This window comes from Bos taurus, chromosome 3, assembly GCF_002263795.3.
Source record: "Bos taurus isolate L1 Dominette 01449 registration number 42190680 breed Hereford chromosome 3, ARS-UCD2.0, whole genome shotgun sequence".
Taxonomy (NCBI): domain Eukaryota; kingdom Metazoa; phylum Chordata; class Mammalia; order Artiodactyla; family Bovidae; genus Bos; species Bos taurus.
In genome coordinates, this window is record NC_037330.1 from 48,976,158 (window position 1) to 49,081,485 (window position 105,328).

Genomic DNA, 105,328 nt, shown 5'->3' on the forward strand with positions numbered 1-105,328 from the left:
TCACGTCCATCGAGTCAGTGATGCCATCCAGCCATCTCATCCTCTGTCGTCCCCTTCTCCTCCTGCCCCCAATCCCTCCCAGCATCAGGGTCTTTTCCAATGAGTCAACTCTTAGCATGAGGTGGCCAAAGTATTGGAGTTTCAGCTTTAGCATCAGTCTTTCCAATGAACACTGAGGGCTGATCTCCTTTAGAATGGACTGGTTAGATCTTCTTGCAGTCCAAGGGACTCTCAAGAGTCTTCTCCAACACCACAGTTCAAAAGCATCAATTCTTCGGCACTGTGAGGAGAGTACAAATGCAGGATACTGGAAATGCCTTTGAAATTAAGACACTAGCAACTTAAAACAATCATAAACCTAAGCACCTATGGTCAATTAATCTAAAACAAAGGAGGCAGGAATGTACAGTGGAGAAAAGGTATTCTCTTCAATAAGTGGTACTGGAAAAACTGGACAACTATATGTAAAAGAATGAAATCAGAACATTCTCTAAAACCATATACAAAAATAAACTCAGAATGGATTAAAGACCAAAATGTAAGACTGGATACTATAAAATACTTAGAGGAAACATAGGCAGGACACTCTGACATAAAGTGCAGAAATATCTTTTTGGATCCACTTCTAAGAGTAAAGAAAATAAAAACAAACATAAACAAATGGGTCCTAATTCAACTTAAAAGTTTTTACAAAGCAAAGGAAACCACACACAAAATGAAAAGATAAACTATAGAATGGGAGAAAATATGTGCAAGCCATGTGACCAAAAAGGGATTAATCTCCAAAATATACAAACAGTTCATGCAGCTCAGTATTAAAACAAACAATCCAAAAAATGGGCAGAAGATCCAAACAGACTTTTTTCCAAAGAATATATACCATAATTTGAAAATATACATGCACCTCAATGTTCACTGCAGCATTATTTACAATAGCCAAGACAGGGAAGCAACCTAAATGCCCATGGACAGATGAAAGGATAAATAAAATGTGGTACATCTATACCACGGAATATTACTCAGACATAAAGAATTGAAATAACACTATTTGTTACAACACAGAGATTATCAAACTAAGTGAAGTAAGTCAGAGAAAGACAAATATATATCATTAATATGTGAAATCTAAAAAAATGATACAAATGAAATTATTTACAAAACCTAGACAGACTCACAGACATAGAAAACAAACTTATGGTTACCCAAAAGGGCAGGTTGGGGGGAGAAGAATAAATCAGGAATTTGGGATTAACATATACACACTACTATATGTAAAATAGATAATTAAGAAGGACCAGCTGGTCTAGGTTTTGTAATCAGACAATTTAGAACTCAAATTGTTGGTCTACCATTTATTTTTTCTATAAGCCCAATAATTTACTTTGTGCTATGAGTCTTAACTTACCTTTCTGGGGATCATTTTAACCATCTTATAGTATACTTGTCAAATAAACAATAAACATGAGAATCTGGCAAGTTTTAAGAGTCTACTTTGATATTTAAACATTCATCTAACAAAGGACTCATATTCAGAATATATATAAATCTCTAACATCAATAGGACAATTCATAAAAGGAGGCCCAAAGATTTAAATGGCCCCTTCAAAAAGGAGGCTATCCAAATGGAAACATGAAATGAGCTCAGTTGTTACTGGTCAGGGAAATGCAAAATGAAACCACGATGATTTACTGTTGATGGCTAAAAATACATAAATAAAAGAGAAAAAACATTCATAATACCAAGGACTGGGAAAACAGATTCTCATACACTTACAGTGGGAGTGTCAAAATGGCACTTCAGTGAACAGTCTGGTGGCGGTGTACGTATCAAAGTTGAATACATTACATTCCAAAAATGAACACGTATGTGCACCAAAAGACATGCATAAGGTTTATAGGAACTATTTGTAATAGCGCCAAAGAGAAAGCACAATGCCCATTGACGGTAAGATTAATGAAGTGTCATCTATTCATATAATTAAATATTATACAGCAAATAAAAGTGAAGGCACTTTTGCCACATCTAAAATGTATCAGTCATTTTCATAAGGTTGACGGAAAGCAAACACACACAAAGGGTATTTAATTACATATGAAGCTCGAAAACAGGTAACCAAATTTCTAAGTCTAAATAAAATGGTTTTTACAGTCATGATTGAACGAAGACATGAAGGTGGCCTTGAAGTGGGACAATGTCCTATTTCTTGATCTGGGCGGGGATGGTAATGAGCATGAACACTTTCTAAAGATTCAATGAGCCTAAGATTTATGGGCTTTTCTGTTTACATATTATATTGCAATAAAGTGTTTACAAATTTTTAAAAATGATTTAACTATATGCGGTGGGTGTGACAGGAATACAGGCAGTAGGGAATGCCTAAAACTGATAAATTAAGAAACAGTTATGTAACCCACTATCTAAAAAATAAAAACCACCACAAAACAATTAGAAGTTAAAAATGGTTGCCCTCAGGGCATGGGGAGGGGCTGTTATTCATTAATTTCTGGTACTAGAATTTATTAAGTGACATGCTTGTTTACAGGTTAGAGCATTTCAATTCTTCACAAAGGAAAAATAACTGACGTAGGGAAAAATGTAAACCATTTCCTACAGTTAACAATGCTGAAGTCCATCTACTAGAAGAAAATTCATTCTGCTTTTAGGCAAATTATGGTTTTAAACATCAAATTTAAAAGTTAAAAAATTATATAAGGAAATGACAGATGTTATAACATCACCACAGTTTTAAGTCAAATGCTAATCATTAAGTAGGGTGGAGGTGAAGGGTGGCAGGATTTGTCATGCCAAAATACCCACTTTGCAATAAGGACTAGTTTGAGTTAAAGGCACTTAAAACAGCAGGTGCAGGAAGATCACTCTGACTCTACCCCCTTTCTTCCTAAAAACAGGAAGTAAAACCTCCGTAGACAAGATGTCCTTCCTACACCAGAAGGAAAATAACACTCTTACCAAGGACAGGATGTTGAGGCTGACAGAATTCTATACAAACCTTATTAAATAATGCTTACCTTCCCCTAGGCTCTCCACAGTTACTTTTCCACAGTCACCTCTCTTTGCAGCATCATCGGCTTTAGTTTTGCCACTTCTTTGGGGCTTCCCTTCCTTATAAGGGCTCCTGTAAAACTTAAATAAATGTGTCTGTTTTTCATCTGTTAATCTGTTTTATGCCAACTTAATTCTTAGGCTGGGCCTAAGAGGGTAGAGATAAAATTTTACCTCCCCTATAGAGGCAAACCCCAGGTACCTGCTATTCTGTTAGTGCACAGCATACAATGCTAGTTGTTTACATCCCTATTTTCTCATATAAAAGTAGAAGCTCGCTACGAGAACCAAGTGATAAACTTGATATGCAGTGTTGCTCACGGATGAAAGCCCTTATCCTTAGCTTCAGTTAGTTCAGTTCAGTCGCTCAGTTATGTCCAACTCCTTGCAACCCCATGGACTTCAGCACGCCAGGCCTCCCTGTCCATCACCAACTCCCGGAGTTTACCAAACTCATGTCCATTGAGTTGGTGATGCTATCCATCCTGCCTTCAATCTTTCCCAGCATCAAGGTCTTTTCAAATGAGTCAGCTCTTTGCATCAGGTGGCCAAAGTATTGGAGTTTCAGCTTCGGCATCAGTCCTTCCAATGAATATTCAGGACTGATTTCCTTTAGGATGGACTGGATGGATCTCCTTGCAGTCCAAGGGACTCTCAAGAGTCTTCTCCAACACCACAGTTCAAAAGCATCAATTCTTTGGCATTCAGCTTTCTTTATAGTCCCAATATGACTACTGGAAAAACCACAGCTTTGACTAGACGGACCTTTGTTGGCAAAGTAATGGCTCTGCTTTTTAATATGCTATCTAGGTTGGTTGTAACTTTTCTTCCAGGGAGTAAGTGTCTTTTAATTTCATGGCTGCAGTCACCATCTGCAGTGATTTTGGAGCCTCAAAAAATAAAGTCTTTCACTGTTTTCCCATCTATTTGCAGATTAAACAGCCATTTATTTCCCACTGCAGTCTATGGATGATGCTAACAGGAATTATGTGGAAAAGGATGTCCCATGGTCAATCACATCTTGGAAACACTGGATTCCTTTATTGTAAGCCTTCCTAGAACTATCAAGTTAATGTACACGGTGATTCTCCAGGGAAGGGATCTTCTTTCACACCTCAAATGGTGAGGCAATTTTTAATTTACAGGGAAGAAAAAATCAAGGAGAAACATTTTTTTTTTGATCACAAGAGGCATAACGGGGCAGTTAGGAAAATACTTCTATTAGTAGGCTTAGGGTATCTTAGCAATCTGATAATTTGAAACTTCCCCCATGTCATAAAATCTTCCCTAGGACTGATACGATCTTTCAAGGTCCCCTGACTATTTGGTAGCATTTGTGAAGTACACCTAAGGTTTTTTCATGATTTTTCTAAAAAAGAAATTTATTTCAATAAAACCACATTTGACAAAACTTTTTAAAACTGAGACACTGGGTGCCAAAAAGGCCTTCTGAATTTTTATTTTTGTATTTTTCAAGTCAAGACTGTATGAACTCTGTATGAACTATCTAGGATTTATATACCAGAATAAAAAGAACGAGCAAAGATTGTATAGGATATCTGATTCTTTTTTAATCTGAACAGAAAATAAGTAAGTATACAAGTTTGCTAAACAGAAGTTGTAAAAACTGAATGTTATGTATTATGGAATCAGTACAAGTTTTACTTCGGTAGTTGGTGATTCTTAGAGTTAATTTTGCAAAAAAAACAAAACCAGTTATGCAAAAACAAGAATATAAAAAGCCCCTTTCTGAATCCCAGTTTGATAAAACTGATTTCATATCTAGCTTATTGATAATACTCAATTGCAGTTTTCCCTGTGCAAATAATACACATAGTCATTAATGGTGGTTTGGTGAGATAAAATTGATTTCTCTTCGGATATAGTTCAATATAATAACCCAAATATAAAAAAGTTATTCAAGATTCACAGAGATAAACCAGTGCCTCAGGAAACATAATTCACCCACGTGCATAATTTTATAACACACTTCTTAAACATACAATCACGGTCAAAGACAGTGATAACATTGCATACTCAGTGCTTCACATGATGTAGTGCACTCTTAAGGCTCATCTGGAGTTTAACACCGTGTAACCACCATGCATTTAATGAATGGGCTTCTAACATACACAAATCCACTCAATTCATTAGAAATTCTAAAAATCTTAGAAGACTTTGAGCTTGACATGTAAGGACTTTGTGTTCTAATATCCCAATCACTGAGAAGACTAGGTGGAAACACAGTAACCCTCCCCTGTAAGCAAGACTGCACATGTACTTTCGTTGCATCATCACAAAGAACCCCAAAACAACTCAATACTGAAGACTGTGAGGGGCATATTTATTACTTAGGCAAAGAAAATTCAAATGGCTTTCTTGGAGTCCAGTGTGCCCCAAGACATATGCAAGGAATGAGGATAACTGTGACAGCCCAAGAACTCTGCCACGGTGTCATAAATGCCATTATGCCAAGATACACATTTTGATAAAACACTGTGATTTGTTTCCCGCTATCATGGGACACAAGAAAATGAAACTCAAGACTCTTGTTAGAACAGGACAAGTGATGACCCCAGTTTTAAATAGGGTTCTTCATTGAAGGAAAAGATAGAGCCATAAAAGTCAAAGTAGCTGACTTCAAATGGTTTACATCCCAGGATGAATCAGGTTACACTGATTTAAGCCCAATTTAATTTAGGCAGGTTTTTAACCACAAGAATAAGGACATTCTTAGTACATATTAATAATTAAACCAACATATACACAATTAGCAATATCCTATATAATATTAAATGTTTCAATAACTTGTTCTCGATTATTTGGTACCTAATTTGTTGCTTTGTTTTAAAAAACAAGCTCAACTTTATTTTACAATGTACTTTGTATTTCTAATTGTATTGTGTAATTATTTCATTGAAGCTGGTACAATACAGTTCTCCGGATTCTAGGAGCCAAATTCAACTGTATCTTCTGTTATCTGTTTGAATTCATAATTGCCTCTGCCATCCATATGCAGGTAGTACTATGGGAAAGAAGGGAGAAAGAAATCAATAACTGAGAATCTTCTTTCAGTCAGGAATTTATGTAGAGGTCATCATACAAGAAAATGACTGGAAACAATCATTGTAAGCCACTAAAATTTTCAAAAGTTTATACTCAGAAATGCATACCATTTTCCAAGGAAAGACTAAATGACGAAGTTTGCTCTTTTTAAAAATAGTCACAAAATACCTCTGCTTGTAGCGGATATAGCACTTTCCATTATGAGAACTAAAACACCAGACCTCCTCATTCATTTTAAAGGAACCAAATCTGTAAGCATCCCACAGAGTAGAATGCTTCTGTCACTCCACAACTGATCTGGTCAGCAGAGGTGCAGCTGTACTGTGTGCAAGCCTATCAGGCAGGACAGCCTCTGAAACATTCACTTTAGCTGGTTTCCCAGATTGGTTCCGAACCTCTAACTTAAGGCTTTTTGTTCAATTGTTGACTTGGCAAAGGCGGAAAAGAGCCCATATAATTCCATCCTACAAAGATGCTTAGGATAGCAGCTACAAAGCCTTCTGTTTTATTTAGTGGTTTTTGTTTACTGAAAAGATCTTCTTTTTTCCAGTTTTCTATATTGTTATTTTAAGCTATTTTGGACTCAACACTGCAGTTCTTTGTGTCTCCCCCTCCATCACATGGTCACTGATCCGATGGTTACTTTGCTACTTGTCTACACCTCCAGGAGAAGAGGAAAGGGGAAAGCCAAGTCCTTGCACTGTCCTATGGTTGTAATGTTTATGAACTTCTGTGAAAACACAAAGGCTTGGGTATATTTTAAACTGCCTTGATATCCAGTTAGTCTTCCATTCAATTAACAAAAGTGGGAAAATCATAATGTGCCATTATAAAACTATCTTTAAAAGTCAACAGCTATACACAATTTCATTAAAGTTTATTAAGAGCTTTCATACAGACTACATCTGATCCTCATGGTAACCTAGGAGACAGCTGGGCAAGATCAGTAACTCTATTATACAAAGGAAACAATGTCAGAAACAGTGTTGCCTAAACCCAGGTATTCTGACTTCAAATTCCATGATCTTCATTTAACCATCTGTACACTACCATTTGGACCATAATATTCCTGAGAGCAAAGACAGTACTCTGTATCCCGCATAACACTTAACCCAGTATTTGGCTTTTTTTTAAAAAAGGAGCTCAATCAGGTGTATTTTATGGGACAAGATAGCCTTACCATATTGCAATTTTTCTCAAACCCTTTCTTTCACCTGAAATTTCTGTATCATTTAGGAAGGAAAGGAGGAAGGAAAGAAAGAGAGAAAAAAAGAGAGGGAGGTAGGAAGAAAGAAAAAGAGAGCAAGAGAAAGCAAGCAGGGAGAAAGAAAGAAAAAAGAAAGGAAAGAAGGAAGAAATGAACTAAGCTGGGTTTATTCTTCGGGGTTGATCATTTTACACTAGGAGAGGAAAAGAACTGCTATGGTGAGAAGGGCTCTGTGATATTGCCGGAGAACCTGAACTGCTGCAAAGCTCACTGTAGTATCTTTGTAAATTAGAGGGACCACTTAATGAATTCTATTTTATTATAGTGTGTGATGATAAACAGCTTACATTATAGTTTCCTCCTTGTAGTCCTGATTTCTACTAAAGCTGTCCCTAAACTTTTTGCCATCTGATCCTTCTTAAGACTCTCTTTCCTTTTGGTCAGTAGAGAATGGTTAGAAAAGGCTGTGATCAGATTATGTACATTTTAGTCAGTTCATTATGTAATAGTGATTTATAAAACTGGAGAATCATTAACTGGTTCTCTAATACCTTTCCTATACAACTAGAGACTATCCATATTAATATATATTATATAGCCCTCAAAATTGACAACTACAATAATATTTATAAAAATGCTATTTTATAACAATGAATTAGAATCACCTTTTCCCCTTAAATTATATATCTATGATGGAACACACACCAAGAAATCTAAAGTCATAATCACCTAAATTCATATTATGAAAATAAAACAAACTTTCACTATACCATTCAATATAAGAAATACAAACCTCATGGTGTTTCCAAAGAGACTTTCTATGTGACACAGTGAAGAGGGTAATGCCAACCTAATACAAGGAAAACGATTTAGGTTTACATTAATAACACAGTTACAAAGTAAATTAGTTTATATAATTTAAGCTGTTAAGATGACTGGCTTCAGTAGCTATAGTTAAAAATCAACTGATACCAAATGTTTAAAGTAACAGAAAGTATAGGCCATCAACTACATAATAAAAACTAACAAGTATCAATAGAGTCTAAGAAAGAAAAAAAACTAAACTAACAGTTACTAGCTTAATTAAGTGTATTGTTTTGTTTTGGGCACAAAATATATATCCTAGCATATTTTCTATTTTATTGTGAAAAATATATGAAAAGAGCCTAAGGATGGTAAAAATAGCAAAAGGTCAAAATCAGGAAAATTAAATCAATATAGTATTGCCTACAATAAATCTGTTTTTCAAATACAGTACAATCTTTACTAGAACCCCTTAATTTGGAACATGTCTTAGAATTCAGATTTTGGAAAAGCAGCATTTACCACTCCCAGAGGGTTCTGAGGTAGAATTCTGAAATTAACACATCAATGTTTCTGCAGCAACACATATGGACATGGACATTCAGGAAGATAAATATCAATAAAAGGGCTTAAAAATCTATTAGTTCAGGCCAGCTCTGGCTACCCAGTAAACTTGCCACAAAACAATGAAAAATCTTTTTCAGTTTTAAAAGCTCACTGGATTTTAGACTGTGAATTAGGGTTTATGGACCATTCTTCAGATTTTCAAAACAACATCAAGAGATGTAGCTAGCTGCTCTGGATCAGTGATTCTCAACCGGGAAGAAGAGGCAGGACATTTTGCCCCGTAGGGGACACATTTCAAGGTCTTCTGATTGTCAAAACTAACAGTGCTAGAGACATCTAATGAGTTGAGATCAAAAATGTTCCAAACATCCCACAAAGCAGAGGACAGCCTCCCACAACTAAGAATAATCCACCCAAAACGTCAACAGTGCTGAGCCTGAGCAACCCTGCTCTAGGATCACGGTTTCTCAACATGGGTCTCTCGAGGCTGAGAAACAGGCTAGGGTAACCAGGAAAAAATCTCCACCATGAGTTCCAAATCTTACTTTCATTTTGAGAATTAAAAAGAATTTGGGTAAGTATATTCTTCTTATCACTTCTATCATGAGATTTAAGTGCCTAGGTTCGTGCATACACTTCTGCTGGTACCATGTGATGACTTAAGCTGGTATTGTTTAAAATTTTTAATGTGTAATAAGTTCAGGTGCCAAAGGAAAGGTTATCAGACAGGTCAGAAACTGCATGACAAATATACTATCAGTTATTAATAAAATATATATTTCAATGGTGCAACACATGTGATTTTTGAAAGCTTACTTCAGATATTATTTCTCTTATAATTCTAAAATAATTAGATCAGATCTCAACTGAATGAAGGCATTCTTTATTACAGAATTATTTAAGTCAAAATACATAGGCAAAATTCAAAACATAAGATCTGGACTTCATATTATATTTGGACCTCACATTTCAAACTAGTAGTTTAGTTTCACCAAAACAGTATCAAATGTCTTTCTAATGCTGCAATTTTGAAACTGTGTTTTAAAATTTATTCTGTACTTAATTTGTAAGTTTATACCGGTTTTGTAGCTGTAAAGGAGTTTCAAGTTTAAGTTCATACCTCATATCATGTTTATCCATTTTTAAGTGCCATTAAAGTAATACAATTTATCAACCGGGGGCCTCACAGGAATTTTTTTCTTTTAAATGGAATCTATACACAGGAGAATTGCATATTTTATGCGGACTTGCAGCCTACAGCTAGATATAAGAGGAAATTGCATGGAGCGTCTAAGTCACTAATCAAATACAGACTACATTGTTTTATGTATAAGAGAATTCCACAAATACCTCTTAATACCTTCAAATCTGAAAATCTATATAGATAAATGGATTTAAAAAAAAAAAAAAAAGGCTACTATACTAAAAGAAGCCTTGGTAAAATATTGACCAGGCCAGACAAAAAAAACAGATATATTAAAAGTTGCCAAATAATTAGCCAATTTTTTTAATTAAAAAATTTTTAAAATTTTCTTTATAAAAAAACAAATGATATTTAGGTAAAGCTAATGGAACAAATTAAGAAAATATCAGTTTATTAACAATGAGGATAGGGAATGAGATAAAAGGGGAAATTTTTAAATATTTATTTTATATCTAACACATGGCTAGAACGAATTATACACAGAACTCACTGACAATTTTCTCTTTTAGTCGTATCCATTTTATCAGTTTAAAATCTTTATTAAAGCAAGATACCTTCCTTTGATAGTAATTTTGTCACTTCAAAACTTGGAATCTTCTCTTGGATAGATATTTGGTTGGACACAGTAAAGTGGGAGCAGGGACAGAATATCACACTTACCTCTCGACAATGACTGTAAATGTAGTCTTCCACATCCACACTAACTGCACTTGTACATTCATCCAAAATAGCAAACTGGGGCTTGTGATAAAATAGTCTTGCCATCTGAAGCACGAAAGGAAATACTCTGTATAATCATATGTCACACTACTGAATAACATTAGTAAGCTAAAACAGATTTACTTTCAATTAAATATATATTTATATTCTTGTAAACAAAGAAGGAAATGTATTCTAACTCAAAAAATTTACTTCTCAGAAACAAAAACAACATAAAGAAACTTGATTGCTTTCATTGCCTTCCCAAGCAAAGAGAAAAATGTAACACATGAGAAACACTGTTATGAGTAAAGCAAAAGCTCTTGACTGATAGGAGATGAAGTTGAGCTTTAAATTAATATTAAAAAATTCTCTAAACAAGATTAGAGGATACACATTTTCATGAAATCTTAGAATTCAGACTATAGATAACTCAATGCAAAAACTATTTTTAAACAGTCTGTTGCTTAAGTAATGCCAACTAATATTAAGTTGCGAATTTATATTCCTACCAATAATGTCTGAGTGCACATGTTGTATATATCACTGTGGTCAATATTGGGCATGCTCATTTTTAAAAGTCTATGTGAATTTCGTAAGTGAAAATTAACATCAAGACTGTTATAGCTTAACATTTCTTTGATTAGCAGGAATGCTGAACATGTTGCTATTTATTTTCCATATGTATTTTATTTTCCAGGAATTATTTATCCTGACCCTTTGTCTAACAGATATTCCAAATGTCATCTGCCTCCTAACACCAATCTCGATGATATAAAGTGGGCACTTTCTATCCTTGCCCAATTTATCTTCTCTGCAACACTGAACTCAGGTGACCATTCCCTTCTTGAGAAAGTGAGAGTGAGACCATGGGGTTTCAAGTACCTTAAGCTGTTTTCTCAAGTTTCTTTTCCAGCATTTTCTCTTTTGCTGGACCATTAAATGTTGGGGTCCCTGAGGGTTAATTTCTAGGCCCTCTTCTGTTTTTCCTATTTTGTTTCTCTGAGTGATCTTTTCAAGTCTCATGATTTCAAATATTATTTACATTTACTCCCCCAAATCTCTCTCCCACCCATACTTCTGTTCTAATTTCCAGGCTGATACATAAAAATTCCTATTTAATCTTTCTATTTGGATATCTTACAGGACTCACAGACTTTAAACATAAATCCATTCATCCATTTCCTCCACCCCATATTGAACACTTCAAAGCAGCTGCTCAAGCTAGAAAGCTGTCAGTCCTCCCTGGTCTTCTCTTCCTCCCCTACCCCCATCTTTAGTCCAAGTCAGCCCTGTGACGTCTACTCACTTTCCCCCAGCTTCCAATCATGCCCTCAGCCCAGAGCACAACCTTCTCCTGCCTGGATAACCACAAACAGCCTCCTGCTTCCTCCTCTGTGCCTCTTTAATTCTCCATGTAATCAGAGAGGATCTTCCAGAAATGTGAGAATTTCATTCTTCTACTTAAAACCCTTCAATGACTTCCCATTTCACTCAGAATAAAATCCAAACTCCTTACCATGACCTACAAGACACTGCACAACCTTATTCCTACTCACTCTCTAACCTCAACATTCCACGCCATCACCTCCTCTCAACGATCAGGAGACAAGGTGTCATAGGCCTTAGAGGCTTAGTACATGTCACGTTCCTCACGTCTCAAACGCCTCACTCTGCTCCTTGCATCATTCAAATTTCTGCTTAACGTCACCTTCTCAGACAAACCTACCCGATCCCTCCCAACCCAAGCGGGTCCCTTTTGTAACATCTCTGTAGCTCTTCACACAGCATAAACTACGTTGTCTGTTTCTTTGTCTATCCCTTGGCTGTAATACTCACAAAAGCCAAGACACCATTTTAATCACTACTGCGTACCTAACGCCTGTATAGAATAGCAGACATTCAAATATTTGATCAGTGGATAACCAAATCAGCTTTCTTGGAGTTTACACTTTATTTATAAAGGGTGAGGAAGGGGAAACAGCAGGGACAGACTATCGAGAAGTTCAGCTGTGCAGAGAATGGAAGGCGTGGACAACCTGGGACCTTCGGTTATGGGAGTTTGGTCTTTAGATCACAGCGACCTGAAAATATCTTTCTGAAAGAGGGCTGCTGCTGCTGCTGCTAAGTCACTTCAGTCGTGTCCGACTCTGTGCGACCCCACAGACGGCAGCCCACCAGGCTCCCCCGTCCCTGGGATTCTCCAGGCAAGAACACTGGAGTGGGGTGCCATTTCCTTCTCCAATGATGGAAGTGAAAAGTGAAAGTGAAGCCTCAGTCATGTCTGACTCGCAGCGACCCCAGGAACCACACCCTTCCAGGCTCCGACGTCCATGGGATTTTCCAGGAAAGAGTACTGGAGTGGGGTGCCACTGCCTTCTCTGGAAAGTGGACTATAAGAAATTAAATATAGGTGTGTGTGTGTCAGGGTGGTGCAGAACTGAAGGAAAGGGATGTGATACAGTTGGAGGAGGGAGGGTCCAAAAACACAGATGGAAACAGTTAGCCTAATTAGGCTTTCTCAAGAGGAAGGATGATATATCGTCCACAAACAGAGGAAACAGGAGTTCAGGACAGCCCAGTGCAAGGTTATTAAGAGGGGTGGTTATTTGAAAGCATTCAAATGCCCGTCCTCTGCGTTCCCAGGGAATGCTTTGCATTCCTTGTCTCCACACTTACCACACTGTAAGGAAGTTTTCTCATCACATGTCTTTCTCTCTCCTACTATGTGGTTAGCCACTTGGTATTGCAATACAAGGAGATTTTGAAGAATATGAACACTGCAGTCATACTGCTGCCTGAGCTTGACAAGCCACCCACAGCCTTCTACCAGCTTTAACATTTACTAGATATCTTCGCCTGGCAAGCCACTTAACTGTTCTACAGTTCTATTCCCTCTGCGGAATGGGATTCTCGTAGCTCTCATCTCACAGGACTGCTGAGAGAATGAAATGAGATAACCTGTGTAAAGTGCTTGGCATATTGCCTATCACCTATTAAGCACTCAATAAAAATTAGCTGTCATTTAACTGAAATAACAGCTTCTCTTTTTTCTTTAAGGGATAGGAGGTGAGTTATTCTGCTGAGAGTGGTGGAGTAATAATGGGGTAGAAGGCCTGAAACTGGTAGTTTTCATATGATTATCATGAAAAATGAGACAGAGGGACAAAAATCAGTAAAATGACTGCCAAGACATGCTGTGAGGGCCTGAAAGACTGGAAACCATGGAAGTGTGGTGGCAGCAATCCATCTCTTTCTCTGACTTTTTTCCAGCGGTGCTCAGAAGCCCATGTACAGAAATGCTAAGGCAAACAAATGCTCTTGGGTCGGTATTTAAATAATATGAGAAAACAAAAAGTGAAAAAGGAAGTTAAGGGGAAGAGATCATTTGTTCATGAAAGAAATACCTCCTCTGTACCTCCTATGTGCCAGGGCCCAGATTAGTAAGTCTGTGCTGGATAGGAAAGAAGGCAGAGTCAAAAGGGAACTGATCAGCTGTAGAAAAGGAAAGGGTCAATATTAGAGAGATCTCAGTGACTTTGAGGAACGGGAACAACTGCCAATAAGGTAAAAGAAATAATTACAAAACGGACTTAAAAAACACTAAAAATCTTATGACACTGGAATCTCTGGTAAGAGGCTTTGTGCCTTTCTTCATACTTTTCTAAGTATTTCAACTTTTCCATCATATATATTTTTTCATTAAAAAAAAAAAAATCACTAAAGACGAATAGGAAGGAATAGTGGAGCAGAGGCACTTCCCTGGTGTTCAGTGGCTAAGACTTCACGTTCCCAAATGCAGGGGGCTCGAGTTCTATCCCTGAGCAGGGAACTAGACCCCAGACACCACAACCAAGAGTTGGCATGCTGCAACTTAAAAAAAAGATCCTTCATGCTGTGACTAAAGATTCTGTTTGCTGCAACTCAGACCTCATGTAGCCAAATAAATATTAAAGAAAGAACAGTGGAGCAGAAAAGATGACTATGAGTCAAAGAAATAAAGCAGACCAATCTATAATATTATCTGGAGCAACCCTGGCTGATGGTGCTGGACCCAAATGAGTGTAACGAAGGAAAGAGACATGTCACCCAATCACTCAATGCCCAATCACTTCAAATTCTCACTCCTCCAGCCCAATATCCACTTTGAGAATGGCTGATCTCTCTCTTCTGTTTATGATGTATTCATCAGTCTAGATTAATTTCACCTTATAGCACTAGCCAAATGAATCACAATATTAGGTTGATATTAAGTTCATAAAGAATGGGTATGAACTGGGGGAAAACAACAGGCAAAACATGTTCCTCACAGAGTGGGAGGCAACCATGAGGCTGGATACAACCTGAAGACACAGAGTGAGCAGTTCAGGATACGTCAACTCGTGCTATGCTTCCTTGGCTACGTTTTCTCTCATTTACACAAAGTTTACACTCCCTCCCTCCAAAATCCTCTGGATCTGCTCAAATGATGGTACTAGTTAGAAAATGACTCTTTAAAAAGTTATCCCTTTTTACAGAGTACTCCATGAATCACTCTTAATATGCTGTGTTTTATAGCCATGTTGGATTGGGATAAGTTTAGCCAATTATAGAAACATTAAAACAATTCCTTTCAAATGTTTCTTTATATTATGAAATTTTGAAATTCTAACTTTAAGTAGTAAATATTGAGCTCTGAAACAAGAATACATATAATGATAGAGGGAAAGGGCAAGAACAGAACAAAGAATAAAAATAAAATAAAATTAACATCTCTAACACCTTCAGCTACTTTAGAGAGAATAGCCTGAGTAAGACAGAGAGATGTTTACAGGGAAAAAAGTACTAAAAGGGATCTCAAACCCAATCAGGACCAATGTGCTACAAAGTTCCCCTAACTTTTAGAAAAACAGATTAATGGTATATAATTGGATCTGCATCTTTTCCTTTCAAGGGAATATTTATGAATTTTTCAGAATTCTAAATTTACATGCAAATTATTCTTTTATTATCATATAAACAACTATACTATAATCATTGATAAATAAAAAGATTAATAAAACTGTATGCCTTGATTATCAAAATGCTGGAGTCTAAGAGTGGACTTCATGCAACCAGCTGCATTGCTGTGCAGTGTCTTCAGAGCACACTTACCGCCATTCTTTGCTTCTCTCCACCACTTAGCACATCCATCCAGTCCTGAACACTGTCCCAGCCACCTTCACGTTCAAGGATATGACTCAACTGGACATTATCTAAGTACTCCTTCAGCACCTTTCAGCAAAATGATTAAAGATGAAATCGTGTTTAACATAAACCAACATTATCTGTCTTGCTTTATTTTTGAAACTAGAATTGCTATAATTCTATTGCCAATATCACTAAAAAAAGCTACATTCACCAAAGAATGTGAAAGGTAAACCAAAAACTCTTTTACTTCCTATTTATAGTAATTTTGACAAAATAAATCTAGCAGCTTAAAAAGAATAACATTATTCTGCACAATTAAGGGATGAGGACAATGAGGAAACAAATAATAGTGTAAAGATGACACTAAACATTCAACAGTCATATTTAAGCAAAATGGTTAACATCTTACCACAGCCTGAAAAGTTATAATTAATGATAAGGTTTTAGAATTCTTTACAAAAGGTTAGGATTAACCACTTGGCATCTAAAATACTTAATTGATTAAGATACAGACTCTGAAATGGAGTGTTTTCAGTAAGGCTAGTATATAAACATTTCCTTACGAGGTCAGAAATCCCCTTCTTTTTCTGATCTTCCTTTCCATCTGGATATATCACTTGGTCTCGAAGTGTTCCAAGGGTCATATAAGGTCTCTGATAGTAAAAGGGAAAAAAGCATTAGAAGTAAATTTATTAAAAACAAAAGATCTTTAAACCAAAGATTATAAAATAGCTCAAGCAAGGCCTTACCTGCGGAACATAAAATAACTTTCCTCGCTCAGGTTTAGTTAGACGTCCTCCAAAAAGAGGCCATAACTATAAAAGCAAAGGAGGAAGGGGAACAGTTGTAAATTTCATAGTGTGGTATAGATGACAGGCCAAAGTAGGACTGCAACATCCTAAGGCCAGTCTTTACTTACTTCACCAAGAACACGGAAAAGTGAACTCTTTCCACAGCCGTTTGGACCACAGATTAGAACATTGGCCCCAGATCGAACCTGAAAAGAAATCAGTCTATGAATTAATTAAATAGAACATACACACAATCAACATTTCCTTGGAGTCAAATAAGCTAATGATAAGCTTTCCATTTTGTCTACAGATGTGACATTAGATAGAGGCAGCGGACGGTATAATGAAGAGGCCTTTTATTTTTGTTTACTTTCCATTTTTACTCAGTCACTTTTTTTCTTACTTAAAAACCACTATTGATATCAACTTAAATCTCCATCATAATACAAAGAGCTAAAGCTTGAATTCTTGAAAAACAGCAATTATGTATATATACAATCTTTTTTTTTTTTTAATGCAGTTGTTCTATATATACTACTCTGTAACTTGTTATTATTTAACAATATATCACAGATGTTCTTTTACGTCAGTATATTCAGATTCTCCCCATTCTTTTCTTAATGCCTGTACTGTATTCCATAGTAAGGATGTATCAAAATTTATCTAAATACTCTCCTTTTGTTAAGTATTTAGGTCATCTGTATTTTGTTTGCTTTTTAATAATACTGCAATGAAACTCCAAGTCAGCAAGCAAATTGATACATGAGTGAGAAATATTTCTATAGATCAGATTCTTAGAAATTATAAGTTGCATTGAAGTATATGTATATTATAAATATTTATAAGTTCATCAAATTGTTCTGCAAGAATATAAGGATGGAAGTTAAATGCAAAAATGTCAAAAGGGATTGAGTTCTAAGTTTATATAATGTGAGTTAATCAAACCTGTGATGAATCAAAAACCCTGGGTCATAATTCTAGCCTTCCCAGCAATGCAGCACAGCAGGAAACACATCAGAGAGAGATGAGTTACCCTAGCTGCGGAACCTGCCTTTTTAAAAACTGTCGAGTCTTAGGTTCCTGTTACTTAACTCAATGAATATGTATTGAATACTAAGTGTCAGGCTCTGTTCTAAGGCAATACAGATAAATTAGTGAGTAAAAGAGACCAAAAAACCCCCCAAACAACAACAACACACCAAAATCCTAACCCTTACCAGTATACATTCTAGTGGGAGACACATACAACGAGGAACATGCATAATAAATAAGTAAATTAAACAGTACGTTAGAAAATAAGTACAATGGGGAAAAAAATCAGAGATCAGATCAGATTAGTCGCTCAGTCGTGTCCGACTCTTTGCGACCCCATGAATCGCAGCACGCCAGGCCTTCCTGTCCATCACCAACTCCCGGAGTTCACTCAGACTCACGTCCATCGAGTCAGTGATGCCATCCAGCCATCTCATCCTCTGTCGTCCCCTTCTCCTCTTGCCCCCAATCCCTCCCAGCATCAGACTCTTTTCCAATGAGTCAACTCTTCGCATGAGGTGGCCAAAGTACTGGAGTTTCAGCTTTAGCATCATTCCTTCCAAAGAAATCTCAGGGCTGATCTCCTTCAGAATGGACTGCTTGGATCTCCTGGCAGTCCAAGGGACTCTCAAGAGTCTTCTCCAACACCACAGTTCAAAAGCATCAATTCTTCGGCGCTCACCCTTCTTCACAGTCCAACTCTCACATCCATACATGACCACAGGAAAAACCACAGCCTTGACTAGACGAACCTTTGTTGGCAAAGTAATGTCTCTGCTTTTGAATATGCTATCTAGATTGGTCATAACTTTCCTTCCAAGGAGTAAGCGTCTTTTAATTTCATGGCTGCAGTCACCATCTGCAGTGATTTTGGAGCCCAGAAAAATAAAGTCTGACACTGTTTCCACTGTTTCCCCATCTATTTCCCATGAAGTGGTGGGACCGGATGCCATGATCTTCGTTTTCTGAATGTTGAGCTTTAAGCCAACTTTTTCACTCTCCACTTTCACTTTCATCAAGAGGATTTTTAGTTCCTCTTCACTTTCTGCCGTAAGGGTGGTATCATCTGCATATCTGAGGTTATTGATATTTCTCCTGGCAATCTTGATTCCAGTTTGTGTTTCTTCCAGTCCAGCGTTTCTCATGATGTACTCTGCATAGAAGTTAAATAAACAGGATGACAATATACAGCCTTGACGAACTCCTTTTCCTATTTGGAACCAGTCTGTTGTTCCATGTCCAGTTCTAACTGTTGCTTCCTGACCTGCATACAAATTTATCAAGAGGCAGATCAGGTGGTCTGGTATTCCCATCTCTTTCAGAATTTTCCACAGCTGATTGTGATCCACACAGTCAAAGGCTTTGGCATAGTCAATAAAGCAGAAATAGATGTTTTTCTGGAACTCTCTTGCTTTTTCCATGATCCAGCGGATGTTGGCAATTTGATCTCTGGTTCCTCTGCCTTTTCTAAAACCAGCTTGAACATCTGGAAGTTCACGGTTCACATATTGCTGAAGCCTGGTTTGGAGAATTTTGAGCATTACTTTACTAGCGTGTGAGATGAGTGCAATTGTGGGGTAGTTTGAGCATTCTTTGGCATTGCCTTTCTTTTGGATTGGAATGAAAACTCACCTTTTCCAGTCCTGTGGCCACTGCTGAGTTTTCCAAATTTGCTGGCATACTGAGTGCAGAACTTTCACAGCATCATCTTTCAGGATTTGGAATAGCTCAACTGGAATTCCATCACCTCCACTAGCTTTGTTCATAGTGATGCTTTCTAAGGCCCACTTGACTTCACATTCCAGGATGTCTGGCTCTAGGTCAGTGATCACACCATCGTGATTATCTGGGTCGTGAAGATCTTTTTTGTACGGTTCTTCTGTGTATTCTTGCCATCTCTTCTTAATATCTTCTGCTTCTGTTAGGTCCATACCATTTCTGTCCTTTATCGAGCCCATCTTTGCATGAAATGTTCCTTTGGTATCTCTGATTTTCTTGAAGAGATCTCTAGTTTTTCCCATTCTGTTGTTTTCCTCTATTTCTTTGCATTGATCGCTGAAGAAGGCTTTCTTATCTCTTCTTGCTATTCTTTGGAACTCTGAATTCAGATGCTTCTGTCTTTCCTTTTCTCCTTTGCTTTTCGCTTCTCTTCTTTTCACAGCTATTTGTAAGGCCTCCCCAGACAGCCATTTTATAGATCAAGGTAAAAAAAAAAAAAAAAAAAAACTAGGGGTAAGGGGGTGGGTGCTGCATTTTTAAGCTGGTCAGGCCAGGCCTCACTGAAAATGACAACTGGGCAAAACTTTTGAAAGAAGTAAACTAGTTTACCTGGAGGAAGATCATTATAGTTTCCACCCACAAAGAGGAGCTACAAAAGCTGAGCAGGAATGCACCTGTCCTGTTCAAAAATCAGAGAGGATTCTACTAGAGAAGTAAGAGCAGGAGACAAGAATGGGAGAACTGAGCTCAGAGGAGTAGACGGGGTGGCAGGCAGTAGCGGGCAAATGCTACAGGGCACTGTAAGCCACTGAAAGCGCTTCTCCTGATGTAACACACCCAGCCACTTGCATTATTCACACCAGTCAAAAGGTGGAAGCAACAAAATGTGGCATATACATACAATGGAATATTACCATTTGGCCTTAAAAGGAATGAGATTCTGTGTGTGCCACAACATGAATGAACCTGAAGACATGTTATGCAAAAAATGCAAGACACAAAAGGACAAACATGATGACTCCACTCACGAGGTCCTCAAAATAGGCAAATTCATTGAGACGCAAAGTAGAACAGAGGTTACACGGGACTGAGGGTGGGGAGAAAAAGGAGCTACTGTGTAACGGGTGGTTTGTTTGCTGCGAAGACAGTGGTGACGGCTGGACCATACACTACATGTATTTAATGTCACTAAACTGTACACTTAAAAATAGTTAAAATGGTAAATTTTATGTTGTGTGCATTTTACCACAGTTGTTCTCTAACAAAATGCCACAACTTATGCATGTCAATATTAGAGAAGGAGCTATTGTGAATGAGTTTTCCAAATGATGAGTGGTCTCTTTTTCCAAGAAATTAGAGAGTCATTTTGATGGACTTCTAAATACATACTTCTTGCTTCTATATAATTGAAAATAGTGACTATTCCTAAGAATACATTATATATAATAACTGTACTCTATTATAATAGTGATGCCTTGAGAAGTGCCTGAAGTTCAGAGAACTATTAATTAAATGGATCCCTATCACCCTGATTTATCTAGATAATGTTAGCCATAAGTATTTTTTTCCTGCACCTAACTACTTATTGTGGTTTTCACTGCCATCCTATAGCTCTCCACATTATTTGGTGCAACATGCCAGGAAACCTAGAAACCAAGTTTGTAATGACGTGTATAAATAATAACTAGAGTTACTGAAATCCTTAGATACTCTTATGCACAAATGTCTTGAGACTCAGCATTAACTTTTCTTTACTCCACGGTAATAATAATGTTGGACAAAACTTCCAATTATGCCATCAGCCATGGTAAGCCAGTGATAATTTTTCCAAATTAAAGAGTTATAGGACCGTATTTCCCCGCCCCCACCCCGGAATGAATTACGACTAAAAGCCAAGGATAACTTTCACTGAAAACCAAGTTCTTAAGAACACTCTATTACTGAGGATCCTGGATTGCTTTACTAGGGCAACAAATGCTTTGAACCACATTATGTTTCTTTATTTTCAAGCAAGCCAGATGGGGAGAAAACAATCAGATGCTTAAAAAAAAAAAAAGGATGTTTGAATTAAAAAAAAAAAATTACGTTAAACAAATGTTGGAAAAGACAAAATAAATGAGAAAAAGGCAAATCTAACTTAAAATATCTTAAGTCAGAAACAGACAGAAGAAAAGCTTTTAACAGTGGACCAAAAGGACAGATGTCAAAGAAAGGTCTCAGTGGAGAAGAACGCAATACAAGAATCATAGAACAGGTCAGAGTGGTATAGAATATGATCACAGAGTTAAAAAACTTAAACAAGCAGGATTGTAAAATAAGACTTTCCAAAGTGAAACCAAAATAAAAGCAAAAAAGTAAGGGCCTCTCTCAGGCTAAAAAAGTGAAGTTACTATGGGAAAAAAAAAAAAAGCAAGCACATTCCTGGGAAGTTCTCCAGCCTGTTTTTCTGCTGTATCTTTGCACTTACAGTCTTCTCTGCCTGAGTTGCCCCCTCACCCTCTCTATGGGCAAACTACCACTTATCCTTCACCAGGAATCATTATCTTCTTTTTTTCCCCACTGCTGGTTTTTTTAATTGAGGTATAGTTGATGTATAATATTATGTAAGTTACAAGTGTACTAATATAGTGTTTCACAATTTTTAAAGGTTATACAAAAAAAAAAAAAAAGTGAAGTTACCAGGACTGGCCAGAAGTATACTAAAATTCAAATATAAAGGTTTTAAAGGGAAGGGCTTTGGACTAGAATGAAAAGGACAGCAGTAGTGTGGTCGCCTTATGACAAAGTGAGCAGACCAAATTCATGATCTACTTTCTCCTTGTATCTGTTCACACAGATGGCAAATCTCTGCCCACTAGGCACAAGACACGTGTGCATCTGTGCTGCCGGTGTATTCTCTGCTGCATAAAGACAGAAGTAAGGGAACCAGGAGAAAGGGCCCAGAGGATTCTTCAATGGAGAAAATCTCATGGCTCTTTCTATGCTTGGGTGATAACAATAAAGGGGCTACTGGAAATCTATCAAAGATGGGGTTTTGAGCTCTGTTTATTCCTGATACCAAGCCCTGTAGGTGGCCACATACTCTGCCAACGGAGCCTATTTGACTACAGCACCCAGGGCTAAATGAAAAACACACTTCTGTAATACTTGCGCCATTAAACATTTATCAACCATATTCACATTTTCGGTACTTCCCTTTGTGTTTCCTGGCTTTAAAACAAACATGACAGTATATAATATTCAATACTGAGTAAGTCCCAATACTTTACAAAACTAACACTTTACAGTTTTACAGTTTTTTTAAAAAAAAGTGGAGATGTACGTAATAAATATACATGCTAAAAGTAGAAAAACTGAAGACTTACCTAATAACACTTTGAAAACAAATCTAATAACTCTACTTCTATTTTATAAACTATCAGACAACATTCTTCAACGCAAGCAGTTGGAAATAATCTCCATATACAACACAAATTACAGAGGGCCATGAACATAGAGCATGTGGAGAATTCTGGAGTTGTGCTTTCCAATACAATAGCCACTAGTCACATGTGGCTATTTAAGGGCAAATTTATTAAGTAAAATTTAAAATTCAGTTCCTCAACTGTACTAACCACATTTCAAAAGTGCAATAGCCACATGTGGCTACAATACTGGACAATGCAGATACAGACCATTTCCATATCACAGAAAGTTCTATTGGATAGTGTTATTCTAGAGTAATGGTATCTGGAACTAGAGAGACAGCACATGTAATAGACATTGATTACTATCTTCAAGATTTTCAGATGTGAACTAGTTATAAAGTCACAATAGATACAAACAAAATAATAACCCCTAGGTCTGTGAGAATCGTATACAATCATACAATAATTCTCATGTTTTGCTTTGCTTTTTAATTTGGCCTGCTCTTTTGGTTAACAGACTCTTCTGCATCAGCATCACAGTCCACCTGGCTCGAGCTGTCTCGTGTCTTGGGTGAGGGGCAATCTGCAGTGGTATTGCGCTGGTCTCGTATGGTTTTCATCAGTAATATAAAAAACTGTATTTTGTTTTTATAGGTACAGATCTTCCTGTACCATCAAAACAATACCAACTCATAAATTATTTTAATTTAAAGAGACTAATGTTATATATGCAAGTTTAAATATTCATCTTACAGTGAAGATTCCAATTATCTATATCTTCTATGGCTTTCTTGAAAGGGACTTTATTTGCAAAAAGGTTTTTTGATAGCAGTATTTGAAACTTTAAAGTTCTGTCAAATAAAAATAGATTTCTGTTTCAAAGACTTATTTTTTACTTTTTATTCCAATTATACTGAGATCTCACTGACATGCAGTACAGTTTAAGGTATACAGCACAGTGATTTGACTCCCATTCACCATGAAATGATTATCATAGTAAGTTCAGTGAACATCTCATACGGATGTCAGATTAAAGAAACAGAAAAAAAAAGTGTGTGTGTGATGAGAACTCTTAGGGTTTCCGCTCTTAACAACTTTCACATATAACATCCAGTATTATTTTTATATTTATCATGTTGTATATTACATCCCTAGTACTGATTTATTCTGTAACTGGAGATTTACAATACCTTACTCCAAGGCAGTCCTCCTTTACAAAGGCTTACTTTTTAAAGCAATTTTGTGGATTCAGAGACTAAGTGAAGCCTTAAAATTCTTTTAAACATTCAGACGACAGTTTCTCAGTTCACGTTTTGAAGATGATTTAAGCTTTTATATAACCGTGTAAAAACTTACTTCAAAATTAAGGTCTCGAATCAAGATATCTCCATTTGGCGTTGCTAAAGGAACATGATCAAATCTATAGAGGAAATTAATAAAAAGAGAATAGTTTGACGTTAAACACTAAGTAGATGTAGCTGAAAGAGAAAGGCTACTGTGTAGTTTAACAAATGTTTATGGAGCTAAAGAACCCTTTTCTGTACATACTTTATAATGTTATCTGTATTGATGATTTCTCCAATTCCAGGTATCAAGGGAATGTCTTGTGCTCCTTCAACACATTAAATGGAAAACTAAGTATTAAAGCATCAAGCCATGTCAGCAAAAACTTATATGACTGAGTGCATTCATATTTACCCTTTTCCTGTTGTGAGACCATAGTGCGTTCATATTTGCCCTGATTTAAATCCTTTAGTACTTGCATTAATTCTGTAATCCGAGCAGTAAAGCTGGAATTAAAAAAAGAAAAAGAAACAAAGAAAGCCATAAGCAAAACTCCAAAGGCTATCGTATCTTTTATTTTTATTAATTTGAATATAATTGACATGTAACATCAAGTTCTTTTCTTTTATTTTATACAAACCTGACTTAAGTTTCTAAACTTATTATGTAGTTTCAATGAAATCACGTAAAAGAATTCTCACCAACATTAGTGACATTATACAAGTATTAGTGATACTATACACATTTTACTATTATGGTTTAGTGGGAGAGCAGGAAGATGGGGCTAAGAAAAGAGGTCTCATAGGATCCCACCTCAATAGATACTGACTTTATTAATAGGCAAGTCAAGAAGGTTGTCTGCCACTAGGACTTTAAGGAATTTTCCAGTAAATACTAAAAAAGGACACATGCTAGTGGCATTTCAGGGTTCGTGAAGCACGAACCCTGAGTTCCTGCTGGGGTGAGCTACGCAGCCTTGGATAAAGCTGGCCTTTCTCTCTGAGGACATCATTTATTTTAAGTATGCCACATGCACACTACTTTCCTGCAAACAGGGAAGAACTGGAGAGATCCTTCTCCTTCTTCCTCTGAAGCGGGGAAAAGATGAAGTGTTCTTAACATTAGAGAGAAATCACTGTGGTGATAAGAGAGAAAGCACAACTACTGACAACAAGTTGAAAAGTATGAATGGCATGACGGCCAAGGAGAAAGCATTCTAACCAGAGAAGCAAACAGAGTTGTCCTGTGAATAACAAGCAGAAACCTCCTAAAGGAATGGAAGCATCCTCTACGCCAGGAAATGTAAAGGCATGAGGAAGTTATTAACAAGTTGGAAGAAATTCAGCATTCTCAAGAACGATTCCGCACAATAGTCACAGCTTCTTCTATCCTGTCATGAAGACCTTAACTGCTAAAGGAGTAGAGAAGAAGGAATAGAGGAAATAACGCAAATTAATCACAGGCCTGGAAAAGATCCAAAGTCATTCAACTTCTTCAGATAACCTGAAACTTAAGGCTTTTTTACATTATGTGCTGTCTTAAATATCATACCAAGCCCTTTATACTAAACTTTGAAATTCTGAAATATTTAATTCCATTTGATGGTCTAAGAATAATTTTACCAGACACCTTGACCGGTTTACAACTGGACTTAGAGCTACCACAAGGTAACTTTTCTTTTTTTTTTCCATTAAAATAAATTTCATCCTTGCTTATGCATTACCAGTACCAAAGACCTAAGGGGAAGAAATCTCTGGTAGGGGACAAAAAAGTCCAAATGAAAAAATTTTATTCACTAACTTAATTTTCTGTAAACTAAGGAAAGACTGCCGTGATTCAACATTTCCCATCTTACTGAATACCAGTATTCACAGAGCAGACAGCTTGAGAACAACTAACCTAGTTTAAGGCTCAAAACAGCTATCTTAAGGAAACATGAAAAGCACACTATCAGAAAAAAATCTTCCTAATTTTCTATCAAAACCAGCTTCCAAGAGTAGGAAATATGGGGATTCAGGTGCTCCTTATCTCAACCTCAACTGGTCACAATCATTAAGGATAACATCTTAAAAAAAAAAAAAAAAAGATTCTCTGAGTTGCTCAGTATTACAAATCTTAACTCACCCAGCCAATCGAGTCATTTCACGGCCAGCCAAAACTATTCGACCCAGAGCCTGAGACATTCGCAAAAGCATTCTTCCACTTTGGTAGTAATCCTGAAATAGAAAGAAATATTAGTTTTCACTTGTATTTCGAAGATTACAACTAGCTGTTTAAAATTTTTGTTTTTAAGATTTCAGTTGAGTCTGACTACCATTACCACTTTACCTCCAGAAGCTCCGAGTGTGAGCTCTTAAGGTGTCGAGGGTGAGCCAAGTCTAAGAAAGGACGACTGACCACTAGGTACCCGACTACAGTGGCGAGGTCTGAAACCAAACAGTTAAGACTGAAAAACATCAACACCACCTCACTTGCCCCACAAATTCCATTCTACTATCTCTTTTAAAGCATACTTACATTTGGCAATTATGCTGTCAATGAAGCCCATAGAAAACCGAAACAAAATGAAATTATGTAGGTGCTCCACCTGACAGAAAGCAAAAACAAAATATATATATATACTTCCAATGTATTAGGAAAAATTAATCCACCATGAGGACACAAGAAACTGTATAATTTATGCATTCAACAAATATTTACTGAGTACCTATAATTTCTGATTACATTATACATCACATTTCATTGAGCACAATGCTGATCACAGAACAGGTGCCAAACAAAGCCTTCATGAATCCATTTTTATGCAAACAGAGTGGAAAACATAAAGAATATGTGTGTGGCGTCCCTTGCATGAACTAGTACAATGATACTGTATTCATAATACTGTCGGATACATATAGGCAAAAATTGATAATCAAGACAAACAAAAAACAGAAACAGATAATTTAGGTGAAACCAGCTGTCTGGAAATAGCATTCAATGCTTTACTTTAGTTGGAAACACCTGGTCTTTCGCTAAGACTTGTACTACATTCAATTTGAGCCAAGTGCTAATGTAACACCTCATAACTTGAGTCTGTAGTTTTAATCTCAGCATGCATTACCCCAAAATTGCAAATCTAAAAATGTATTTTATTCTGCATTTTTAATGTTCTTGACTTTTTCATCTATCAGATTACTCAGGCCCTGCATGATCTGCCACTGGGCTCTATCTTCAACCTTATCTGCTTCTACTTTGCTCTTTCTCACTGAGCTCCAGAAATAACTGGTTCCTCAAACATGCTTCTGCCTCAGGCCTTTGCTCGCCTTGTTTCCTCTGTCAGGATTACTGATTTCCAGATATAAATGCCACCTTCAAGAGAGACTTTCTTGTCATCCTAAATTGCTTGGCAACAGCCCCCATCACACTCTACCACTTTATCCCATTTTATTTCTGGTCACAGAATTCACTATGACCTGAAAGCATATAAAATATGTTTACTTGTTTATATCCCCCCCACTAAAATGTGGGTTTCCTGAGTACAAGGTAGCTTGCTCTTAATATCTTCTGCAAAAGAGCAATGGCTGGAACATTTATTCAGTGAATGCCAGATGTTATATATTGAGCTCAGCGATGAAGACGCAACAGTGACTAAAAAGACAAGGTTCCTGAGCTCATGGAATTTACATTCTAATGAAGAAGACAACCAGTAAAAAAACAAGATAATTAGAAATTGTAATGAATGCTTTTAAGAAAAACAGATCATTAAAATGGGAAGTAACTGGTGAAGGTCACTTTAGATGGATTAATCAAAGAAGACATGGCCTCAAAAGGTGTTAACTTCGGGGCTGAACTCTAATGCAAAAGCATGGGCAAGCCACGTGAAGAGTGAACTAGTTAACAGCAGTCCCTTAGACAATTACCGTAAATGCATTTTATCAGTGAATGCTATCAAATTTCAGTCATGTTAAACATAAAACAGACAAAAACTCAATTTCTTTAACCTTAATTTAAATAATTTAAAATAACAACTTCTTTAACCTTTAAAAATCACCTCAAATATGTATTTGATTTCAAAACTTTCCACTAAAATGTAAGCTCCTTAAAGGCAGGATTTGGTCCATTACACACCACTGTCACCTGGACACGCAAGACCCCTTTAGATGGTGCTCCGTATCTTCTGAATGAATAATCAACAAAATTAACTAAATTCAAATCTTCCCCGTGGCAAGTAGATAAAAACCGAAGCATAGTTTGCATACTGTTTACATAAGAAACAATGTTTATATTCTAAGTAAAAGGCCAGCAAACTATGATCCACAGTTCATATCCAGCCTGCCACTTACTTCAGTAAATAAGTTTTATTAGAACATACCACATCCATTCATTTACATATGGCTACTTTGAAGGAGAGAGTTGAATAGTTGCGAGAGACCATAGGGCCTGAAAAGCCTAAACCATACATGGTACTTATCGTGCCCACTACAGAAAATGTTTGCTGAACTGTGCTCACAGTATTCCCAGAAATACTACAGAACAAATCCTTTCTGTAATTATCACTAAGTTTATCATTAAATAAGACTCCTAAGTAACCACTTCAAAAATACATGATAATTATTTTAATAAATCTACCCATTTTTATAACTGGGCAACTTAACGTATTGGTTTGATAGTTTTTAGGAAAACACAGCATAAAAATTCTTTATAGCTATTTAAAAATAAATCTTTTAAAGATTAAAGGTATATATGTATCCTGGCACAGGTCAAGATTTTTTTTTTCCATACATACATGAGCCTCCAACATGTTTATCTTACCAGTTTTTGGAAGACTGAGTGGATTGTCTGCTTTTCTCTTTTATTTCCATTGTAAAAGGCAACTTCTTCACTATTAAGGAAAATAATTTAGCAATTAGTTTTAATGCTACTTAAGCCTAGAAAATAACTTAAAATACCATATTTATTGACTAAGTATTTGTATATAAATGAACACTCTGTGACTAACAGTTTATTGGGTACTTCTCAAGCCATGATCTATACATAGCTCAACTGATCAGAGCACAGTTACACCTGTACTGATACACCTGACTGCATCACAGGCTGCACTTTGGACACGAGTTGCACATCCCACATGTAGCCTGGCTGGAAAAGATGTGCTGAGCTAGTTCTCAGAAAAGTGAATAAAGAAACAAGAAGGAAGATACCATGACATATAGGAAGGCAGGACTGGGACAGCCATCTCAGATTACAAACTGAGCCAGAAGTTAAAGGAGACAACAAGAGTTAGGGAAAAAACAGGTAGTGATGCATGACATATAGCCTTTAAAGGACAGAAAAACAAATTAATTCCTCCCCGCCTGACAGTTGCCAGCTCCCAGGAGGCCTAGCTGCACAGTTGTCCTTATTCTTGGAACCCCACCATATCCTCACAACAATTCCTCTTTCCCTGAGCTGATCTGAACGGGTACACAGGGGCCACAACAATCTTAACTAGGAAAAAAAGGGCATTTTATGAGTGAAGAAAGGTTTAGTGTAGTTAATGTGCAGAAGTCATGCAGCTGACAAGTTAAACAGCTGAGATTATAACTTGTATCTGACCCTAACATCTAGTTTTCTACTCTACCCAGATTGATGCAAACTGTCTCAGCAAAGTATCTCTTACAGCAGAGGAAAGGAAAGATTTACATGCGAGTCTAGAAGGCAAAGTTAAAACACAATATTTCTTAAAAGTCTCTTCCCCCGCCTCAAAAATTTATGTGAACATTATATTCTAGTCTAAAATGTACCTGTATTTTTTTTGCATCATAAAAACAAGGTAGCCCTTACCTCAATACCTTTAAGTAAATTAACTTTCCATATAGTTGCATCATGTTTGACTAGCCTTTCCCAGTTTCCTTTACACAATAATAGCCCCAAGGAGAAGGCAATGGCATCCCACTGCAGTTCTCTTGCCTGGAAAATCCCATGGATGGAGGAGCCTGGGTAGGCTGCAGTCCATGGGGTCGCTAAGAGTCAGACATGACTGAGCGACTTCACTTTCACTTTTCACTTTCATGCATTGGAGAAGGAAATGGCAACCCACTCCAGTGTTCTTGCCTTCAGAATCCCAGGGACGGGGAAGCCTGGTGGGCTGCCGTCTATGGGGTTGCACAGAGTCGGACACGACTGACACGACTTAGCAGCAGCAGCAGAGAGCCCCAGGGTATCAGAATCCTAGTTTAACACAATTCTGTACCTAAAATTTCTTAATTCCTTCTACCTCCTCCACACATTTAAGTCCATTGAGAAAGACAAGGTGAGAACCCTACTTCTCCTGAACATTTTATCCTAAACTTAAAACCTGAAAGCTCAGAACTTCCACAATACTAACAACTGCCTATTCAGCATCTTTTCTCTTCCATATCCTTCCTCCTAAGAGAACCCCAATTTTCTTAAAGTTTTGTATCCTTTTCTAGGCACCCAAGTGGTTGAGGAACAGCCTCAAGCCCCAATCCAAAGGGGAAAGAGTTCCAACTGATCTAAGCCAGTGACTTCGCTGTAACTGCTTTAGTGATAATTCTGGCCAATGAGATGTGAAAAGAAAGTTGTTGTGGGGGCTTCCCACTCTCTTAAAGAGACAGCAAAAGTGGCTGCTTTTGTTTCTGGACTTTTTGCAGGAGACGAGGGCTGGTGGATCTAGATCTAGAACTGCTTTTGCCATCCTATGATCAGAAAAATAATTAGCCAGAGGAAAAGGGGAACATATAGAGGAGAACAGAGTCAGGAGAAGAGTCAGACACCCTGAGCATGCTGTGCCTGGAGCTGGTCCATCTTAAGAGTTTTTACGTGAAGTAGTAAATGTCCTTATTGTTGGAGCCACCCGAGTCAGGGTTTTCCGTTTCTTGCATTGGAAAACATCCTAGCTAATAGCTCTTTCATTCACTTGGCAAATCACCTCTGTACAAAACCTTTTATTCTTCTGCCTCCCTACAACACAAAAAGCCTATTTAAAACCAGTAAGTACTGTTTTATCAATCCAAGGAAATAAAGGAAGAAGGAACTTTTAAAAGACCATTTCCTAAATAATTCTGTAATGCCAACAGGGTAGTAAATAAATATGACTCAAAATGACTTAAGGTTGACAGATCATCAATACATGAGAAAATTTATTGAGTACCTGCTACACATTAAAAACAGTGCTGGAAGTTTTATATATATCATATTAGTCCTCATGACAACCCTGAATTAGCTACCTAGTATAAATAAGAAAAATGAAACTATAAATAACTTTCCAAAAGTCATATATTATATAATTGATAGGTGGAGAAGGTAGATTTGGAAACTAGGCAGGCTGGCTCTAAAGCCCAATACTTCTCCCTACTTTGGATTTTTAAACTATCTGGAAAATAGACAGAGACACATGCAAGGAGACTGCATTAACTTTGAGTGCTCCAAATATAGACTCAAACAAAAAATACTTGTGGATAAACTGAGATAAAATTTTCTCTGAAGAAGTAAGTAAATTTGAATTAAAATTTCTGACTTTGCTTTATGTGAAATTAACAGAAAATTAGCCAACAGAAGACACGAAGAGGTCAATCAGGGATACTAAATAGTTAATAAGAAAAAGGGTTAGAAATGTAGTTATTAAGATTACTTAATAAAACCAATATCCTTCATAATGTATATTTTCAAAAAAAGTAAATACACAGAGACATAATTTCAGTAACAGCGTTACTAGATTTTTTGGAGTTGGCTTATATGACTTCAATATCCACACAAAGGAATTTTTAGTACAGTTAAATACATTTAATACATTTGTCCTTACCTGTTTGTGATGAGCCGAGAATTAACGTATCTATACTCTCCTTCAAGTTTTTGCTCAGTTATTGTCATCTTACCAATGGGTCGTCTAATTCGAGTTAGGAATAGCCCAGAAACAAGCAAGTAGGCCATCATGCTTGCTGGGCCCTGATATTATTAGGAGAGAAAGATATACAAAGATCAAGGATATCATAAATTCACTGAATGCAACATGCACAATTTATAATTAACTCCAGTTACCTTGAAAGAAATCACTCTTTTGACTTTTTCCCTTGTTTCTTTTCTAAGAAGATACCCACTGGGCCTCTTTGTTTTCACTACTCATTTACTTCTCCTCCCACCATACATCTCTCCCCCAGCTCTCCCAAATTTGCTCACTTAAAAACTCCTAATTGCAGTCCTCACTCTTTCTACAGCATCTAAAAACTCTTCTGACGGAGCTCTTCTTGATATTCTTGATTCCACAATAATGTGCAGAACTCTCTTTCACCTTCTCACTAGTTAGTATTGCCTGAGGTTTCCTTTTCTTGCTCCCTTTGCCTCCCAAATTTATATCTCTAATCCCATCAGTCCTAGATACTGTTTCCAAATATTTACTGTACATCTTTTGTTTACTTCTCTGTAACCTCAAGCTCAGTTCCTGCAAATGAGCTCAATTTGCCTTTCCCTTCTCCGGCATCTTGCTTCTAGCTGCCATAATGTGGTAAAGTATCTCCATATGCATTGACCCTTCCAAGAGAGAAGCTTCAAGCTTGCCTTTTCAAACTCTTCATTCCCATATATATCCTTATGTTCTGCCATACTGAAATAATTGTTTCCTGAACATGCTACTCAGTGAAGTTGTTCTTCTGTCTAGCAAGCCTGACATATCTAAAAAAGTCTGACTTATCCTCAAAGCAGCTCCAGTATCACCTCCAATTCTTCTGGACACTAAAGACATTATTCACTTCCACTACTGGGCTTATCACTCTCCATTACAACTGTTTGACTATCTATTCTTTCACCAGATCATAACTCCTCTTCAGTAGGAACTGTGTCTTACTCATCTTTTTATTCAGACAGTGTATATGGAATATAGCATATATTAAATTGGAATATGGTGTGTATTATTTTTAAATTCAATGTGACTGATTCAATGCTTTTCAATAATTACTAGAGGTACGGATAAAAGAGATAACTAAAGCATAGTCTCTACCTCTAAGAAATACAAAATCAGAAAATAAGAATATATGGAGACATTTTTAAATATAAATATAATACTTAAGTGTTATAAACATGTAATAAGTACCATAAAAAGTTATACCAATAAGAGGCATTAAGACTATTTACTTATTTATAGTAAAAACAAGTTATAAAAATGATTTAACCCAACTTATGAGGTATCAAAAGGTTAGGAAGACAGACAAGAACATTAAAATAAAAAACTATTTTCCCCAATGTTTTGAAATGGAACAAAAGTCACTATATAAATTATTTATTAATAACCACAAAAATATATACATAAATATGTATATATATATACATAAAACAACCAAATTATTATATGATTGTGTTATAAATATATAACAATAATCTTACATATTAAATGACTAAAGTTAGACTTCAATAAGAATACTCAGAACATTTAAAGATCTTATCAACACAAATGTCAAAGAGACCTAATAAGATGACCTCATGGGACAGTCAACAATTTATATTATTATAAAATACTATTAAAACTGTTATAGTCATTCTAAATGTAATTAAACATTCATATTTCATATTAAAATAGCTGTCTCCAAATCTCTTTTTAGGCACTGAAATAAAAAAGAAAGTGAAAGTCGCTCAGTCGTGTCTGACTCTTTGCGACCCCATTGACTATACATACAGTCCATGCAATTCTTCAGGCCAGAATACTGGAGAGGGTAGCCTTTCCCTTCTCCAGGGGAGCTTCCCAACCCAGCAGTCGAACCCAGGTCTCCCACATTGCAGGCGGATTCTTTATCAGCTGAGCCACCAGGTAAGCCCAGGAATACTGGAGTGGGTAGCCTATCCTTTCTCCAGGGGATCTTCCCAACCCAGGAATCAAACCGGGGTCTACTGCATTACAGATGGATTCTTTACCAGCTGAGCTACCAGTGAAGCCCCTTTTAGGCATTACCTTGCAACAATAAATACAGGTGTGTTCAATGTTTAAGCATTTCTGGTTATTAAAACCACAAAAATTTTCCAAGTGTCTGGCTTAAGAAAAACTGAAAAGCTGAATCAGAAAACTTTAAAAATCTCTAGTAGAGTATTATTTTATAACCAGACTTTATTAGCTACACTTGTAAAATCACACTCTTTGAGATACATAAAAATTCCAACAAACCATCCAGCTATTCACAGCACAGTATTAAAGCAATTTAAAAGACAGAAAAAGTAAACTCACCTGAGCTCCTATTGCACTGGTTAACCTGAAGATATACAAAACTATGTCTAAAAATGGCTGTAAAATAAACATCAGAAGGCACAGAATTAAAAAGAACAAAACTGCCTACACTGATAGCTAATAAGCATGTTAAATACACAATGCTAGTCAACATTTAACACATAATTGTCAACACATAGAGTTCTCACTATGTACAAGGTACTGTACAGTACGTAGCTCGATGAATACATAAAAGACACAATTCTTATTCTCAAGAAGCTCAAAATGGAGACAGCCTGACCAATGTCTACTGACCATCAATTAGGGAAAATATTTACCACTTTCCATCAACTAAGATAGCTCTACTGTGACAACTAACCATTACTTACTTAGCAATTTCTTAATGTACTATAAAGATGCAAGAAAATGATCTGAGTTATAACCCCAAATCTACTACCTGTTTTTCTGGTTTCTATATATCTTCATCTGAAAAATGAGAGACTCTTTCTGCTCTTGATGTTAGACTTTACCACAACATCTATATGTTGAAATACGTTGAGTAAGTTTATAAATCTTAATTTTATGATCTAAAACTCAAGCTCCTAAAACTAAAATAACATTAATTTACTGCTCTTCACATAGAGACAATTTAATTGACATACCAAAAGTTGTACATGTTTTGAAGTGTTTTTCAAGAAACCCAAATCGTGTTCATTTAAGTCCATAGCCACCTTTTCTAATATCTATATCATTACTAGGATAGGTGGGTTGGCTCATAATTGGCTTGTACTAAGATGAACCTTTTCTTTCCTGTCTTATGAACTATCAAGAAGTTAGGCATACTTACCTATACATATAAAGTTCAAGTGCACTTAAATTACTGACAAAAATAATGATTCAGTTTAAGTCAGAGTTCAAACAATTACATATTTTATAAAGTAAATATACTATAGTATATAGCACCACTACAATTAGTTAATATGCTAACATTTTTCTTTATTGCAGATGTGATAAGTCCTGAGCTATGGACTAACTCAAGTGCCAAGATGTAATAAAGAATACACAACAAGGTCTACAAAATTACCAGAATAATATATACAGCATCTCTCCTTCCCGACCCCAACCACCACACACACATGGAGAACAAACTTTAAAATGTGGTAAAAGGCAGAGGAAAAAGGCAGCTGGATTACCGAGCAATTTGTTGCTACCTCAGTTTCTAGAGTTTGGATCAGTAAAGACTTAAAGAAAGAGCTAAATAAAGGACAAAGTTTGGCATGAAGTGAAAAAGGCATCTTAGTAGTAGGCCTATCAAGAGGGGTAAAGTTCTTGTGAATACACATTACTTTTCTAATACCTGCCTGTACTTCTTCGTCCACAAGGCTGAAGAGGAAGTATTCCTAGTCTTCCATTGTGACCCAGCGCCTTGTATACAGTTTTCTGTCTCAAGACTGGATACGTGGATTAACTGTGGCCCAAGGCAAGATACTATAAGTGGTCCTCTTTGAGACAAGTTCCGACCACAGATCAAGAGCAGTCATGTGGATCAGATGGGAAATGGGGCATCTGAGAGGAAGAGGGGGAGGCGGTAATGCTAAGCAGAAATCTTCAAGATGACCACTGCATTTCCCAGCTAATGCAGGAAGTAAAGGCAAAGAAAATGGCTTCACGAGAAAATCACAGCAAAAACTGTAAGGATGGTGAGATAAGAAGAATAAGTAAGAGCTGATATAACCATCATGAAGAACACTGGTTAAGGTCAGAGTCAAAAGCTCTGGCAATATTCTGGAAAGGGGGAAAAACAGTAATTAGAAAAATTGAAATATACTAATATCTTGTGAAAATTTTTTGACTATTAATTAAATGAGCTATTAGAATTAGAAATACTGAAGTGGAGAAATGGGTAGGAAGACATCCACTGTGTATATGTACCACTGCTTTCTTATCCATTCATCTGCTGATGGGCATCTAGGTTGCTTCCATGTCCTGGCTATTATAAACAGTGCTGCGATGAACACTGGGGTACACGTGTCTCTTTCCCTTCTGGTTTCCTCAGTGTGTATGCCCAGCAGTGGGATTGCTGGATCATAAGGCAGTTCTATTTCCAGTTTTTTAAGGAATCTCCACACTGTTCTCCATAGTGGCTGTACTAGTTTGCATTCCCACCAACAGTGCAAGAGAGTTCCCTTCTCTCCACACCCTCTCCAGCATTTATTGCTTGTAGACATGGATTGCAGCCATTCTGACTGGCGTGAAATGGTACCTCATAGTGGTTTTGATTTGCATTTCTCTGATAATGAGTGATGTTGAGCATCTTTTCATGTGTTTGTTAGCCCTCTGTATGTCTTCTTTGGAGAAATGTCTATTTAGTTCTTTGGCCCATTTTTTGATTGGGTCATTTATTTTTCTGGAGTTGAGCTGTAGGAGTTGCTTGTATATTTTTGAGATTAGTTGTTTGTCAGTTGCTTCATTTGCTATTATTTTCTCCCATTCTGAAGGCTGCCTTTTCACCTTGCTAATAGTTTCCTTTGTTGTGCAGAAGCTTTTAAGTTTAATTTTTTTAATAAAAGCATTAAATACTTATAGGCTGCTGTCATGTTCATCATATACATTTGCTTAGATTCAAAATTTAGCAAATTAACAACAAAAACAGACACACTTACCTTACTAAGATTTGAATACAGATCAACTACACTGTTACAAAACTTTTCCACATCTTGTGTAAGTAGCTGGTCTGGATTAGCTATTCTGTTGTCCAGATTTCCCATTTTATAATATGTGAAAGCTCTAAAATAACAAGAAGATGATTTTAAAACAAATGATTCTAAAAAACAACAACAAAAAAATCATGTTATACTATGTAGTACAAATTTGTAGAAACAGAAAACTTTGGAGCTAGAAGAGGACCTAAAGATTGCCCTAATTTATTTTAGAGATGAAGATCCCAGTCTAGAGAAGGATGATTTGCCAGTTAATGGAAGAGTCAGGATTAGATTCCAAATAGTTGAGATCTTTCCATATATGCTTCTGGTTCAAGAGCAATTCACTTGAAAAACATATCTCATAAAAGAGAAAGACTTCTATATCTCATTATCATAAGTATTATTTTTATTTTTAATATAAAATTAGGTTATCACTTACTGGAGATATTCCTCATAGAGGTACTTGGTTAATCTTACTCGGAAGCACAGTTTGAGCTCATTTAACCCAAACTTCAAGAAGTTATTAACCAGAGAAATCTAAAACAAACAAACACACATTATTAGTTTTGCTTCATTTCTGCTTACGAAATCATAATTTATTTTCCTATCATTGGCTTTGTCCCCAAATCCTATAATTTTTTAATAACTGATAGTTTGAATTGATATAATTCAGTTTTTACTTAACAGTCCCAAACACACAAAGAGAATATGCTACATCAAATGCAATTAGCTATTACCCTTTACTTGAAAATTGATTTTAAAATATATTAGTATTAATTATGAAAAGAATCTTGCAACTATTTGCGGTGGGGAAGGTGTGTATAAACAAACAAAAGGCCAAATTTGTCACCTGTTTATTCAATGTAAAGAACTTGCTTCAGGAGTACTGACATTTATGCTTAGTATATCTTTTCTTTGCTACTACCAGCACTACAATCCTAGCTAATGGGATTCTATACACACCACATTTGCGTCTGTTAAAAAAAATACCACAAGTTTTACACGAATTAACGCCATTTTCTAGATTATTTCTGGAGTCACCTTTACTCTTTTCCACCACTATATTAAAATTAATTTTTCCATAGTTCTAAAGTCACATTTACATAAAAATTTTGTCAAGAAAACACTGGTCTGCTGAATCTTAATCTTTGATTGACACCAATGCTGCTTAATTTTCTCTTTTAGAAGGATTTCCATGTGTGACTATCCTCAAGCTTTATTAAATCTGACATATTTTCTAATAATTAGATTTTACAATCAAGTAAATTTTACAATCAAGTTCCTCCCTATTACTCTCACACAAAAAATACTAAAATTCTTATTGTGCCAATAAAATACTCAAGCTAAGAAAATTACTTATGATTTGGACCACTTATCTTTATTTTTAGTAAATCCACGCAATAAATTCCAATTTAACTTAAATCACGTTAGTGGTTCAAGTAACAGTGTATAGCCCACATCAATGACTCTCAACCAGGATTTCTGCCCTCAGCTCACTGCCTCCACAACCTCACCTTAGCCCTCACAGGACATCTGGCAATGTTTGGAGACACTGAAGACATTTTTTGTTGTCACAGCTTGGGGAGGGATACTATTTCCATCCTGTTTACTATGTTACTATGAGAAACTCTGGCCTAACGGTCAGAAAACATCATCTCCAGTTGTACATACCCACATATGATGCAAAGAAATTGATCCAAGCATAATTCCTTTAAGTTTTTCCATCTAGTATAAAGGTTTGCATTGATACATTTCCTATAAGTTACAAAACTAAACTTGAAAAAATTTAGCATATAAATCTTTAAAGAACTTAATAAGTAAAAATCCTTAAAAGATTTTAGTAAGATGCAATTTTTTTCTATGTAAAAATTTTTAAAGAAATAACACTTACGAGAGGCATAGCAGCGATGAAGTTGAATAAGTATTTCTTGAAATCTTTTCTGCTACGACCAATGATACCACTGCAAACCACCACATGCAATGCATTAGTTGCAAAAGAAGCAATATTTGTCACACACAAAAAAACTCTGTAAATCTCTAAAATTATTTTTGGAAAAGTTTATTGAATCAAATGAATCAATAAAAAAAAAAGATGCTAAAATCATTTTCTAACAAAAGCTTGAACTTTTGAAATTTTACCATTTTAAACAGCTTGCCTGGAAATCACTCTATAAATGGCAAAATTAAATAAGAATGACAGCTAGTTCTTTCCCTCATAAAAATGATAATTAAACAGCAGGCTTAATTAAGCAGTCACAAAAGGGGTTTTATATGGTGAAACAATTAACTTTACAGACCCAGGAGTGGATTACTGTGGATAAAACAAACTAGTATTTGTTTGTTTTAAATATTTTAACATACTGATTGTCATTTGTATGAACTAATGGCAGAGAGACAGACGAATGAGAGATCAGTAAACCCTTCTTAGCTTTGCAGGCCGTAAGGTCTCTGCTGCAACTACTCAATTCTGCTATTGGAGAGCAAAAACAACTAAGAAAGCAATAGTTGTAAGAAAATTTTATCAAAACAGATGATAGTGGGATTTCAATGAAACAAGATCTTCTATCTATTTTTAATTTATTTAAAATATTTACTGTTTTTAAAATATCCACTAAGAATTTATTTAAAGGATTCTGCTACTTTTAACCTAGAAAGCCATGATGTCATTGTAAGTAAAGGATCTTTGACTACCAAATGTGCTAGTGCAAAAACAGAATTTGATCATGTACTCTTTCTCCAAATAATACTAATATTCCCCAAAGCAAATTAAATATATTTTTAAAAACAATTGTGCTAAATGATTCAAACCTAGCTCCACACACACACACACACACACACAAATGACTGGGATACACACTGACAGAGAAATAATTTGTTTTTTATGAGGGAGTAGGTGAATAATGCCAAGTAACATCAACTGATCTTTTAGGGCAAAAGAAGTCCACGGTCAAAGAAATTTGGGAAAACCTGAGTTAAAGCTAACAAATTTCTTTACCAAAGAGCCTCTCAAAGCTCTCAAGTATATTATACATTGTAAAACTCTCTGAGATAGTTTTGTAGCACTGTAGCATTTCCTTCGCCATAGCTAAGATTCCCAAGAACATATTTTGGGAAATGTTACTCTAGACCAATAGAAAAATTAATGATCCAATCTTGACATAGCTGCTAAAAATTTAAAAAGAAAAAAAATTTAAGCTGAACTAGAAAGAAGTTACAATAGAACCACACAAAAATGTTGTCTACAGCAGTAAGAATATTAGAGATGAGAAGCAATTGAGACAGTACAAAAGTTTAGAGGTTTAAATTAAAACTGAACCAAATTTCACATAAAATCAAAGTGCTTTAGTGCTGCCCAAGCTGTGAAACACACAAGATTATCAAACACTGGTAAAGCACATGCCATCATTCAGCAATGGTTTACCATTGGAGTAGCAGCTATAAATTTAAAAAATGGTTTCTTGAATAAAGCTTTATTTCTGCTTATTATTCCGCTGCAAAAGAAAAATAATCATCAATAAAGAGTAATTTTACAGTAGTCCCAATCATAACTACTTCTAAAACATATAGGAATTAAGATAGTTTGGTAATTTTAAAATGTTACTTACAGCCAAGTGGGTGTAAATAAAATTTACATTTATGATTGCATATGGCAGTATAGAGGAACACAATTTGCCAAAATGCACCTCTTTGGCCTCAGGCTAGTTTTAGGCTGATTATTTTTAAGAAACAGAAGTGTCAGGAAGCCTTTCTTGTTTGCCTTCCCCTTAGCTACCTAAAGAATTTACAAAAAAGGGCCTGCTCCCAGGACAGAGCTCTGACCACATTTATCTGCAAAGCACATGGGCCAAATGTGCTGAGCGAATCAGATATCAGAGTCCACTCTGAGTCCACTCTAAGTCTGGGCCACAAGGCCCAACAAACATTTGTTTACCAAACATTTACTTTTCCGTCTTCATGTAAATTGCTTGTCTCCCCTGTAAAGCCCCAAACCACTACCCCTAACACCCTCTTCTGTTTTTAGCTGAAGATGGTCTTTAAGATGAGGGCTTTGGCCATTTTGGAGAGTTACTAAGTTCTCCAGGGTCTCTCCCATGTATATATGTTATTAAAATTTTGTTTCATTTTCTCCTGTTAATCTGTCTCATGTCAATTTAATTCTTAGATCAGCCAGAAAAACCCAGGAGAGTACAGGAAAATTTCTTCCTCTCTAGCAACAGCAACAAGATATGAAGGACTACCTTCCATATCATAGAACTGTCAACCTCTACCTATGCTATTAAAATTTGCCCCGTTCCAAAGACATCAGTTATAAAGGACACTAAAATTAAGCACATCAAGGATCATAACAAGTCTCTTCGAGACTCTATTTTAGCAGAAGTGTATATGAATCTAAACACACTTTGGCAGAGTCAAAATGGAAAAGACAAACTTACAATGTAGCTTAAGTAGCAGGTTAAAGAAACGTGTTACTTTTTCAAATCAAATTGTTTTATATTACGAATTCACAGTATCTTAGAACTTTAAGTTTGACCAAATATCAAATATCTCATGCACAGCAGAAGCTCAAAAACATTCAGGAGAAAGTTAACAATTAACTTTTTTTAATTTTTAGAGCAGAGAAAGGTTTATTGCAAGGTCAAGCAAGGAGAATGGGTGGCTCTTGCTCAAAACCCCTGACCTCAACAATTAACTTTAAAACAACTGCTTTAGAACCCATGAGTGTTATGTTAAGAATATAACGAGAAATGGAATATTTCCTGTCATATCAGTAAACAAAGGATGTCACAGTCATCAGCAACTGAAGCCACCACAGATGGTTAAGCTGCTGAGCCCTGAGGGTACTCAGGAAGGAAAGAATACCTGCCATCTAGCAGCCATCAGACTGCAGCTGCTCCCTCAATGAGCTCTGAGGAAAGGAGGCTCAGGATGTGAAAGCAGAACACTGGCCCCAGATAGATGAGGTGCATGTTAAAGGAATGATGAATTTCTGTGAGCCCAGACTCTTGCATTTTCCCATACATAGAAAAGAGCTAAATTCCTTAACTTGGGATATTTGGTTTTCTTTAAGTAACAATAACCTCTTGATGTTCAGACTACCTGCCCTTTGCTGCAAAACTTCTATAGAACCTGGCTCCTCCCCTCGCCTCCTTGGAGCAGTTCTCTCTGGGCCACTGGAGATGCTGTCTCCCAGGTTTGAAGTCCTAAAAATTCCCACTGAATAAAACATAACTCTCAGCTTTTAGGTTAGGAGTAATTTTTTAAGTCCACAATAAGGAGATCCTTGTACTATTCTTGCAACACCTCTGCAAGTTTAAATTACAGGAAAATAATATGCTTCTTAAAACTCTTAAAATTTTTTGTTCTCTTACTTTTTCTACATCTCGTAACTAAATTTTAAAACTGAATACCTAACAAGTTGATTACTCTGGCAGAATTATAAGCTGGCTCATGCTACACAATAATTTCCTCTTATCTATCATCACCAATTAATGCACCACCTACTCTTAGTCTAGTCAAGGCTATGATTTTTCCAGTAGTCATGTATGGATGTCAGAGTTGGACTATAAAGAAAGTTGAGTGCTGAAGAATTGATGCTTCTGAACTGTGGTGTTGGAGAAGACTCTTCAGAGTCCCTTGGACTGCAAGGAGATCCAACCAGTCCATCCTAAAGGAGATCAGTCCTGGTGTTCATTGGAAGGACTGATGTTAAGGCTGAAACTCCAATACTTTGCCCACCTGATGCGAAGAGCTGACTCATTGGAAAAGACCCTGATGCTGGGAAAGATTGAGGGCAGGAGGAGAAGGGGATGACAGAGGATGAGATGGTTGGATGGCATCACCGATTCAATGGACATGAGTTTGAGTAAACTCTGGGAGTTGGTGATGGACAGGGAGGTCTGGTGTGTTGCAGTTCATGGAGTCGCAAAGAGTCGGACACGACTGAGTGACTGAACTGAACTACTCTTAGTAATGCATTTTCTCTAGAGCATTCAGTCTTTGAGAAAATTAAAATAAGCATCTATTTAATTAAAGTTGGAAATCCCTAGTTTAGAAAATTAAAAATTATTCTTTTAGGTTACAAAAACATGAAATCACAAAATCTGAATAAAAGGGAAAAACCTTTTAAAAATAATCTTCTATACTATACCATGATTGTGCAGGGTTCTTTATATGTATCATGTGACATATTCTACATACATATCTAATATAATGTTCACAGTGGATGTAACCTGTTATTTTTGCCACAGGTAATTAATAACACTATAGTTAGGAAGCCTATTTTTATTAATAGATATGGCAGTTAAATAATAAGTAAAGCCAAAGGAAAAATATATAAAATTCTATAGTTTGTAAAAGGACATATAAGTCTTCTCTATATTAATTATACAAAGGACTCAAATTACTTGTGCACAAAGCTCACAGAAAGAGAAATTAGCAATGAAACTGATCTAGCTAAAGTTGATGTGCTAGCAGCAATAAACAAATACTTCAATTATATTAATGCTTTACTTCTCAGGATTCTTTAGATTTCTTAGGATTCTTTAGAAGATTTCTCACTGGGACACACACACACAAACTGGCCAGACTCTCCCTACAAATCCCCTTCAGGGACACCAGACAATCAACAATCCCACAACTTGGCTTCTGACAAGTTAAATATGAATACATAGCCAAGAGTGACTGCTTGAGGAAAGCTCTAACATGAATGACAAAGATCAGAATAACAAAGGACAGTGAAAGTCAAAGACTTGAAAGAATGACTACCACCAAAAATGAACATTCATACAAAAAGACAATACTTGGAAATAAAACAAAAATTCACTGGATGATAAAAGAAATCTCCTAGAATATACAATAAAATGTCAGAGATGTATATAGAAGAGAAATTACAGTCAGATGATCAGTCCAGGAAGTCCAACACTCAACTAGTAAGAATTCCAGAAAAAGTAAAGAAAAAAAAATGGAGAGGAAGAACTTTTTTAAAAACATAAGAAATTACTTTGGAATGAAGAATGAGACTGAAAGGGTCACAAAGACAAGGAATGCAAAAAAAAATTCACACTAACATTCAGTGAAATGCCTAAACCCTAGCAATACAGAATCAATAATAAAGAAATAATAAAGCTTCCAAAGGGGGTAAAAGCAGATCTGCTACTAAGGGTGGGCAACCAGCATAGGAATGGGCCTAACATCCAATGTGGAAACTGGATCAGTAGTTTCTAACCTTGGCTACACAGTAGGATCACCTGGGATGCTTCAAAAAAGGAATAACTAATTGAATCAGAATCCCGAGGGGTAGGCCCAGGCATTAGTAGTTCTCAAAATTCCCCAGATGAGTCTAATTATTCTGCAGCCAGGGTTGAGAACCACAGAGCCCTATAGAAGACAATAGGGTGATGCTTTCCACATTCTGACAAAAAGTGATTTCTAATTTAGAATGCATAAATAAAGCTAAATTACCAATCAAGTGTGAGAACAGAAGACTTTATCAGACCTACAAGGTCCCAAAATTTTACTTCCCTTGTAACCTATTCTCAGAAGAAGACTGCATCTGCCAAAAAGACAAAGTAAACTGAGGAAGAGGAAAACCAAAGATCCAGAAGACACGAGTTATTCAATGCAGGAGAGGAAGATGAATAAAATTCCTAAGATCATGATAAAAGTAAATTCAAACATGACTGCTATTTAGTGGAGCTAAAGCACAATCAATCCTGATGAGAGCAGGAAGACAGAAAACTAACAAGAGGTATGGGGAGGGATGGTAATAGAAATAAAAATCAGTAAGTTATCTGATGTGTTTGGCATATTACAAAATTGAGATTTTAAAGTGTTGACAATAAGCTTGAGCTGAATTAGTAAGTAGGCAAAAAATTAATGTACACAAAAACCTGCAGTTTATAAATGGCAGGAAAAACAAAACGTTGTATGTAAAAGAAACTACCAAAGAAGAGCATGTGGCTCAGCTGTAAATAATAATCAAAATTATGTAAACAATAAATTTTGATTGAACAAAAAACTGTGGTACAACATTGAGAGAATGAGCATCGACACACGTAGGACTGTAAGAGAGCTAACTCTCCTCTTCTAAGAGATAAAGAAATACACACATAGTGTCTAAAACTGAAAATCTAGAGACAGCAACGTAAGTATGTTACAAAGAAATGCAGACAAAGTAAGAGATGAAACAGTAAAAACAGAGGGCAGGCGGCTCCAGGAATCACAGAGGATCGATGGCTTTGTGATTAAGTTCTGTAAGGTTATTTGATATTAAACTATATTCACGTTTTACTTTTTAAGCTATCCATATATTATCTTGATTAAAATAAAAAGCCATGGGGCTAACCAAAGGATTCAGGGAATCCTGAATTGAATACTGGCATCTATACCCCATTGACTACCCTGCCAGGCTCCTCTGTTCACGGAATTCTCGAGGCAAAAATACTGGAATAGGTAGCCCATTCCCTTTTCCAGGAGATCTTCGCAACCCAGGGATTGAACCCAAGTCTCCTTCACTGCAGGTGGATTCTTTACCATCTGAGCCACTAGGAAAGCCCCGGGACACCCATACACGTATTCTAAGGCATGTGGAATTTACACATTCAGAGATCTGTGGTTGGGGCCTTACTCCCATGCAGACAACCTTCTTAGTTTTCCTAGAGACAGGAGTCAGAAAATATCTGCATAAAACATTCTTCCTCTCCTACAAATCCTCTTAAGTCAGGAATCAAGGATGTCAAAGAAAAAAAAAACCTTCAAAATTTGGGAGCATTTAAAAATTTTAAGTACTGTCATTTAAAAAGTTATCTTAAATGTTTTAAGAAATTTTCTGATAAAATACTACATGCCAAGAAACAAAATTTCAAGAAAAAATTTTTTACTGACATTCAAATTGGTATTATCACAAGGAATAAACCCTTCATTTACAGATAAAAGTTAATATCACAACTGTTATTTTTGTTTTTAAATTCAAAGTCATCTATTACAGCAATTAATAATATAATATGTACAAAGACTATAAAAAATATACACAAAGCACTAACTTCAGAAACTGAAGGAAATGCCTTATAATTTTTGTTTAATAAACATTCACAACATTATTCCCTGAAATGCTTTGATATTTTCCTCACATTATCTCATTAATATCAGACATCCAATTTGGTGACTTAAGTTTCCATTACAGAATTTAATATACAGCACATCTCCCTTTTTTTTTTTTTTCTTTTTGGCCATGTCACACAGCACGTAGGATCTTAGTTCCCAACCAGGAACCAGATCACTGGCCCTGCAGTGGAATCACAGAGTCTTAACCACTGGACCACCAGGGTGTCCCATAATTTTCCATTTACTTGTCTCTGACATTCTATAAGCTGCCAGCTCTGCTAGGGTCTCTCCTGTTCACTAATAGGTACATCCTTATCTCTGCCTATGGCACAAGGGAGACAATCAATCAATATCTACTAAATAAATGAACAAAGACATAATCTGACTTACGTTATTTATACCTAATTAGAATCTATTTCTTGCTTAAGATAATGCTTAAATATGACACAAGTTAGTATTTCATACAAAAAAGGAGGAAGATGAAAAGTACCTTTCAATGAGCGTCCCATTTTGAATCATCCAAACGTCACAGAATGTTCGAGACACCAGCATAACAGCAATAAGTATCAAGTAACCTGTCTAAAATAAACCAGGTAGAGTAAATTAATTAAGTGCATTTTAGAAAGTTAAAAGAAACATTACTTTGATAAAGATTTTTGGTTTCTAAATTCAAAGCTTTACTTTACCTTTACTGTAGTTGGCTGACATTTTACTGATAGGTAATTTTTTTTAATATAAATTTATTTAATTGGAGGTTAATTACAGTATTGTATTGGTTCTGCCATACATCAATATAATTTTGAAAGAAGTTTAAATATATATTACAAATGGAAAAGGCCTTGTAGATCAGTTAATCTTTTTCATCCAGAATTAAAAAGTGCTTCCAGCTCAAGATGGTGGAGTAGAAGGATGTGCCCTCATCTCCTCCTGCGAGAACACCAAAATCACAAGTAGCTGTTGAACAACCATCGGCAGGAGGATGATAGAACCTACCAAAAAAAGACACCCCACGTCCAAAGACAAAGGAGAAACTGTAGCAAGATGGTAGGAGGGGCACCACAATCGTGATAAAATCAAAGCCCATACCCGCCAAGTGGGTGATCCATAAACTGGAGAAAAATACCAAAAGAAGTTCTCCCACTGTTGTGAAGGTTTTGAACCCCACGTCAGGCTTCCCAGCCTGGGGATCTAACAAAGGGATTAGGAATCCCCAGGGTATCTGACCTTGATGGCCAGTGGTATTTGATCACAAGACTTCCACAGGACTGCGGGAAACAGAGATTCCAGTCTTGGGAACGTGAACGTGAAGTCGCTCAGTCGTGTCCGACTCTCTGCGACCACATGGACTGTAGCCTACCCAGCTCCTCTGTCCATGGGATTTTCCAGGCAATAGTACTGGAGTGGATTGCCATTTCCTTCTCCAAGGGATCTTCCCAACCCAGGGATCGAACCCGGGTCTCCCGCATCGTAGACAGGCGCTTTACCGTCTGAGCCACCAGGGAAGTCTAGGGAGGGCACAAACAAAACTTTGCACACACCAAGACTTATATGCAGAGTACATCATGAGAAACGCTGGACTGGATGCAGCACAAGCTGGAACCAAGATTGCCAGGAGAAATATCAATAACCTCAGATATGCAGATGACACCACCCTTATGGCAGAAAGCGAAGAACTAAAGAGCCTTTTGATGAAAGTGAAGGGGGAGAGTGAAAAAGTTGGCTTAAAGTTCCAAATTCGGAAAACAAAGATCATGGTATCCGGTCCCATCACTTCATGGGAAATACATGGGGAAACAGTGTAAATAGTGGCAGACTTTATTTTCTTGGGCTCCAAAATCACTGCAGATGGTGACTGCAGCCATGAAATTAAAAGACGCTTACTCCTTGGAAGGAAAGTTATGACCAACCTAGACAGCATATTAAAAAGCAGAGACATTACTTTGCCAGCAAAGGTCCGTCTAGTCAAGGCTGTGGTTTTTCCTGTGGTCATGTATGGATGTGAGAGTTGGACTATAAAGAAAGCTGAGCACTGAAGAATTGATGCTTTTGAACTGTGGTGTTGGAGAAGACTCTCGAGAGTTCCTTGGACAGCAAGGAGATCAAATCAGTCCATCCTAAAGGAAAATCAGTCCTGAATGTTCATTGGAAGGACTGATGCTGAAGCTGAAACTCCAGTACTTTGGACACCTGATGCGAAGAGCTGGCTCATTTGAAAAGACCCTGATGCTGGGAAAGACTGAAGGCGAGAGGAGAAGGGGACAAGAGGATGAGATGGCTGGATGGCATCACCAACTCAATGGACAGGACTTTGAGTAAATTCCGGGAGTTGGTGATGGACAGGGAGGCCTGGTGTGCTGCAGTCCATGGGGTCGCAAAGAGTCAGACGCAACTGAACTGAATTGAACTGAAGACTCAGAGGAAAGGAGTAGCGATCCCACAGGAGACTGAAACACAAGTCCCTGCTAGTGTTGGGAGGGCTTCCTGCAGAGGCATGGGTCCGAGGGGTCCCTACAGGGATGGGGGCACTAGGAGGGGACGGTCCCTTTGGTGTAAACCCTCTTGAAGGTCACCGTTAACCAGAATTACATTAAAAAGTGAATCCTAGGCAGGTCAATGATTTGCCTTCACATAATCAATGACAGAAACCAGCAGTATAACCTAGACTACCTAGATTACATTGTACTGTGATTGTCCTATGTTTTGAATATGCGACTCTAATAAAGAAAAATGACAACTACCAACATACAGTTATCAACAAATACTGAAGACTAAAATTTTGCTTAAGTAGAATAAATTTGGTTCAATTTGTTAGGAAAACCTTTAATAGGCAGTGCCCCTGCCCCAGCAGGGCTTTCAATTTAGTTATTAAGGCAAGATTTACACACAACAAGAAAACAGACCAATGTAAGTAAGTATATTTGCATCGCTTCTTGCAGTAAATGGCAAATTGGAAGGTGTGAAGTAACAAAAGAGGGTTATGACATTAGAAATACATCAAATAAACCAAGTAAACCAAAAAGAGAATGAGGATTATGAGTTAAAAAAAAAAGATTTAATGGAGAATAAAAAATAGATTAAAACCACATGAATTATCATATCCAGCAGAGCTTAAAAAACTACTGCAAGCTTTCGGCTTGAACAAAATATTAAAAACTGTTGTTTAAAGAACATTACTTAAGCAATGCTGGAAGAGATAGATTACTGAGGAGAGATGAGAGACTGAGGTGCTGGTGAGGAGTAACTGTCTTGTGTGCGGGGCAAGAATCTACACTCCAGTCTCTAATTCCCACACACACCCACTCAAAGCCGACCTTAATCTTTCTAAATTGGAAGAATATATACAGCAACACAGATGCTAACGTCAGAGAGGAGGGGTATGGCAGGGGAAATGCTTGCTGGATAAAGTGTTTGATTTTGAATTTACAAATTGAGGGGCAAATGCATCTACGACTTCTGCAATTTTTGCAAACAAATCTTGTTTTCAAAAAAGGTGAAGGTACTAAAAATGTCAAAGACAAGGCAGGGAGTCAAAACCACAGAAGTAACAAATGAATCCATAAGAAAGAAAACAACGTCAAAAAAGAGTCTATGGGACTGAGTTGTGACAGCTGCTCCCCCAACGTTTCCCAGAGTTGGCTGGCAGGAAGGGTACCATCTTCCTACCTGGTCCCACCACCTCAAAGTTAGGTATTAAACTGACAACAGAAGAACCCATTGATTTTTAATAAATGCTCTCGGTAGATGACACTCTAACTATAATGCTAACTTTTAGTTCAGACCTTAAATACAGTCTCACTCCTAAATTAATCATTTGAGGAATAAAGGTAACATTAGACAAAGACAGTTTATATTTTCCTTTATTTTATGTACTTTTGCTTAATTTATTCTCAAAATAACTACCAAGTTTATTTGGCTCACTTTAGCAAAATCTAGTAAACTTTTGACTACTGACCATCCAGAAATGTATTTTTGTGCAAAAGATGTCCTTAGAATCACCATAATTCCATTCCTGGGTTTGTAGAATATGTCAGAAACTAAAGATCAACCTGATCTAGGCAGTCCCTCACCTCATGATATAGATGAACTTCCATATATTCATATGCAGTATTTTTATCTATTCCATAATCTCGATCTCTACGTCTAATTATCTGTGATTTCTACTGGAGTTTACTTCACTTTCTTGAACTGGGGTTAAGCTTGGATTTTTCTGTCTCTCAAAGATGATTCATAAAATGGCTCTGTGGCATGGATACACCTTGACAGAACTGGAAGGTTGGCCAAGTTAGGCTGATCTATCCAGAGTCTCACATTCATTTTATATTCAGCAAACCCCTGCTAAAAGGTTAAATGAACGTTAAGCTATAAAGTGATGGAGGGGGAGGGGGACATGTAACACAAATCCTTCCAGTGAAGCTTATATTTTAAATAAAGATTCGTCAAAGTCAGGTAGGTTGTGGAATGAGGAAACAATTAACTATCCCTGAAGACACATGGGGCGCCTTCACAAAGAAGATAGTGAGCATTAAGCTATTTTCAAAACATATTTTTTGTTGTGGGTGTTGTCATAAACATGGTGTCATTAAAAACTGAGAACACAGGGCCTGGCTATAAAACAGCGAAGAATCTTATAAGTAGATAATATTGAAAAGCAAAGCAAAGTCAGGTGGTGATTTACAAGATAAAAGAACCCAAATGTCCTTGTAAGTGTTTCAGAAAGAAAGACTAGTTAGAAAAGAAGACCGATTAAGAGATTACAATAATCTAAGTAATGGAGAACAGTATAAAAGGAAAGTAAGGGACTAATCAAAGAGAAACTCAAGGATACTTGGGGAAAAAAAAACATTTAAAATATAAGGGATGAAGCAGATTTAAAAAGTGCATATCCAACTTTCCTCCACAAAACACATACTGTCGTTCAGTCACTAAGGCGTGTCTATCTCTTTGTGATCCCTGGACTGCAGCACACCAACTTCCCTGCCCTTCACCATCTTCTGGAATTTGCTCAAATGCATGTCTGCTGAGTTGGTGATACTATCTAAACACACATTATCTCTATCTAATCAGGAAAAAAACAAATGTTATTACATTACTTTTTAGAGTTTCTTATGGGTAGAGTCAACAAGACACGATGCTAAGTGAGGGGAAGGAGAGCAAGCCCAGTGTACGGAGGAATGTGTCTTTTCTCTGAGAATTACAGTGCTTTAATGTCTTACCCCTTTCTTGATGTCACTAGATTATAAGGCTAATGATTTTTAAAATGTGAAGAGTAGGAAACAATTATGTTTGAAGAAGACAAATTTGGCAGAAAAGATTTTAAAAGGAGAGATTCTTTGAAATGAGGCTAATTTAAAAATACTGTAGTATCTAGGTAAGAATATTCAGAAAGAAAAATTAGCAGACACCAGTGACTAAAAGGATGACAGGTATGTATGGAGAGGAGAAAGAGTTAAAGGTGATAATATTTCCAGTTGTACAAAAGGAGAATAGTAAGGTAATTAAAGATGGAGAACACAGTATTATTTTATTTTTTAATCATTAAGAATAATAAATAGTGACAAAGATAATCTTGATAGAAGGGCAAAGGAAAGAATAATAAAACTTTATTCTGACAACCAGTTCACTTCCTAAAAATAAGGAATTCAGGTATCTTAAAAACATTAAATCAAATATGAAAAAGCAACCTTCAAACATATTTCGTATCAATGTTACTTGTTAACATCTTAATGTAATAAAAAGATCTTTCTAAATTTAATCTTGTCTTCAATATAATAAAGCAACACCATTTAGGATAGCTGTACTGAAGTACTCCAGTATTTCACATAAAATATAATAAAATAATATTTCACAAGCAATAGAAAATCATTTAAAAACTGGCACTGAACAACAGTGATATTTGACCTGTAGCAGAACAAAGGCTTTATAATTCTGTTGTTCTGACCTCATGTAACCATTAAAGGTGAACAGTGAACAGTTTCATAAAGCAATAATTTCATAAGACTTACCTCTTTACAAAATGTTTTAGGTACCATGATTTTCAGAATTCGCATGAGCCTTGAAAAAAACACCCTGTCCACCACAGCTCGCTCTTTTTTCCCCTCTTTCTACGTTAAAAAAGAAAGAAAGAAAGAAAGAAAGCTTTTTAAATAGCTATAACAAATAAGATTTTAAAACCATGTTTCATCTAAGTCAATATAAACAACTATCAAAATGGATACAGTATTTGAAGAATATAATATAGTCCTATACTGTTCTTCATATTCAAACATGCTTTCAAGAAAATAAGATATTACCAAAAACTGAAAAAGGAGGTGATAAGTTCTGAAACTTCAGAAAATATATGGAAAAAGAACACTGCAAACAGAAGAAACAGTACGGGCCATATACCAAGGTGAAAGCCCATTTAACAACAAAATGGCCAATCTGGCTGGACCTGTGAGCAAGAGACAGCAGTAGAAGATGAGGTCAGAGGACAACTAAGAAATGGTCAGGTACTTACTGTTTGTTCATTATCCACTTCCTGATTAACAACAGAATTTTTAAAAAATCTTGAGCAGGAATTTTCCTTCTATCAAGTACAGGAAACGTTTAGATTCCTAGATTTATCATTTAGCATTTCTAATGTGCACTCTCTTCCTTAAGAATTCACAGACAGACAAGGTTCCCTTACTCATTCAGTTCACATTCTAGCAGGGGAAACACAGATAAAAATAAACCAATAACCAAGTTATTACAGATAGTCCAGGCAGGGTCAAGACAAAAAGAATGACTTCAGAAAAGTATGAGAAGAAAGATCCCTTTGGGTGAGGGCAGTAAAGCACGGGCAACACCAGGCACAAAACCCAGTTCAGGAATAAAGCTGGTGTGCACGCTGAAGCACGAGATGACAGAGCAGAGGAAACAAGGGGAGAGAAGAAGGGGTGGGCAGGGCCCCAAAGAACAGAGCTCTGAAGCCACAGGCAGGATTCAGAGTTCACTGTCAGTGCGGAGGGGAACCACTGAAGACAGTTAAGAGCAGTAAGCCATGCTACTAGTAGTGTTAGTCACGCGGTCGTGTCCAACTCTCTGCGACTCCACGGACTGTAGTCTGCCAGGCTCCTCTCTCCATGGGATTCTCCAGGCAATACTGGAGTGGATTGCCATTCCCTTCTCCAGAGGATCCTCCCAAACTAGGGACTGAACCCAGGTCTCCTGCATTGCAAGTAGATTCTTAACCATCTGAGCTACAGAGACTACTCTCAGACATTTCTTCATTGCCACTGGTCCATGAAAACCTAGATACAAACCACTTGCAAGGATAAGAAAAAAGTGATGTGCACTGGGTATAGTGGACATTATTTACCTTATTAGTTTTGGGCTGTCTGGAAGAACGGGCAGAAGAAACTTATCAGAACTGGCAAGACTCTCCAGAAGGACCTCATCCTCAATTTAGCTCTTTTCCCCAACTCCCATAATCTCTGCTCACTTATTTACTAACTACTATGCTCTTGATACTATGCCCATGATAAACAAATAGCCATGGTATAGTAAATTCTATTAAACAAACTTTGTTGTAAATGTGCTTTAATTAAATTAATCTTATTAAACCTTGTGAGTAGTCTGTAAACTGAATTAAAATAATAAGCTACCATCCACATGTTAGACACTGTACTAAGTGCTTTATATATATAATCCTAATAAATAGTCACTGCATAGCTTACAGAACTGTAGACTAAAACATGAAGGCACTGAATGTGCGGAGTTAGGTCAGAAAGACTAAGACAGAAATAACTGGATAAGAATCAACTTATCATGTACCTTTGATTCCTGCTGGAACAAAGTTCAGGTCTTTCCAAACTTCTAACGGTTATAAACCTCATCCTACTGAGTCACAGGCCAAAGTATACTCCATTCACATGTATATGCATTCATTCATTCAATATTTACCTGGTCCCAGGCATTGTTCTAAATCATAGGGATACACTCGTGAGCAAAACTTAAAATGCCCTATTCACAGTCGATTCACTCTAGCTAGTCTATTCTCCTCAAGCCAAACTTTACAACTTCAACCTAAATCTCTCCTTTCACACCCCCCTCACAAACTAAGTATAGGAAGAATAAAGAGAAAGCAATATAACATCAACTGCCTTAAAAAGAAAAAGTTAAACTGCCTCCCAACCTCACTTCATCCCACCTGTAGTCAATACCTTCTCCATTTCTAGCTTGAGCCTTAGAATAATTTCAAGATAAAATGACCACCTCTGATTTAAACAAAGGACTACTATTTCTAGCTGCTCTAAAGAAAGGATCTAGGGCAAACCATGAGGAAGGTTTAAAAAAAAAAAGTTATAAGAAAGTAACAGTGAAGCACCTGGTATGTAATTAGCACTTTACCTGGTGTATAACTTCCCCTCCTCTTTTTCTCCTGTTCCTATTGTCACTGCTCCTATTTCTTATGCTGTCTGAAAGCTGACTTTATTATTTTTGTTAAATTTGAATCCATGAAGGCAACTATATACTCCCAAAAATGAGGAAACACCAGACACCTGGACTGGAGGGCTGACTCAGAAAGGCTGAAGAAATATCAAGGTGCTCTACCATTCCTGACACATAATAAAATTCATACCTGAAACCCATCTAAATACAAATAACTACAGAGACAGTACAGCTCATAAACACTACAAGTCTCTTCTAAGAATTCATTTTAAATTCACAATTGACTTCCCCCACCTATAAACTTCCCAGTAATTTTTTAATCTGACATGCAAATCATAGGGGGAAAAAAACATTAAAGACCATTTAAGAAGCTAAAGTAATAAGGCATTCAGAAAAAAAAAAAAAATATATATATATATATATATATGTCCCTGACATTCAGGAGGCAACAATGCCAAAGGGCAATGAGATTCTATTGATGTGTCAACCAACTTAGAAAGGTGACATGAACTAGAGTTGACAAAAAAGACACATGCTTGAAATAGCAAATAAAAGGTCATAGGGTACTGACAAAGTATAAGCACCTCTGTATATTGTTAGAGAAACTGTAAATCAACTATTATGTTGTATCCATCAAAATGTACAATGTATACTCACTGTCATAGGTAAAACAATCCAGCAAATTTACTTTCAGAAACATATCCTAGAGGTATTCCTGCACATGTGCTTAAATACATAAAAAATGAAAAAACTCATATACTGTTTTATAATACTATAAAATTAAAAACCTAAATGTGCATCAATTATGAGATACTATATAAATCATGGCAAATTTATGCAGTGAAGATTCTATACAATTGCAGAAAAGGAAGCAGCTCATATTTATACAAGACAATACTACAGAGTGGTTAAATTAACTAGGTCTATATGGATCTTAAAAAAACAATATGCTGAAAAAAAGTAGAACAATAAATACAATGATTTGATTTATAAAAGTTTCCAATAAGCAAAATAATTCTACCCATAGTGTTTATGGAGCTAAACACATACCTCAAAAGGATAAAAATATGCATGGGAATGCTAAATGCCAAACCCAGCACAGAGTTACCTTTACATATTTTGAATTTTATATCTTGTGTATTACATCAAAATTAAAAGAATTAATATTTTAAAGTCAACACTCTTTTTATACTCTTCTCTAAAATTTTTTCTCCTTAAATCTCATGTCTTATGAAAATTATCTCATCTCAACCCATCCTACCAAAGACTAAAAATTTCAATGAAAAAAATTCTAATTGCTTCCCCTCATAAGAGACACATTCACTGTAGAAAAACTAGAAAATTCTGACATGCAAAAACAGAGCCTATACCTACCATTTAGAGAAGTCAACTATTAACATTTGGCACGTATCTTACCAATATGTCCGTGTGTGCACTTCTTATAAATTTTACAAATGTGGTACCAATATGTACACTGTCTTAAACCTTTTTTTGCCAACCATTTGTTCTAAAACTAAATTTATCTTGCTTATACTATACAAGTAGCAAACAAGTAGATGTTTTTTAGAATATACAAAAAATAGGAAGAATTTTAAAATGTGTGAACAAATACTGATGTACTGAATAGTTTCAGTCATGTCCTAAAACTTGCAGATATGGTGGTATACAGAGAGTGATATAACTAAGATAACTAAGCTTTGAAGACTCAGGTATAACTTACATATGAGAGACTATGAAGATGGAAATAACAAGATAAGCATAAAATGTCCCATTTTTTAGACTATGGAAACTAAAGAGCAGCAATTTGATATCAATATCCAGGATATGCAGAGAACAGATATTAATATGAGGGCTCAGGAAGACCCAAGAGACTCTAATCACAAGAAGCCAGCAGAAGTTTACTAGGAATGAGTCACATCAAACCCTTCTAATTTTGTTGTTTGACAAGAATATCGTACTAGTATATTAGCTGACATAAGCTCCATGATGGTAGGAACTTTTCTAACTGCTATACACACAAAACCAGACCAATGCCAGGCATACATGAGGTGCTCAATCAATACATGGTGACAGAATGACTCAATAAAAGGAATTTGATATTTCTTATAAAACTATCATGGCCTTAATGGAGAAATACAGACCAGATTTTGTGACAGTTGGATATAGTCACAGCTAAATAAACTGTAACCAAAAAAACAAAAGATTAAGAGATGCCACAGAGGAATTTTCTTGTCCTAACCTAGAGAATACTATCAGCAATTGTGAGAAAGAGAAGACAAATTAAATTTGTACATAATACCTTCCACCTAACACATTAGGTGTTAGAATTATATTCAAAATCACACTAGGAGTTCCCTGGTGGCCTCGTGGTTAGGATTCCGGGCTTTCATTGCCATGGCCCTGGTTTATATCCTGATCAGGCAACTGAGATCCTGAAGGCCGTGTAGTGTGGCCAAAAAGAAAAAAAAATTACAGCAACAGAATACATATATTATAGAATAGACTAGTAGTATAGACCCTACCCACTCCAGTACTCTCTTGCCTGGAAAATCCCATGGACAGAGGAGCCTGGTAGGCTGCAGTCCATGGGGTCGCTAAGAGTCAGGCACAACTGAGTGACTTCACTTTCACTTTTCACTTTCATGCATTGGAGAAGGAAATGGCAACCCGCTCCAGTGTTCTTGCCTGGAGAATCCCAGGGATGGGGGAGCCTGGTGGGCTGCCGTCTATGAGTTCACACAGAGTCAGACACGACTGAAGCGACTTAGCAGCAGCAGCAGCATAGACCCTGCAGGTTGACTTAATGTTTATCTAAAAGCAACAACCTGAGTTCCCACATGACCTAGAAATTTTACTCCTAGGTATACACCCAAGAGAAATGAAAACATATGTCCACATGTCCATATGAAAACCTGTACATGAATGCATGAAAGTTCATAGCAGCATAATTCATAATGATCAAAAAGGAGGAAACCACTTAAATTTCCCACAACTAATGGTTAAACAAATGCGGTATATCTAAACAATGAAATGAAGTGAAGTAAAGTGAAGTCGTTCAGTTGTATCCAACTCTTTATGACCCCATGGACTATAGCCTGCCATGCTCCTCCGTCCACGGGATTTTCCAGGCAAGAATACTGGAATGGGTTGCCATTTCCTTCACCAGGGGATTACAATTCAGCAATTAAAAAAAAAAAATGAAGTACTGATGCATTCAACAACATATATAAACCCTAAAAACATCATGTTAAATAAAAGAAGCCAGTCACAAAATGCCAAATATTACCACATGATTCTATTTATATGAAATGTCCAAAATAGGGAAATCAACAGAGACCAGTGGCTCAGTGGTTACCAAGGGACAGGAGGAGAGGGTAATGAGGAATGATTACTAATGGGTGTGGAATTTCTTCATAAGGAATTGAAATTTTTTTAAAATTAGATAGTGGTGATGGCTGTATACCTCTGTAAACATATTAAAACCACTAAATTGTACACTTAAATGGATGGATTTTATGGTATATGAATTACATCTCAATAAAACTGTTACCCAAAAAAAGAAATAACTGATGAATACAGGTGTCTGTTAAAAGAGCTGTTCATCAGAAAGATACCTCAAGCTTACAATTTACCATAAACTCCACTTAATGTAAACAGAAGTAATGGCTAAAAAAGTAAAAGCAACTTTAGGCTGAATTTTAGCAATATGGTATTCATATCAAGAGATGTAATAGTGCAGATGCATTCCATGCTAGTCAGACCATTTCTGGACAACGACATTTTATCCTAAACATAGTGTCTGGAGGAAGTAACTAGTACAGATCCAGAGGAATGTATACATAATTAAGAACAATCAGAAACCATGTTACCTGAGAAACACTTGAAAGAATGAGAACTGCTTAGCATGGGGGGAAAAAAAAGATTCAGAAAATACAACTATCTTCACACAACATCAGAGTCTGTTAGAGAAAGCAGAGTAAACTTGTTCTATGTCTCTACAGAAGACAAAATAGAATCTTAGAGAAAGAAGATTACTTGCACCTTGGATTTGAACTAACAAAGTTACAGCTGTCTCCTAGGTAGTACTTTCCACCAAATGAACAGATTCAAGTAAATACTGGAAGTTACCTATCAAGGCTTTCTATCTTAGGATATGTAGTGGGTTTGGGATGATACTTAAGTTCCCTTCTAATCCTAAAATTCCATGACTTTATCCTAGTTCAAAAATATATAATGAAACAAATGAAGTAAATGCATGAAATCCCAAAGAGTAAATGATATAAATTTTACCTCATTGTTCTGTAATGGTGGTTTTCCATTTTTCTTACTGCAGAGAAAAAGAAAAAAGAGCAAGAGAGCTTTATTTGCAAATTGTTTCCATCATAAAAAAATTATTTTAAGAAATAAAAAGAATATACCAAATTCTCCAAATGAGTCTCTTCTTTTACATGTCATACTGAGACAGAATATATTAAATACAATAGTCCAACTGCCTCTTACTAACTATAATTCACAGAAAATGCTCAATAAATGTTAACTACCACTATCATGTGTCAGGCATTACATTGTAATTTTTTCATACACACACAAATATGATTTCTATGAATTCTATGATTTCTCCCATGAAGATATGGAATCTATCTTTCCATCCTTGAATCAAGGCTTGGCCATGACATTAGCAAACTGATACAAACAAGGGCCTGAAAACATTTGGGTACTAGGCTCACTCTCTTGCTGCTGGGAATCCTTTCCCAGCCCTGTGAGCGATCCCAGTTAGTAGCCTAAAGGCTGGGAGACTATGTGTACGAATGAAAAAACCGGCTTAGAAGAGTCAGTAGCACCACCAAGGTTCATGCAACTCAAAGTAGTTAATCTACCACTTGTACCCAGATCTGACTGCTAACCCAGGCTTCCTCCCCTAAACAATCAAATAACCAAACTTGGCTTCTGTTTATATACACTACCACCTCACCCTATGCTTCTATATAATATTGATCACAGTTAAAATCTCTTGTTTAATGTACGTTTCCTCCCAGTAAATTAGTTCCATGAAATCAGGAGCTACTGCAGGTTGGTCTCTCCAAAGTAGAGTACAAAAGGTCTATTAGAGATCAGCATCTGTGAAAGAAAGGCAAAGAAGGAAGCTAGGCAGAACTCAAAACTGAGATACACACCAACAAAATTTCAGCCAACCAGGTGGGAAGCCCTGAAGCAAGAAATGTTCATCCTAGTGCTCTGAGCCGGGATGAAATGGTAGGGTTTTTTAAACCTCTTCCTAACTCAATAAGCAAATCTACCCCGCTCCAGCAAGACCATGACCTTGGAGAAGGTAGCTCTGCAGCTGAGGCAGACCCTAAGATGTGTGCAGAAGGGGTTACCTGGTGATTCGCACTGCTCATAGCTGGACAATAAGCCCTTCTTTGAAGGGGAATCTGGATAGCACATCTCCTTTTCTACTACAAGGGTCATATATTACCCAATCCTCTATGTTCAATACCTAGTTGAGCCCCAGCGTTTTGCAGATTGAACATTTTCATTACAGGACACCATGTCACTGAGTAAGGCAAGAAGACACACAACTACAACGCAGTAAATGCTATCATTTTTAAAGTGCTTAGGCATATTATTACTGTTTCTAATTTCAACTATACTGCAGGATTGCTCATTTGTTTTTAAATTTTCATGAGACTACAAAACCATTTCAGAAGATGCCTTTTATATATATATATATACACACACACACACACACACATGTTCAAGCATGCACAGTTAATTATAAGCCCCTTTTATAAAGCTTTCTAAATTCCTATTTTTAAAGAATTTTTTAAAGTTTCCTCAGTTTTGAAGATACCAGCTATATGTGATTTAGTCACTAAGTCATCTCCAACTCTTGCAACCCCATGGACTATAGCCTGCCAGGCTCCTCTGTCCATGGGATTCTCCAGGCAAGAATACTAGAGTGGGTTGCCATTTCCTTCTCCAGAGGATCTTCCTGACGCAGGAATCGAACCTGGGTCTCCTACATTGCAGGCAGATTCTTTAGACTGAGCTACCAGGGAAGCCCTTACCAGCTATTTATACACATAAAAATTGCTTAGGATATATGAGAGCAGTATATTAGAATCCTGTTTAATAGATTACATTTTTTTTTTTACTTCATATGTCATAAAGATTATTTTTCTTTTTTTACTTCATATGTCTAAAGTGTAGAGAGAAGTTAATGTACTTACAAAAACAAGATCTACTAGTAGGCAGATTCAAGTCTAACAAAAATTCAGTATTTTCCTTTTATTTTTATCCTATGAAACTAGAAAGGCTCTACAACAGACATGTCTTCTACTCGTCTATGTTTCTTTTGACTACCAAAAAAAATCAACTTAGCAGCTAAATTAAATTCATTAAATAAAAGCATTCAACGTGTTCAAAATATATTACCAGTATGAACACAAATGGTGAAAGTGAAAGTCACTCAGTCATGTCCGACTCTTTGCGACCCCATGGATAATACAGTCCACGGAATTCTCCAGGGCAGAATACTGGAGTGGGCAGCCATTCCCTTCTTCAGGGGATCTTCCAAGCCCAGGGATCAAACTCAGGTCTCCTGCATTGCGGCTGAATTCTTTACCAGCTGAGCCACCAGGTGAGGTATCTATAATCTGATTTGGAGCAGTCACTAAACATCAGCTGTTTTGTTACATCTCAGGGTATAACCGAATTAAATTATTTTTAATCTAATTTTGTGACTATGTGAATGATGACCTTAAACCAGTCTATTATATCAAAATCGATGTTATGTTCAGACAGGAGCTGCTCATCTATTTTCTTCTTGCTCAATAAATCAGCACACTGGATGGCAGTCCTACATCAATTCTTTTCATTGCCTTCCCAATAGCTCAGCCTGGGCAGAGGGAAGGAAAAGAGAATCAAAGTACCAGGATAAGATGTATAAAAACAGTTTGGTTGCTAGAGTAAGAAACAGAGGCGCACAGAATAGATACATTATCAAATGCACGTGTTACTGAAAAGACAGGTAAATTATAAAGTAATGAGAGGGTAACAGGCAGGAAGGCCAGGGGTCTCTAAATGGAGGAAATAGCCTGCAAGTGTCAGACATTTTTATCTCTCTTAATCAGCAGGAGGAAACAAACTAGCAATATTTTTTTCCTTCTCTATACAAATTTAAAGGGAGGTTTCTCTTAAAATACTGTGTTGCCATAATGACACCTGGTTTCGGCTGAAGTTAGCTATTCTCGAGCCTAGAGATAATCAATGCCTTTTTCTTATGGAAATGTTCATCTTAAGCTATGCTAATGTACTATGCCTTTACCCCAAACTCTGTCTCCAAGTTGGTTCCCCTCTTGGCCCAGAACCTACTTGACAAACCAGTATGGATATTGTTCCCCTAATCTATGTAAATGAAACTATTTGTATGGTGATCTGCCCTTCTTCAAGATTCAAGTTAATCATTTTATGGCCCAGGATAAACCATTTGGCACCAAGACTATCCCAAAATGCATCTTATGGGTGAGGGGCCTAGTGCCATTCTGAATTTTAAGACATTCCTTTCTTTCATTAACAGACTGCTAGTGACTATATAACACCCAGCTGAAGACTAGCAGGCGGATACTCTTTCTACCCCCCTTCTGATGCCTATGTCAGAAGCTTTCTCTATCTCCTTTATACTTTAATAAAACTTTATTACACAAAAGCTCTGAGCGATCAAGCCTCGTCTCTGGCCCCGGACTGAATTCTTCTCCTCCGGGGGCCAAGAATCCTGGTGTATTCGCGTGATTCAACAACAACCTTTCATCTTGGGGGCTCGTCCGGGATCCTTCAGGACAAGGTAAGGATGCTTGGAGCTTTAGTTCTTTGTTCTCTTAGCGAACATGTTTTCTGCTGTGCTTTACTAACTCTACGGTGCGCTTGTGTAAATGAATGGCATGCCCTGCGTAAAACAAGTAAGGGGCCCTGCTCTGCGGTTCCACGGTGATCTCATACGGCTTATGGCAAAAACCTGTCAGGGCGTTATACTGACCTGCCAATGCCAAGAGGCACCCAATGTCTCCTTCAGGAACCGACCAGAAATGGGCAAAGCGTGCGGACTGAACTCTCCTTTCTCGGTCAAACTTTTCGGTCTCTTTGACCATTTCATAACTCCTTGGGAATTAGAAGTACTAACCTAATCTATCAGATCACAGACTTTCAAGGGACTTGTGATCTATACTGTTATTGTGTACTGTGGCTTAGGTCCCAAACTTGAATTGGTAGTCAAGAAAGCGCCTACCCTCACTAGGAATTGAAAGTTCGGAAGCTAGATGGAGCTCTAGCTCCCAGAACATCTCTGAGGTTAAAGGTTACTCAGATTGGGACTGCAATGGGTTTTTTTATTTCTTTGGTAACGCTGGCTCTTAGTGGATCAGAGGAGGCTATTATACTGGTGTGGTGATGCTTGGAAAGAACATCTCAGTTTTGTGTTCGTGTCGGTCTTATTGTCGTCAGGAAATACTCAGGGTCGTGCACAGGCACTCAGGTGACAAATGTTTCCCCCGGTAGTCTTAGCTTGGGAGGCATTCCGGAAGGTTACTCTGATTCACCCCGGGTGACATCAGAGGCAAGCAAGGTTAAGGGTGAAGAGCTGGACGTCAAGTAGGGATGCTATCAAGTCTACCCCTGGTACATCCCCACCCCATCTCGGTGGTAGAACCGGGAGGGACGAGTACGGCGCCTGCGTTGGTAAGGGACAGACTAAGTCCAACCAGGAAGGAAAAGCTTTTGGTGTAACGTCTGTCTACACCCCCATCTAGAGCAGGGAGGGACGCCTCCGGTAGAAAAATGGCACTGGTCGCTTTTTTTCTCTCTTACAGATGGGAGCTAACAATTCCAGCCTCACTCCTTTGAACTGTGTCCTGAAAAACTGGGATAGATTTGATCCCCAGGGCTTAAAGAAGACACTCCTGGTCTTCCTATGTGATACCGCATGGCCACGGTATCCATTGGAGGATGGCGAACAGTGGCCAGTTGGAGGGTCTCTTAAGTATAATACTGTTCTACAATTAGACCGGTTCTGTAAGGAACAAGGAAAATGGGTAGAAGTAGCATATGTGTCGCCCTTTTTCTCTCTGCGAAATATGCCAGACTTATGTCCTAAGGGTATAGATTTGGGCGTGGAATCTTCAGCTCCCTCCTGTCCTCTTACTTTGCCGCCGTACCCGGGACTCCAAACTGGGATTCAAACTGCCCACATGGAGGTCCAAACAACTCCTGTCTCAGTACGACCTCAGACTACTCTGGTTTCAGTAGATACTCAGACCATCGAAATAAGAGATGAGATGGAGGACAGGAGACAAAGAGAAGAGGAAAAACAGGTTTCTCCAATCTAACCCTGGGATCATATGCGCAGAGCAGCCAGAGAGACTGAGGAACACCCACACAAGCTGTTGCCTCTTTATGAAACACCCACCGGGAGAAACAATCAGTCTGTGAGAGTTAATAAGCCTTTTTCTTATCAAGAAATACAAAGAATCAAGGAGGATCTGGGAGACTATTTAGAGGACCCAGAAAAATATATTAGAGCTTTTAAAGGTGTTACTCTGCTTTATGACCTCACTTGGAAGGATGTGATGTATATCTTGGGACAAACGCTGACTCCTGAGTCAAAGACTCGAGTTTTGGGAAAAGCGGTTGCTTATGGAGATGAGTGGCTTGGTAATGAATCAGTAGGGAAGAGGGAGAATGAGATAGCGGCCCTCCCCACTGGGAATCAGGCGGTCCCAACTATAGAACCAGACTGGGACTACAACACAGCTAAAGGAAGATGGGATCAGAGTCATTTTGTTAGATGTCATTTTGTTAGATCCTTGAAGGACTTAGGCTGGCGCGTTCTAAGCCTTTAAACTATGGCAAATTGGCAGATATAGAACAGGAGGAAAAAGAAGCTCCTGGTAAATTCCTAGATAGACTGAGAGAAGGCCTTCGCAGATTCACTGAGATTGATCCCAAAAGTGAAGAGGGAAAAGTGATCTTAAAGGATAGATTTCTCACTCAGTCGGCTCCAGATATCCGCCGTAAGCTACTAAAACAGGCGTATGGACCAAATCAGTCTTTAGATACTCTGTTACAACTGGCTCAGACAGTCTATTATGGTAGGGAATATGAGGAAAAGAAAGGCAAAAAAAGACAAAGGAAAAGGCGGAAGCCTTCGCCATGGCTATGAAAAACATTCTTAAACAGCCTGAGAAAAATGCCCAGAGGGTCCCAGGTGAAAAGTGATGGGCTTGCTATTACTGTGGAAAGGAGGGGCACCTCAAGCGTGATTGCCCTCAGGCATCTAAGCCGCCCCCGGCTCCATGTCCGGTCTGCAAAGGACCACACTGGAAGAGAGACTGCCCCCAGAGGCGTAGGTCTCCCGGGTCGGACTCTCAAGACAATCAGGACTGAAGGTGCCCGGGGGTCCCCACACAAGCTCCCGTCCTAATTACACCTGAGGAACCCCGGGTATTAATAGTTGTGGGGGGCCAATCCGTCGATTTCCTTTTAGATACTGGGGCAACTTATTCTGTGCTTACTGAAGCCCCTGGCCCACTTTCTTCCCGATCTGCTTCCATAATGGGCCTGTCTGGACGAGCCAAAAGGTATTATTTCAGTTATTCTTTATCTTGCAACTGGGATTCTGTGCTGTTTTCACACGAGTGTCTGACCGTGCCAGAATCTCCCTCACCCCTTTTGGGAAGGGATATACTGAGCAAGGTCCATGCCTCTGTTTTCATGAATATGGAGCCCTTCCTTTCTCTCCCTTTAGTTGAACAAAATGTAAATCCTAGAGTATGGGCTGATGGAAAATCTGTGGGTCGAGCACAAAATGCTATTCCTGTAGTTGTTAAGCTCAGAGACCCACACGTATTTCCACATAAGAAGCAGTATCCACTGAAACCTGAAGTTAAGGAAGGGTTAAAACCCATCATCGAAAATTTAAAGGAGCAGGGACTATTAATTCCCTGTAACAGTCCTTGCAACACTCCTATTTTGGGTATAAAGAAATCGAATGGTAAATGGAGACTAGTTCAAGATTTACGAATAATAAATGAGGCCGCGGTTCCTTTACACCCCGTGGTGCCTAATCCTTATACTCTTATTGTCTGAAATTCCTGAACGGGCCAAATATTTCTCAGTAATTGATTCAAAGGATGCCTTCTATTCAGTGCCTTTGGCGCAAGAAAGTCAATTCCTATTTGTCTTTGAAGACCCTACGCAGCCAGCTTCTCAGTTAACCTGGACAGTTTTGCCCCAGGGATTTCATGACAGTCCTCACTTATTCGGACAAAGTTTGTCACGGGATCTACAAAACTTTAATAGCTCTGAAGCAGTGGTGTTACAATATGTAGATGATATTTTGCTCTGTGCTGAGACAGAGGAAGCTTGTTCGTGAGCCTCAGAAGATTTCTTAAACTTTCTGGCAGACTGTGGTTACAAGGCATCAAGAGAGAAGGCTCAGCTTTGTCAAAAATCGGTTAGATATCTGGGCCTAATCATATCAGAAGGGACTAGGGCCATAGGCCCTGAGAGAATTAAACCTATACTAAATCACCCCCTACCTATGACTTTAAGACAATTGAGAGGATTTTTGGGAATCACAGGTTACTGTCACATTTGGATTCCGGGTTACGGGGAACTTGCCCGGCCTTTATATAAACTTATAGCTGAAACTCAGCAGGCCCAAACCGACAAACTGGTTTGGTCTCCAGAAACTCAAAAGGCTTTTAAGGTTCTTCAGACTGCTCTCCTGCAAGCTCCAGCTCTAAGCTTGCCCACAGGGTCAGAATTTAATTTGTTTGTCACTGAAAGAAAATGTGTGGCATTGGGAGTTTTGACACAACCCCGAGGGCCTCACCAGCAACCTATTGCTTATCTAAGCAGAGAATCAGATGTAGTTTCACGTGGGTGGCCCCACTGCCTAAGAGTAATTGGGGCAGCAGCTTTATTAGCACCTGAAGCTTTAAAAATAATTAATGGATGAAACCTTACTGTACTGACTTCTCATGATGTGAGTGAAATCTTAAATTCTAAGGTTAATATTTGGATGACAGACAGTAGGCTTCTTAAGTATCAGTCATTGTTGTTAGAAAGACCAGTAACTAAGCTTAAAGTTTGTGGAAATTTAAATCCTGCCACTTTTCCTTCCTGAAAAGGAAAATCAAAGACCTGATCACGATTGTTCTCAATTCCTAACTCTGAACTATGCAGCTCGGGAGGATCTAAAGGATACCCCATTAGACAATCCTGACATGGAAATATTTACAGATGGCAGTTCTTTTGTTCAGGATGGAAAGCGTAAAGCAGGTTACGCTATGGTGACTGCTGAACAGGTTTTGGAAGCAAAATCTCTCCCCCAGGGAACCAGTGCTCAGTTAGCGGAGCTTGTGGCTCTGCCCTGAGCTCTAGAATTAAGCAAAGGGCAGCGGATGGGCCTGATAATCTATGTGAGTCTACTTCTGCTGACTCCAAAAATCCTGAGTCTGCTGTTTGAGCCTCAAGACAATGCCTTCCTGTCCTGGGCTCACTCCTATGCTGCATTCCACAATCGGACTAACTGCTGTGTCTGTGGAGCACTCCCCTCTTCATCAGTGGAAGGCTTCCAGAGGTAGACATCTCCACTTCAAGAAAAAGACTTTCTCCAAGTCTGTGAATACCTTCGACAACAATCACATGCGATGCCTCTTCTTCATCTGATGACATCTAGCAACCCTAAAATGGACTGGTGCAACTTTGTACTCTAACTATGGACATAATGTGACTTTTAATTTTGATTCCTCAATTGCCTCACTTTGGGAGACATTAACTAGTTCCCCATGGTGGACAACTATCTTAATTACAATAATTCTGGTTGTTTTGTTCTTGCTGTCTGCTCCCTGCATCTGTAATTGTATAACTGGATTTGTTTCTAGCCACATGAAAGCTTTTAAGTTACAAATGGTTGCTCAAACTCCTGCTACTGCTGTAGCTTCCTCCAGCTACTATTTGGGGCCCCTGGATCAGATATCCTCAATATGAGGATTAGGAGAATATGTTGCCTCACCAATTTAGGGACAACGCCCCTTGTCAGCTCAGAAGTAGTTATGGAATGAGGACGCCCCTTTTTCCTAGGCAACATAATTCTCCTAAAAGAAAAGGGGGGAATGAGAGGGTAACAGGCAGGAAGGCCAGGGGTCTCCAAATGGAGGAAATAGCCTGTAAGTGTCAGACATTTTTATCTCTCTCAAGCGGCAGGAGGAAACAAACTAGCAATATTTTTTTCCTTCTCTATACAAATTTAAAGGGAGGTTTCTCTTAAAATACTGTGTTGCCATAATGACACCTGGTTTCGGCTGAAGTTAGCTATTCTCGAGCCTAGAGATAATCAATGCCTTTTTCTTATGGAAATGTTCATCTTAAGCTATGCTGATGTACTATGCCTTTACCCCAAACTCTGTCTCCAAGTTGGTTCCCCTCTTGGCCCAGAACCTACTTGACAAACCAGTATGGATATTGTTCCCCTAATCTATGTAAATGAAACTATTTGTATGGTGATCTGCCCTTCTTCAAGATTCAAGTTAATCATTTTATGGCCCAGGATAAACCATTTGGCACCAAGACTATCCCAAAATGCATCTTATGGGTGAGGGGCCTAGTGCCATTCTGAATTTTAAGACATTCCTTTCTTTCATTAACAGACTGCTAGTGACTATATAACACCCAGCTGAAGACTAGCAGGCAGGTACTCTTTCTACCCCCTTCTGATGCCTATGTCAGAAGCTTTCTCTATCTCCTTTTATTATTTAATAAAACTTTATTACACAAAAGCTCTGAGCGATCAAGCCTCGTCTCTGGCCCCGGATTGAATTCTCCTCTGGGGGCCAAGAATCCCGGTGTATTCGCGTGATTCAACAACAACCTTTCAGTAACATGGTCAAGAATCATTCAGACATCTACTAATTGCTTACTGCATGCTAAGGACTGTTCTAGATCAGCACTTCTCGAACCTTCTGGTCTCAGGATTCTCAAGAACTTTTATTTATTTGTGTTACATGAATACTTATCACACAGAATTTCAATCTCAGAAATTTTTAAAAAATACTTATTTACTCATTTAAAGATAATAAACACATTACACATTAAATAAAATTTTATTTTAAAAAAGCTGTATTTTCCTAGAAAAAACAATTTAGTAAGAAAAGTGGCATTGTTTCATATTTTGACAAATCTCCTTAACGACTGGCTTAACAGAGAACAAGTGGATTCTCATATCTGAGTCTGTATTTATTCTATCTACGGCAATACAGATCTGTTGCTGTTTAGTCGATAAAGTCGCGTCTACTCCTTGCGACTCCATGGACTGTAGCCCACCAGGTTCCTCTGTCCATGGGATTTCCCAGGCACGAATACTAGGTAGCTGTAAAACAGGAGTATTCTAGTAAGTGTGGATATTCTTCTGTGATACTATAATGTGGCGATGCAGTCTGAAAATTGTATCAATAAACTTATACTCTGATATAATAAAATTCACTAATCTACATTATATTCCACTTTCAATGGCTCTGTTTACCCATTCTAGATTTTTTAAGATCATGTATTAGTCATTTGGACAACAATGCTTCACTGAGTTCAACTGCAGGCCTTCCAATTGCAACACATGATACAATATTTTTCAAAATTACACTTGTTAATATTGCCACCCATCTTACCAGAAAGGCCTTAAGCACTGGGAAGCTAGCAAGCTCAGGGTAGCAAACAACTTTTTAAAATTCCGATTTTTCACTTGAAAGCCTAAATTATAACATTAGCAACAAATACTGCCAGTTGTTTTTCCTTGAAGGCAATACAAGAAAACATCTGCAATATTCAAGGCTGAATAAACACAGTTATTCAGTCTTTCTTCCAAGTAAAAATGATGTCACACACAAAGTAGCTAGTTCAGTTCACAACTCAAATAATTGAACAGTGCTTTCTCTGAAGACAACCTCTATACTTAGTACACTGCATGAAGCACTTTTGCAGATTTCTCATTTTTCTCTGCCAAAAACATTACAAAAAAGAAAGACAATAGTAACTAACTATTTATAAAAACGTTTATGAGGGTTTTATCCAAGAAATGCAAGATCGGGTTCAGTTCAGTTGCTCAGTCATGTCCGTCTCTTTGTGACCCCATCAACAGCAGCACGCCAGGCCTCCCTGTCCATCACCAACTCCCGGAGTTCCCCCAAACCCATGTCCATCGAGTCACTGATGCCATCCAACCATCTCATCCTCTGTCATCCCCTTCTCCTCCTGCCCTTCAATCTTTCCCAGCATCAGGGTCTTTTCAAAAGAGTCAGCTCTTCACTTCAAGTGGCCAAAGTATTGGAGTTTCAGCCTCAACATCAGTCCTTCCAATGAATATTCAGAACTGATTTCCTTTAGGATGGACTGGTTGGATCTCCTTGCTGTCTAAGGGACTCTCAAGAGTCTTCTCCAACACCACAGTTCAAAAGCATCAATTCTTCGGCGCTCACCTTTCTTCACAGTCCAACTCTCACATCCATACATGACCACTGGAAAAACCATAGCCTTGACTAGACGGACCTTTGTTGACAAAGTAATGTCTCTGCTTTTCAATATGCTGTCTAGGTTGGTCATAACTTTCCAAGATCATGTTAACATTTGAAATATCAATGCAATTCATCCTATTAACAGTTTTTAAAGAATAAACATATGATCATATCAATAGATATAGAAAGACCTTATGACAAAACCCAACACCTGCTCATCCTAAAAAACTCTCAGACTATAAATAAAAGAAACTTCCTCAATATAAAAAAGGATATCAAGACATCAACAAACACCTACAACTATCACCGTACCAAAAAACAAAAGACTTAATCTCTCTGTAAGATCTGGAACGTGCCAAAGATGCCAACTCTCAGCACTTTTATTCAATATCATTACTGAAGTACACACTACAATAAGGCAAGGAGAAGAAACAAAAGGCACATAGAATGAAAATGGATAAGTATAACTACCTTTATCACATACTCTATTAATATCTATATAGAAAACCCTAAAGAATCTACAAAAAAGCTAAGGGAGTTCAACTAGTTTCTAGGATATAACATCTATACACAAACATCAACTGCATTTTAAATATGAGTGTAGAACAACTGGAAATTGAAATTTTAAACATACCATTTTCAAAAGCATCAAAATATTAAATATTTAGTATTAAAATGAAAACAAAAGATGCACAAGACTTGCGTGCTGAAAAATACAACACCCTGCAAAGAAATGTTCAAAGAAGACTAGAGAGATCTATCATGCTCAAGGATAAGAAGAGTCAATATTATTAAAATGTCAATTCTTCCCTAATTGATTTAGAAATTCAATGAAATCCCAATCAAAATCCTACCAGACTTTTCTGTAAAGATAACAAATTGAATCTAAACTCCATTTGGAAACGTGGAGGACTTAGAATAACCAATAAATTCTGACAAAGAACAAAGTTAGAGGAACTGCACCTGACGTCAAGGCTTATCATAAAGCTATGCTAATTAAGAGAGTTTGATATTGGAGTATAAATAGAAGTCAAGAAATAAAAAAGTCCAAAGTAGACCTATACATATGTGGTGCAAAGGCAACTCATTAAGGAAAGGATAATCTTTTAACCAATGGTCTTGGATCAACTATTCCAAATCCTGAAAGATGATGCTGTGAAAGTGCGGCACTCAATATGCCAGCAAGTTTGGAAAACTCAGCAGTGACCACAAGACTGGAAAAGGTCAGTTTTCATTCCAATCCCAAAGAAAGGCAATGCCAAAGAATGCTCAAACTACCACATAATTGCACTCATCTCACACGCTAGTAAAGTAATGCTTAAAATGCTCCAAGCCAGGCTTCAGCAATATGTGAACCGTGAACTTCCTGATGTTCAAGCTGGTTTTAGAAAAGGCAGAGGAACCAGAGATCAAATTGCCAACATCCGCTGGATCATGGAAAAAGCAAGAGAGTTCCAGAAAAACATCTATTTCTGCTTTATTGACTATGCCAAAGCCTTTGACTGTGTGGATCACAATAAACTGTGGAAAATTCTGAAAGAGATGGGAATACCAGACCGCCTGATCTGCCTCTTGAGAAATCTGTATGCAGTTCAGGAAGCAACACTTAGAACTGGACATGGAACAACAGACTGGTTCCAAATAGGAAAAGGAGTATGTCAAGGCTGTATATTGTCACCCTGTTTATTTAACTTCCATGCAGAGTACATCATGAGAAACGCTGGACTGGAAAAAACACAAGCTGGAATCAAGATTGCCGGGAGAAATATCAATAACCTCAGATGTGCAGATGACACCACCCTTATGGCAGAAAGTGAAGAGGAACTCAAAAGCCTCTTGATGAAGGTGAAAGTGGAGAGTGAAAAAGTTGGCTTAAAGCTCAACATTCAGAAAACGAAGATCATGGCATCTGGTCCCATCACTTCATGGGAAATAGATGGGGCAACAGTGGAAACAGTGTCAGACTTTATTTTTTGGGGCTCCAAAATCACTGCAGATGGTGACTGCAGCCATGAAATTAAAAGACGCTTACTCCTTGGAAGGAAAGTTATGACAAACCTAGATAGCATATTCAAAAGCAGAGACATTACTTTGCCAACAAAGGTTCATCTAGTCAAGGCTATGGTTTTTCCTGTGGTCATGTATGGATGTGAGAGTTGGACTGTGAAGAAGGCTGAGTGCCAAAGAATTGATGCTTTTGAACTGTGGTGTTGGAGAAGACTCTTGAGAGTCCCTTGGACTGCGAGGAGATCCAAGCAGTCTGTTCTAAAGGAGATCAGCCCTGGGATTTCTTTGGAAGGAATGATGCTAAAGCTGAAACCCCAGTACTTTGGCCACCTCATGCGAAGAGTTGACTCATTGGAAAAGAGTCTGATGCTGGGAGGGATTGGGGGCAAGAGGAGAAGGGGACAACAGAGGATGAGATGGCTGGATGGCATCACCGACTCGATGGACATGAGTCTGAGTGAACTCTGGGAGTTGGTGATAGACAGGGAGGCCTGGCGTGCTGCGATTCATGGGGTCGCAAAGAGTCGGACACGACTGAGCGACTGATCTGATCTGATTGGATCAACTGGGCTTCACAGGTGGCCCTAGTGGTAAAGAACCTTACTGCCAATGCAGGAGACATAAGAGACTCAGGTTTGATCCCTGGGTTGGGAAGATGCCCTGGAAAAGAGAATGGCAACCCAATCTAGCATTCTTGCCTAAAGGATCCCATGGACAGAGGAGCCTGGCGAGCTACAGTTCATGGGGTTGCAAAGAGTCAGACACGACTTAAGTGACTTAGCACGCATGCATGCACTAGATCAACTGGACAGACATATGCGAGGGAAAAAAAAGGAATCTCAAACATTATTGCATACCATATACAAAAATTAACCTGAAGTGAAACAGAGACCTAAATGTAAGAGCTAAAACTACAAAATTTCTAGAAGAGAACAGAAGATCTCAGTAATCTTGAGCTAAATAAGTAAAGTGAAGTGAAGTCGCTCAGTCGTGTCCAACTCTTCGCGACCCTATGGACTGTAGCCTGCCAGGCTCCTCCAACCATGGGATTTTCCAGACAAGAGTACTGGATGGGGTTGCCATTTCCTTCTCCAAAGAGTTAAATAAAGATTCATTAAATAGGATAAACTGCACAGTAAAAAAAAAATCAATAAATTAGAATTCATCAAAATCCTAAATGTTTGTTTCTCAAAAGATACTGCTAAGAAAAGTAAAAGACAAGCCACCAAGTGGGAGAAAACATATGTAAAATACACACCCAAGAAAAAAACTGTATTCAGAATAAATGACAGACTCTCAGAATCAAGTAAGAAGCAATTCATTTAAAGATTTAAACAGATATATTGCCACATAAAATGTACGGATGAAAAATAAACAGGAAACATGCCCCATATCATTGGTTCTAAGGGAAATTCAAATTAAAACCACAGTGAGAAACCACTACATACATCCACTAGAATGGCTAAGATTAAAAAGACCGATCCTAGCAAGTGTTATCAATATGTGGAGCAACTGGAATTTTTTTATACTTCTGATGGGAGTATGACATGGAACACTCACTTTGGAAAAGTTTCTTAAAAAGTTAAACATAACACCTACCATATAACCCAGCCATTCCACTACTAAGCATTTGCTCAAGGAAAATAAAAGTGTGTTTCCAGACATAGACCTTACACAAATGTTCACAGTAGCTTTATTTTTAATAGCCAAAACCTTGCAACATCCAAATGTTCAACAAGCAAGTGGATTTTAAAAATCAAAGTATTTCCATAAAATGTATTCAACAATTTAAAAAAATGATGAATGCAATATGAATATATCTCGAAATCATGATGCTGACTGAAAGTAGCTAGACAAAAAATGTGCATAGTTAGATTCCACTTATATGAAATTCCAGAGCAGCCAAATATCATCTACAGTTTTATGCAGTAGGTCAGTAGTGCCTTTAGGCTGGTGGAGGGGAGAAGACTGACCACAGAGGGGCAAGGGGGACCTTTGGAGTGATGGAGATGTTTGTTATCTTAATTGGAGTGATGGTTTCACTGATGCTTACATGTGAAAACTTACTAAGTTGTGTTTTAAATATAAGCAGTTCATTATGCATCAATAAAGCTTTAATAAAACTCTAAAAGAAAAGATGACCCACTCCAGTACTCTTGCCTGGAAAATCCCATGGACGGAGGAGCCTGGTGGGCTGCAGTCCATGGGGCCGCTAAGAGTCGGACACGACTGAGCGACTTCACTTTCACTTTTCACTTTCATCATTGGAGAAGGAAATGGCAACCTACTCCAGTGTTCTTGCCTGGAGAATCCCAGGGACAGGGGAGCCTGGTGGGCTGCCACCTATGGGTTCATGAAGAGTCGGACACGACTGAAGCGATTCAGCAGCAGCAGCAGCAGCAGCAAAGGAAGATGACCAAAATTTAGGAGAGACATTTTCCTAAGAATACAATATAAAAGTAAATTTTGTTTGTTCTTTATTGGAAAGGCAAGGGAGAAGGAGTTAACTGTTCTTTAATAAAGTCAACAAAATATGTAAAATTAATAAGCAGAAACTTCCCCCAACAAACTATGAGACTACGAAAAAGAAACTGACAAAAACTGAAGAGAAGCTTTCAGACAATTTCTAGACTAAGCAAAAAAAGAACACAATTCAGAAAACTTTAATCAGAGTTTAGTTATCCAGAACAATAATTCTGATCCTAGAATTTCTCACTTAGTTCATTTTCCTAGACCAGTGTTTTCTAGACTTGGGGTAATGGATTAACCTCTCCTGAAGGAAAAAAAATTCTTACAGACTCCAGCATTGCCTTAAATTGGTTCTTTCTTAAATATGTATAAGAATACAGTTAAGTACAACTGACCCTTGACATGAGGTTTAGGGGCACTGATCCTCCACGAAGCTGAAAATTCACTTATAACTCTACAGCAGGCCCTCCATATCTGAGGTTCCAGATCCTTGGATTCAACCAAGGATTGTGTAGTACTGAAGTGAGTATTTAGTGAAAAAAAATCCACACGTATGCACACTCTCACAGTTCAAAGCCATGCTGTTCAAGAGTCAGCTGAATATATTCTTTTCCTTTACAGCTCCTCTACATTCACAAAATACAGTGTATCACTTAAAAACAAGCAAAAACGTTAAAGCCAATAAAAATGGAATCAATGTTCATTTAAAGTGATAGGTGAAACAGCACTGCTACAACTAATCACCAGTGCCAGGGTAAAAAAGTAGAAGCAACTATTTATGTGTTACATATGCCAGTTAATAGCTGAGAGTTTTTAATAATACTATTTTTCCTTTGTAAACAATGAACTGGTTTTAAATCACTGCTTTATTAATGCTGATGATAATGAATTTATTACTATATCCCCAAAGAAAATTCTAAAAAATCAAAATACTCAGAGAAAATATCATAAGCCTTATTGCAAATAAATATTACAAATTGGTATTTATAGAGATAAACAGGGATTCATGTAATATAACTGCTCACAAAAAGAGAACTCTGCATAAATAAAACATACATACACACATATATACACACATATATCCACCCACACAAGCATATACATACACACACCCACAACAGGCCACACGATCAGTCAACTCTGCCATCACTTTCTCCCTCCAAGCTTTCATAAAATATCTTATTCAGTGTGTACCATGACATTTATGAAGCCTTCACTTGCCCTCAACACATCATCCACATGAAAGCCCTACGTTCTTTTATCAGTTTGTGACAATTACAGTAATACACTGCTCAGTTGCTCTATGTCTTTTTCATTATTTAAATCCAAAGCTTCGTTATAATAAGAGTTCAGTTACTTAGAAATTCTATGAAGACAAGTTTCACCTGTAATTATCACTACAAAAGAAACTTTTAACAGCAAAAAAATTCAGTACAAATATAAAGACTTGATGGTTTCGAAATGTGGTGCTAGAGAGGATTTGTGAGTCCCTTGGACTGCAAGGAGATCAAACCAGTCAATCCTAAAGGAAATCAACCCTGAATAGTCAATGGAAGGGCTGACACTGAAGTTCCAACACTTGGGACACCTGATGCAAAGAGCCAACTCATTGGAAAAACCCTGATGCTGAGAAAGATTGAGGGCAGGAGGAGGAGGAGGCAACAGAGGATGAGATGGTTAGATAGCATCACTGACTCAATGGACATGAATTTGAGCAAAGTCCAGGCGAGAGTGGAGGACAAGGGAGTCTAATGTGCTACAGGCCATGGGTTGGCAAAGTCGGACACAACTTAGCAACTGAACAACATGAATGTAAAAGCTTAAAATGATTTTCTTAGTTTTACATTACTACATGTCAACCTAATACAGGTTCTAATGCAGCAGGTCTGTTTACTGTTTACATGTAGTCTCTTTGGAGACAATTAAACAACCATTCAAACACAAACAGAAACACAAATCTGCAATAGTCATTCAGATGACCCAGAGGTGCATATATTCTTTTATTTATAACATCACTAAGATGAAAAATTTAACAAAGTTAAAAAATTATCAGAATCATTAGATCCATTAGAGTCTAGAGATACCGCTCTAGAACACCTCAGTCAAAACCATGATAACAGCTATCACCTGTACTCAAAAGACTCCCCAAACCTCTAGTACCCTCATCTGTCCTGAACTCCTGACTTGAATATCCATTTTTTAAAATAAGATATTTGTACTTGTATCTACTGAAACTACTTTAAACTTTCCATGTACTTTTATGTCTGAACTTACTGTTCCACCCCAAACCTACTCTTCCATTTTCTCATACTGAAATGGATCCTCACTCAGTGAATGTACCTTTTTCTACCCAACCCCAGCCACAAACTTGAATAATCTCCCTTTCGCATACTCTTTTTATCCAATCTCTCTCCATGCTCTCCTCTTCCTCTACTGCCCCGATTTCAATTCAGGCTCTCAAAATTTCTCATGTACTAACGATTTTCCCACCTACTTTCTAAGAAGGATTTTCCTGTCATTTCTATTCTCTCCCACTTCACTTCCATAGCCACATCAAACAGTGAGTGTATTTAAGGCAGGGGAAGGGGGGTGGGGGGTGGGGGTGGGGGAAGCACACAGGCACACACACGGCCAAGGTCAATCAGGGACCAGAAATAATGAAGAGCTGAGCAAAGGTGGTAGCTAAGAAAATGGAAAGAAAGATGCAAAAAAATATTTGCTAGAAGTAACAGGATGACGGAATAGATAAGAGCTACTGCTGCTAAGTCGCTTCAGTCGTGTCCGACTCTGTGCAACCCCATAGATGGCAGCCCACCAGGCTCCGCCATCCCTGGGATTCTCCAGGCAAGAGTACTGGAGTGGGGTGCCATAAAGGCCTAACTAAATATGGAAATGAAAGAAGAACAAAGATTTAAAGAACCACGTAAAGAGACTGGAAGTATTAGCTCCAAATTTATGCCCTGAAAGGTAAAGATCATTTTAACTCTTGCCTCACAAATAGTTTACACCTTGAGTGACCTGAGGACAGTGATTCTATTTACCATAATAACCACAGAAGCATTCAGGGAAATAATAATGTGAATGTGCTAATTTTCAGGTTCCAATAAGATAACTATATGGGATTGTCCAGAATATAATTTTTTTTAAGCTGAGATTTGAAGTTCAAAAGTAGAGATGTTAATTTCAAAGGAATTAACCTGACAATGGACTCGACTTAGCCACTAAACAACAACATGACAATAATGTGAATATATAATGATATAACTCCTTTGGGAAACAAAACTACGAAACCTGAAATGTGAGTCTTGCGTCTGCTTATTAAGATACTGTATTAAAAATTTTAGTATGTTCTCTTAAGAAATTTGGTTTAAGTTGTTCCCTAACTAACACTGCTCCTAGGCATTTTAAGAAGTAAATGTTCCTCTTAAAATGAAAGTATTGTTTACTATAAACCTCAAAATTATTCCTACAAATGATTTTAAATAACATGTCCAGATCATAATCAAAAATAACCAAGCACATGGGAAACTAAACTCCATAAGCAAGAACTAGCAGAAATCAGAGAAAACAGAAGCAGACCTAAAAAGATTTCAGATACTTGAATTTCCAAACATATCCTATAAGACAACACAGACTGTACTTAAGGAAATAAAATAAAATAAAGATATCTACCAAGACAAGGAAATAATAAAAAGCTACAGAGACTTAAAACCAAATGGAATTCAAAAATAAAAATAAAAAATACAACAATTAAAATTAAATATCTAATCAATTGGTTCAACAGATCTCAGATAAAGGCTGAGAATATTCCAAAATGGAAGAAAGACATCAATCCATAAAAGTTAAAAGGCCTGTGAATCCTAAGCAAGATAAAAAATAAATCCACACTTAACCAAATTATAGTGAGCTTCAGAAAACCAAAGACAAATATAAATTCTTAAAAACTGCTACGGGAGAAAAAAAGAATAATTACCTTCAAAGGAGCAACAGTTACAAACTGACAGGTGACTTCTCAACATTAATAAAGGAAACCAGAAGATAATGGAATCAAATCTTCAATGTACAAAAAGAAAATTACTGCCAATCTACACTTAAACATTTATGGAAAAAAGACACTTACACGAATGAAGGCAAATAAAGAAATTACCTGACAACATGGAGAGGGTTCATCAGGAGCAGACTTGTACTAAAGAAATTTCTAAAGGACATATTATGGGGAAGAGGAGGGTTGATTCCAGCTGGAAGGCACAGGTTGCAAGATGGAATGGAAAGCAAATATGGCAAATATATAATTACCTCTAAATGAATATTATATAAAACAACAACATAATGACTTACAGTACTAAAAAAAACAACAACAGCAACAAATGGCATCTAAATCAGGGGTAAAGTTAATGGGGTCACTGCTCTGAAGTCCTTTTACTGCCTGGGAGGATGATGAAGCATTTCTTATTGATTAATGGTTTAGACTTGAAAAGGCAAGCAGATGTCAAAATTTCTAGGGTAATCAGTAAAAAAAATTTTTTTAATTTAAATAGAGAATAACTTCCAAACAACTAAAACAGGTTAAAAACAAAATGATGAAAAAACAAATCAATACTCTAACCACAAAGCAATTTTGCTGGTAATTAACAGCAAAAAGAAAAATACAAGAAAAACCCCTAAATGTTTGGAAATTGTGGTAGATTAAATACTGAGACAAATTCCTAAAATGGAGGAAATCTTCTCCCATCCTTGAATCTGGGCCAGGCTTGTGACTTGCTCCAGTCAACAGAATGTGTGGAAGTCTTTCTGCTTTCACCTTGACTTCTTGGAATGCTCACCCGAGACTACCATTTGAGCAACTGTTGAGCCTACTGAAAGATACAAAGTCACTAAAATGAAAACCAGGGCATCCCAGCCACCAGCCAGCACCAACTACCAGATACGAACCACAAAGCACAGCCAGTCCTCTACTGAATACAGCTCATAAGGGAAGCTAGACAAACCTGGCAAAGGAACTACTCAGAAATAACTGCTGGGATGGTGTGTTACAATTGACAGAAAGAGATTCACTTTTTCTTGTGAAAAGCCATGGGTCTAAGAAATTTTTCTAAATATTTGAAATGAATGACATATACATCAAATTATATGTTTACAAAATAAGAGTTTACATATCAAAAAAACCTGTGGGATGCAACAAAACAGTGCTTAGAGAACTTTATAACCTAAAATGCATACATTAGAAAAGAAGACTGAAAATTCATTATCTATCTGAACATTTGAAAAAGAACAAAATTAATTGAAGAAAATATAAATAAATGAAACAAAAGACAATAGAGGTAAAGCAAAACTAAGAGTCAATTTTTTTTAAAAAACTGACACATTTTACAATCATAGCAAGATTGATCAAAAAAAGGGCAAGGGCAATATAACCAGTATTAAAAATTAATCTATAAATGAGACGAAATTCTCATCAATATCCCAACATGCTGATTCTAAAATTTAAATAGAAATGGTGCCAATGCAAGAGTTGATAACTGAGGCACATTTCATATATGTATAAGATTCACTGCATGCATAAAGGTTCCTCCAAAGCATCTAAAAGAGTAGTAAATTCTTCTTTTCAAGGAGTAAATCAATAAGTTCATAATGACACTTAAGAAAAAATCATTGATCACCTTTGGAGAATAATAAGAAACTAATACATTATTGTCTTTTTTAATTGGAGGAAAATTGCTTTACCATGTTGTGTTGGTTTCTGCCATATAAACTGTATTATTTTAAAAACTAATATAGAAAAAAATATCTATCCTGCCTTTCCTAACTGAACTGTGTCACTGGATAACCAAACAGATGAAGAAAAGTTTCTTTTTATGGAAGCATTCCACCTTACAAAGGAAATAAGAACAGAATTCAAATATCACCATTTTGTAAGCCCTAATAAGCTCATTGTTCTAGGTATCAAATATCAATGGCTGCTCAAATTACAAAAAGAGAAACAACCAGACATTATATACCTTGCAACAGAGTATACCACATCAACACCTAGGAAGCATTCTTGTCCAAAAACCAAAATCTAAACTTGATCAAGCCCTTCGATTCAACTACCAATTTAGAGGAAATACAGAGAATGAGAAAAAATGACACAAGAGGCATAAGCCAGATTAGCAAACCTCTATAGGTGGAAATACCTGGTTGCTTCACCAAATAAACTATAATAAAGAAAAGGGAAAGAGAAAGGGCATGGGGACACAGAAATTAAGACACACTTGAACAAAAAAAAACCCCACAAACACAATTAAATTACAGTGCTCAGGAGTGTAGCTTTGGATGATAAAAATTATAAAGAAATACAAAGATGCCATTACCAGAGAAGTCAGGACTATAGAGGGAAGGGGCTGTGATTAGGAAGGGCCAAGTGGAAGGCTTCTGGGTGGATGGCAAAGATATTTCTTGACTTGGGTGCTAGTTATACAAAAAAAAAAAGACATTAATTCATATATGTATTTCATGCACTTTTCTACATTTTGTTGCATGCTGCTGCTGCTGCTGCTGCTAAGTAGCTTCAGTCGTGTCCGACTCTGTGCGACCCCATAGACGGCAGCCCACCAGGCTCCCCCATCCCTGGGATTCTCCAGGCAAGAACACTGGAGTGGGTTGCCATTTCCTTCTCCAATGCATGAGAGTGAAAAGTGAAAGTGAAGTCGCTCAGTCGTGTCTGACTCTTAGCGACCCCATGGACTGCAGCCTACCAGGCTCCTCCGTCCATGGGACTTTCCAGGCAAGAGTACTGGAGTTGGGTGCCATCGCCTTCTCTGACTTGATGTCATAAGTAACATTTAAAGTGAGTTTTCAATTGCTGTTTTTTATAGTGTCACTCAAGAAACCTTAACTTAAGGCCTAACAGCAAAGTGAAGTCCTCAAAACCTCAGTTCTCTAAGAGAACAAAGTGATGTAGTTCAAATATGCTGCTGCTAAGTTGAAGTCAGTCGCGTCCGACTCTGTGCGACCCCATAGACGGCAGCCCACCAGGCTCCCCCATCCCTGGGATTCTCCAGGCAAGAGTACTGGAGTGGGTTGCCATTGCCTTCTCCGACATTTTGTTGTATAATGTACAATAAAAAAGCTTTCAAGATCTTAAACAGTATTTCACCATGACTATAATGTGCCCAGTGCCCAGTTGCTCAGTTGTGTCCACTCTTTTGCGACCCCATGGACTATAGCTCACCAGGCTCCTCTGTCCATGGGATTTTCCTGGAAAAATACTGGGTTACCACTACCTCCTCCAATGATTATAATACTTCAATACTAATGTACTATGACAAAACTGTTAATGTAACAATTAACTTCACTTTGAATTCAACGTAAGACTTCTTTCTAACCTCTGAATAATTCTTTCCTCTCCCTACCCCACCCCCAATGATTCTTGGCTGTTCTTTTGAATCTAAGCTCCCTTACTGAGTTTATGATTAATCTCTCTATCCAATTCTTTACTCCTTTTTTGTCCCCTCTGACCTCAATCCTGTGCTAACTGAACACTAATCAACCACAGTCAGATGACTAAAATTGCTGGTGTCGATAACATCGTTAATGTACTAAAATCGCTAGTCTGTGTATCATCATTAACATACTAACCCAGGTTGTTTCTCCAGGGCAAGATCAGATAACAGACCCCCAAGCCACGGACCACCTGGTCTGAGACTCCTAAGCTAGAACATCCTGACTCCCAAAACTATGATTAAGAAACGTCACAGATGATGATTAGGCCCATTCTCTTTGTTCTTCCCCTTTAAGACAATCTCCAACTCAAAAAACAAGATGGATCTGAGGACAGGCTCTCACTCCCCGGCCTGGCCCCTTGCAACAAACCCTTACTTGGCTGAAAATACCTGCTGTCAAGAGTCTGGCTTTCTGTGTCAATGGACGCATGAGGCCTTGCTTGGTTACAAATCTAAGTCAATCTGAAGGACTGATATAAATGTTTTACTCTGTCCTTTACCCTCTACATGGCTAATTCAACCATAAGAACTCTTATCATCAGGGGTCATTTTTACCTTTCTGATTACTCCCCAATAAAATAAACATAATAAAACAACTATCTCAAAAGACTGTTGTAAGGAATAAATGCAAAATGTTTAAACCTATAATACACGTGCTCAATAAACAGTTAATAGTAATGTTACCAGCTTCATGTCTTGAAAGTCCTTCTTCTCGAATCGTAATTCCACCCACACCATGCCTTTGCTCATGCTACCTTCCCTACCTGGAATGCCTTTTACTCCTTATCTCTTAAGGTCAGGCACAAGACTGAAACCTCCCCAGGTAACAACCAAAACAATCAAACATTCTCAGCTCAGAGCTCTCTCCCACAGAATTATTATTAGACCAAACGTCTAATGATATTGATTTGTACAATACAACTTTTCTATGTATTTGCATTTCCATAAGACTGAGGTTAGAAATAACGTTCATCAATTTTGTATCTCAGTACTTACCTAGCCTAGTGACACATAACAAGCATTCAGTAGAATGTACTGGATCAATGTTTTATTTCCTCCAACACTGAAACTTTCTTCAGTGATGGGGAAGTAGCTATTTTGTTGAGCCAGTGATAAAATACACAGAGAAATGTATTCACCCATCAATAGTTAAACTGTTAATTATCCCATCTATTAAAAATGGGGATCATTTCATTGATTCTCTGACACCTGCTTCCTAAACACCACATCTTGGGCATTACTGCAGGGGAAAGCAAATGTTTAAAATGTTGAATTAAATCTCATTTCCTGATACAACAAAACTGTATTCACAGGTAAATGGAGAAATAATATTTTAAATAAAATATACCAGATGTTTTAAACTAGAAATTCAGTGTGAAATGTTAAGACACAGGATTCTTTCAATAGTTGTGAGTTTCTTAAGAGCAAGAATTCTAATTCAATGTTTAATCTTCCCAAGTGCCCAATACAAAAGTAAAATGAAATAGGTCTTCTCCCACTATGGGATCCATCTGGGAAACAGGCCTACCTCACTCACTACTGTGTGTCCTCAGGAGCCACCACTGGGTGTTGAATGAAGGTACAGACTTGGATCATACCCCAGCTCTTGACAACAGGAGCTTTTGTTCATCTCTATGGACCCAGGACGACAGAGGATGAGGTGGTTGGATGGCATCACCGACTCGACGGACATGAGTTTGAGTAAGCTGTAGGAGCTGGTGATGGACAGGGAGGCCTGGCGTGCTGCACTCCATGCGGTCACAGAGAGTCGAACACAACTGAGCGACTGAACTGATAAACCCAGCATCTAACATGTAGCAGGCATGCAACATTTTATGAGTTAGTGCATGATCTTTGGGTTCCTTTCTTTGAGTGGTTCACTGATTCCCACGCCAACCTACGCCTCCAGTCCTTGTTCTGAAATGAGGAAAACATCTGACCGTACCTCAGTTCCTTCTTCTGCTATAACCTAAGTTCACTTCTAAGATACAATGAAGAGAGAATGATAGTGACACTGAATTTAGAGCCAGAAGACTGAGTTTGATGCAAATTATTATGAAGCATTTTTTACAAGCAAGTTGAAGATATGCAAAACACATGCATTTCACATAATTCATTTATTTTTAATGCCAATAGATAACTTCTTAAGCAGAGAATAAATCATATAACCCACGTTTATTTCTATTATTACAGTATCATTATAGCAGTGATTCACAGATATCAATATAGCTGAATGCTTTGATGAGCTTTATTTTCAGTTTTATACTTTATTAATCTAACTGCATTCATTTAGGACTGCTAATTATCCAAAGGACAACAAATGAATTAAAAAAAACAAACACCTTTAAGCACACTCACTAGTTTCACCTAGCAGGGCTTCAAACTATCTTAAATATGTGTAATAGTCCCCACAACTATTGGGAACAACCGATCAATTATCCAGAGCATTTTATCCTAATGCTATGGAAGGTTACATTCCTGACAGAGATGCCTAAAACAAAAGTTATTTCCTCATAAAAAAAAAGTTATGATAAAAGCCATATTCTTAACCAAGGGCCTTATGCCTAATTTTTTCTAGAAATGACTACACATGTCATTTTTAAACATCTCTAACATTCTGTAAAGAATCATTCCAAAAAAATAACAATAGAGAAATACACTACCCATTTTGAATAAAACCTAATTTGGTATATGTAACTCTATAAAGAAAATTACAAAGAGTGCCTATCTCTTCTTCACAATTCCAATTCAGTGAATTCCCTGGTGGTCCAGCGGTTAGGATTCCGCCTTTCCACTTCGGGGGGCACAGGTCTGATCCCTAGTCAGGAGACTAAGATCCTGCAGGCCATGTGGTGTGGCCAAAAATTGTAATTTCAGTTTCTATTCATTGCAGTAGAGTGGAAAGTGGTGATATTCATCATCCATGACGAAAAAAGAAAAGACCCCTCACCACTGACTCCAGCAGAAACATCACAGAGCAGGAAGGACTCTGGCCCTGATGCCTAGCCCTGTTGTCAGAAGGCCAAATCATCACTAGAAGAAAACATGTGAAAAGGAACCAGGTTAAAGATGAGAACCAATATAACACCCAAAGGGCATCATTTAAAAGAAAGGTTACAGTGCTACAAATATATTGTTCTATACTTAGTCCTATCCAATAACTTAATTTACTGACTAAATATACAGAAAGAATACTAATGTGCAGGATAAAAAAAATTTAGCAGGAAGTAACATGCCCAAAGATAACTTGTAAATACCCATACCCAGGTTTAAAAAAAAAAAAAATCAAACCAGCAAGTTGAGAAGGGGAAAGGAGGGAAACAATTGTGAAGGCTAAAATATGAGTAAAGAATACTTACTGCCACAATAATGAATGCAACTTCCCCTATTTTAACAAAAGCTTTGGATCTACAAAGCAGGTAACAACCTATTCCACCCGATCAGACCACACTTAGAATAATGAATTCAGTTTCAGACCTCCTCTTTAAGGGGCTGGGAAAAAGAGTATCGTATTCAGGAAGCAACAACTGAAAAACACTAAGGCCTGAAACCATGTCACATAAAAAGTAACTTAAATACTTTCCAACTCTGATTCAAAAGGTTTCTTTAGGGAAATTTTTGTGGGCATATTTTTTTTGTGAGGAAAATTTTTAGGAAGGCTCAATAATTATTGAGAACCTCACAATGGGATTTTTGCTGTCTGTTAGCAAGCAAAGGGAAAGTTAAAGTTATCTTTTATCCCTGGTGGCTCAGATAGTAAGAGCGTCTGCCTACAATGCGGGAGACCTGGGTTCAATCCCTGGGTTGGGAAGATCCCCTGGAGAAGGAAATGGCAACCCACTCCAGTACTCTTGCCTTGAAAATCCCATGGACGGAGGAGCCACGGACGGATGCTACAGTCCACAGGGTTGCAAAGAGTCAGACACCACTGAGCCACTTCACTTTATCTTCTGAGCTTTGTTCCAGCTACTGAGTTAGGACATTTCCTCATTTAATCCTCACAACTACTCAGTTAAGTAAATACTATTATTCATGTTCTACAGATAAGAAAACTGAGACTCAAAGAAGTTGACTAATTGACCAAGATCACAGGTCTAGCAGACAGTTGAATAAAACCCTGAACCTGTATCTAACACCAATGACTATGTTTTATACTATACCAAGTGTCTCCATAACAAAGGTAAGTTTCACATGTAAAAATATGCATTCGTGCCAATTAAAATAAGTCTGCAACATTACTTTACCCCTCTAAAATAATCCCCCTATCAAAAAAATTCTAATATCCCTTAATGATGATTCAGTTCAGTTCAGTCGCTCAGTCGTGTCCAACTCTTTGCGACCCCATGAATTGCCACACACCAGGCCTCCCTGTCCATCACCAACTCCCAGAGTTCACTCAGACTCATGTCCATCGAGTCAGTGATGCCATCCAGCCATCTTATCCTCTGTCATCCCCTTCTCCTGCCCCCAATCCTTCCCAGCATCAGAGTCTTTTCCAATGAGTCAACTCTTCGCATGAGGTGGCCAAAGTACTGCAGTTTCAACTTTAGCATCATTCCTTCCAAAGAAATCCCAGGGCTGATCTCCTTTAGAATGGACTGGTTGGATCTCCTTGCAGTCCAAGGGACTCTCAAGAGTCTTCTCCAACACCACAGTTCAAAAGCATCAATTCTTCGGCGCTCAGCCTTCTTCACAGTCCAACTCTCGCATCCATACATGACCACAGGAAAAACCATAGCCTTGACTAGAAGGACCTTTGTTGGCAAAGTAATGTCTCTGCTTTTGAATATGCTATCTAGGTTGGTCATAACTTTTCTTCCAAGGAGTAAGCGTTTTTTAATTTCATGGCTGCAATCACCATCTGCAGTGATTTTGGAGCCCCAAAAAATAAAGTCTGACACTGTTTCCACTATTTCCCCATCTATTTCCCATGAAGTGATGGGACCAGATACCATGATCTTCTAACGATGATTAGAGAATTAAATTAGCACTCATTCATAGTATTCTATGGCACAATTCTTAAAAAGTAATATGTAGAACTTGTGTAGCTCCAGAATGTTTACACCTTTTCTGGAAAAGGAAAGGTATAAACTAAGGTATAAACTACACTAAGGAAAGCTTGTAACTTTCCTTCATTAATCCTATTTCTGGCAATTATTCCAAGGAAATAATTCAGCAGAGAGAGAAATGTTCACTCACAAATATATACAGTATTGTCCATAAAAATTACAGAAGCAATCTAGATATCCAATATTTAAGGGTAAAATAAATTATGATATAGTCACACAAAGGAGTGTTTATAGATTTATTTTAAAATATAGTAGAGGTTCATGTAAAAACACAAGAATGATGTCTATGCGTTAAAATGAAAGTAGCAAAGCATGCATACAGCTATGTAAAAATATGCATATAAATAATAAAGGTAATAAAAATAAAACAATATGTATATTATGGTGATGACATTATACATGATTTTCAATTTTTTATAACTGTTTTTAATGTTTTCACTCTACTGCTAACTATCAAAAGCAGGTTATAAAATATAATAATAATGATATTATTTTTATAAATTTCTAAGATATGCTTTACGCATGCATATAGAAGCAGCCCAGCTCCTAAAGAGTTCATAATATACTTAAGGAGACAACATTTACATTTGTAGCAAGAAAAAAACTATTATTTAAAACAATAGTAACTAAAGCTCTAAGAAATGAGCATTTTAGAGGTAGTCATTTAACAAACTTTTTTGAGTGCCTACTATATGCCAGCCACAGCTCTAGCCACTGGACTTATAACAATGAACAAAACAAACAAAAATTTCTTGCCCTCATGGAACTTACATTCCAGCAGCAGAGATACAATAAGTAAGTTAATATGTGAATTAAATAAGCAATTGATAGTGCTAAGTGCTACGGAGAAAAATAGAGCCAAGAAAGCAGGCAGTGAGTGTGTATGTGAAGGATGCAATTTTACACTAAGTGCCAGTGGAGGGTCTCACTGAGAAGACATCTGCTAAAAGACTGAAAAATGGGAGAGAAAACAGTAGTGATAAATGAGGAAAGAGAATTACAGGCAGGGGAATGGCCATAGCAAAAGCCCTAAAATAGACTGCCTGGCCAATGATGCTAATGTGCCAAAAACTGAGACATGTATTTATTAAGCAGTCTGTACCCAGTTACCTGAAGCATACCACAGACAGCTACACAGTTCTGAGAAAACGAACTGCATCAGTTGGTTTCTGTATGTAGCTGCTTTTCCTGGCAAATCCTTTGAGATCTTCTTCACCTATAATTACTTAAGCATCTCCTTTTTATTCTGAGGATCCATATGGGGCCAACCCCTATAGCATCCAACAAAGCTAACAAATTTCTAACAGGGGGAATGAGACCCTTAGGGTGAACCATGAGAGTGGATGTTATAGGGGTGGCCCCCATATGGGAATGTCCAAGAAACTTGTAAATAAAAGAACTTCATTTTAAGCTGTTCTCTGTGTCATGATATGGTGCTTCCCCAATGGCTCAGAAGTCAAGAATCCTCCTGCAATGCAGGTGACCTGGGTTCGATCCCTGGGTTGGGAAGATCCCCTGGAGAAGAGCACTCCAGTATTCTTTCCTGGGAAATTCCATGGACAGAGGAGCCTAGTGGGCTAGAGTGCATGGGGTTGCAAAAGAGTCGGACACAACTGAGTGATTAAACAACAACAACACGTTGTGATATAATCCCTGCCACTACTTCCAAATTTTCAAAAACCTCTACACCAAAACCTGATTTGTGAATTTAGAGGAATCAAGGCAGATACCAAAATGACAGGCTCAAGAGACAAGATATAAGTGGAAGCTAAAATAGAGCAGAAACATAGAAGTGAAGCAAGGCATGACTAAGAAAAACACAGCTTTCTGAAACTCTTCAGAAACATTTGGCTATTCCTACCATCTACAGACTGGGGCTTTGAAAAAGACGAAGGACCACACCATAAGCTGGTGGACATGGCTACACTTCGATGGCCAACAACTAGATCACACTCAAACAATTAATAGATGAAACAAAAAAAGTACCTAAACACACGGTTCATAAGACTAAAGGGGAATGCTTATCATTCAGATTAAAAGTTGTTTAAAAACACTTCATGGAAAAGGTGACCTTGGCCTAACCTTTAAAGGATAAGAGTTGAAGAACAGAGAATATAGGAAGAGATATTCCAGGTACGGCTAAACCATGAATAAGGCTCCAAAGCCAAGAAGCAGTGTGGCCTGTTCAGAAAACAGTGCAGAAACTGGTCTATTTGGAACAGGTAACGGAATAAAAGATTAGCCAGGTAAGGTGAGAACAGATAAAGGCAGATTCTGAAACCCAGGATGAGAAATCTGAACTCTGACAAGCATTCATGAGAAGAGAAAGAAAACTGCTTTGTTCTGCTTCTGCTCTTTGTTTTTTTTTAAGATCATAAAATAGTTTGGCAATGTTGACTGGTCCCTGCCTTGCCTTCTAAAACTGGCCCACTGATTTCCTACCCTCCCCTACCCCCAGTTCCTGTTATATAATCTCAGGCACACAACTATCACCTCTCTGAAGATAATGCCTTTAACTCATGTTTGTGCTAGTACCCCATCTCCAACTGCCTGTCAATTATCCTTAAAAAGTCTTCAACTATCCTGTATCATTTGTCCACCCTATAAATGCTTCTGAATGTCTATCCTGTGACATATGCAAACTAGGAATGTAAAGATAACTCAGTCCATAGCCTCCAGAAACTCACAGTCTGATGCAGACAGAAGCCAAGAAAATAAACTGGTACAATACAGAGCAGAGGAATGCTTAGCGCAGCATGAGAGCAGAGGACAACAACATCAGTTTGGAGATCAGGAAAAGACAGACAACATTTAAAAGAAAGTGCTAACTGAACTGAGTCATGAAGGAAAATACACATCAAAGGGTGGGAAGAAGTGGAGGGGATGAGAATGATTACAATTAGACGGCAACGGCTGGGCAGAGCTCATCCTGCTCAGAGACTATTCATTTCATATGGCTGGCTAAGTAGTAAAGGACCAGATCACGAACACCGTTCTCTCATGCTAAGAATTTTGTATTTTAGAATAGCCGAAGGAGTTGAATGATGAAATAACATGACCATATTTGTGTTTCTTAAAAAGAGCTCTTGTGGCAGTGGACACTGGACTGAAAGAGCACGACCGTGCCTCATAAAATGCAACAAAAATCTGATAAAGGCTTCTGTTAACATTCAATTTATCTCCAGTCATTCATTCCTACCCTCATTCTAGGCTTAGCTCATATCCTTCATAAAACCTTCGTTAACTCTTCCCAACCACATTAATCTCTTCTTTCAGAAATTTCTAAGGCCTGGCTGTCTGTACACTGCACTGTCATCATCTTACATTTTTAACTAATTCACACTTAAAGATGTCATATATTTTCTGAATGTACGTGTGACACATGCATACAAACACCTCCATCTCACAGCACCTAGTGTGGTAATACATTATGAAACAGATAATTCCTTTGAACTGAATACATGAGTCTCCTTTATCCATGAATAAAATGATTCCACTATTCTCCATATAAATAATAAACACATAAGATGTATGACTAATCAAAACTAGGGTGAAAAAGTTAGTACAGTGGTCATATAGAACAAATACAAGGGAACTTTCTGGGGAGATGAAAACGTTCTAATTTTGCAAAAGGAATGTGTTAAACTGTTGCATCTATTTATTTTAAAAATACACAGGATGTGTACAGCTCAATATATACAAATTTTACCTAAAAATCTTTAAAAAACAAGGGGTAGGGAGCAAGGAGCTATAGATGAAACAAGAATGGTAGAATGTTGACGGTACTTTTTGTGTAGAGTGTATGGGGGTCCACAAAATTATTCTGCTTACTTTGAATGCGTGTGAGATTTTCTGTAATAAAAAGTACATTTCTCCCAGTCAAATCATATATAACTAAAAAACTACTCAGAAGATTAAATTACTCATTCTCCCAATGTCTGGAATAATGTAACATTGTATCTTTTAAAGTGATTTCACTATCTTTATTACCTATCTGGTTCTAAGGAATATCTTCTAAGACAAATTTGTCAATAGCACAGACAAGCTATAAAGGTCAAGCAGTCACAATTTCCTTAATTAGGTGCTACATAGTAAAGTTAATTAGCCCTGTTACCAAAGACACCCAAAAAGCCAGTAAAATATAAAGTTAGAATTTTCTAATCTTCAAACTATTGAAGGAGGAAACAGACAGAACAAGCTCCATCTTGAAAGCAGCACCCCATCTTGGGCCGGACTGTGGACTTTGAGCTATATGCCCAATATCTATGGAAACGACATACCAACTGGAAAACCAGACGCCCAGGATGTAAGAGCCCCAGGGCTCGTACCTAGACTCTCAGTAGCCTAAAAGAATATCCTAATCATCTGTGTAACCAAATAGAATCATAAATTTTATTATGCTTATTGGGGTATAGCCACAGGCCTATTGATAACTGTCCACTGTTAATTACCTAGGCTTAAGGCATATGAATCACGGATTAACTTTGACTGTATCTTTCTTTTCCTTTGTTCAGACTAGTTTCAGGGAATTTGGGGAGGTGGGTTTGGGCACGTACACTTAAGAGTATATAAGGTTTTCACAAAAACTTGTCAGGGTTCTTGGCTAAGAGGAGACTCTGCCTTGGGCCTGCCAGTGTAATAACTGCACTCCACCATCTGCATTGTCCTTCTGAGTGAGTTTGTTTGCCGGAATGAGTGGCTACAACACTATGATGCCAAAGACGGCAACTGAAAGATATCCAAATGATTCTGGAAGTATATTATCCACAAAGATAGATTTGACACCATTCTTCATGACTTTAAAATAATTCAACCACTTTATCTCTGTAATTTAAAATTCAAGCTTATCTGCTCATAATTTGCATTCGCCTCCCACAAACTATTTAATGTGTAAAATAAAGATTTTCCTTAGTACTGTACTGCCAGCGCAAAAGATTAACAAGAATCTTTTATTTAGTAAATTAACTGCTGCATAGTTTAATCCCCTCCAAAGTTCACAAAATTTCTCAAAAAGAGATCTATAGAGCCTTTTACATTAATAATGAATAAACACCCAAAATTACTTACTAAGCCAGATTATATTGTTTTGCTATTATTGCTACTATTTCCCATCAGATTATGCTTAAACTTTCCCTTACTCAATTATCTATGGCCTTATTAATCAGGAACTACTTTAGCTGTGACTGGAAGGGACCTGAAGGACTTGGAGAGTGTTTCTGGGATGCTGACAATGTTCTTAATTGGGTGCAGATCTGAGTGATGATTACATGAGTGAGTTTCATTTGTGAAAATTCTTCAAGCCCTACACTTACATGTATTTTTCTACAAGTATGTAATTCTACAATAAAACGAAGTTTTTATTTTAAAGAAATCATAAAAGCAAGCCAGAGCTGTTAGGGCAGTCCTCAAATCCCCCTCTCCCATAATAAAACACCTGTTCCATGCCCTGAAGTACTTCTCCGCAAAAGTGTAATTCAAAGTTATTTTACAACATTCAACATTTTCTACTGGCATATTCCCAGATAATGCATAACTTCCATTTGCAACTGGGAGCTCAGAAAACATACAATCTCATCTAAAATTTTGTTTATATTTTCCAGAATAAGTAATTTTAAAAGCAAACTGGATAGAAGAAAAAGCTCTGTATTGTTCCGACGAAGATGCCAATCATTTTCAACTTTGTTAAGCAGATTTACGAAGGAAAAGAAAGGCCACTACTTCAAACTTTAATAAGATAAAGAAATCAGGGACAGGGGAAGGTTTAGGAAGAACTTCATGGGAAGGAAGCCCACTTGTCAATGTTTTAAATCAACGTTTACTACTAATCAGATACAATAGGCAAACCAAAAGAGAAGGCAACAATACCTGCCCAAAGAAATGAATGAGGTAAAATGTATGAAAACACTATGCCAAGATTCCATATGAAATACCTAATAATTTCCAGGCAAGCATGCTTGACATAGCCTTTTCTCATTCATTTGCTGAAGCAAATAAATTATATCTATAACCCCACAACAAGTAACTCAATTCTCTATTCCTTCTCTAATCTTATAATCTCCCAAAGTTAAATTTAAACATTAAAATTCTCGAGGGAGAAGCAACGGAGTATAATCAAAAGATCTCCTAACCCTTATCTAAAGCACACTTGCACCTTCCACCTGCGAATCAGGAAAGGGAACCTTGCCCTCCAAATACCTCGGAACCCATTCAGCCTTTTCGGCTGAAATGCCAGGGCGTCCACTGACCAACTCCAACGGACACCACTTTAGAAAGCAACTTTGCAAGTGGATCCGGGATAGTTCACGTGAACCATCCTAGCGACTTTCAATGGCAACTACTAAGGATTCATGCCAAACCTCACCCACTGCCTTAAACAACAGCCTCCAGCCTGTGCGTCCAATCCCCATCCTCAAATCACACATAAACGTCCACAAAGCAAATCCACTGACAGTCAGATGAGATGGCAAAACTACAACACACCCAGAAAGTTGATGCAAAAAAGGAGGTGGTGGAGTTGATGAAAGGGGAGGATATGGGGGACGACTCCTCGGGTCAGAGGCACAGGTTTGCTAGCGGGTGCAAGAAAAAGATTCACACCCCCGGGGGCAGAGTGGGCAGCTGGACAGGCAGGCGGAGCGCAGGGAACACGGAGAACTCCCGCGTCGCGGGACACCCGGACACCCTGACATTGGAGCCCGGCAGCGCCCGCGGCCAGCCCCGGCTCCACTCGACCCCGCGGGGCAAAGGGGATCGTCCGCCGGGCGAAGAAGAGCGCCCGGGGAGCTCCAGCTCGGGCCCGGGAAGGCGGCGCGGCCACGGGCCTTCTTACCTGTGCAGGCCGAGGGCGCGGCGCCGCTTGTGGAGCAGGCAAAGCAGCAGGAACGTGGCCCCCGCCAGCGAGGAGTTTCGCACGGTCAGGTACTTGCTGAAGGCCGCCATGGCACAGCCAGCACGAGCGAGACAGGGAAGGGATCGGGGACGCGGACGCGGCGGCGACTACCGTAGTGCAGGAAGCGCGAGGGAGACTGGGAGGAGAGGAGCGCGCGGAGGGAGGGCGGTGCCGACCGGTCAGGGCCGCCCCCTGGCGCGCGCCGCCGCGCCGGCCGCGCGCCGGAGCCCACCTTGGACTTTGGCTCGGCGGGAGCGCGCGCGGGCGCCTCTGGGCCGGAACAGACTAGCTCTGCGCACGCGCCTACCCTCCTGGGTTCGCCGAGCACGCGAGCGGAGAGACGCCCCCGAGGCTCTGTTTGCCGCTGCTCGCTCTTATCCCGTGGTCTCAGCCTTACCCCACCTCCGCGCGCGCACACGCACATGCACATGCACAAGGCTTTCACAAGAACTGGAAAAGCGGCCCTGGGCTGTGTCAGCGGCTTGGTGAGACTTGCCATTCCGCCTCCACTGTTGGGCAGTTACCAGCCTCTTAAAGGAGCCAGGAAGAAGGGGACCGGCCCCATCACAGATCCTTTACACAAAACTGAGGGCACAGTAATCCTTTAGAGGAAAACAACTGTAGGAAACTCTCAGAGGTGTACGGAAACGTGGAAACACTGACTACAAATCAAAAGTCTTTTTCCAAGCCAGTGTTTTCTAAACCATAAATTATCACCTCTAGGGGATTATATTTCGGTTTGGTAGATGGAGACCATCACTTTTTTTTTTTTTTTTTAATGAAATATAGAAGAATAGAACAATCTCAGCGTGCTTTACGTGTAATGGAGTTGTTCTGAGAAATTTTTATACCAATCTTTTGGATCTATGTGCCCCGAGAAGTGAAACAAAATGTATTTCTTAATGTGGCTCTGATCAAACACATTTGAGAAACACTATTCTCTGCAGAGGGACATTCAGCCATAACAAGAGTGCATTGTGATCATGCTGGCCTTACTCCCGAAATCAGAAGGGCATTAGAGATTACAGCATTCTTCAGCTAGGGCCTGTGATACTGAAATCCTTAGCATTTAGACGGCTTTGTACAGTGACTAGTGAGCCCCTGTCTTTAGTTGAGGAAAGGAGAAAAAAGCAGGTGTGTCAATCAGAAAACAAGTTTGTATATTAAAGTAGCCCATTTGAAGTAGCCCATAAAACATTGGTTTCCTAAGGTGTTTTCTCAATTTAAATTGACAATTTCTTGATACAGATGACAAGAATCACTCAAGAAGGCGAAAGGGAAAATTACTAGTTCATTTAAAAATTGCATAGCACTGTGAAAGTGTTAGGAACAAGTGGAGAAAGTTTATCATGGAGTTTCTAGCAGTGAAGAAAGGGCATGCAAGGTTAGTCCAAAATACGTCTATTTAGTAAATAGATTTTATTTCAAAAAAAAGATACATTTAGGAAGTAGACTACAGATCAGAGAAAAGACAAGAATGATTCATTGGGCAAGATACTCTAAAAATACCCTTGTTCAAGACGCATCAGTGGACTTCCCTGGTGGCCCAGTGGATGAGAGTCTGCCTGCCAATGCAGGAAAAATGGGTTAGATCTCTGGTCTGGGAAGATTCCATATACCTCGGAGCAACTAAGTCCATGAGCCACAACTTCTGAGCCCAGATGCTCCAACTACTGAAGCCCACGTGCCTAGAACCCGGGCTCCTCAACAAGAGAAGCCAGGGCAATGAGAAGCCCATGCACTGCAATCAAGAGTAGCCCCCGCTGGCGGAAGGGATTGTTAGGGACTTTGGGAAGGTCATGTACACACTGCTATATTTAAAATGGACAACCAACAAAGACCTACTGTATAGCCATGAAATTAAAAGACGCTTACTCCTTCGAAGGAAAGCTATGACCAACCTAGACAGCATATTAAAAAGCAGAGACATTACTTTGTCAACAAAGGTCCGTCTAGTCAAGGCTACGCTTTTTCCAGTAGTCATGTACGGATGTGAGAGTTGGACTGTGAAGAAAGCTGAGCACCGAAGAATTGATGCTTTTGAACTGTGGTGTTGGAGAAGACTCTTGAGAGTCCCTTGGACTGCAGGGAGATCCAACCAGTCCATCCTAAAGGAGATCAGTCCTGGGTGTTCATTGGAAGGACTGATGCTAAAGCTGAAACTCCAATACTTTGGCCACCTGATGTGAAGAGCTGACTCATTTGAAAAGCCCCTGATGCTGGGAAAGATTGAGGGCAGGAGGAGAAGGGGATGACAGAGGATGAGGTGGTTGGATGGCATCACCGACTCAATGGACATGAGTTTGGATGAACTCTGGGAGCTGGTGATGGACAGGGAGGCCTGGCCTGCTGCGGTTCACGAGCTCCCAAAGAGTCAGACACGACTGAGTGACTGGACTGAACTGAACTGATAGCACATGGAACTCTGCTCAAAGTTGTGTGCCAGCCTGGATAGGAGAGGGTTTGGGGGAGAATGGATACATGTATATGTATGGCTGAGTACCTTCCCTACATACTTAAAACTACAGCAACATTGTTAATCAGTTATACCCCAGCAGAAAATGTTTTTGGTGTTAAAAAAATAATTTTTGTTTAAAACTCAAAAAAAAAGAGTAGCCCCCACACTGCAACTAGAGAAAGCAAAGATGATCCAATGCAGCCAAAAATAAAATAAATAAGTAATTTTAAAAAGAAGCATAACTGATTCTTAATAATGAAATTAGTTAAATATGAGCTCAAATAATTTTATTCCATCATATAAATACCACCAGGGACAAATCTGTAACCCAACAAAGTTACATTTACTAATTTGCTGCAGCGGAGGAAACCACAGAGCAGAGGAAACCGAGGAATTATGGGTATGTCTCCAAAAAAGGGAGGAAAAGTGGATGATTATCATATTAGGGGAAAGAAAGAATTTAGGTAGACTAAATGAAACAGTACTTAATAGATTCAGAGCAAATCAGATCTATATGTAAAGGAATTAATATCAGACCTGCATCGAGAAGCAGACTAGGGGATCTGATTCTTGAAAGATAAGATTAATGTAGAATATGTGTGTGTGTGCTAAGTTCACTTCAGTCGTGTTTAACTCTTTGCACTCTATGGATTGTAGCCCACCAGGCTCCTCTGTCTATAGGATTTCCCAGGTAAGAATACTGGAGTGGGTTGCCTTTTCTTCCTCCAAGGAATCTTCCTGACCCAGGGATCAAACCCAAGTCTCTTTTGTCTCCTGCATTGGCAGGCAGGTTCTTTACCAGTAGTGCCACCTGGGAAGCCCCTCACTAATAGGAGTTCCAAACAATTAATTTTCTGTCAACCTAGGATTTTAGAGAAGGTTCCTTAGTACTGTATCCTTCAATAATTAACCAAAGCAATTTTTTAGATTCATACTTTTAATTTTTTTTAATGTGATTTTATTGGGCAATCTCCAGGAGCTCTGATTTTTAAAGAATTTGAACTATTGAGAATAGGGAAGAGAGGGGTATATGGAGCTAAGGAATCTAGAAAACCTCTTGAATAGCCTCCAGCACTGTCCCAGGTGATTCTTGCTTCCTGGTATTCATACCTTTGGGTAATCTCCCACATACAAGGGCTGATGTGTGTGAACAAAAGATGGCAAAGGTGATACATGACTTCTGAGATTAGATCATGAACGGTGTTGTAGTTCCTGCCTTGGTCTCTCAGATTGCTGCTGCTGGAGAAGCCAACTGCTGCAAGGAACAAACAGCCCTGGGGAAGAATTGAGGACTTATGGCACCCCACTCCAGCACTCTTGCCTGGAAAATCCCATGGACGGAGGAGCCTGGTGGACTGCAGTCCATGGGGTCACTAGGAGTCGGACACGACTGAGCGACTTCACTTTCACTTTTCACTTTCATGCATTGGAGAAGGAAATGGCAACCCACTCCAGTGTTCTTGCCTGGAGAATCCCAGGGACGGGGGAGCCTCATGGGCTGCCGTCTATGGGGTCACACAGAGTCAGACACGACTGAAGCGACTTAACAGCAGCAGCAGCCAAGAGCCAGCACCAGGTCACTGAGCCCTGGAAGCAGATCTTTCATTTCCAGTCAAGTCTCAGATGACTGCAGCCTCATGAGCCATCACCAGCTGGAACACTAAACCCAGATACCCCTGAATTCCTAGCTGACACAAGCTATGAGAATACATACTGATCGCTGTTTTAAACTACTGAATTTTGAAGTAATGTATTATGCAGCTGATGTGATTAGGGCTAACCCTTGTAAAATGGGTAGAGGAAAAGGACTTTAGGAGAAGATATAATAGGAGGAAAAAGACACAAAGACAAAAAGATACAGAACAGGAAGATGATTAAGTCTGGTGTGGATGGAGGTTCAAGAAGGGGTGTGAAATGACAGACGAGGATGCAATGTTTAATGGAAGGTCTAAAACACCAAGATAACCAGTTGGGACTTTATTCTATGTATAAAAGGGAGTATTGCAGGTTTAGGGGCCTCAGCTATCATTTAAGAAATGTAGTGTGTAGGATGGATTGAAGGAGAGTAGAGAGACCAGTTTGAACACTTTTGAAATAATCTAGATAAAAGGTCGTGGGCATCCGAGTGAGAGCAGCACAGAGCAAACAGGAAGGAAAGCACTTTGTGGATTCAGATTGGATGGAGATGGGTGAGATTGTTGTTTAGTAGGATCATTATTTAGTTATTTTTTAATTAACTCTGAAATTTCCAGGTTGAGTGCCTGAGAGGACCATAATATTTACCAAAAGGCAGAGGCGCAGAAATGGCACCTGCTTGTCAGGAAAGATAATGAGATGCAGATAAATGAATTCCTCACTAGTTCCTCATCACCAAGATAAATCCCAAGATTCTTAGCATCCTATTCAAAGGCAATTATATAAGCTCTGTCTACCTCTCTGAAGGGAGTTCCCTGGTAGCTCAGTTGGTAAAGAATCTGCCTGCACTGTAGGAGACTGGAGTTCAGTCCCTGGATTGGGAAGATCCCCTGGAGAAGAAAATGGCAACCCACTACAGTAATCTTGCCTGGGAAATCCCATGGACAGAGGAGCCTGGCAGGCTACAGTCCATGAGGTTGCAAGAGTTGGACACAACTTAGCAATTAAACCACCACCTCTCTGAATTCCTAACTTGGCACTCTTCCCCAGCCCCAGCAGCTATATTCTACCCCTGACCCAGGAGACAAATGCACATTCCTATTCCCCTCTGTGGTTTTCCCTTGAGTATGTTATTCCTTCTACTTGAAATACCAATCCCGTTTTGTCCTAACATACTTTAAAATGAAGCTTTGATGGTCTCCTACCCCAAACTATCTTTTCTGAAACCACTTCCCCAACACCATCCACCCCCACTCCCAGAAAAGTTAACCACTCCCTCCTTTGTACTACTTCTGTTTCATATGTAATTCTATTAATGTATAGCAGGTTAATGTATAGTAGTCATGAAATCAAAAGACACTTGCTCCTTGGCAAAAAAGTTATGACCAACCTAGACAGCACATTCAAAACCAGAGACATTACTTTGCCAACAAAGGCCAGTCTAGTCAAAGCTATGGTTTTTCCAGTAGTCATGTATGGATGTGAGAGTTGGACTATAAAGAAAGCTGAGCACCAAAGAATTGATGCTTTTGAACTGTGGTGTTGGAGAAGACTCTTGAGAGTCCCTTGGACTGCAAGGAGATCCAACCAGTCCATCCTAAAGGAAATCAGTCCTAAATATCCATTGGAAGGACTGATGCTGAAGCTGAAACTCCAATACTTTGGCCACCTGATGTGAAGAGCTGACTCATTTGAAAAGCCCCTGATGCTGGGAAAGATTGAGGGCAGGAGGAGAAGAGGATGACAGAGGATGAGATGGTTAGATGGCATCACCAACTCAATGGACATGAGTTTGAGTAAATTCCGGGAGTTGGCAATGGACAGGGAGGCCTGGCGTGCTGCTGCAGTCCATGCGGTTGGAAAGAGATGGACACAACTGAGCGACTAAACTGAACTGAACTGATAGTAGGTTATCAAGGAGGCAGATCTTAAAACTTTCTTTTAAGACAAACTGCTAGTCATTTCTCTGACAAAGTAAACTTCAAGTCACCAGGAACAGTTCATCTTTGCTTAGAAAAGAAACACTTGAAAGGCCCTTCTTACTGACACATTTATAGGAGTGTTTTATACCCATTGGATTGGGGAAAGTATGTAACAGGACATCTGGACAAGACCATTCCTCCAAATAATCCTAGTTAGCCCAAGTTGGTAATGGGAAAGTTTGCCTGGGATTGCCTCTTGGGAAGAAAGATTGAGATGTCAACCTCTTTGCTTTCCAGGTTCAACATTATTACAATCTTTTGATAGATTTAGATAGACTGAGATAGTCCTATCTCACAGCTCAGGATCCTAAAGAGAAACTCCCAGGTGAAATAGGAAGCCTGGGCTGGTGAACCAGTTCAACAACAGAGTCTCATGGGCGCAAGAGCTGTTTCCAGCACAGTCCTTGGCAAAGCCACGCATGGCCCATGTGCTCCATTGTGTCTGACTCTTTGCAGTCCCATGGACTGCAGCCTGCCAGGCTCTTCTGTCCATGGAGTTTTTCCAAGCAAGAATTTTCCATTTCCTACTCCAGGGGATCTTCCTGACTCAGGGATTGAACCTGCATCTCCTGCATTGGAGGCAGATTCTCTACCGCTGAGCCACCTGGGAAGCCCAGCTAAGCCATGAAAGCCATCTGAATTTAAATATATATATATATATAATATAAATAAATCCAGTCATCTAGGAATACCCACATTCTTTGGGAACAGTATCCAAACATAGAAACACCTTGGGGATCCATGCTTCAGCTGCTCTACAAGCTGTGCACCCAGGATGTCATGACAGAGGAGCAAGGATGGTGAGGAAAGCCAACTCGCAATGGCAACACCAGCTAGTAGCCACAGATTTTTGGCAACAGTTTCCTGTCTTGTGTGGAGACAGAGAACTAACTTCTGTGAGCTGAATTAGCACGTGAAGTGAATTGGCTGAGAAAGGCAGTCTCAAAGATCAGGTACTGGGTTTCCTAATAAGGACCTAAACTGGTCAATTAACTGAAAAAATAAATGATGTGAAGTGATATGTGAGTATTACCGCAAACTGATGAAGCAGGTCATACTGATTACAAGCATACACACATGTGTGCATACTCAGTTGTGTCAGACTCCATGACCCCGTGGACCGTAACCTGCCAAACTCCTCTGTCCACGGGATTCTCCAGGCAAGAATACTGCAGTGGGTCGCCATGTCCTGTTCCTGGGAATCTTCCCGACCCGGGGATCGAACCTACATCTCTTATGTCTCCTGAATTGGCAGATGGGTTCTTTACCACTAGTGCCACCTGGGAAGCACCCCCTACATACACAGTTGTGCTTTTTGTTTTCTGTGGAGTAGGTACATTCCTAAGCCCTGTATACTGTTGACACACAGCATACACATAGCAAATGTTTGTTAAATTGAGCAAATATTTTCTAGTGTTAACAGGAATACCCTGTGGAAAATGCCCAGCCAGTGATTACAAAATTAAGATCTAGTTCATAGGAGAAAAGATTAGTACTAAACATTTTCTCATTTGAAAATTTTTATTAATGACTGACCATGGGTCAAGAACTGAGGCCAATGGTGAGAAAAACAGAATAGTCCTCACCCTGAACAGATATTAAGCAAAAAATAAAATAATTATAAAATCCAAATACAGTAAGAGTTTCAAGTATACATTTAGAAAAGATATACGGTAGAGCTAGCGGTAAAGAACCTGCATGCAAATGCAGGAGACGTAAGGAGACATGGGTTCGATTCCTGGGTCAGGAAGATCCCCTGGAGGAGGGCATGGCAACCCACTCCAGTATTCTTGCCTGGAGAACCCCTGGTGGAATATGGTCCACAAGGTCGCAAAGAACTGGACACAACTGAGCGACTAAGCACACACACAGACATGGATTTAGAAGTCTTCTGTTTACAAACAGATGAATTCTTGGAATGGAATAAGAATTAAAAAGAAAAAGGGGCAGTTGAGAAGTGAAGCATAATCTTATGAAACACCTACATTCAGGGATAAAGGAAGGAAAAAGAGCTGGGGCAGTGAGAATAATTTATATGGTAGTATAGGAACACAGAGGCATGATACTCACAGAAGTCAAGATAAAAGAGAGTTCCAGAAGGGTATAGGATTAATTAATTCAGATTATTGGTAAGTATTGGAGATATATTCTTTTGTGAAGCCTTTCCTGAACTCTCTTGTCCTCTCTCCGGTGTCCCTAATGCACACTGTTCTGACTTTTGTGACAGCTTCTTTATAATGCTTATTCATGTTAATGGAAATAGCAAGGGAAGGAACCAAGTCTTATTTTTCTTTTTTTTTCTTTTTTGATGTGGACCGATTTTAAAGTCTTTATTGAATTTGTTATAATATTGCTCTGTTTTATGTTTTGGTATTTTGGCCCCAAGGCATATGGGATCTTAGCTCCCCCACCAAGGATCAAACCCGTACCCCCTGCTTTGAAAGTGAAGTTTTAAAACCCAGGTCTCCCAAATTGCAGGGGGATTCTTTACTGTCTGAGCCACTAGGGAAGCCCTTGGACCACCAGGAAAAAGTGAAAGTGTTAGTAGCTCAGTCGTGTCTAACGCTTTGTGACCCCACAGACTGTAGCCTGCTAGGCTCCTCTGTCCATGGGATTCTCCAGGCAAGAATACCAGGGTGGGTGTTATTCCCTTCTCCAGGAGATCTTCCCAACCCAGGGATTGAACCCTGGTCTTTTACATTGCAGGCAGATTCTTTACCACTGAGCCACCAGGGAAGCCCCTTATTTTTCTGTAACTCCATATCACCTCAATAAAAAAATTGGAACCATACCTCATACTGCAAACAAAAGAAACAGAATAATTTCTAAACTGCTCAAAGAATGAATAAAAAGAAAAAAGAAATTAAAAGAAACTATTAAAATCATTGAAAGAAAACAAAGAATTCCTCATGAAATAATTATAATCTTGACATGAGGAAGACCTCCACAAGTATTAAAATCCAGAAACTGTAGATGAAAATAATTGATACTGGCTACTAAAAATAATGTCGTCTTGATAAAAAAACAAAACAAAACCATAAACTAAGCAAAAAGAAAACTGTAGGAAAAACCTGCACTTTATTTCTTACACTAGAGGTTCATTTTCCTAAAAGTACATCAAATCAGTAAGAAAAAAGCCACAGCTAAATAGAAAACTGGGTAAATAATATGAATAGTTCACAGAATAAAAAATTCAAATTTGAAAACTTTTATCACACATGATATGTGACACAAAACAAAGCAACACTAAAATACAATTTTCACCCACCAAATAGGCAAAGATCCCAAATTTTTAAAACATACTATGTCATTTTTTAATGAATATTTCTGAGGGCCAGGCAAATTAGAGCAAACTGTAAGATAATTGGTCAAAGAGATCTCAGAGAGACAGCAATGAGTGGTCCTGAAGAGAGATCTTAGCTGCCTGTCCAGGGATTGAACCTGGGTACCCTGTATGAAAATCAGAAATCCTAGCCACCAGACCACAAGAGGCTATAGGCCAGAAGGAAAGTGTCCTTGGCTCTTTCTCCTGTTTGAAAGCAAGGCTGTTTCAAGGAGGTAAAAACTGTAAAAACAGGTTCAACGTTTATTATTAGAGACACAGTTTGACACCTGGGAGAGCACGTAGAAAATCAGTTTAAGTCAGAAGCAAGGCAGAAATGCACAGCCAGAGAGGAGTGTGGGCATCCTGAATGAGGAGCGCGGTACAAAGGAAATCTAAATCACTTACATAGGACAGTTCTGAGATTTTGCTTACCTTTGGCAAATTATCTTGTTTCTTTTTTCACACCTGGTCCTAGGACCACCTCTCCCCCCAAATATGTGTGCACAAGTCTTTGCTAAGATGGATCCCACTGCAGAGGCCTATGGGTGCACGTCCATACTTATTACAGGGGTGGCACCCTCTTCCCTTTTTGACCTCCAAGAAGCCTTCCTGGGCAGGTGCAGACAGGGAAGTTTACCTTGACATCAGAAGTGGGCACCTTATCTCTTTACTTTAGCAGAGCTTAGCTTTTGCCGCTGGCTTTGTCCTTGGAGTGTCTGGTTGAGACCAAAGCTTCAATTTTACTGCACTTGACAAGCACCAGCTGTCCAGTCCAAGGGCCCATCTATCTCCTACCTCAAAAAGCTTTAAAATAGTCCCAAATATACATACTTTCTGACCTAGCAATTCATTTCAGAGAACTGATTCCATAGATTTACTCTCACATAGATATGATGCATCTTTCTGTAAGAGCAAGGAATGGGAATATTCTTTAATTCTATAATGTAATTATTCCTGTAATGTCATCCTTATTAATAATGGAATATTATACATGCACTAAAAGAATGAAGCAATTCTGTATGTACTATGATGGAATGATACTAAAATATAATGTTAACCAGGGGGGAAAAAGTTAGGAGTAGAATAATTTGTAAAATATGTTACCATTCATAAAAGTGTTTATAGATAAATATAATACCTTTAAAAGGATACTCATAAAGTTGATCATATTGGTCAGTTGCAGGAAGGGTAGAATGGAATTGAGAAGTAGGAAGAAAGATTTGCACTGAATAAATTTGTACCTTTTATGTTTTAACCATGTGAATATATCATCTAATACATTTCAGAAAAAAATTCAATGAGATGAAATTCATATAATATTACCTATTTTTAAATCAACAATTCAGTGGCCTTTAGTATGTTTACAATGTTATACAACTACAACCTCTGTCTAGATCATCATCATTTTCATTACCTGAAAAGAAAACCCCATACCCATTAAGCATTTCCACTGTTTCCCTCCCTCAGCTCCTGGCAACCACCAATCTTCTGTCTCTATGGATTTATCTATCCTGGATATTTCATATAAGCAAAATCATACAATATGTGACATTTTGTGTCTGGCTTCTTCCGCAGAGCATACTGTTTTCCAGGTTAATCCACATTGTAGCATTCCTTTTTAGGACTGAATAATGTTACATTGTATAGACAGACCACATTTTATTTATCAACTAATGGAAGTTTGGATTGTTTCTACCTTTGGGCTACTGTGAATAATGCTGTTATGAACATGCATGCACAGTGTTAGCTAAAGTACCTGTTTTCAATTCCTTGGATGTATACCTCAGAGTAAATTGCTGGATGTATGGTAATTCTGCTGACATTTTTTGAGGAGCCACCAAACTGGTTTTCACGGCAACTGAACCATTTTGTGTTTCCACCAGCAGTAAATGAAGTTTCCAATTTCTCGACATTTTCACCAACACCTGTAATTTTTTGGTTTTTTTTTTGTTTTTTTTTAACCTGCTGCACCTGCTGCTGCTAAGTCACTTCAGTCGTGTCCAACTCTGTGCGACCCCATATACGGCAGCCCACCAGGCTCCCCCGTCCCTGGGAT

At 38.1% G+C, this 105,328-nt stretch overlaps 1 protein-coding gene across 1 annotated transcript; it reads right to left on the reverse strand.

Annotated features, from left to right (window-relative positions):
* Positions 1 to 4,615: 4,615 nt before the first annotated feature.
* On the reverse strand, positions 4,616 to 94,010 carry ABCD3 (ATP binding cassette subfamily D member 3). Its single transcript, NM_001105396.1, has 23 exons — positions 93,813 to 94,010; positions 58,688 to 58,724; positions 51,988 to 52,086; positions 46,476 to 46,564; positions 38,775 to 38,844; positions 37,323 to 37,420; positions 36,845 to 36,968; positions 34,203 to 34,259; positions 31,797 to 31,939; positions 28,808 to 28,877; positions 26,531 to 26,600; positions 26,342 to 26,439; positions 26,138 to 26,229; positions 24,428 to 24,519; positions 24,278 to 24,341; positions 24,086 to 24,149; positions 16,700 to 16,777; positions 16,530 to 16,595; positions 16,344 to 16,433; positions 15,745 to 15,864; positions 10,573 to 10,677; positions 8,131 to 8,187; positions 4,616 to 6,089 (listed from the first exon to the last, which is right to left on the reverse strand). Exons 1-23 carry the CDS (start codon positions 93,920 to 93,922, stop codon positions 6,012 to 6,014), a joined length of 1,971 nt encoding a protein of 656 aa, NP_001098866.1. The 5' UTR covers positions 93,923 to 94,010; the 3' UTR covers positions 4,616 to 6,011.
* Between the last annotated feature and the right edge of the window lie 11,318 nt (positions 94,011 to 105,328).

What these genes read in the sequence shown, in the direction of transcription:
- ABCD3 (NM_001105396.1), bottom strand. Translation starts at nt 93,922, where the DNA reads ATGGCGGCCTTCAGCAAGTACCTGACCGTGCGAAACTCCTCGCTGGCG. An exon ending in TCATCGCTGCTATGCCTCTC is followed by an intron (nt 37,421 to 38,774) that starts GTAAGTGTTATT and finishes TGTTTGTTTTAG; the next exon opens with ATTTCTCTGGTTAATAACTT. An exon ending in GAAATGACTCGATTGGCTGG is followed by an intron (nt 24,520 to 26,137) that starts GTGAGTTAAGAT and finishes TTTTAATTCCAG; the next exon opens with CTTTACTGCTCGGATTACAG.